General features: G+C 38.6%; 2 protein-coding genes across 5 annotated transcripts; one reads left to right on the top strand and one right to left on the bottom strand.

The window, feature by feature from the left end:
* Positions 1-6744: 6744 nt before the first annotated feature.
* Positions 6745-24398, bottom strand: SYAP1 (synapse associated protein 1). Of its 2 annotated transcripts, none has more exons than XM_062488046.1 (9): positions 24181-24398; positions 22157-22275; positions 19971-20037; positions 18552-18625; positions 18160-18299; positions 16594-16739; positions 12900-12958; positions 11783-11930; positions 6745-10305 (listed from the first exon to the last, which is right to left on the bottom strand). In XM_062488046.1, the coding sequence occupies exons 1-9, from the start codon at positions 24374-24376 to the stop codon at positions 10178-10180; spliced, it is 1077 nt and encodes a 358-aa protein (XP_062344030.1). In that variant the 5' UTR covers positions 24377-24398; the 3' UTR covers positions 6745-10177. The 2 variants fall into 2 exon arrangements, with proteins under 2 accessions (XP_062344030.1, XP_062344031.1); XM_062488047.1 differs by having other exon boundaries at positions 24184-24398.
* Positions 24399-24501: 103 nt separating this feature from the next.
* Positions 24502-83893, top strand: CTPS2 (CTP synthase 2). 3 transcript variants are annotated; one of them, XM_062488044.1, is made up of 19 exons: positions 24502-24562; positions 26299-26504; positions 28692-28862; positions 29152-29252; positions 31035-31151; positions 31848-31931; positions 34481-34561; positions 35969-36120; positions 36377-36509; positions 38423-38511; positions 39283-39377; positions 40199-40261; positions 40882-40925; positions 68092-68188; positions 69974-70029; positions 70754-70850; positions 72260-72404; positions 80565-80675; positions 82333-83893. In XM_062488044.1, the coding sequence occupies exons 2-18, from the start codon at positions 26321-26323 to the stop codon at positions 80632-80634; spliced, it is 1779 nt and encodes a 592-aa protein (XP_062344028.1). In that variant the 5' UTR covers positions 24502-24562; positions 26299-26320; the 3' UTR covers positions 80635-80675; positions 82333-83893. The 3 variants fall into 3 exon arrangements, with proteins under 3 accessions (XP_062344028.1, XP_062344027.1, XP_062344029.1); XM_062488043.1 differs by lacking the exon at positions 24502-24562 and adding an exon at positions 24815-24915; XM_062488045.1 differs by lacking the exons at positions 24502-24562; positions 26299-26504; positions 29152-29252 and having other exon boundaries at positions 28832-28862.
* Positions 83894-114645: the final 30752 nt, after the last annotated feature.

The raw sequence follows: 114645 nt of genomic DNA, 5'->3' as shown, positions 1-114645 counted from the left end.
TCTGCACTGTCCCACTCTCAGACACTTTTTGAATAGAAGGAAGATTAATTGCAAATACGAGCTACTGGGAGAGAATGGAATAAAGAACCACAGAGTTCTTGCTGTTCATAATAAAATTAATTATGAGTCCTATTTTGCTGAATTTGGGTGCCATGGAGGTTAGCATACATTGTGCAGCAGAAGCAGGCACAGGGCTGCTCTGTCAAGGAGAACAAAATTTTCTTCAAAAATTATCAGATGTTAGAGAATATATTTCCAGCAGTAATGCTTTTCACACATGAACTGTGTGATTTTTTTCTGCTGATAAAGTGACACAGATCAATTATAATTGATTTGTGGAAAAAGATACTCTTCCAGGTAAGTCAGTTTTCCAGAAGTTCAGGTTTTTTTTGAGGATAGCTGATGCAGCTGTAGTGTGAGAGGTACCATCAGCTTCAGGACTCAGATATCTGGTGCACTGTTTGCCTGCTGTTGTGTTTTCCTCTGGAGAATGAAAATAAGAAATTGAATGAAAATAATTACTTTTGGTATTTTAAATTACATTTAACATTCTCTCCCTGCGTCTCTTCTTGTGTTCCAGTGAACATGCTTTCTCTCAAAAATGCACTTACCAATAAAGTACATGTCAACAGTATGGGAGATTTATATTCCATTACTGCAAGTAAATACACGTACTTAGAACATATTTTCAGTTGTGCCCTGTAAATGACCTTGCTGGAGATTGCTTGTGCAATCCTACACACCAGGAGCAGCCAAGCAGCTGTTCCACCCAACTTGCCAAGAAGGTGTAGTGGTCTCAAGTTTTGACAGGCAAGAAGCTGAAATTGTAGGAAAATTAGTTCTTTTAAATTATTATTTAGGATAGAAGTAAATATTCATTGGTAGAAAGCTTTAGTCATCAACTATTTACAAATTTTTGGAATACTCAGTTTTTATGAACTACAGCCAAGTTATGTGGTTATCACCCTGCTTAAGAGTAGTCTGACTTCATGAACCATCTACATTTACCAGCCAGGTTGACACATCTCTTAGGTACTTCATTGTCCTCATTGCAGAGGCACTCCCAGACAGCTGGGTGAAAAATTAGTTCCTCCATTATGTTTAAACACATCAGCAAGGTGACAACTAGAACAAAATGTTCAAATCTTTAACCAAATACAATTGAGAAACTGAAATAAAGATACTATTTCTTTCCTTACAGCATTGTTAAAACATACAATGCAGTCAGGAAAGTATTTAATTTTGTCCTTTCCTCATGATGATTGTGATAATTACTTCTATTGGAACTTTAAAGAAGGTCAAGACTATCAGAATTTTTATTGGAACATTTCCCTCTGTGACACTGAGTAGGAGCAGTAATACTTCCAATGTTACTTTTCACAGAATAACTAATCAGAAATTAAAATAAAGGCAAGTGGGAAACAGAAAGATACAAACAAATGAAAAACGCAACCCAAATCACCACAGGATCCTAAAATTCAGTGATGGCTAGGGAAGTTGTCTGGGGTCCACTCTGGACAATACTGCAAATGTACTGGCTGGACATACTATATAGCTATAGATAAAAACAAACAAGATGCTGGAGTACATGTGGAATGAGATGAGGAGAAATACAGAAAATAAAAACCAGGATATGTCAGCTGGGTGGTGCTTTCTCCAGGTGACACATGGAGATGTGCTTGTTGCGTGTCACACCTCCCTCCCAGAAAATGGCCTCCAAAATGTTAAAGAAAGCTGCTACACACATTTGGTATATGGAAAACTGCCCCCATTAAAATTTGATGTTTGAAATCTGAAAAGAGTAAAGTTTGAAACTTCCTGCTTGGCTCAAGAGAGTAATTTGTGGGACATGCAAAGAAGGCAAAGTCAAGTTCTTCTGTTTTCCTATGTCACATTGCTCAGGTTAATTCAAAACCAATAAAAAAAATGCCCCCTTAACACATTGATAAATTCTCAAACCACTATGTCAGAGAAGTAATGAATTAGTTTAAAAAAAGGAGCTGTGCTTTTTATGAATAAGAACAATAGCCAGTTGCATGTTTGTGCAAACATATATTGCAATAGAATTCAGATGTCAGCCACGGTTAGGAAGGGGAGCCGTGGCCCAGGGTGAGGAGGCAGGTGGTTGGTGTGGGGCTGGGTGAGCCTGGCACTGCTCACTCCAGCACTGCTCCTCTCCTGCATTACAGCAGCCACCCAAACTTCTGACACCCAAGCCAGAAGCTACTGTTGCACTTGTGACCTAAATATGCTGGTGATTTTCTTTTTTCTGTCTTGCTTCCCCAGGCCAAGGAGATGCAGACCACTCCCTACTGTACCCCTTGGCACCTGGCCTCCAAAGCTGGGTTGCTTGCCAGCTCCAGTGGGAATAGTGCAGTGGCTGGGATGGAGAGATTGCTGGCTGACTCAGGACAAACATTATTAGTGGTCTTTCTAATTGCATATAATCATTCTGTTTTCAATGTGTGCTCAGACATGTCAGCTGACTAGTAAGTACATCCACAGCCAGAGGAACACAAAATGGGTTGGATAACAACATTTCTCCACCTGAAAGATCCTTTGCACCAATATTTTCACCTGCTTAGGCAATGATTCCTGCTCTTTCATGTACATGCCCACTAATTTTTTCACACTACATCCCACCAAGAGATCATTGTTTCCACATCCACAGCAAATATCTGTGGAAGCTCCTCTCCACCCCAGTAACATCCTTACACCAGACCTTTCATCCACCCAACATATGATGGGCCTGAAAGTCTTGTTACACGATACAGGATGAAAGGTGGTGATGATACAGCACAACCTAAACTTGTTTAAAGTTTAAATTGCTGGCATCAAAGGGCACAAGGCCAGCATTAAAGCATTTTTAAAGTAAGTAGGACAAGAAGCTGGGTGTATCAACCCATTCTCTGGCCATTATTTAACTGTGAGGTAAAGGGTTTAATTGGGAAGGAGAGGAAATGCAGAAAAGCAGCAGTTTTATCTGGCTCTTAAACCTTCATACGGCAACCATAGCCACAAGAAGAGATAGATAAAATAAACTTCAGACTTATTGTTTTATGCAGGCACACAAGTAAAAAAACCCCAAAAACACTAAGCATGGTTTTCTTTAAAGCATCATATATCTAAGAGGGTATCAAATATTTATTCTTCTAATTTTATATAAAGCCCTTAACTGAAGGCATTTTTCTTGTCTTTCCCTACTTTGCCAGAATCACACTGAGGCAAAATAACCTGCATAGTTTTGGGTTAATTATACCTGCCAAATTTATCTGGAGAGGTTTGTCATAGACTCATGAATTCCTGAATTAGCAAAGGAAAATGTCCCCAACCTGTCCTTAATGAAAACCAGTCTTTTAGGAAACAAAGCGATTTCATTCTTAATTTCTACAGAGAGTCATCTCATTACAAATGATAGTGTGACAAACTAATTATTTTGTCTCTTGATGATACCTAGTTAAAAGTAACAGCTGAAAAGTACATTATAATGTCTTTAATATATTTAGACACTATGATATATGTGGGTTTGCATTTATATGTATGCATGGTCTTTATCTATCTAGCTAGCTAGCTAGCTATAATAAATGCTGGGCTATACTGAGAATAATATAAAGCCATGCATGTCTCCTGATATATTTGTAGAAATTGTTGTTTTCTCCAATAGTTAACTATAATACATGCAAAGAAAATACGTCAAGAAATTAATTGACTTGCCATTTTATAAAAAAAAATAGAATTATGATCTAACACATACAAACAATCCAAATGTTAAAAACAAAGGAGAAAAGTATTGAAAATTAGTGTTTGGGAAGGAAAATCTATGAATGAGTAATGACAAATAAAGATCTACTTTTATATTACCCCCTTACTAAAATTATCTCGAGTTTCATTTCCAGATTGGGAAAAACAGCAACAGCATCACCCCCAGCAGAGCCTTCAGTTGTAGCTAAGCTGGCGAAAGATGATGTTGATTTTGTGGTGGGTATGGAGGCAACATATTCTGTGTTAAATACTTTAAAGGGAAACTGAGTCAAGATACTGTGATTGGTGCCACAGGGGTAAGTGAAACAAAGCCTTTCATCCAACCTTTAAAATTTAAGTTAGGAAAACACTGAGTGATTCCCCAACTCCTTTATATGCCAAATTCCCTGAAGCCATTAATGGGGAGGGATTTATTAGAGAAATTAGAAGGAAAATTAAATTTTCCAAAGAAGGGGGAATGAAAGTTATAAGTCCTGAAACTAAATTTATTGAAGTAGCTGCTCTTTTCATACAGGAGAACTATGGAGAAATTCCCAAAGAAGTTGAAGATGTTGTCATTTCAATAGTGTGGGCCAGTGATTTCCCTGGGAGATTCAGAAGAGATGAGCCTGTGAGTATTAGACTCAAAGCAGGGGATACACCAGTAAGGCAGAAACAAGTTAGAAATCAAAAGGCCCTAGGGGATTGGCACCTATAGAGACATTCCTTAAACTTGGGTTATTAGTGGAGTTTGAATCTCAACATAATACACCCATTCTGGCAGCAAAAGAAGGATGATGGTAAGAGTTATCGATTAGTGCAGGATTTAAGGGAAATTAACAAAATAACAGAGGATATATACCCAAATGTAGGGAACCCCTACAGTCTTTTGACCACACTGACAAATGAATTAGGGTTTTAAATCTCAAGGATGCCTTCTTCTGTGTTCCTGTGCATAAGAACAGCTAAGAACTTTATGCTTTTGAGTGGGATAATGCTAAAACAGGGAGGAAAACCCAGCTCACCTGGACAGTTCTACCCCAGGGATTCAAAAACAGCCCAATAATATTCATAAATCAGCTTGCAAAGGAGCTGGAGGACTGGAGAAGAAAAGAATCAGGAAGGGTTATTCTTCAATATGTTGATGATATCCTAATTACAGCTAAAATGCAAGCTCACCTTATCCAGCTCACTTTTGGGACTAAGTGGGTATAGAGTCTTGAAAGAGAAAGCACTGGTTACCAGGAAAACAGTAGTCTGCCTGGGGCTAGAAATCTCCTGTGGATATCAACAACTCAGCAGAGAACAGAAGGAAGACGTCTTCCATCTTCCAGAGCCCCACACCATGAGAGACATGCAAGCCTTCCTGTGAATGGTAGGTTGTCACTTATGGATACCAAATTATGGACTACTGGTAAAACCTCTGTATGGATCCTTTAAAGCAGCAAAAAAGGGAACTGTGGTGTGGACAGAGAGCACAAGGGCTGCATTTAAACAGCTGAAACATTCTTTGATGTTAGCCCCAGCTCTGGGGCTGCTGGATTTAACCAAGCCTTTTGGACTCTTCACATAGGTGTGACAATGTTGCTCTTGGCGACCAGTTGTGGCTTACTTTCAAAACAGCTAGACAATGTTAGTCAAGGGTGGCCTGGGTGTTTGAAAGCTGTGGTGGCTGCTGTCATCCTCATACAAGAGGCCTGTAAATTCACCCTTGGGCAGCACATTGCTCTGTGTGTACTGTGATATCTGTGCTGGAACAAAAGCTGGGGACACTGCCTATCTCTTAGCAGAATGCTTAAATATCAATCTGTGTCATCGGAACAGGATGATGTTACTCTAAAAACATTTCTTGTAAACCTTGCACTGTTTTTGTCATCTACATTAATTGATAAAATTGATAATTTTGTCATCTACATTAACAGACATGCCTGAGCATGACTGTTTACAGACAATAGAAGAGGCCTATTTCAGCAGACCAGACATATATAAATATTTGATCATACTGAAAATCCAAATGGGAGGAAGAAAAGATCCATTAATCCCCTTGTTACACATCCCACACTGTTCCATAGTATAGTCAGTGCTTTCCTTCCCTCTTCTGGAGTACTTACAGATGTAATTTGAAACGTCTCAACTGTTATCTAGCATATTGAACAGCATACTGCAGATGCAATTTTGGCCTTGCAGGGAGAAGTCCAGGGTCTGTCTCGTGTGGTTATGCAGAACAGCTCTCAATTTCCTATTTGGTGCACATGGAGGTGCATGTGCTATTATTAATACCACTTGTTCTTATGTGGACCAGAGAGTAGAAGAATTAGAAAGGATTTGGCTGAAATTTGGAAGGGAACTCAAATTTTACATGAAGTAGCTTCCAAAAACAACACCTTAAACTGTGACCATATCTTCCACACCCTCACCTCATGGCTATCAAACTGGGCCTGGATAAACAAAGAGTTCATAATAATTGTAGCTATAGTTGGCACCTGTGGGATAGCTGGTGGGATAGCTGGTTGTATAAACTGGTGCTGAGGTAAAATGTGGAAATAGAGACCACACAAGGTCAAGTCTTGTTAGTCTCTAAAAAAGGGGGGAGATTATGCCATTTTGGTTTTTACTTTTTTTCTTTTATATATTGTCTGTATTCTTTACACATATATTTGTAGCTTTGTAGCTTATAATTGTTGCTCAGCTTCAGCATTTTCCTAGGCAGGAAGACAAAATAAATTCCAGGACCCTTATGCTATCTTGATGCTCCTTAGAAAGCAAGGTTGAAAGCAGCTTTTTGAGACGTAATTTTGTAAACAGGGCCTGGTGTAAAGGCAGGGAGAATTTAGAAGGTACTAGAACTGGGGAGATTACTTCACCAGGTGCATTGCTAATTGTGGGGCTCTTCTCAGATATGTCAATTTGCAAATCTGCAAAAATTGTACAAGTGTTACACAGGGCATGCATCTTCGGTGTTTTCCACCTAACAAGTTGTGCACCTGAGGATCCTTACATAAAGGTACCCCATTTATCACCCTGTATCTTGCTCATATTTCTAGGACCAGAGAAAAAGGCATCAATGGTACAACTACATTCTTGACACAGTCCCGGGACTGAGGGCTTGATGCAGCTGCTACTTCTTGGCAGTGCACAGAAAAGTAACTAAACACACTTTGCTCCTTTCTATGCAATAGATATTGCATAGTAAAAGTCAATAACATGTGAGTGGCCAACAGTTCAAGGATGCATCTCACAATCCAGCAACAGGCTCCTGCACATAGGGTTATTCTTCAAATGCACAAGGTTAAAATTGACATCCTGCACTTCAGTACTACATACTGACCACCAAGATCACCAAACAGCATTAAAAAAACAAAAAAACAAAAAACAAACACTGAGGCAAAAAACTAACAAAATTAAAAGTTTACTGTAACAATGCAGGAAACTGAAAACTTTGATTAATTTTGATAACAGATCATCTGTAAGTGATCAAATAAAAATGTAGGGGAACTTTTCACTATACTTTTCTTATTCCTGGATTTTACAATCTTTTCCTCCAGACAGGTCATTAAATTTTAAAAATTCCATATAGGTATTAACTAATACCAACTGGAATTATAAACTAATAACTGAAGATGATTGTTCAGCGCACAGAATACATAGAGATGCTGGTTTCTCAGAGCTAGTCTAAGCTAAATAATACCCTAAATAATTCCTGGGTGATCTTTGCCCCATTTCCCAAAAATTAATTAAAAAATCTGCAAGTTTATCTTCTAAGAAAATTGTTAACTATATTTTGATTTGTTCTTTGCTTCTTCTCAATGTTTTAAACAACTGTACTTTCTGTCACACTGTATCCACAGGATGATGTTACTTACATTAATTTTTGGTTTCATTTTGTCACTGATACGGTAGCACTGTTATACTGGATTTTAGCATCTGCATCAGCCCAGTGCTTGGAATAGTGTTGTTAAGAAAAGATCAGCAAACTTGCTTATGTAATATACTATTATGACACATTGGGGTACAAAGGCATGCAAAAAATTCACCGTGAATGTGAAAAGGTCTATCTGCACTCCTCTCACATGGTGAGTGGAAAACAGAAACTTTCCCTCTTCCCATGCACAGTAAGAACTTCTAGGCACCTGTAGCATGAAATGTACCTAAATGAAAGGCATAGGCCAGGCCTGAAAACTGCAGGATTATGGAGAATTTACTTCAGTTTTCCATCTTAAAACCAGATACCCATATTTGAAAACATTAATTTTACTTTTAATAAGAGACTTTAAATATCAGAGCTCAAGTCAGATTCAGCCTTGCTACATTATTATCTTTCTTTAAATGCAAATTTAAGCAGTGGGTTGGTTTCTTTTATTTTATAGATACACTTTTCATTAAAAAGGAAAAATGAAAATTTTATATGAAAGAACCATCTTTTATGAGAAATGCAATTTGATATCTATGACTACTACAGAGGTTTTATGCTTCCATGAAAAGAAAGATGAGGCTTGATGTACAAACTCCATGCAAATAAGGCCATCATACACATGAAAAGATTAGGAATGATCAGACTTGTTTTTAAGAAGGTGGACTTTGGAGCAGTGATTTTGGAGCTCTCAGTCAAGCAGGGAATATTTGCCACTATCAGAATAGAACTACTCATCTTTATAGAAAGCGTCAGGTCAAACTGTAGAGTAGACAGATCCTAATACCCCCAGCTTAAATCCACAGCAGTTTTATTTGTCAAGAGTAACCATTGAGCTGTGAATAGTCTTTTTATAAGAGTAATTGATTTAACTTTTGTCATCTTTAATTAATCCCAAATGTAAAAAGCTCCTTAACTACCTCTTATTTACCATGTCTTACCTCACAACTAAGCTAAGTGAAAGTTAGCTAAGTGAAAAAACCCCATAAAAATACAAATTGTGCTTAAAATGGTTTGCAGTTGAGAAAGTGTATGGCAATAAACGAATCTGAGAAGCCAAATGTACGTGGATTTAAAACAATTCCGTTTCCATAATGAGAAACAGAGAACTTTCTGACCAAGTTGCTAATGGAGACAATTTAAAATAGCTCTTTCTTAACAGTAACAGCAGCAGAAACTACTTAGCTATTTTTATTTCCCACGGGGTGAATATTGACTGAGTAATTACAGCTATAATCTCTTTAGTCTCTTTATAAAAGTTTTCTGCAGAATTATGTCATTAAGACACATCTTACTGTATGTAACATGCCTATAATTCAATTGTGCGTAATAGCACCGACCTACTTAATTTTACCCATTTTGCTTTGTATTTGGCATTTCATGAATGCTTTGTCATAGAAGTTTATGAAATAGATGACAAGCAGAACATAAAATTTTCATTTAGCTATATGTAAAGGTACTGACTTAATGGTATAACCACAGGAAACATCCAGATGCCCATGAAGAATCATAAACTTTTTAGAGAAAAAACTCCTATTTTTAAATTTGAATGCTATGTCTTAAGCACTGTGAACAAGTGTACTTTTAAAATCTGTGTCTGAATTGCATTTACTCCTCACTGCCCTCCCTCCAAATAAATGAGCCCATTTTATACATATTTACAGTATTTAATAAAGATGTCCAAACCAGTGAAAGTTTTTACATAAATGTTTCAGCACTTAAAATAAGGAGAAGTAATTTGCTCTCAGCTCAGACAGTAAAATTAAATGGAAACATAACAGCCTTCTGCAGAAAGAATACATTAAACCATTTCTCTCTGTGGGGAAAGGCAGTGTCTCAAAATGATTAACAAATCCAAATTTAATTCAAGCAGTTACTAACTCTATCCTAATTTAAATGCTTAAATGTTTGCTGCCTGACTGATAAATTATCAGCTTCTTTGGAGTCTGCATTAGTATATTGTACCAAATCCTTGGAAATTATTCAATAGCGTTTTCTATAAATTCTTTGGCTACATACATTAAGGAAGTTAAATACATGTGAAATCTACCAACTACAAGTACCTTAAAAATAGTACACATTTACAGATTATACAGGGATCAGAGTGCAAATGTCAAGAGAGAATTGTTGTAAAGGATTAAGTTACTTACAAGATCCATTTTTACATCCCAAACAGAAGGCTGTAGACAAAAAAAAATTGCGCTTCTTAGATTTAGAAATCTCTTTGAAGAGTTTCTTGATCACCTAAAAATGCCTCAAACTGAACCACTGCTTCATGTATTAATGTTATCACTTTTAATTATAACCTGCAGTATCTGCCTCCTCTTTTTTTCTTTTGAAGAATACAGAAGTTCAGAAACTGCTCGTATAAAGAACAGAAATACTGGTTGTATTCCCATATGGAATTATAATGACTTTAGATTCTTTTATGTCTTCTGAAGATATTTTTGTAAGCAAAATATGAAAGCAGAAATCCATGTCAGTCCTCTGAAAGAGCTTTGGATTATAGTGATTTTGTGAAAATGCTTAATTTTCTTCTTGCAGCATTTCTTCTATTTCTTTATCCCAGTTTTCATCACGCTTTTCTGATTCTGTCACCACCTCATACTCTTGAAGCTCTTGTTGCAATTCCTTTTCCCAATCAGCAGTTTCTTCTAAAAAAGACAAATGATGTGTAAGAATTTAACAGATAATATTGAATGTTGCTTATTTATATACAACTAGATTAATTTACACTGAATCTCTCTTATATCCCCTAAACTTTATGGACTATTCTCCTTAGAAATACAAGGAATTTCAGAAATTGCACCTTCCTATTGATTCCAAATAGGAACTAATGAATACACAATATGCATACTATAACAAAGATACAAAGAGCAAATGCACAGCTAAGTCATTATGAGTGTCCCTTTGCAAGAACATTTTCTACAGTCTTTCACTCTGCTTTCAACTGAATCTCCCTTTGCAATTTTACATCTCCATAAAAAATGAATTTTGTAGAAGTGTGGATGTACTGTTAAAGGAAATAAAGATCAAATACTGTGGCTAGTTTAAAACAAAGAAGGTACTCTCCTCACTGACATTTGTAGCTAGGAGAGCTCATTTAATCAGGGTTAAAGGTAATCATATTTCATACTTCAGGGCAAAAAAATAAGTCAAAAGGCATTCCTGTGTTGTTAAATCTCTATTTTAATTAGCTCTACCTATTATAGGCAGGAGTGTGGGGGAGCAGATGGGCGTTTGATGTGTTTGTTACACATTGGTTGGTACTTAGCCTAGATAGGAAGGTACGTGATTCCAGAGTCCAAGTCAGTCTGGCCAGCTGAGACTTCTCTGAACAAGTAATACATTAATGGCCTATTGAAACATTCGCATCAAAGAACTAGATGCAAGAAACTGATACTACTCATGACAATTCCTCAAGCTTGGCTATGAAATGGATAGAAAAAAAAAATCAGAAAACAATGATTCAGCAAAATCCAAAGCATCTACATACACAAGTGTTGTCATAGTAAATTATGTATGGCCAGAGTCACATCATCACAGACTGTTATGCTCTTCACACTGATATTAGTTCTTCTGAATTATTTTAATTAATAAGCTCCACTTAATTTCTTATCATAATTTTCAGAACTATTTGTTCAATTTTAACTGTTCCAAATGCCTCTAAACCTTTATAGGCAGAGGCCTCTTCAAGCTCATGGCCTGGTGCAAATGTTGCTCTTTTAGCTGGTGCCAAAAGAAGAAAACAGCCTGACTTTCAAATATTGTACTTTACCTACAAGGATGTCAATTAAAGAAAACAATTCATATGTAGAAGAACCTATGAAATAGAAATGAGGAGATGAAAAGAAAAAAATACCTCACATTCACTTTCATAAAAGAGTGACCTAAAACTCTTAGGTTCTTTGGATTTAAACCACTCACAGTTAACATTCTGTATAAAATGTGTTTGACCAAGGCAAAAATTATCATTAATTACTGCAATATCTCATTGACGGTTGTTTCATACATTTTGGAAAAAAAGTCACAGATCTACTTTTCTGAATTGGATTACAATTTTTTTTCCCTTTTAAATCAACCAGTCTTGGAACTGCTCTATGTAAGAAACAGAGGCAATAGTAGCTTTACCTTCTACTACTGAAGTCTCTTCTTTCTTTTTGTCTAGCACTAGTTGTTCCATTTCTTTTCTTAGATCTTCGTGATTCAGATTACAGGTATCAAAAGCATCACTCACAAATTCTGATACGCCTGGACTAGTGGAAATCTCTTCCTCATCCTGCAACAATACACTTCAGTATAAACTTATCCAGACAGAGTAAAACAAGTCACCAATACATACTTCCACTCCTGTGACTGCTTTTAAATAGAGCTGGCAAAACCCAAACACATTACTCTCACAACTATTTCTTTTTATTGGTTACTTGTACAAAAATACTCCTAAGGAAAACCAAAAATGTTACATATTTGTAAAACAGAAGACATTCAGCTGTACTGAAAATGATCTGCCTTACATGCCAGACTTCTTGTGCTCTCTTAGCAACTTTAATTCTTAGTTTGTAGTCTACAGAAACAGTAATAAACTCCTGAGTAGTTTAAAACAGGACCTAAGTATAAAAAATTTGATCACAATTCAGTAATAGTTTTCTACATCAAAATAAGAGAGGACTATTCTTTGGAAATCTTTGGCCACTGCATATTATTGGCAAGTGAATGCACAGCTCTGCTTCTGCCAAGAGTGTTCTCTGGCACAATTTTACAATTCAGAAATGAACAAGGGTCATTATGTGTCTAAGGTAAAGGTTTTTGTAGTACCATGCAAAAGTGAAATAAAACAGCATTGCTATTGTAATGCATAATTTAGATTTTCTATACTTCAGTCTGATCACAGCTTGAAGAGTTGCAGAGAACATGAAACACAGATACATTTTTATGAAGGTACTGCTAGTGTCTCAATGCAATGCTAACCTTCTACTCCAAACATTTTGGAAATGTCACTTTTGACAGAAAAATATGCAGGATACTAAGGAAAACATTCTTCAGATAAGCAACTGTTTCTGCAAATGAAAATGAGTTTCAAGATTATATGCTAAAAATTAATATTACAGCAAAACAGCAGCAGGTTAGGACTGTCAGGGACTATATTATTATGGTTTCATAGCAGAACTTACTCAAAAATGTGCATAATTACTTATTGAGGAACAGCTTCACATACTTAATCCCAGACAAAATTTAACAGCATTTTTACCTCTTGTGATTTCATTTGAGGCTTTATTGTAACAGGTGGTGTTTTTGGCCGGACTGTTTCTATCATGGAAAAAAAAAAAAAAAGGTAGGCAACATTTAAACATATTAAAAAATCTCATTTAATTTGCATTGCTATTAAATATACAAGGAAATACTGTATTTTTAGGAAATTAAAGGCTGGTTAAAGGCTGAATTTAGCCACAGGTGAACCATTTTCAAAAAAAACAAAGAGAAAGAAATTTCTATTCTTAATTAAGATAAGTTTAGCAAGCAATTTCCTCATTATGGATCCAAACTTAAGAGAGAGGACCCCTCTGACCCTCAAAATGATATCCCAAGATCTTTAAAGCTACAAATGCATAGACTTGGTCATGAAATCCAGCCACTGTTTATCACAGAAGTTCTCAAACTCCTCTGGCTGAGTACTACTGCTGCCATGGGTGCCAGTTAGCTCTTGGGCAGACCAGACTGCACATGTACTATGCACACCCCTAAGGGCACATGAGAACAGTGTTCTGCAGCCTCACCTTTCACACAGGCAAAGGAACTCACTGAGAAACAAACCCTGGAAGCTGGTCACAATTTCCTAAGGAAACTTGCTGTGCATTCTGTATTTAGAGCATGGTGCTAGGAAGACAATGATTGTTGACAAGATATTTCTCCTGGCAGGTAAAGGAACATCCCAACTTTTTTCCTTGTGCAGGTCTCACGGGAGAGGAGTTACAATTAAGAGCCACGTGGCTGCAAGAACAATTAACATACAAGGGCTATGGTAGTTGTGGAGTGCTTGCTTAGCAGTTCTCTTTGCTTAAACATGCAAAAAGCAGCTCTGAGCTTGCAGCTCTGCTTCCTACAGAGTGCCCAGGTGGATCCTTCTGCTAATTCAGCAGTTTCTGAGATTTTTTTTGTGTTTAATTTTTAAAATTAAGGTCAGTTTTAACTAAAATCATTCCCTAATCGATACCTCTCACTGTTTTTATATCTCATCTACTCCATGTCCACTGCTCTGTCCCATCTTCTCTCTTCCTTCCACTTTCCTATCTCCAGAGGATCTCTCACTGCATCCAACACTGCAGCCAAAGAGGCTCCAACATTCCCTGCTTGGGGAAGCTGTAGGACATGGCAATAACTCTTTGCTGTTCAAGAGAGGTGCCTCAGGCCCCACCTGCTGCTCTCGTCTAGGTGGGACACAGCCGCTGTGCAGTGCCATGCCCCAGTCAGGTGTGACTGATGTACCATTAGCATCATTCTGGACTTACTGGCATGGCATGGCATCATCTCCTCCACAGCAGTGTGCTCTCATCCCAAAGTGACCTAGTTCCTTACTACAGAGCTACTAATACCTAGAGGATGACTAGAACCTGGCATTTTGTTACAGGCCTTATATACTAGTTCCTTTACACTAGAATGAGGAATGTCTTCCATTTGTCTCTTCTCTTTTCCTTTCATATCAGCCATACTCATTTAATGTTCTGAAAAGAGGGGCTAAGGACGAGACAGAAATGGAAGGCTAATAATTCTATTTTATAGTCACTCAGCTCTAAGAAGAACCCTGAACATTATGAAGAACTACCAACAGGCAATTACTTCCAGTTTTAGCCTCCAATTAGGGAATCCAACTTTCAAAAAGGTTACTTAAATCAAAAATAACACGTATGATTCAGAGCTTCCCAATTCTATGCAATTTCTGAGTCTAACAAAACATGCATTTACTACAGTCTGGTACACATATCTTTGCCATTACAGAACATGCATTCATTAGTGAATCTATCTGCATATCCCACACTTGTGGTTTGAAATGTAGAAGAGCTGCAACAGGCCAAAAGAGAGTGGAGTTTGTTTTTTTTTTTTAATGAAGATAGGTTTTGCTTTAGTCACAATGGGAATTTTACTAGAATCCAGCAACTTCCACATTGACCGAAGGGTACTTTCCAAGGGTTTGGATGACTCAAACATAACATTTTTGTTATTCAATAGGATCACATGCCATCTCTCCTGTAAAGTTGAGATACTTCAGTTAAAACAGACATAGTTTTGGGACAGTAAACAACTGTCCTGAATAAAAGTAGTGGGAATTGGTGCCTCTTGGTCTACAGTATATTCTGGAGTAGCCTGTCCTGTCAGCATTGCTTGGATGGCAATGCTGAAAGGATAGGCTACTACAGAATATACTGAGAGAGAACTACTTTTTCCACCCGAGGTGGGGACCTTGACTAGGCTGACACAGGTACATTCCAAACAAAACCTATGAGAAGACAAACTGACAACAAAGGCACATATGCAACATGGAAACCCAGCTTTGTAATTCCATCCGTAGCCTCCCCTTTACCCCAAAGTTCAGCTGCCCATCCAAGGAACAAAGGCCAGTGCAGCCTTAGCTCAGACTGTGCAGAAGGTTACTAAGCTGTGCATAAGACCTGTGAAAAAGGCTGTAAAAAGAATAAGAAAGGTGACTTAAGAGGTAAAATACCTATATGGAAAGATACTATATTCAAGAAGGAGGAAAAAGAAGTTAACTTAGCAGTGAGCAGCTGACTGTCCATCAGGCCAGCAGTGTCAACAGAACATAAATATTAGTGGATTTCATGGGCAACAATTCATTGACATTGGAGATACGAGAACCATTCCAAGGTGCAGCAAAGGCTTTCTCCTTCTCTTCAATCCCTACCCAGCCTGCCAAGATCCTTCAGGTGTCTTACCAGGGATGGTGAGTGTACCTAGGTTAAGCTAAGATTTAATGAGCTACTAATTATCTTTTGTGTTTCTGCCAGTAACTGCTTTATACTCTTTAAGCCACAGATCTTCCTGCTTGCAGAATCTGTTAACATGCAGAGAGGTCCAGTGGTTCATAAGGGGGCCAGTAAGAATCACCTGTAGAAACTGATCAATGTAACTGAAAAGATGTTTGTTGAAGCAGCTTTTTCATCTCAAGGCTGAATCCCAAGTAGCCTCCTGGTCCCCATTTTTTCTGCTTCCACTATATATTATGGACCTTTCCACATCCTGCACTCCACCACCACAGTAGTTCTACCCCTGTATCACTCACTAACTTCTGTCTGGCATGAGAGATGAGCAAAAGCCAAAAGCAAACCATATGCCAGCTGGCTGGGTTGCCTAGTACCTCTTGTGTGATCAAGGTATCTCGTATTTCTTTCTGACAAGACAAAAATCATACTTAAGACCACTAATGGTCATGAGCTGTCAAAAGTAAAGTACAGCATTTCTTCTCTTGAGATTTCCACTCTTCTGACAAAGTTGGCTGAAACTGAAAAAAAGCCTAAAAGCACCAGGAGCCTCCTCTTCCCCAGTCTACACAAAGACACCAAGTATGGTGAGTGAAGCCCTGATTTAATAGGTAATCCAGGACAAAAATGTGATGGCATCTGATGTATACAAGACATAGAGCTAAGATTCCTTGGAGGGGCCACAATAGGGCAGATCCAAGGGTGGGTTACCAGGGCAACTGTTCTCCCATTAGATGTACTTGCTAGACATGCTAATTAATTAAACATAAAATTGTGAAAATTTGATGCTGCACATGCACATAGGTATTACACGTGCAACTGAAAGCTTTCATTAAAAGACTGTTATTTATGTTATTCATTTTAATATGTTTTGAAAAATTTTTCTTCCAATTTTAGACAACAGCACGACACTAAGTTAACAAGCTGTGCTAAAACAAGTGTTTCCCATACCTTTCAGTTCACTATCCTCTTCTCTGCCTTTGCTCTCTTCCTTTCCTGCTGCTTGCTGTTGAGCTGCAAGCGCCGTGAGTTGTGCAGACTGTTTAATTAGGGACACCCTGTAGAAATAATTTCTCCAGAATACCTCCTCCTTTACACTAGAGAGAACAAACAGATTTTGATTATTACATTTGGAATATGGCTCCTTTTACCACCTAGCAGTGAAATAAAATTAAATATGCAGAGAGAAGGAGTAGACATAAGTGATATTTAAGTAAAACCTTAAAAAATAAATTTGTGACATTGACACCTTCTAAAACGTCCATAATTTTAGAAGTTCCTGATCTCTCATGAGACATTTGGAATTGACTTGAACCTACAATAGTAATGTCATAGCTCTAGAAAAAGCTTAACAGCATGCAGCAATACACAGTATGGAAAAATATTATGCTGTTCCATCTCTCCTGACAAACTACGTAAACAAACCCAACAAGCCAAACAACCCTGTTCTCTTCCCCTCTTAGCCAAACACTCTATTATTGTCAAACTATAATTGTCCACATCTTCCCTAGACATCAGGTGGAACTGTAACATCTGTGGTGGCAGAAGCCGTTCCTAGATTGCAGCAGTACTACTTCCACTACCTGCACATTAACTCACAGGCAACAAAAAGCATAAATGTCAAGATCTGTGGGGAAGAACTGAGAAGGTTAAGAAAGAATGAAGTTGCCTTCACACCTATTCAGGCAACAGTGACTCCTGAGACTAAGAACAGGTGATAAAAATATTAAGCAATGTGGCAGAAAAGGCAAGGATAACATGACCAGAAGCTGAAGACAGAGGATCAGAGAATATGAGCAGATCTTCAGAACTGGCAACGGAGAAGAAGGTAAACAGAATGAGGAGCTGGGAAGGTTTACAAAAGGAGGAGATTTAAGACAGAAAATGTCACAAGGAAAGATTTTCTTTCTGTTTCCATCCTTAGACAAGGAGACTAATGTTAGGAACTACCACTTAAATAAAGTTGAATTGTGAAACACTGTTAGGAACAGAGTCTGGGACTGGACAAGAATAAAGCTCTGCAACACAGAGCTTTCCCCATCTCTTATCCACATCAAGTTTTTCTTGCTTGCATTGCTGGGTTTGTTTTTTTTTTGTGACACATTCCATTACCATTTCTCCAGGGGTGGTCTCTGACTATCTACAATCACCTTTTTGGGATGTCAGTTCCACCAACAGATCTGAACATTTTTATTGCTGCCTTCACCTTTCTTCGGAGGAAAAAAAAATCATTTAATTTAGCACACTGGACATGGAAATACTGAGGGCCTCGCCCATACTTAAGTCAACAGGTCCTTATTAGCTCTGTCTCACAGATATACTTTTTTTCTTACCTCAAACTGCTGATTTGCAATGTACATGCAATACTTCATGTGTTAGACACTAGCATGAAAATATATGTACACATGAGAAGAACATAAAGAACTGAAGGAAGTGAAAAGGAACAAGGAGTAATTAATGAGTATTTACAGACACATTAAAAGTATGATGGTACAGTTACCAGCAGAAATTACTTACTGTTTGGGAACAAGGTCAAACCTCATCCTGTTAAGAAGCTCATCTTCTTGTAACATGACCAGTGCAACAGGGTACATTTGATCAAAGTCAAAATGAAACTGCACACCTGCCGGAGGGTCTCGCAGAAAATTCCGTTTATCCTTTGAAGAACATATTTATGGCCATTAAATCATATCAGAAAAAGGACACCATATTTCACACACAAGAGCAGCAAAGCAATCTGTAAAGCCTTTCTAAAAATAAAAGCTATATTGAAGATCTGCTTCAGTTCAAGTTGAAACTGATAGAACTATTTACTCTTGCACATGATTGGTGTGGTGACAGACAAAAACCCAGTAGATTTAATTCCTCCAAGAGAAAATTTCAAATCTTACAGGAAATGAAATACTTACTGCTGATAAGGCCAGAATTTGTTGTTGAATTGTCTCTTCTTCATTGCTGTCTACCCAGGGAGGTACAGCTGCTTCTAGTATTGAAAAGAGGAAGATAATTGCATGTATAATACTTGAGAAAACCCCACTCCAAATAACTTAGGTAAGGTAACACAGTGTCAAAAGTAAGCAGAGTTACACCAGTATGCCAAGTAATTGTGTCTTTTTCCTAAACTAAGCCCATGGCTTAAGAGAGAAACCCTAGGAATGGATCTTGGCTTATCAGAAGTAAGAAAATAATAACTAAATAGTTGCTGATCTCTGTTATTGTAAAAATAAAACTGTGGCAATTTCTTTGCAGCATTCACCAGTCAGAATTTGCTGCCTCTTAGTTCAGGTACTGAAGTAGTGCCATATAACTGGTCAAGTTGCCTGAAAATAGTATTTCCAGATCCACTTCAAATGTGTAAACTTTGTCTAAATTAAGTTTGCGAAGTAACTTACACCCAGAAGACACCAATTCTTTAACAACAAAGAAAAATGTTATAAATTTATTATGAATTACAACCCATTATACACTGAGTAAACCTACTCCAGTTCAGCTGGTTTATGCAGATACTTTCAAAATAGTTATTTGGGCTGTACAGAGAGGAAAATAAACTATTGTAGATTTATAGATATTTATCAATTTCTTCACTCAATGCAAATTCAGCCTACGGAGACAATATGATGCAGCTGTAGCAGATAAATAATCCTCATGCCCTTAAACTAACAACTCTTATTTGCCTGTGCAGCTGATATCAGCAAGGTCTTTCACCCACATGCATCCACATCAGATGCTTATGCTTCTTTCAGTCAGGCCATCTGTTACTTCTCCTTTGGCCAGTCTAGCTACCTATTTTCATTAAGCTTTTATAAATATAAAAAGAATCGCAAGTTTACTAACAAACAAAAAGACAGAAGTACAGACAACACAAACCCATAACCAATCTTGCAAGAAGAAACCAGACTAACATGCTAACTACAAACACAGTGAAAAAAATGTATCACAATCCATTTAAAATCAGCTCTTTTTCAAGATTAACATCACTATATACTCAAACTGTCAGAAATTATTGCATTCAGGTAACACATTAGAAAAGATAAAAGTCAATGAGGAAACACAATGTGAGAAAACAACTTTGCTAGCATGGTGATGTTTGAGTTTATTTCATAAAGCAGAACTGGGTTATAAATGCAAATCTAAACCAACTAGATAATGTAACATTAACCACACTTAAATATATAATCTTCATTTTCCACCATATGCATTAAGTTGTCATAATGTGTTTCAATAAATAGTGTTTTGATAGAGTAGTTTTTGATGCAGTTCAATTATCCTGCTTTCAGCAAGGTTTCACTTACGTGATGTTAGGCGTCATCAAAACAAACATATATTACCTGATTTTTTGGTTTGCTGCTCTTGGACAAATTTCTTCTGCTCCTTCTGAAAATCTCCAATAATGGTCTAAAATAAAAATTAGGGAAGCACAATTAAAAAAAAAAAATCACTCATTTTATGCTCAGTCACAAAGTGCTTTCAAACACAGTGCATATTCTTGTATCTGTGGTGACCCTTCCTGTAAGTTAAAAATCTTTCATGTCAATCATAAACCTCCTTTTACTGAAACATTTGATTTTGCACTTAAAACTACAGTGTATGCTCTTAAAATTATATTTATAGCTTTGTTAAGTTCAGGGGACAAGGAAAAAAGATTGAAAATCTTAGCTGATAATTTGAACATTGACATACTAGGCATATCTACTTACTGTCTCACTTCATGAAAAACAGACAATGCAGCTTGCTTAGATTTATTTAAACATGTTTGTAAAGCACTAACACTTAGAGATACCCTTGGCCTCACAGAAGTTTCAAGAGCTGCCTAAGAAATATATCCATTGCAAGAAACTGGACTTTCAAAATTGTAAAGCTGTATTTCAGAACACCTGGTTAGCTGAAACAAAATAACTTCTCCACTTATGCTGCTGACAAATTTTCATTAAAAAAATCAGACTTAGAAAAATTCTATATTGAATTTAGAATTTTAAAAAAGGAGAATGGTCTCAGAATTTGGAATGCCATAATGTAGAAGTAAGAACGCAAATGTTCTGTGGTTGAAAGCAGAGGCAAAAAAGACAAAGCTAGAAATGAATACTTAAACCACTCCCAAAATACAACTTTAATGCAGTGAAGTCTATGGATTAACAAGTTGCCAAAATGCACAGAAGTCTTCAAGCTAAATCCTGATAAATTCCTATATGTCTTTTTTCTTCAGTGACCCAGTATTTCAGTTTAAGATTACTATCTGTGAGAGAACTACAGCAGTGTCAGTTATACAAAATGATTATTGTGGTTCCTTCTGGTTTAAAATTATGTTAATATTTTCTACTTATGAAATAAAATCATTTATATGGTAAAAAAGCTTTGGGATGATACAGGTATAATCTTGTTTCGCCTGTATTTAACACTGATTAATTGAAACAGAGAATTCATATTAGTCTAAGACATTTACAGAAAAAATAAAATTGTATTTAAGGCTTAAAATATGCTGTAGGTACTTAGCTACAGTTTCTTAGGAGTATTATTAGTGTATTAAATTAACAAATAACCTTGTTACTTGATTTTTCCTCTTTGATATTGATCAAAATAACATTAGACTCTACTATTACTATAGAAGGAAATAGATCTCTGCTATTATTATATAGACAACTGTCAACAAACTCTGAAGTCAAAATGTAAAATGTCTGCGAGACAGGAGCAGGAAAAAAGGTTTGCCTGTGTCAGACACTCCTGCATGCACAGTTCTACTACAGCTGAGATGGTTTTGACCAGGTCCCCTTTCCCTTCCAAGATACTATCAATAGCAAACACAGAACACTCCCCGGCACTTATTGCTGCCTTTTTTTTTTTTTCTTTTCCTCCTGCCAAGTTTGGGGCATAAAGCACTGGAAGAACACTTGCTGGCACAAGTTAAGCAACTGGAGCTGACACACAGGAACAGAGAGGACAAGAACTATGTGGCAGGGGCATGGTGAGGAAAAGAATAGGACAGTAACAAGGTGTTTCATTATCTCACCGGTTCTTCTGAAACTGTACCTGTATACCCCTAATGTCCTAGGACACAATACATACAACACCAAGCTAATTCTGACTTTTGCACAGAGATGCCCTTAAGGTGCAAGCTACCTCATTCCTTTTCCCAACTAAATAAGCTGTGGGGCAAAAAGAAACCAGTCCACACATCTTGGGACAGACATTCCCCAACAGCCTGTCTCAAATTCTTCCACCTACATCAGCATTTTTCATAATAGCTTCTGGTCTTTCTCCAGTGTATCCCTCCAGCATCCTGATGGAATGGAACAAACACAGGTGCAGCACTGAGAAAAGCAGGGTGACCATTTTTTGGCAACTCTACCATGAATAAACACTTCAGTCACATCATTCATCAAGAGATGCACAGTATCTCTTGAAAGACACAGTATCTAAAGACAGCTTAAAGAAACGTCATCAAATTCCAGATTTACCACACATTGTAACAAGAGTAAGCAAACAGATCTTTAAGATCAAGTGTCTAGAAATAAATTACCTTATCGATGATACTGTCAATTTTTCCTTCTTCTACAGACTTCTTTATTGTCTGTGCTGTTTCAGCAACAGACTCAGATATCTTTTTTGTAGCAGCAGAGGCAAAATTGAAGAGGTAACCTTTCACAGACAAAAAAAAAAAAAAAAACCTGAGAGAAGATTTCTTAGATTTCTTTACATGCAGTTCTCTTTCCACACTCACTGTTCCTTCTCTTTAGACATTTGGATACCTACTTAAAAGTTTCTTTCAAAATAACCTAACCCAGCTAATGGCCTACAAAAATCCAATTCTATTTATTCTTTTCTAGTTTATATTGTTTAACGATGATGATCACAACTTTCTGTACATCAAATATTTATACGTGAACCATGTTTACTAGAACCAACATTGCTAATGTTCCTTAAAATAATCTTTTCCAATGAGTTTCCTGAACCAATGTGTTTTTCCTGATTTCATACAAGTATTTTGGAAACATTAGGCCATAAAGTAACTTAGCCACACTATTAAAACAGAATTATATATATTTTTAGGAAAATCAATATGCACAACACAGTCTTACAAAATGAGGCAGGAAATCCATGGAAAATTTCAGGCAGGCAACACCTCCTTCAAAAGTCTTAGCATACAAGCTTGCCCTTATCTATTCTACATTGTCTTCTGTTTTATGTATCACTAGAAACTCTCTCACATGCAATTGTTTTAGGTGCAAAATGTGCAGAGACATTTTACTGTCAGGTGACATTCTGGCATTATTGCACAAAGTGGTTTTGGCCAGTCCTGGAACCACGCTGAAGAGCAAAAGGCTTATTTCCAATATGGGCAAATATTCTTTTAAATTAAGGTACTTATAAAACTGCAGAAGGGGTAGTACTTAGCACTAGAAAATTAGGATTAGTAGTGGAAAATAACACTTTAAAATGGCTAAGAAACTCATCTTTCACCTGTATTATGTATCTAGCAATATTTCTATTATTAGTTCACATTGGCAAAACCTCATAATTTGTGTAATATCATGATAATGAGAAAAAAAATGTCTATAAGGCTTTGGTTTTACCAATAAAAATCTTTTTACACAGCTACTCGGGTTGCTGGCCATGAAGAGGTTTCTAGGATTATGTGTCAAAACAGCAAGAAAGCCTTTCCACCAGGACTCTGGTGTCAGAGACAATGGATCCAATGGCCACTAAACCAAATTTTCACTTACAGAGCAAGTTAAGGGATTGATCTTTCTATAGATAACAGTCAATACTTATTCTTCCCCTGCAACTCAAAGTCCTTTCTCCTTCCTGAACAGACAGAGCAATTTACATCTTAGAACAATCAGAACAAACAGCAGATTAGAATCAATTTAACTCAACTAGAGATGTATTTGACCAAACAACACAGACCAAAGTGCTGCAGTTCAGGTTACCCAAGACAACGCACAGTAAAGAACCAGCCAAGATTAACCTCTCAGATGATACTGATGCAAAAGTTCAGAGCATCCATTTAGAAAACCCAAAACACCTTTTTAAATAAAACGTTTAGTAATGAGTATAGGACTGCGCTTTGGATTACTTTTATCCAAAAATTCACTACAGCAAAGCAGGAATTTTACTTACAGCAAATTGCAGCTTTGCCCCATCCCTGGCAGCGTTCAAGGCCAAGCTGGATAGAGCTTTAAGCCTGGTCTAGTAAAAGGTGCCCCTGCCCATGGCAGTGGGTTGGAATGAGATTATCTTCAATGTCCTTTCCAACCCAAACTATTCTGTGATTCTAAGACCACAGACATGTTCAAATAAACCATCAAACCCCATTATTTTCCTATGAAAAAACCCCACAGTAATCCACGAAGTACATTATTCTACGTAGACAGAGCTATTCTTCCTAGACACAGACCTCCTCCCGTAAGTGCCGAGAGAACAAATATTCAAGAAACGCTGCTCCTTGAAAAGCAGCCCTGAAAGAGACGATAACCGAAAGGCACAATGGCAGCCTAGTTTTCTTAGCTCATATTGGAAAGCCGGCAGCTCCGGGACACTCACTACCGAATCCTTTGGCCTGGCTAAGCAGCGCCTCCGAGTCGCCCTGCAGCTCGCCCTGCTCCTGCCCGGCCGGCCCTGTCTCCTCCTCTTCCTCCTGCTGCTCCTGCTCCGCGGGGCCGCTCCTCTTGCCGGCGGGCAGCAGCTGCTCCTCGCCCGCTCGCTCCAGCCCCAGCCAGCTGCCCAGGCCGCGCAACATGGCTCAGGGGGGGCGGCCGCGCTCGGGCCGTGCCGGCGCCGCTGCGGAAACCGGGACGGTGGCTGAGCGCCACTTCCGTGTGCGTCACTTCCGGCGGGAGGGCGGTAGGAAGGGCCGGACCGGGGCGGGCGGAGCGGAACGGGGCGCGCGGCCCCTGAGGCGGCGGGGTTATCCCTCCCATTGGCGGTGAGTTAGGGGTGTCCTTCCCCTTGGGGGTGTCCCTCCCCTTGGGGGTGTGCCTATTTGGGGTGTCCCACCCTATTGGGGTGTCCCTCCCATGAGAGGTCGTGCCCACCGGAGTGTCCCTCCCATCGGGGGTGTCCCTCCCATCGGGGGCGTGCCCGGTCCCAGCAGCAGCGCAGTTCCCGGTGCGGCGGCCGCGCTCGGAGCCGCGTTCCCAGCCGGGGCTGTGTCCCCTTTCACCCCGGGAGGTGCCGCCCCCGCCCCGCGGGCGGAGCGCTCGGGCTCGGCTCTGCCGTGGGGGGCTCTCCTGGTCTGCGCTGCGGGCTCTGGTGGGAGCAGCCGCCTTTAGCACCGACGTAAGTCAGAGGCCTCTCCGTGTTCCCGCCGTGCGGCACGTTCGGGGTGCAGCGCCCACAGATCCCTGCGGGAGGCGGCAGCTCCTGTGGATACGGCTGCACAGAGTAACTCGTGTGCCACTTCCCAGAAAAATTATTTCTTCCAGTGTTTGCTTTCAGCTCTCCCTCCCCTAACTCTATTTCCTTCATCTTTTACAAGTAATTTCCTGGAGCACCTGCAGTTCTCTGTACCTATTTCGAGTAAACGCGTTTCCTGAGGCTCCTGGGATGTTGCTGGTTTTGCTAAAATCACAGCAAGCTTTTTATTTTGGTTTCTGTAAGCAAGATTTAAGAATTCTAAAGTGGCGTGTACTCAAGGTTTATACTGTTGATGAAATTATCCCCCGTTTTCCTGAAAAGAGCTTTGAAAACTGCTTAGATGTTTATGATGTTAATGTTGACAGCTAAGTTGGCTGAGTTCTGAAGGAATAGCCTGAAAAAGAGGTACTAGGGTCCAAGTCTTACAATCGCTGCTATTATGAAAATTACATATTAAAACTTAACGGCAGGGAAAAGTTAATCCTTGACATTCCTCTTTCTCCTGAATATAAAACGTTTAATGGTTATTACGGTCATCCTTTTGATCATATTAACAAGCAAACAGTTTATTAATTCCTATTACCAGAAATGTAGGAGTATTGTTAACAAGGCATTGTTATTCCTGAACTCAGTCTCCCGAAGATCCAGGCCTTATGTTACTTTAGTATAATAAAAAAGAATTATGCTCCTGAAAAACCACACTGCTTTGATTTATACTGAGGGCCATTAGATCATATGCTGTTGCATGTTGTTTTGGCTGAATTGGGTATTTAAGTAAGGAAAGATTTTCTTGGCCCTGGAGTTCTTGCTTTATGGTGAGCCGTGCTGTCACTGTTCAAAGACTGTTCATGTTCAGTGATTAGCCTCCACAGCCACCTGAATGGAATGTGAATTCATTTACAGATGAGATGCATGTTATCCTATTTCAGATGGGTGGAAAAATGCAGCTTGTAGCTGATGAACACTTGTGCTTTTGTTTGCTAAAATGTATAAACAGTAAAAAGTTTTTGTAATCCTTTTGTGGATTTGCTAGCCAGCACCCCTTTCTGTGTAGAGCAGTAAATTGATATCTCAGCTCCGGGTGCTGATCAGCCTCATCAGAAACAGTTTAGGGACAAGCTGGGTGTTTATCTTACATATTGCTGTATAACCTGAGAGAAGTGAATCCTGCTCCTAGATTCCAAAATGGTCATTCTTATTGTATGTTGCTGAAGGTAATTTAAATTTAAATTCTTCACAGATTGAGTCTGTGATCTTCCCAGGCACGAATTTATGTTCATCAGATGTACATCTTTGTTGTTCTAGATTTCCAGCTCAAGGTCTGTGCATGTGTGCTGATTTTCCAATGAAGTACATCCTAGTAACTGGTGGTGTCATCTCGGGCATTGGCAAAGGGATCATTGCAAGCAGCATTGGCACCATTCTGAAATCATGTGGTCTACGTGTCACTGCAATCAAAATTGATCCTTACATAAACATAGATGCTGGAACCTTTTCACCCTATGAACATGGTATGAAGATTAGTGCTGTTCCCTTTTGCATAAACATTTGTATTTACAATAATATGTTCTGGTTTTATTGTTTAAAAAACCAAAAGTAAGCTGTTTACAAGTTGTTTTATCATTATTTTGAAAGTTTATTGCTTACTCTCTGTTCTCAAGGACACTGTCTGCTTTAAGTTAAGAAATAGAAACCTGTTTATTTGAAAATGAGCAGATGCTTTCTTTCTCTAACATGCCACTTTACTGGAAAAATCCTAGCTGTAAGCCCTGTTCAGTTAATGCTACTTTCAGTTCAACTTGATTAAAAACCTCTTTTAAATAGTGCTACAGAACTTGAAACTTAAGTCCTTAACAGTTACTTGAAAATGCTGCTCTCTGGGTATTAGTGCCTTCTAATGTACGTACCTTCATGAGAGTTAGCTTAAGTTCTCATTTTAGTAAAAAAAATCTAGTCAAAAACTAGTGAAACTTAGAGAACCTGCTAATGATGTGATTTTAAAGTGGATGCATGATTTGATTGGTTGGTTCTCTAAGCCACATTGGTTGAATTGGCTGTGGCTGATGAGTTATAAGACATTTTATTCATAATGTTGAATGTTCCTTCATCTGTGTGGCTTGTTACTTGTACATTTATTAAAAACAATGGTTTTCAAAGTGCTTTCAACCAGTAGACATTTCTAATTATTTTTATGTTTTGGATTTTATTTGCTTACTTTTAGTCCACACCAAAATCTTTGGAACTGAAGATAAATATCTTATCTTCTTAACTAAAAAAAACTACACTTTTTAAGTAGAGGAAGAGCAGAGCACATGAGACCTCTGTTAAAAAACAAAATTTACTCCTCTTTCAGGAGCACATGTGTTGCTGCTTAAGCAGTTGAGTGGGTCATATGACTCCTGTGATGACTTGAGATTGTGAGGATATATTCCTTCCCTGGACCAGGTAGAGGGAACATTATGGCATGTAATTCTTTTTTTCCACTGAAATTTTTCTTACTGTCTGTGAAGAAACACTGGCTTGCTGTGTAGTACCTGGAAGTTACATGAACCAGAATGATGAGCCTCCTTCATTAACACTTTGACAGAAATATGATTGATATTAATAATCTAGTGATTTTTAGGAAAATGTAGAGGCTTTTGAATATATTTTTTAAATTCTTCTCTTCCAAGGCCTGCTTAAGAGAAATGTTGATTCCGCTCTGTTTCTTGGCAGAAATGATGATTTAGTATAGAGAATGTATTAAGTGCCTCCCAGAATCAGGCATAATTCTTCCACTCTGTTGTACATATTAGAGTGATTTGTTAGGCAGTTTATTGAAGTGGAGTGTTGTACTTTGGTGGAGTATACATTTCTGTAGTCCACTTTTTTTTTTTTTTGGTGCATTAGTCATGTAACTTGTTTTGCCATTGATTATTGGGTCATGGCAAAATATTTCGGTTTTTTGAAGAGCTTTCCAGCCTTACTTCAAGATCTAGCTTGAAGTTCTAACTTGAGTTCTTTCAGAAGTTGACTAGATTTAGTATTTAGAGACTCTTTAGAGGGCTAAGGAAAATGTGAACCTGAAGGGTATTTTTAAGTAGATTTTTCAGGGTCGGGAATAACCCTTGGTGTGGACATGGTGAACCAAATATACTGGATGAAACAACCAACTCAGAAACAGTGATCACATTTGAAGCAGCATTTTTGTTCATCATAACGTTACTCCTGATCCAAGCATCAATTATTAAAATAGGTCTAAACAACAAGAATTTATAGTGAATCACTCTGAACATGTATATTAATTCATGCTTATGAAAGCATAGTCTTCTCTCCTGCAAGTAAATGAATATTTTATTTCTTTCTGATTTATGATTCCTAGAGATTGTTTTCTTCCACTGAAGGATTATTCTGGTGTTGAAATGCTGGTTAAATATTTATGTTTTTTAAATATTTTGGCAATATACTTCCATTTTATTTCCAGGACTATATGTTTCTGAGGGATGGACATTAGATGTAAAACTAATGACTTGGATATTAAGTTGTACAGAATGACAATGTAGATTGAGTTGCAGTATGGGCTTTATTGATATATTGTTGTCATATATAATTAAATTTTTTTTCTTCTGTTTTAAGATGTCTGTGGTATTCCAGCTGCGTGTTTAATAATTTCTGATTATTTTATTGTTTTTCTGTCTGTTTTCGCTTTCTTTTTTCAGGTGAAGTTTTTGTATTGAATGATGGTGGAGAAGTTGACTTAGATTTGGGAAATTATGAAAGATTTTTGGACATCAATCTCTATAAAGATAACAATATCACCACTGGAAAGATATATCAGCATGTCATTAATAAAGAAAGACATGGTGATTATCTGGGAAAAACCGTTCAAGGTAACTTTTTTTTCATTTTGTGGGATAATAGTCCATTCACTCTTCACAAAAGAAGGGATCAGCTAGAACAGGCTGCTTCTTGCTGTGCCACTTTACTCCTTTCTCCCTTCCAAAAGATATGGGCATATTCCTGTAATGTTTGGTTCTGGGCTCAAAGAGAGGAGAACTAGAGAAAGGACCTTGTAGTTTCTTCTTGGCTTTCTGCTCACTTTACCCCTTTTGCGAGCAAAAAAATCAATATATGAGCCTAAAGTAAGCTGTGCTTGCCTTCTTTGGTATTGTTTTGTAGTTGTTCCACACATTACTGATGCAGTTCAGGAATGGGTAATGAATCAGGCAAAAGTTCCAGTGGATGATGACAAAAAAGAGCCACAAATCTGTGTAATTGAGGTAAGTATGGAATCTTTTGGGTTGTACATCTATAGTGAATACAGTAAGTTTTTTTGCTTTCTCTTTGCTCCTTACTGTAAAAAATGTCAGACTGAAGTTTATGGAGAGCAGAAATTCAAAGACACATTCTATGTTCTTTGGTTTGTTCTGAAAGGGATAGGCATGGTCTTACCCCTTCAGCTTCCATTTACTTCACTAAATCCACTCTAGAATACGGCTGAAATTGAGTCTTCTTAAGAGTTTATTAACTTAGATAATTAAAGCAGTTACTGTGATGTGAACTGTCTGTTCCAAGATCCAGATGTTTGACTGGAGCTTTATACTGTTAATAGTATTGAGAAAACTTGTGCAATACCTGAGATCTCCTATGGTCAGTTAGGAGAGCCTTTAACATTCTAGCTTTCCATAGAACTTCAAGCGTTCATCTTGTTGCTTGTGGTCAGGCTCAGAGGGATACATTTAAACAATGTATAAGTTTGTTTCCCACTTTCTGTTGTTATCTTTAAGATCTCTGGGGGCAACTTTGTTAATTATTTAACCTGCTGATGTTCTGCACAATGGAAACAGTGATTTTTACCCACCCTCAGTAGGGCATTGAGACAATTGGATGAACGCCAATAATTGCTAGTAGTATTATTACAGCAGAAGATAATGAAAAAAAATATTGTATTGGAGAATTTGACAGAAGATGTCATAGATTTAGTGCCAGAAGTTACCACTGTAATCAATATTGCCTTAAGCTTTGTGACCCAGCAGCAGATTTACTCAGTGTTTCTTATGCAGAAGAATCTGCCTTGATTGAAGTACACTTACCAGTATATCTATGGATCTTTTTGTGATGTTCACAGTTGGAGTCAAATATTTAATTTAAAACAAACATGAAAAAGTAAATACAAAAGTTGTATAAAAACATTAGTAAGTGATGGTCATAGTCCATAAAAGACTATATGTAGTCCTTTAACTACAGGGGTATTTTTATTTGTTTGGTTTTCTTTGTTACACACTTATGCCTCCAGCCTGATAAAATTATTTTTCTTCAGTACTCTAAAAATAATTGTGACATTTTTCTGTTGTGAAATCCTGAAGGAGTTAGACTAAATATGTGTGGTATACAAATGTAGTTGTCAGTTTTTCTGGTACTGGATGAACAGAAATATGTAAATCTGTTGAAAACCACATGGTGGCACAAAAAGATCATTCTGAAATACAACTATTTCATCAGACTTGTGTGCAAAGCTGCTTTATTCAGTGCTTAGTCTGCTGTAGCTCTCTGTGTCTTTGAAAGGCATCTTATTTGTGTCTTAATAAATAAATTTCAGCATGGACTTACTCTTGCATTTTAGTTTGGTAATAAATAATTATTGATGTTGGAAAGCTGTGATAATACTGAGAAATGACTGTCTCTAGTTAATCACAAATATTTGTTAATCTGACAGGGAATAAAGTTTTTCTATATGAAAATCTTCACATCATCTTAACCATTGATTCACCACTTTGAAGGCAGAGTGAAGCATGAATCATTCAGCAGCTCCACACATCTTCCCATGGAAAGCTTATGTATTTGGTGGAAAGTGAACATAACAAAACTGGAAAATTGTTTAATGTTTTCTGCAAGAAACAAACTGCAGAGTAGGTGAAAGCACTTTGTAGAGTATCTTAACAAATTTCAATTGTCAGGGTTTTTTTTAGATAAAAGTTTCAGAAAACGTCTTGAAATATAGAAGAGATTTTTTTCTTTTGTTTTTGCTTTCTGCCACTCTGACATATCCATTTCCTTTTCAGCTGGGTGGAACCATTGGAGATATTGAAGGAATGCCATTTGTTGAAGCATTTAGACAGTTTCAGTTCAAAGCAAAAAGAGAGAACTTCTGTAATATCCATGTTAGCCTAGTACCACAGGTAAGTTATTAGAATTAATAAAATAAATTTTACTCTGTGTTGGCTTTATATTTGTTTACTTGTCTCATTAACCCTTCATACTGGAGTCAAGCCAAGACCACTATAACTCCTTGTACATGAGTAGAATTATTTTTTCATTAGAATTCTAAATTTTGCTTCACTACTCAGTGGGGATATTTTGTTAAGCAAAGGTTTGTAATGATGATAGATTTCACCTTCTACAGATAAAAAGATAATTACCAGCTATAGCTGTGGATTAAAGGATCGAACAGCAATTGGTAGGATTAATTCTGTGTATTTGAGAACAGAATTATACACTACATCTGAATATTCCAAGAACAGCCACTGAGGGCTTTGTGCTATGTTAGAAATTTTCCATTTTTTAGCCAAATCCAACTTTTGGGATATTCTTCTTCTTCTTCTTCTGCCTGAGCCAATTATATGGAAATTTTTCTCTGAAAACAAAAACAACAAAATAAACTTGACCTGAAGTGGGACCCTGTGGTTTCCTCACAGTATTTCATATGCAAGTAATGACAGTAGTGCCATTTCTGGTTCTAGCATATTATGGCTCTCTGTGGATATGTTTATTTCCTTCAAATATTATTACTGGCGATGAATTTTCTCTTTCAATCTGTAACTGCTTTGTTAGTAGATGTTAGTTGCCTTTTGAGCTTTCAAAATGTGCCTTTCCAGCCTAATGCTACTGGTGAACAGAAGACGAAACCAACACAGAACAGTGTTCGAGCACTGAGGGGTCTGGGCTTGTCTCCAGATTTGGTGAGTCAATAAATACAGATTTTTACTTATAGGTCATCTAGAAATGTCTTTACATAACCTGTGTTCAAAGAATAAGCCATAGTCCCTCAGGAGAGACCAGAATTTTAGAAGTGCAAAATATGTGCTGCATAGCTCCATTAAAGCCCCAGGAAATCAAATTACTCACAATCACTCTAAGCTAACTTAATTCAACAAGCTTCTTGAAATATTTTGGGACTGTAGCTATGTTCTTCTAAAGGCATCTTATTACAGAAATAATTATTCACTCTAAAAATAATTGAAATTTAAATTCACTTTGTAGGCAGACATAAAATGTTTCTGTCTTGTAGCATTCAGAATTTTTTTTTGTATTATTAAGAAGAAGCAATGTCTATATCCTCAAAAAAGAAAAATTATTATTAAAAAAATGGTCACACAACTAAATTTTGTGTTGTGCTTCTTTTTGTTTTTTTTTTTTGAGTGCTTTCATTTTACATTTATGAATGAGTGCTTTTAACTACAATACCAATGGATTTGGAAATAGGGTATGTGAAAGATATGTTTGATGTGAAATGGGTATGACATGGTAACCAGCTTGTGGAAGGAAAGGCTTTTATTAATGTCATACTGTACTGTGTTCCGAGTTTCAGGGCCTAATCTCCAAAATCCCTTCTGAGGTGCTAATTGCATAGGGAAAGGTACCTTTGCTTTTTGAAGGCATTTAAGGCAATTGCCAAGGCTTGATTTCTCTCTCCCCTCCAAAAAAATAATTTTGTTTAAAAGGCCTGCTAAGTGGATATGTGTAACAAAAGGAGAACAAAATTACATAGTCACTGTCTTGCATCTTGTGTTCTTGCCTCTGGGGCTGCCAGGAGCACAATATTGTTTTTGTTTTTTGACTGCTGCTGTTGTCACATGAGGCACGGACAGATCTCACTCAAGGTGCAGCCTCTTGGCACCCTTATAAAGCTCCTTAAGTGCTGCTTCAGGGCAATAGTGGCCAGGGCAGTACACGGGACAGGTCCTACAGCAGCAGCCAGGAAAGCTTCCTCCATGAGCTGTGTTGCCAGACTGCCTGAGCTGAGCCTGGCTCATCCTGTTCTGAATCCCTGCTGCCTCCCTGCCTGCTCCCGGGAATCCCTGGGGTGGCTGCTCAGCTCTGTGTGCCTGAGCCTCTCTGTTCTCCCCAGGGAGAAGTTCTGAGTGACAAATGAACATGCTGTGGCTGCAGAGATCTGAACTCTGATGCAGCACTTGGAGTATGTGCTTGTCAGAGCTGCCCTGTTGGATTCAGTAGTTCCTCATCTTCTGTGTCTTAGGTTTCTTTGTGGTGCATCTCTGCCATTTTTATTGTAGTTTTGTTATTTTCGTGTTGATTCTGATGTTTTTGATTTCTGTGCCTGCATTAGCTTTGAAAAATCTATCTGTGCAAGACAGATGATAGATTTCAAAGTGGGTTTACTCATGTGCTCATACTATCGAGGTTGATGAGTTATACCTTCAGCTTCAAACTGTACCAAATTTTACATATGAATTGTGCTTAAGTGAATAGAATGTACATTTTTTTTTGCTAATTACATTTTGATTTAAAAGCACACTAATTTTCCCTTATACTTGGCCTTTTTTTTCAGTTTCTAGAATTACTTCTAAGGGTAGGGTAAGTTCATTAGATTCCATCAGTATCAGTGTAGCTAAGCTGCATTAGCAAGGTGATCAAAGAGCATCTACAAGTTTCTGAGCAAAAGGGCTTGATAAATTAAGTAGTTGCATTTGGTAAAAAGATGGGGAAAGTAATGAACAAATCTCATAAAAGGATCATGCTATGTTTTGTTACACTTTCAGGTTTCAAAATAACTTAAGGGGGTAGACTGAGTAATCAGTAGGCACTTTACTAGAGCAGTTCTGCATTTTGATGCATTTAGTTGCCTGGAGTTACATAATGCAAAAAAAAGACACCTTCAAACAAACACCAAAGCATATAATTGTCTTCTTCATTGGTTAAAAATAATCAATATTTTCTATATTTCCTGGGGTTTAAACATGTCAGCAAAATATTAGCACCAGTAAAAACTCCATTACAATTATCTTCTTTGGCCTCCTTTTTGTCATGATATGTAAATTAAAAAGGTGCTGAAAAACTGAAATACTCATGCATGTAAGCTAAGTATTATTGCTCTCAATTTAAATCTGATCTTACTGATAAGATTACAATATTCCTTTTGCTTCATCATATTCATACTTCCAGAACTGCTAGACTTGAGGCAAAGAGTATTAGAGTAGTAGCTGCAAGAAAGAAGAATATCAGGAAGCAATATTACATTGGCATTGGAGAATGCCAATGAAACATGAATGAAAATTGGTCAGTATGGTGACTGATTTACTTCTGTCTTGCTAGTAGATATTTGCGAGCTATGATATATCACAGAACTCCAAAAGATGAGAAAGAGGGGAAAAAAGGCACATTTGTTTGTGCTCTGCTTCCAAAGGAGATTCATTTCTCTATGAAATATTGAGGATCTTCTATTGGTTTGCCTAGTAAATATTTGAAATTTTTCCTTTTGTTATGATAGATAGTCTGCAGAAGTGCAAAACCTATAGAAATGGCTGTGAAGGAGAAGATTTCCATGTTTTGTCATGTGGAGCCTGAGCAGGTCTGTACTTCAATATTACGTGTGGGAAAGTACACAAATGTTTCTGTGCATTTCTGTTTTCAGCTTCTGACTGCTTAAGTCATATGTACTTGCTTTTATAATTTTTATCCTGCTGTTATGGATGCCATAGCATTTTCAAAGTATCACGAGAATTTATGTTAAGTTTTATGTCAAACACTTATTAATAATTTAAATGCATGTTGAGTAAAAGCGAATAAAAAAATAGATTTTTCAGCGCGTGGTTAGTTGTTATACATAGCATGAAAAAGTACAGTTTTCACAACTATGTCTGGTTTTATTTATTATTTATTATTATGTATTTATTACCCATCAATCATCTCAGGTGATTATAATAATGGATGAACAAAGTGTGGTTAAAGCTAGGCGATTTTCTTATGGTCACAGCCACATGAACACTCTTACTGTGATAATATGTAATAGGCTATTTATGCCCTTAAACATGCATCCACTGTGTAGTTATATATTCTTCTGTAATTCATATGTGGTTTTGCTCTTAATAGTTTGCAATTAATTGCTATTCAAATATTAATTTTGATTAATCGACTGCTCTTTAATATTTTTTGCAAGTGAGAACATTTTACTCTTCAAAGTAATGGATAAAGCTGAAGGTACAACAGATTGTGTAATAATCATAACAGCAAGTGGTTATGTGGCATTTCAGATTGCATGGGCACAGGGAGAGGCATGGAGCAGCATGCACATGTACAAAGTTTGTGATGAGCAGAAGCAGCTCAAGGGTAACAAAGAGACTATCCTTTACTGTTCATGTGTTCAGGGAAGAGAACACTTGTGCTCAGGATTCTGAGCTCTGTGGTCTCAGGTAAACCAAGCACTATCAGCTTAATTGCTGGCAGCTTGGATGCATTTTATAAATGTGTTCTTAACACAGAGGTCCTTACATGGACTGTACTCAGTACAGTCCATTTACATAGCCTAGTTCACTAACAAAATACTTTTAGGAGACTCTGTCACAAACGAATTTGGTCTGTTTTGTTAGGTTTAATTTGTTTTCTTGCTTTCATGGTTAATACTCTTCAAGTTTGTGAGAGGGGAGGAAGGAAGTACTAGCAAGTATGGGTGCTTGTGGAGCCAGATGTTTGCATTAAAACTGATGTATTGATAGGCTTGATAAGCCTGTATCATGGTGTGAAGGAGAAGTAAAGCACATTTTTACTTTTTGAGTGACTTTTTTTCTTGTGGATTTAATGAAACCCTAAATATTAGCTGTGTTGTCCTGCTCATTCAAAAGGATTGTACTTAAAAACCAAAATGTGTGTAGAATAAAAAAATGCATGTAGTATCCAAAAGCAGAATGTATGTTTCCTATGAAAAATTGATGTAAGTTTTTTGTTTTGCCGGTTTTTTTTTTGTTTTTTTTTTTGTTAGGTGATATTTATTCATGATGTTTCTTCTACTTATCGAGTACCAATCCTGTTGGAGGAGCAAGGCATCATTAAGTATTTTAAACAGAGGCTAAATTTACCTATTGATGACCAGCCAAGTGATCTTCTAATGAAGTGGAAGAAAATGGCTTGCAGGTATTCTACATCCTGTTTCTTTTTCTAGAAATGCTGTAATTCAAGTTAGGTTTTAGCTGCTATGAAGTCACCAAACTGGACTGACTGAGTGTAGTGCTGATTGACACCTGTGAATGGTCTGGGTTTAAAACCATTGGCAGTTTGGAAATTTTAGTAGATATTTTGTGGAGTTAAAAAAAAAGGCACTGTTAATTTTTTTTTATTTTTTTTTTTCTGTGAAATGTGGTGTAGTAACTGAAGAACTTGTTTTTGTCAGATATGAAAGGTTGCTGAAGGTGTGTTCCATAGCTCTCGTTGGCAAGTACACAAAACTGAGTGACTGCTATGCATCTGTTTTCAAAGCTCTGGAACACTCTGCGCTGGCAATTAATTACAAACTGGATTTAATGGTGAGGATATTTTGGGCTTTTGCTTTCAGGAATACTTTGATTCCACTATAGTATCATTCTGTGGTAACCTACTAGTTCCCATTATGTGAGGCAGTTTTAATTCATGTGAAAATTAGAAAATGAATCATGAAGATAAATACAGAGTGGTCAAGCATGCCATTTTTAAAAATAAATGTTTAAAGATTTAATTATTTTATTTGCAACTGAACTTGGAAGGAAAGGAACACTGAAGTTACCCAAAACTGGATATGATGTAAAAGCAGACTTTATCTGCAAATTTATATTTACTATCATAGTTAGATTTCACTTGTTTTCATGACACATAGTATTATGGTGAACTTGGCAGTCCTGAGTTAACAGTTGGATTCAGTGATCTTAGAGATCCTTTCCAACCTAATTAGTCAGTGACTAGAAAGGGGCAAATGTACCAGTCCTGAAAAAAAAAAAAAAGGTAAAAATTAGGATTTGTGGAAATGGCAGGTGGTCAACCTTTTCTTGTTCCCTGGGAAGATTATTAGCTAATACTCTAAAAAGTTGTTGCTGTGTACATGAAGAAACAAAGAAGTGGAAACAGCCAAAATTGATCCCTGTAGGTTTTTAGATCTTACTGGAAATGATCCCAAGTAGTCTGTTCTAATTTGATTTGTTTTTAGCAGGGAGTGAGGTCCAAGGTTTCCCAATGTTCTTTCTGACTTATGTGATTGTGTCACTGTAGTGTTTTGTACTGACAGCTGAAAGTGGGAAATTTTTATGTATGAAAACTAGCTTTACTTTTAGCAAAAAAGGTGAAAGGTGCCCTGTCTGCAAATGCACAGCAAACATCATGTGCAGCTGGTCTTAATTTTGGTGGGGCTTCTGCATTAACAGGCATGAAAACTGATGGTTGCTGAGCTCCAGTGCAGTGTTGAAATGTTAACAGACACAGCTCTCACTGTACTTAACTGCATGTCCAAACCTCCTTTCAGTGTTTATGCCCAAAATCTCTTAGTATAATCCCATACTCTGAAGGAACTTCATAATCTGAGTGATGAAATGTTGATGCTTTTTAAGTGATAAATGTTCCTTCTCAATATGTTTGGCAAGGAAAACACACTTAACTCCAACTGTCATTAGGTTCTTTTTCCAACCTTGCAGTATCATAGTGTCTTTCTAGTTGGTCATGTAATGTTCTAGCATAGAATAGCAACATTCAAAAGTAGTTATTTCTCTGTTGTATTTTTGATGCCTTCTGGAATGTGGAAAAAGTAGAAAATACTTGCTAGAAAGCAGTCTTGTCTGGGAAACTTGCAGCAATGTCCTTGTCAGTTGCCATTCTCCGCACACAGGTGAGTTCTGCCATTTCAGATGATGTCATTTTTATGGAGGATGGACTCTACATCAGAATGTGGTTGATTATGTTAATCTGAGGCAAAGGCTGACAAAACCCAGAATCAAACTCTGATCTTTTGTGCCCTCAGTGCAGTACATTGTCCTCTCATTTCACTCTAGCAGTACATCAGGAGCTGTGCTTTTTAATGACACTAGAGATTCTTATGCAGTATTTCTAGTAGGGCATAGATATGGCCACATCCCATTGGGATGGTAGGATAAGGTCAGCACCACTCCTTGGTTGCCATAGGAAGGTAACCTGGGTTCAGAGTTACAAAGCATTCTAGTTAGTCTCCTTACCTGGAGGGTGCCAAACAGGGCTGTAGGCAGACCCAGCTCCTGAGCTCTGTGCAAAGAAAAGGGCACAGATTGCTGCAATTAGACAAACACTCAGTCCTGAAAGCAAATACTGGGTCTTCAGTGAAGTTGTTACAGGTATATTGGCAAATTCACTTGAAACTCTTATCTTAATGCTTGATTATATACTGTCTACTGCTTTTTCTGTGGAAGAAGAGACAGTTTCATTGCATATTTTTCTTTATTAGTATATAGATTCAACAGAACTTGAACATTCTACAGAAGCAGAGAACTCGGTGAAATATCACCAGGCATGGCATAAACTATGCAAAGCAGAGTAAGTGACATTGGGCATTCTGTATCCCAAATGCAGACCATGATATCTATTTCATGTGATGAAAACTACTTCAATAAATCAAATAATTTCTCAGTGCATCCAGACTTCTGTTGCTTATGTGAAAGGATAAATTGCATGGCTGGTGAAAAGCTTCAGCAAATTGAAGGATCAATATGTGTCCTCAAAATCTGCTAAATCTCTTTAGACAAATTGCAGTTTTTTGGTTGTTTGTTTAGGGTTTTGATTTTTTTTGTCATTGTTTTGCTTTTTTGGATATCTGGACTTTCTTTACAGTGTAGATCAGTTGTCAGAGGTTTTTTGTTGTCAACATGCAGCACAGTCAAAGGTGCTCATAAATGCATACTGCAAATGTCTCTGCTAAGAATCATTGCTAGGATTTCAATTTGTTTCTTTAAAGGGATGTTGTTTCTTGTCTAGATGCATTTAGTTTCTTTGGTATTAGATGAGCTAAACTTTGGGTGTTAAGATTTTAAGCAGTGAATATTTAGCTAATTTATTTGAGCAATATTTATTTAAGCAATGGGAATTTTACTGTGAAGTGTGATAGTGGTCAGATGAGAATTGGGGTGGGTAGATGAAACAAATCTCCAAATCTAGAATTAATTTCTTGGTATTCTGGATGGTAATATAAAACATGCCTTTCATGAATTGTGCTTGTTAGTCATAACATCAAGAATCTTCAAGTTGTGTGGATTCCTCTGCTGGCTTGATTCTACATGTTAATTCTTTTTTACATGGCTGTCATTACAGTGGCATTCTGGTTCCAGGAGGTTTTGGAATTAGGGGAACAGAAGGCAAACTCCAAGCGATCTCCTGGGCAAGAACAAAGAAAAAACCCTTTCTTGGTAAGATCATTAGAGTGAGAAATTACTGTGTTCAGGGGATGTACAGCAAGCTAATTGATTTGATTAATAAAATAAAACAACCCAAACCCCCACATTAGGGAAGGATCCTGTCTTAGGGAAGTATGTGTGATGTTGTGACTATATGCCATGTAAAGTATCTCCAGGAGCATAGTCTTGTACCACATCTGCTGTATGAGGAAGGAAAAAAAGACAATCCCTTCTGCAAAGGTTTAATTTGCATTTACCAAAAATGGAGAGTCTGCTTCTCATTGTAATTGTATCAGTATAACTCTCTTTATTAAACAGTGTGCAGAAAACATAAGTGTCTTTGGACCACTTTTGCTATATTAAGTGCTTTTTTGGATTTACTGGTATATGTTATTACAGTAAAGTTCAAAGACATCATCTGGCCTATAAGTGTTGTTTGTGTAAATGCCTCTGAGGCTTTGCTTCCTACTCCACATTTCTTACTTTTTTTAAAGTGTCTGAGTAGTTTCCAAAGCGAAGTTTGAATCTGGATATACCCAGGCTTTCAGCTTCTGTTTGTCTTTGCAGTAACTATTGATAAAATAGATGAGAGGAATAAAATATCTTTGAAAGGGCTTAAAGCACATAATTGTGTCACATGTATTTATAGTGTGCCAAGTGTGAAGTGTGAGCTTTACATTGAGCAGCCACTTTTGGTTTAGCTTTTTCTAAGTCTGTGTATATGCAATGAATAGCAAGATTTCAAAGCAATCAAGTTTAAGACAGAACAGCAAGTACTTATTCAGTCCTACTCTTTGTCCTGGAAATTCTAGAGGTTTTGTTTTCTCTTCTAGGAGTTTGCCTGGGAATGCAGTTAGCAGTTGTGGAATTTGCAAGAAACTGTTTGAATTGGGAAGGTGAGCAAAGTATTCTGGAGTGAATATGATTCGTTTAGAGCAATTTTTATTCTCTATGTGAAATGTATGTCTGTTATTAGAACTGTTTACAGATTGTGGGATTATTAGATACTTAGTTCTCACAGCAAGATAATTGTCAGCTGAGTACCCTTTGCTACCTCTCTGTGAAGGGAGTAAGAACTCTGTTATGCAGATTGTTTGAAACCTGCTCTTTGATCTAAATAGCATGGAAGAAAGTGGACTTAGAGTTCAGCTATGTAGTCTCTTTCTGAAGTGTGCAGGTGGTGAGAAATGAAAACTGAGAAGTGTTTTTCTCATTTGCCTTCATTAGTGGAGTGGCCAAACAAGAGCCATTGCAGCAGTAGTATGAAGAGATTTAACTTATCAATTAATTTGTAATGCTAAGAGCTGAGAGGAAAGTGTTTTGGAAAACAGGAAAGGGAACTTACGTGCCTGAGGTCATATGCCTCCTGTGATTGCTTCAAAAGTGGTGCAGGATGTGTTTCAACATGTGAGATTGTAACATAAATGTAGTAAGCCCTGAAATGCCCCAGAGCTGCTAGGATTTTGTAGTGTATGTAGAGCAAATGTACTGTGTTTACTTTGAACTTCTGTTCCAGATGCAAATTCTACAGAATTTGACCCAGACACTAAAAACCCAGTTGTAAGTACTTTTTTTTTTCCCCTGCATGTGTTTTGTGAACATATGTCTTTGTTAAAAAGGGAGTTACCTCTGTGTTAGTTAAAATCTATCTATATAAAAATACCAAAAATAAAAATTTGTATGACAAAATAAGGATTAAATGGAAATGGGTTGAAAAATTCTTATATTTCCTTTATATATACATATACATACATATATATATATATATATATATATATATATATATATATATATATATATACACACACATATATATATTAGAAATAAGCACTATGCCCATCCTCCCCATGCATCCGGCAGTGTTCCTTTTGACAAAAATGTCCATGCCCCAGATATGGCAGGGTTCTCTGCACCATATCCTGATTATAGGATTTTAGAGTGGATTTCATCACATTATTAATGTAGTAAAACTTAAAAGTGATCAGGGAAAGAGGGTTTTTAAGAAAATTAAAAAGAACAGAAATAAATACGAAAAATAAGGCAGTATCTTGGTGTGAGATGCAACCTTTTCTCTAGTGACAAATTAGGTGGGCTTGTCACAGTGACCTACTAATTTTGTATGAATTTCCTTCAAAAGAATTCTGTTGGGATTTGCAAGTAAAGCGTACTTTTCTCATGTCTGCTTTGTCTGAAATGTGCAAATAAAAGGGTTTTTAGAACATTTGCTTAGTTTGTCAAAGTTGCTTGTTTGCATAAGAAAGATAATCTAGTCTGAACTTTTAAAGGTAAGTTAAAGACTTTCAGAGTTTCAGGGTGAGACTTGCTGCTAGAAGTTAATGGTGTTTGGGGAATTCTGTAGTGTGAAGGTAAACTTTGCTTTTGGCATCAAATCTGTGGCCTTGCCATAGTTAGAGGTCTCTTCCTTTCTCCTTGACTATGTGCAAAGATGTACTCTTTCACTGCATGGGTCAATTTCATAATAGAAATATGTTGTAAAATATGGAAGATGGCGAAAGCTTATTTGAAAATTTTAGTTTGTAAGAATGTAGAGCACAGAAGACTGATTCTGGGGCATCCTTATTTCTAGAGCTTTTTGAGTGTCAGTTTTATTTAATGGTATTTTACTAGGTGGTTTGCAGTTTACATTCAAGGGCAAGTAAGGTAGATATGTTAAAGAGAAAATTATGTGGACATAAAGAAAATAATGGAGTGAATGTATGTGTCATAGAAGATTAATACATTGTTTACAATGGAAGTGCTATCATTGCCATATGTATAATGGATATTCTGTTCTTCTGGGCTGCATTAATGTTCTGAAAATGGTTATTGACAGCCATATTTCAGCATCTTAATATGATCTTTGACACCTCAGTTCTGGATAAGAAACAGATGTAAATCATTCCAATTGGAAAATTTGTACAACCAGTAATGACAGCTGCTAAATAATCTGCCTTAGCAGAGTCCAGCTTGTGCTGAAAGCTGTTTAAATATTCTATATAATCAATAAAAACAATTGGAAGAGAAGCAGATTACTGAAGCTTTTGAACTGTCGAATTGATGTAATTGTTTCATTATCCAAGAAAGTTAATTGGGGTATATCAGCACTGATAGTATCTTGTGATGCCACTGTGTGCTAACTTAGGACTGAAGCAGTGTAATTTTCTTTTGGTTTCTCCTCCTTTGTAAACTGGAGAGGGAGAAGAAAGGTACTGGTGAGGCAGTAGTTACATTTCCTTTTCTTTTTTAAGAAAAGAGACATAACTTGACACATAGTTTGGCAGGGGAACTGAGGAGCATAATAAAATATGCAGTTACTTACGTCGGTTCTTAATTTGGTAAGTGTTCAGGTACTCAGAACTGTGCTGCTGAAGTTGATAGTTTCATCTAAAGTACTTTGAAAATATTTTTGGTGTCTTGTTTCTCTTTGTTGTCTGCATCTATGAAAATTAAACCTTTTTGCTGCAAATAAAAATTGCAATTATCAAGTACTCAATTCATTATTTCACAGAACAATTTAAGTTGGAAAAGACCTTCAAAAAATCATGAAGTGTGATCTTAAACTAAATGTCACCTTGTCAACTGGCCCGTGGCCCTACATACTGCATACATTTGTGTCTTGAATATCTCCAGAGATGATAACTTCATCACATCCCTGGGCAGCACATTCCAGTGCTTATCAACCCTTCCAGAGAAGAAATTAGTCCTGATTTCCAACCTGAACCTCCCATGGTACACCTTGAGGCCATTTCCTCTCATCCTGTCACTGGCTGCCTGGGAGAATAGCTTGACCCCATCTGGCTACAACCTCCTGTTGGGCAGTTGTAGAGATTGATTGGGTCACCCTTGAGCCTCCTTTTCTCCTGGCTAAACCCCAGCTTCCTCTGCAGCTCCATGTCAGGCTTGTGCTCCAGACCCTTCATCAGGTCTCTTGCTGTTTTCTGGACATAATCCAGCACTTCAATGCCCTTTTCCCCAGGGCAGCTTTGCAGCCACTCTTTCCCAAGCCTGGAGCATTGCCCTTGTTCAGTATGATGAGGGAAGTACATGAGCTCTGAGCCCAAGTTCTTGGTCTCGGTTGGTTATTTACAGGTGATGTTCCCATTATATATTTTTAAGCTTTCTGCTTTACTTCCTAGCCTTTTTGAAAAATAATGATAGGTAAATTTTTAGTATTCTTTACAGGAGGATGGTTATTCAGAAAGGTAATGCATTTTCTTGAGTGTAGATCTTGGTATGAACTTTCTCATGCTAATGGTAATTTCAAAAATAACTCCTGTAAATGGAAACTGTGTGGTCTGAACTGCTAGTGAACTGGACTCACTGGATGGATGAAGAGTTATTTGTTTTGTTCCATTTCCCTCATCTTCCTCTACTATTAAACCTAGATTATTTTTTTCTTTATGATCCTTTTAATTATGTTCTTTATCAGTTTTATTGCAGCTGCATCTAATGCTGTTCTGGAAGAAAAGAAAGACTGGAAATAATTTTTCTTTTTTTTTTTTCTTCTTCTCTTTGATTTAAAAAAGCTAATTTTAGTTGTGATCATTGTTCTTCATGAACAATTACACCTTGTATTGGATCATGAACCTGAACTTAATGCTCTGGGTAAAATAACTGCCTTTTCTATATAATCAAGAAATTGTGCAGAAGTATTTTGCCAGTAGGTGACGCTCTTAAAACATATTAGTTTCCTTGTACCCTTGTTTCCTATTCAGGATGTCAGTAAACTGAATTCCAAAATTTCTAAGGGTGTCTAAGAGATGAAAAGGAATCTATGTCTCATACATGCAAAAGCATGTCTTAAAATTCTGTGGTTGTACTTAGGGGTGTGTAAAGTTACTAGTGGAACTTAGTTAGCATAATATGCATGTAATGTATTTACTTTTGAAATCAAAGCATATTGTTAATTTAGATTATTTTTGTAAACCAGGAAAAAAGTAATACATATGATTTTCTTTCTTCCAAGAAATAACACATTTCAACAACTAAAGGGATTTTCTGAAAGAATGGCTTGGGAGCATGTTGGGACAATCATATAATGTTTAAACATCATATTTTTTAAGGTTTCTATTCATGCATCACTGGTGTGGAGTACTTTATTCCTCATTTCACTGAGGGGAAATTCAGGGATAGGAACCATAGTAGTATGGGATCTTAAATGGGCTTCACAGGCTTTGCAATTAAGCCAAATCTTTAAGTCCTTAAGTAGCTCTGAGATCTAAGTGATTTATCAAGATAATGGATGATGGTGTTAAAATTCAGTCCAAAATTCCAAGTTCCCTTGTAGGATTAGTGCCTAATCCACTGATTAGTTGTCTTCTAAATGTCTTTTCTTCATATTTCTCTTCCACTAATTTTTTCTTTAAGTAAATAATAATGGCCATGAAAACATGTTTGCTACAGGAATCATGCAATGAAAAGGTTAAGACTGCACCAAATAAGGCTAATGAACCTTAACTGCAACAGCAGTCACTCAGTTTATATATATATCTGCATGTTCCCATTCACAGAGTCATAAAAAGAAAAGTACATACTTATGTAAATATAATTTGAGCATCTAATATTTCAGTTATCATACTTGGCATTGTTACATTGCTATTGAAAATAAGTACTTAATTTTCTAAAAATTTGAACTGCTTGTTTTATGAAGTGTCATCTTTTGTGAATGATGAAACTGAGCTGTGAGTAGTATTTGATAGTATATTCTAGGAAAGAAAAACTCCTCAAATGGAATGCTACACCTTTCTTTTTTGTGTTTAGAAACTGTGCGATTTGAATTTCTCTACAGGTCCAAATAATAGCCCAGGTAAAGCAAGATTTGTTAAGTAACACCTCAAATGTAGCATGAAATAGAAACAGTAGTTCTGAGCTAGTTGGAAGGCATTTTAGCAGGAATGTGTGGTTGGTGACTGTGGATAAAACACAGTACAAACATATTTTATGTTAAATCTTTATTCCATATGCTTTCAAATAATAACAAATCTGTGGGTTTAGATGCACACGTAATGTAAACAAATGCCAGGCTCTTCAAAGCAGCAATACTCGTTCTTGCAGATGCCTCACTGTCCTGTACTGGTTATCTTTTTCACAATCATCATAAACTCATCAAAGCTCACAGATCCATCCTTATTTTTGTCCAACGATTTGATTATGTTATCAAGTGAGAATTGATCCTGTTTTTATAGAACAAGAATTAAAAAAAAAGAAGAGATAATGAAATAATTAGATCACCATGAGCATTTTGCTATGAAGAATGTTGCCAAGAAATAATGCAGTCAATAACAGTCAGTTTTACTTGAAGGTGTTACTGGTGTGTTGTATTTACTGGTCTGACTGGTTAAACCAGTGTCTGCAATTACCTGCCAAAAATGTTAACAAGAATATATAACCATTGGAGAAACAAATAGTATTACTCAGATGGGTTACTTCAGTCTTCTGGGTAAATTTGGAATCTGGAAAATGGAGCAGGTGAAATAGCTGCAGCAGGTACATAATCACCAGTAAAAATTCATATGCATACAACCTACTCCTTTATTAGATACTAAATTGGGCACTGCATGCACATTCTGAAAACATGCTGCTACTTTCTTTATGCTTCAGGCCAGGATCTGAGGATCTCTTTCCCTCCATTTTCCCCCTCTTTAGTAGGAATACTGTGTTCACTGCTAAAAACATCTTGCTAATGTATTAAATTTAGTTTCTATTATTAGCTTCTTTTATTTGTCATGTCTGGTAAGCGTGTATGTAGCATCCTGATGCAGTGAATGTTCTGATAACAACCCTGATCAGACTAATTAAATAATATAAACCAAATTTAGAGTTATAATGTAAATTCATAAAATGTTTTCTTTTGTTCATACCATGTATCTCTGCATGTTTTGTAACACCTGTTATGTTTTGATATTGATTTATTGTGGTGCCATAAATGTCTGCAAACAGACTTGTTGCTTAAAAATGTCTGAGGTCCAGACAGAAAACATCAGTATTGCTTTTTCTGAACAGTTCCATTTCCACATATCTGGGAAAAAGGGTATGATGCTGAATTGTCTTCAATGTTATAAAAAGCATTATATTTCTGAATTTGTCTTCAGATTTCTATTAATTTTTGGCAATCAATTTCTAAGCTGTCTTTTCAGGGAAAGTAAAAACTTCTTGTGTTTTATTAGGGTTTTTTTAGAGTCTGTTGTTAATAAGCCATTTCATGTTAATTGAAATTACTAAATTGGATTACTGTAGTTCTCAAAATACTGTATTTTTCTATGGGAATGCCACGTTTTTTAGACCTTTAGCAAAAACAGCTTCTGCTAGATATCCAAAAAACACTATTTGAAGATTCATCTAGCAGAAGAATCTAAACTGAGGTCAAATGCAGTTCAGGGAAGATTTGGCAGAGAATATATATAAAATCAGAACATAGATTTTTTTTGTTTTCTAGCTGCAGGAAATGGATATTTCTCTAGTTTGGTGGCATCTCTTTTCTTTACTTAGTATCATGCTGGAATAGCAAAACTTTTTATTTTGTATTGATCATAATTTTACCTAGATAGAAATTGGCTGAGGTCTCTTGCTTTTAAATGTTCTACTGTTTTACTTGGTTTGTAGATTCTTTTCTGTATATATTATGGATACAAGGTTAATTATTTGGATTGAAATGAAAAATATTTTATAAAATTCAGGTGCAATCAGAACAGCTCTTAGATTTTTTTTTTTTTTGCTTTTGATTTCAAAGGACTTTATTACAAACTCTGTGCTCAAATATCTGTTTGGAGCTACTGTTCATCAATGTAAATGAAGTTTTATAAGCCAAAACTTATTTAAGAATTATGGATTTAGTGAAACCGTTTGGGCACAGCAATCGGCCCTGAACATCATTGCCTGTGTCTCTTTTTTCTTGTGCTTTCCATGGAAGCACAGTGAATACAATGAGAGTGGAACTTACCTTCAGGTACTGTGCAAATTGATTCTGAAGTAGATTCTTCAGCCCCCCTATAGACAGTGCACTGGTGCTGCCCTCCTGTAAAGCATACTGGGTGAAATACTTCAGAAGGTTTTCATTGAGTAAATGTTCCATGTTTCTCAGATGTTGTCTTGAAGAATAACTGCAAACAAAACAGACAATAACAATCACAATTTGAAATATATCTGACATTCTCTTCATTGTTTAATTAACCATTTAATGAGTAATACTTAACCTAGATGAAAAGAGTTTGGTTTTTTGCCTGTAAAACTGATCAACTTTCCCAAGAAAAAAAATTATCTAAGTTAGGTTTAAGGATTTGAAAGACCCAATATATTTACATTATGCTTACCTCACTCAGAACCTGGCGCTTTCAGATGTATCCAGCAGTGAGAGTCTCAGATTGGGGCAACCTTTATAGTTGTTTGCATGCTCCACCCTAATTATGAAACTAGCATGTGTCATTGAGTCAGTGCACTAGTTATTGTGTTTCCAGTAGTCAAAGGAATAGGATTGATTCTTTAGCACTAGAAATGAGTAATATTTTTCTTATCTCTGAAATGTGTCATCATCCTCCACTGCACTTAGTGTATATTTACTTGGTCTTTATAGGTGATTGTGGAGAGGTTTTCCTGATTGAATTTGTGTATTCTTCACTTCAAGATGAAATACACTCAGATAAGTGTGGAAAAGACTCCTATGGTGATATGTATAGCATTTGTTATTATAGCGGCATTTTGGAAAATGGCAAACATAAGGGTTTTTTAAAAATACCCAAATGCGTAAATAAAATATTAAGAAGCTACTCGCTTTTTGTGTGAGTAGTTAATCATACTTCTCTACATGTTATGCTATTTCTCAGTACAGGAAAGAGATGAAGTTCCACTGGAATAAAATTTTGGTTGCTAGTGTTAAGAATCAAAACATTCCATAATGTGAATAGAAAAAAACTGAAGTGTTCTAAATGCGAAAGTTGAATGTGAGGTTCTGAAAAAGAGTCTCTTCTTGGGAACACCTTTATAACTGAGTATTATGTTCTGCAGGTTCTGAATGTTCCATTTTGAATGTTCCAATGGTTTTATCATGTTCCATTGGTGGTCTGTGGGACATACTGGAGCTGATAATCAGCCTGTGGTTGATGCTTCATGACCCAACACTGCATCTGCTGAGTTGCTGGCTCTGACTGTGGTTTCTACTTGTGATTTCTAATATGACTGCTGTCAGATTAGAAACCACAAGTCTGTTGTCTTTTTTTTTTTTTTTTGTGCTTGACTGACTAGATTTTTCACCCTGTCCAGAGTCATCCTGTCCACCCATCACTTCTTCAGAGTCCTTGTCATTTTGTCATTTATAACTCTAGACCAAGAGCTTCATGGGGCTGTAGGAGATGGATGGGGCAGAAGGGATGTTTTAGGAACTGCAGATGAATGGGTGTAGGATTCCATAACAGGTTAGTAGAAGGTTTCCTGAGTAAACCAGGCAAACTTGGGTAGATGAACTGTGCGGATATACACCTTGCATTAGCAGCCCATTTGAGTGTGCTTGCACTCACTTCCAGGTGTCAGAAGAATAATAAAAGAGTATTAGAAGAGACCCTAGAAATCATCTAATTAACTATTTCTTCTTCCCTGGATGGGGTCATCAATATTTATGATGGATGTCTGCTGAACTTATTCTTAAGTACCTCAAATAATGGGGAATCCACAGCCTCCTTATCTGGTCTCTTCCTTGTGGGTTTTGTTACAGTGTGTTACCATGTGTCCACAAGCCTTGCTGCGCTTAAGCCCTTTGATTCTCCTGCAGATAGACAGAACAGACATCTTCCTTCTTAACATGGCCTTTGACATCAGCAAAATTCCCTGTCCTCCCTTCTTTTTTTAATTCAGAATCCTTGCTAGTTTAGTCTTCCTTTGTGAGTCCTGATATTTAGGTCTAGTAATTTATTCTTGACTTTCTTCAGTTGTTTCCCATTCTGCTTGAGATGCCATGTCCAAAGTTGTGCCACTTTTTCACCTCTCTGGGTGCTCATGGTGTTGCAGATTTAAATAATTCCAGAGGTATTTGGTTGATGAGGACAATCTCTGTGTTATTTTACAGGGAGGTGGCCAGCTACAGGTCTTTAACAGTGGAAGACTTTGTCAAGTTTCTTGATGCTTGATTTCAAGATTGTGGAGAGCACAAATACACTGATTTAAAATTCAGTGCAAAAGCTTGGCATTGCTTGGAATTGACAGAACTGGGGCAAGGCCTAGTATCTGTCCAATCCAGCTGAGGGACAAAGCTGGAAATGCACTTCCTCCTCTGTTTGCTTTTTTGGCTCTACAGAAATTCAGGAGCTGCTGATGTTTATACTAACAGAACCTCTCCTGCTGCTATGGGATGTGGGAGTAGCAGTGGGGCTCGTGGCCTGGAATGCATTGTATGGGTTAGGGTGAGTCCCATACACCAAACTGGGGCATGAACTCTGTGGTTGCTTATGACAATTAATGATAGTCATAAGTCCTTTAGTCTTCTTTTTCTTTCTGCCAGCAAAATGAAAAAGAAATATCTGTCTCTTTCCCCTTCGTCCTCTTTTCCACCTTTGGTAGGTGGTCAGATTTTAGTAGTATTGCGTGACTGGGTGATCTGTTAAGGCTTCTGGGTTCCCCATTTGCTAATTCTTCCCTGAGCTCCTGTCTAGTAGCCTCACCATCCTTACTGCTTTATCCCTTTTGGAAGCAGTGCCAGGAAGCTGATGTGCCCAATCTGTATTGTTGACATTACAGTATTTGCAAGATTTGTTTTAAGTATTCAAATGACTTCTCTTTGAACGTAAGGCACCTCCCTGAGTATAAAATGTAGTAGTAAGATGCTTAGTGGTTTGGAAGAGGTGCATTTCGAGGGATCACAACTCGGAATTCAGCACATTAGCCTTGTTAATTTGCTTCGGGTTCATTAAAGAACACCACCTAATTTCAAAATAGCATAACCAGTTTTACTGAAATATCTTCTGGGGAAAGCGAGAGACCAACATCTGGAAATTTGGGTGATTTCCTCAATAGTTGTGTGCCAAATCTGGGGATGAATCCAGTGTCCTCAGATCAGCTGTGTTCACAAGGCATTGTAATATACAAAGCTATTTGAATGAGAGGCTGGTGGAACTGGGATTTGGAGTTTGATCTCCTGACTTTTCATCCTCTTCATTCTCATTTAGCCTGCAGTTCCCTCCTCCAATAGTTTGTGTGGCATCTCTTAACTGTGTTGGAATCAGCCACAGAACTCAGTTTGACAGGCCCCAGTACACTGTCTTTTCCAGAAGACCTCTTTGTAGGACTTAAGTGCTATTCTGAAATACATCCAGCTTAGCCAGCACTGCCCAGCAATGGCAGAATGATATCCAGTTGTAAGGAATTCTGGTTGCTCACTAGGAATTTGAACAGAAGTAGGGTAAGATAATATGTTACTGTTGCTGCCCTGAGATGATGTGTGACTAGCAAACAACAGCATTCATCCGTGCTAAAGAACAGCACTTGGAGCTTTGACGTCTGTGCAAGCTGACTTTCAGTGTAGAAGCCGCAGTCCAGCTTTGGTTCCAGTTTCTTGCTGCTCTTTCTTGCTTGTATGAAAATATTTAATTCCTGCAGTTTATGTCATAATTCAGTTGGGTTTGCCCTGGTCTAGAGAAGTCATAGTAAGCACAGTATTGGAATTGACAATTTTATTTTAGCTTAGATGCAAAGCCATTAGCAAAAAGAGGACTACGTTGGTGATATCTTGTAAGTTTGTTTAGGGATTTCCCTAGTAAACTGGTTTGTTGGCATATTTGGAGCAAGCAATTCCAGTCATATTGGAGAGTTAGAGAACACAAGCTGCAGGGATGACTGAAGTTTGAGCACCACCACTAGTGGTAGGAGGGGTGAAGTTTATGGCATCACAGTCATGTGCATTTAATGATGGATTAAACGGGATGGTAACCCAGGTGCTGGCTCTTTTGCCCTTGTCACATCCTTCCTGCCACCATTAATGGCTAAATGTTATGTGAATCTGTGCTCCTTGTTTACCTTAACATGCTGAACTATAAATTGGGTTAGTCTGCAGGTGGATTTCTATGCCATTCATTGACACTGTTGGAAGAGACAAGACACCCTCCACAGGGGTGGGGCTGTCACCTGAGGGCAGTGACTATCTCAAATCATCCTGTTTAATCCCCTGGTGATGGGTTAACACCCTAACCCTCCAGTATTTTTCCACCTTCTTTGGTGTATTTTATTGTAGCAGCACCAGGTTCACTTGTATGTAAGCCCAGCTACTCTAAAGCACTTTCAGGAATCTCTGTGAGGCATATTTTACAGCCTAGCCACATTATTGAAATGTCTGCTGCCAAAGTGAAGTTTGCTATAATGGAGAATATACCTTTGTGGATGTTGAGCACTTGAAAAGGAAGAGCAGGAAGCAGCTTTGTGCTTAGTGTTCACTTTTTTCTACTTATATCATGCTTGTGCATCATCTCAAGCTTAACAACATCCATTACTAGATCAAAGCCCTTTGTTAACTTTGCTTATATTTTGCAGCAGAGAAAGATGGGAGGTGTGGGGCAGATGATGGGACAATTCAAGTAAATTGGGCTGGACTGGGGACTCTGTGGGACATATGAATCCTATTTGATTTGCAAAGAAATCGTGCATAGGTGTTAAATTTGATTTCTTACTGAGTAAAAAAACAGAGCCAAATTTGTATAGAACTAGTGCTAGTATAAAGAACGTACATGTGTCTGTGCTTGTATGCATTATTAATCCCCATGCTGCATCTGAAGTTAAATATGGGATACTTTGTACTGTAGTTAATTTGCAAATAATGAAAGCCATGGAGATGTAGATGTCTGCTGCTACTATGGTGTGTTTTCATTTCAGTTCTAAGGGCTTTGGTGAGTTTTTCAGAGAATCAGTCCTGTAACTGCAGGCAGTCATCTTCAGACTTGACCTGTCTACAGAAGGGAACAGGATTTAAAGTTGGGATACTGAGAGCCAGTCTAACCCATGGGTAATTTTTCCAAGATGTGTGGTGGCTGGCTGATGTGGGAACTAGGTCTGTAGTGCAAATAGGGGAGTTGTGATAGAACATTACAGTGTTGTCAGTTGGTTCTTACTGTTAGGCTAGGAGGAGACAAAGGGTTTGAGAGAAAAGTGCAGTGAACAAACTTTCTGAAAAAGATCAAATAATGATGGGTGAGAAGTTCAGTAAACTGCACTACAGCCATTGTAGAGAAAATGGTATTGCTTTGAGGGATGGAACTCTTAGATGGAAGTTGGGAATGAGTTGTAAAGTCCTTTATGTGTCACAGATGATGCATTCCCTGTGTTGAAATTGTCATTGTTTGTAAAACCTGTAGTGGTGACATATAAAAGGGGTGTCTCATCCCACAAATTAAACTTGAGCTGTATGGGTTATCCTGACAAGAGTCTATTGCAGGCCCTCCCTTGTGACATACACCTAATGAGAAGTTGAAGGTGTCTCCCTAAACAAGACTGGGTGCAACTGCTACAGGGATGAATTGTTTAATAAGATGCATTATTTGTAGTCAGCTTTAAATTGGTGATGTGTTATTCATTGTACCTATATGTGTCAGCAATTGCTGCCATATGTACACATCTGGCAGGCTAATTTGTTGCTGAAACTCCCTGTGATGTAGATATTCTATGTTGCACAAGATAGTTTTGAGGGAGAATGTATTTCAATAAGAGGTTTTTTCCTTCTGTTTTGTGAACTTTGACTTATGCAGCAGTGCAATATGGTTATTACTGCCACAGCTGAAATTTACAGTTATGTAGTTGCTGAAACCCTAAACCTTCTTGTTCCGTACTAAACTTGATTTGTTTTTTGAAATTTTTTAGAGTGATCAAAAATGTGTAAATCTCCATTCCAGAAAAGCATATGTGGATTTATGGAGGAGTGGCTTTGGTTGAGTTTCAGGTAGGGCAAAGTAAGTATAAGTCCAATAATGCTGTACAAGAGGCACTAGTGAGTTTATTTCTTTGGTGAGATTTGTTTTTTTCTCAGCTGTCCTTTGACACTGGAGATGCCTGGAGTCTCTAAATGTCACAGCTCTACCTAAAAACCTTTCTTCATGCTGAAGAAAAAATCAATGAGGAGAGTTGGAATCAAGTATGTAATTCATTTTCAGAGCATTGTTGTTGCTCTCAACAATGCAAACCTGATGGACTATTCAAAAGAGGTCTAGAGGTACATCCAGTAGACACATGGGCACATAATTTAGGGATTACATGATACTGAGATGCCTGATCTCAAAAGGGGAAGCATACCAGTAAGAAACTCCCTTGCCGAGCATATTTTTCAGCTAGAAGTAGTTATAACCTGTTTTCATGTGAGTCCAGGACTACTGTCTGTCAATATCATAATCCTACTGGTGAGTCAGAAATGTCATATCTGGTTGTCTGGATCCTGGAAGGGTATAATCCATTTTGTAATCTTAGAATTTATTTAACATGATTTGACAGACAGGAGTCTGATACCATATGAGTTTGTGTAGCTTTGTTATAAAGCTTATAGCTTAAGATGATGGTATGGTGACATGATAGGATCCTCTTGCTTTGTGTGCATGTGGGGAAGATGGAGAATCCTGGGTTCTGGGATCTCTAGAACAGTTTTGGCCTTTGTATTAAACTGCAGAAGCTGGGACAATGAGACCACACCATGGACCAGTGTGCACTCTTCTGTGGATGTACACTGGGTAGGAACAGGGGGCTCTCAGCACAGTTAACCACGTTCAAGTCCCTAGAAGTCAGTGATTCAGGTGTTCTATCAGAATTGTGCTGCAGTGATTCTTGACCCTTTAGGTTCCTGTCACCCTGTTGGAGATGTGTTGACTTTGCTGCTGAAGTGTAAGGGAAGGAATTGTTGAGAAAATGCTGCAATACTGAGCTGAAGGTGCTTATGCTAGATAATGACCACCTGCATTCTGCCAGGAAAAGGTAAATTTGGGGAAAACAGCAGCAGCCGTGAGAGGTACCCTTAGGCAGAAAGAAATGGAGGTCATTTTTTGGTAGAAACATCTGAATCTCTTCAATTTCTTCACCTTCAGCACTGTGCATTTGGATGGTCAGTCTTGCTGGCCTGATCAGACTCAGCAGTATAAAATGCAGAGGCAGAGAAATAAATGGAACAGTGGTAAGAACTTTCGAGCTCCCTCCCTGATTTGGAGAAAGGGGTGTTTATATGCACCAGTAGAGATCCAGAAGTTACTAATTCTCAGTCAGAAGTCTGCAAGTAAGCCATGCAATGTAAAATCAGATTATTAGTGGTGTTCTGGGGTATGTTTCATTACCAATGGGAAGCGTAACAAACATGATGCTACAAAGTAATGTCTTTACCTTTGGCATAGAAATCCCTCATCTTGTTAGCATTTTGATGTGTTAGTATCTATATACAACAGATGTTTGCAAAATTATTTCCAAAGGAAAACTGTCAAAATTGCCATTAATAATTTTCAGGTCTCTGTGTTAATGGGAATTTAGGACAATGGAAGCAATAAGCTCCTAGAAAAGTCTCCCCCCATCTTCTGTTTTGACCAAGCAAGAGTGGGACATGGGGGAAAATCAAAGAAATTAGAGGGACTAATGACACCTATGAGAAGGGTAGTAGTTGTCTGTCTAACAATATAGAGCAGTCAGTTTTCTAACTATTTTGTATGTGATTATGGCCTATTGAAAGAAATTAAGCTGTTGCTTCTTACAGAAATTGTAGTTAAGAAAAGTGTGCTTGTATGCCTAGCTTAATTTTAGATTTTCTAATTGCCCAATTTGATTATTAAATAAAAATGAAATTATTTTAGGTTCAATAAGTAAAAGGAGCAGTAGTTTGGAATTTCTCAGTTTACACAAGTGCATCAAATGAGCAGTTTAAACATCTGTAAACCAGAACTTGAAAGAAGTAGATTTGCATTTTGTTGCAAACTGAAATTAAAAAATTTTCCACCTCAGCCATAACTCACTTCTCAGCTGTGCTAGTGAGGAGACCAACTGTCAATTAAATAGAATTTACCTTAAAACCAGTTTCATTTATTTTAGGCTAGTGACTAGTTTTAGGATTCAGAATCAAGAGTGGAAAGCATTTTATAAGGAAGTTTTAAGTTCTTTAGCTTGTGAGGCTGTGCACCACATACCACGTGGAGCTCAGCCTTAAGGCTGACACCAGTTTGGAACAGACCTGTGTAATCCCAAGATAGCTGTGCATGCTATGCTGAAACATCAAAAAAGGAGAAACATTGGTTTTCCTCTGAGACATTACTGAAGTCAATTTTTCCCAGCACCTCTGTGCAGTCACCTTCTACTGCCCTTTGGATCCTAGCATTAAAAAGCCCTAATATCTAGCTGTGAAAAATATGGAATTATAAATTTGAAAATAATGAAAAGATATCTCTAAAAACAATTGGTGATTATTGCATTGCAGCTGAAAGATAATACAGACTTATTAGCTGTGGCTTACATTGTCATTGTCATTTGGCCTGGCTAATTAGGCAGAGACTGTGCAGGCATCAGAGACATAACTTGCCATGAAACTTAACTTTGGTCTTCACTGATGAGAAGGAAGCACAGCAGTTCCCCAAGAGCCTGGGAAAAATACCAAACCCTCAGTATTGCTCAAACCTTAAAATGAAAAATTAGTTTTGACAAATCATGGCAGACACGCTGTGTCTGCAAACGACACAGATCAGCGACAGTATTTTCTTGCACAGCTTGACTTTGTGAACAATCTTTCTCATAATAATCCATTTTAAGTAGCGATAAATAAGAGTTCCTGCAAGGTTTGTGTTGTCTTGCTGTTTCTCTCACTGTGAATGTGGAATTGTAAGTGAGACTATAAAGAAATGGTATGAATTAACTAATACAAAGTAAATTACCATTTTGGAGATTTTGTACCATTAACACCATTATGTGGTGCATATCTTTGTATTATTACCTTCTCACCCAACTTAACTCATTTTTACCTGCATTTTTTGAGCTGAAACTTAAGTAATGAGACATTTAATGACACCTATGTTTTTGGAGAAATTAGAGACCCAGTACTTAAGCAAACAACTGAAAAAATTTCTAAAAATAGTTTTTTTCTGTTAACCTGTTTTCCTCATTCCATCACATACTTGCAAACTCAGCAAAACATGAAGGTCAAGTTACAAATAGCACTGAGAGGACCTTTATTTTAGGCAAGGAACTAAAAGGAGAGAACCCTACTTTCCTCTTAGAACCCAGATTGAGCTGATGAAATACATTAGTGAACTAAGCACACCTATAACTATTTCACAGGAAGGCAATGTGTGTGGTGTTCTACAGTGCATATTATGGTATCACCTTTACTTTAAGAAAAGCACACTGTGTCAGACCACAGCTCAAGTCCAAAGACTTGACCTGTCTCTCCCTGTATAAAATCTTTATTGGCAGTGTCTCAGGCTGTTATAGCTGCCCAGGTGCCTTGTACTTCTACATTCTTGCTAAAGCATCAGCTGTGTTGCCTGGTACAGCCATCAGGTGGGTCAGACTCTGGGTCTCTGTCTCCACTGAGCATTTGCCACTTGGGTGGCTGTGGATGACAAGGCTGATGGGCAGTTATTCACCTCAGGTACTGGATTGGCTGTTTCACCCTTCAGTTGCTTCAAAATTGAATGAGTACCATCCAGTGATTTTTTTGCTGTCTATTTTGTCTGTTTATAACCACTTGATTTAACACTTCGATTTGAGTTGAGTATGTCAGAGTTTCCCCTGAAGATGGATTTTAGCTTGGCAATGTCTTTCAACTTCTTTATATTGCACACAAGCAGAATGGTCATGTTTTTTCTGCCATGGTCATTGTTGTTAGTATGAGTTTTATCTTTTAGTCCTGATAATTAATTAACTTCACAATGCCATTTTTCTCCTTAAATGAAAATGAATGAAAATAATTGACTCTCAGTTATTGATGCCTTTTACAAGTTTCTTCTCATATATTTGGGAGATGAGATTAATGATTTGGTATACATAAAATTTGATACATAAACTTAAAAGTATTTGTGTCTTCTTCATTTGGACATTTAGTTTCTCTGAAGAATGCCTTCTTGCTGTTAATAACCTCCAACCTTTTTTCCTTTCTTAAAATTTTCTTTATAAAAAAGCATTTTTGTAAGTAGAAATGCATGTTGGCTTATCAAAAAAGTTTTGCCCTTTCCAGTAATTACAAAGGGAATTATGTGTAACTAATTGTAAATCAAATATGGAGATTTATGCTGTGCACAAAGCATTTTTCTGGATGAAGTGGATGTAGGTGAGTGTCTGTCAGTGCTTGATCTAATAAGCAGAGAACATTTTGTTTAATGGAGAACTCTCTGCCCAAGTCTGTGTTGGTAATGCTGCAATATATTGTGTGTCACTTCAGAATGAGCTGAGGATGCTCTGGGATAGTGTATAGAGTGTTGACAAAGAATGGATGTTGAAGGGACATTCACAAAACTGTTTTTGTGCAGGTGTGTAGTACATGTTAGGGCAAAACAGCACTGCTTACCGGATGGCCTAGATGAGCATTTCAAGCTGCCCCTTGTTTGGTGAGATTCTCCAGCTGCAATGTATTGGTCCCTCTCTGTGTTGTGGTCCCTACAGAGAGAAGCACTCAGGTGGTTTCCTTAAATTATTTATCGAGAAGTTATGCAGCTGAAGTTATGTGAGATGATTCTCACACACAGGGGAAATAGTGTAACTTGTGAACTAGTTCCTCACCATTGTTCTGTTTGGCAAGTTAATAATGTAAAGAAAGGGGAATTGTCCAGATCCCTTAATGCTGTGATTATATTGCTGAATATAACAGCTCCAAAGCATCTCCTCCATCCACTGGCCTTCAAACAAGCTTGCAGAACTTGTGTATTAACAAAAAGTCTAAAAATTAAGGAACATGAAATAGTTTACCTGTTCACAGACTCCTGCATAGCTCAATAGATTACTGGAGTTCATATGTTGAAAACAACATGAAATCTCCCAATTTTAATGCCATTTCTGTGGATGTTTCTCCTACTCAGATAAGGGAACAAGTGACTTAAGGTACTGCCCTTGTTAGAAGATCACCTGGGAATACATATTTTCTTTATCCTTAGGTGTCTTGTTTCTGAAGTGTAAGGTTAGATATCACAAAAGTCCTGGTTCTGCTAGGTTAAAAAAATTTGTTTTATCTGCCTTATTTTTTCCATACCAAGTGGAGGTAATGAAACACACTTGTCTTTGTAAAGTGGCTTGATACCTGCAGAGAAGGTCTGTGCAGCAGCTGAGGACTTCTACCCTTTTCCTACTAGTGTTTTAGGCACCCAGGAGTGAGAACTGGAATTGAACATGTGCCTAGAAGTGCATGGGCAATGAAAAATAAGGGATTCAAATCAGTTGAATGGTTATACTGGAGGGTGTATTTTATTACATGTGAGTGGCCTGTTCATTATCTTGTGAAGAATTTAATTTTTATTAAAAATAAACAAAAAACTATTAGCTAAAGTTTTAGTTTTAATAAATACTCTTGGCCCCTGACCTCCCCCCATGAAATTAATGTAATGGAAGAAAAATAATGGGAAGTATAAGAAAATTATGAAAGTTCCCCAAAAGGAAAACCTTTCTATTAATGAGGTTTTTTTGTTTCCTTAGTTCTGTATTTATTAGCTTCCCATCCTTCATTGTATGTGATAATACAGTGTTCCCTACTGGAGGGCTAGGTACTGGACAGCAGAACTGCATTTGCAATGGATTTGACAATGATGTACTGTAGATTGTGCTTTTAAACTAAAAAGTTTTTTCTCGTGCTCTGTCTCTTCATTCCACTGTTGGAGACTATAAGAAGTGCAGGTGGAGGATAAAAATGATTTTTGTATGGGCACCACTGGAAAACTTTGCCTTTGTGAGGTTGGCTGTGCTAGGTGCCTGTTGTGTGCCGCTATAGTGATGCAGCCTGGAACTTTGGCTGTGTGGCAATGTCCTTTGGTTGCTCAGTAAACATTTGTAGCATTTTAGATCACTGCATTATCTGTTGAATTAATCTGTACCTAGCCACCCACACTTTTCACAGAGGGTGTCTGGAATTCTGCTGGGTGTGTTTGGCTGATGTCATGCTAATTAAATGCCTGCTTGATATGCACCAGTATAAAGTTGATTCTATAAATGCTACTTTCTTAGAAACAGTATTGGTAAATTTTTTCCTATAGACTTTCACCATCTTGTTGCTAAATAAGAAGTGATCTGAAGATCCATTTCTCTTCCTCTCTGACCGTTTGCTAGTGGTTCTCCATGTGCATATACACATCTCTGCTTCTCTCTTCTTACTTCCTCACAGATAGCTCTTCCTGTTGGTTTTATATTTTAAAAGCATGTACCATGTCTATCCCTAAAAATGAATATGAAGACTTGCAGTGCTGGTTTTATGATCTGTTAGCAAGCAAGACTGCACAGGCATGTCTGTACTGTCATGTTAACTCTGGACCTCGTTAAGTGAATCCAGGCATCCCAGTGCTGCTCATTGGTGCACTTTTGGAGAGGAAGCAATTAGTGTTTGATGTGCATGGCGTGGGTGAAACTGGTCAAGCCACTTGTTCTTTTGAATGGTGTCTGAATTTGGCCCCCTGATTGTACCTTATAAACACAGTTAAGGAAAGCAAGTACCAAAGACTTCTTGTCATTTCATGTTGAAGGGGATAGAGTTAACATGCTAGAGAAGGTCACAAGAAGTGTAGAATTAAATTATGATCTGAACAGTGTTGTTTCATAGGTGTTTGGAGGAAGTAGGACAGACAAAATGAGGCAGGAGGGGTTCTACTCAGAAGGAAGACATCATGGTTTTCTACTTGAAATGAAAAAAGAAAACGTGTTGCAGGTCATAAGTGTTTTATCAGAATAAAGAGCTTTCCAGATGAGATGATCTTTGGCCAACTGAAGCTTTTCTGAAGTAGAAGCAGGAAGCTATTAAATGTAATGTAGAGCATGTATCAGAGAGCATCCCTGAAATGCCTGGCAGAGGTAATCAAAGTGATTAATCTCTGCTATGATATTAATATATATCATTCCTTTTGGTTTGTGGAAGCTGAAAAGATATTTACTGTTATTGGATAGAGATTAAATAGATTATCTTGTAAATTCCTTGGTATTTTAATTAAAGTTGTATCATTGTAATTATCTCCCTATGCTATCTTTTTTTTTATAATATAGTTTACAATAGGAAACTATAGGATTTAGAAAATCCTAGAATTGCAAGTCAGTACCTTGATGAATACTATAGGATATCCAGCTCTTGCTTTAGCTTTTTCAGAATGAGAAGTGAAACATTATGAGATGTGTGTGGGAGGGAGGATAAGGACTCAATTGAAGTAGTCTGCTGTTGAATTCATGAGGGAAAGAAGATCCCATTGCTTGTTGCTGGACAGCTGTCCAGAAGAATAAATGTCAATACTGTATGCCTAACAAGATACTCAGTATTCATGTCCTGTATAATTTAGGAAAAGTTATAGACATGAAAGACTAGATAGGTCAAAGTTTTGGGCATGCAATGGAAGACAAGAGTGGTATTTAAAATTAGAGTGACTGAGCCAGAAGCTTTCTGCCTAGGTATTCCCTATTATAATATGTCTGTTCTGCTCTTAATCCATAAAAATAATATTACTAGAATTTCTCAAATTAGTAAATTAAGTGAGAGGACCACTAAATAATAAGTGGTCAGCTTCAGTTCTAGACAGCCTTTCATTGTGTGTGCTTTGTTATGGGGTGTAGGTAGTAAAGGTGAGGGAGCTGGCCTGACATTTAAACAGGAATTAAATGAAACCGGACTCCTTCAAAGAGGAAGAGAGAAGGAGAACATTACAAAAATGCATATAACACATTTCAAGATATCCACATGGTAGATATGGATCAGTTTAAACAGTAAAAGTGATCCTGCATGCATCCAGCACCAATTACTTTAGCTTGCACAGGGTTCTTCCTGGTTGTGATCCTTTGTGAGATGATGTTTCAAAATGCAAAAATGTAAATGAAGAAGAGAACGGGGTGGAAAGTCGGAAGAAGCATGACTATACTGTTAAATAGTATGAGAACTACTCCAGCCTTCATTATCTACATCTATTTTAATTTCTACAAAGTTACAGCTTAGATGTAAAAGAACAGTTGAAAAGAAAATAGACTGATGCATGAGAACAAATTGCTTCTATTAAGGGCTACAGTGGTTGGCATGAGCTGGCTGCTTTGTGTGGTTTTCCAGAGTGGACTCAGCTGAGCTACTTGTTAAAGGAATCAGATTGGCACAAGATTTTTGGCACTGGGTATAGATCATGATTTACTTTCACACCTGTCTGCAGTTGTCTTTAGTGGGATTTTTTTCGAAAGACAGCTTGCAAAATATCCTGTAGCAGTTTAACATGCTTGCTCAGTGGTGTCTTTAACACATTTCAAGATATTTTCTCACTAATTTGCTTTTCCTTGGGATCTTGAATTGTACTTTGGGGTTTTTGTTCTTCGAAGAGTTAAACATTATCATTTTTTATTCTAAGTGCACTGTTCTTCCTTCTATTCCACTGATTTTCATAGAATGTTCATCTATCAGAGATACCAATTTAGCCCAACTAGTAGAAAATGATTTCTGATGTAGAAATGTCAGATCTTAAATTCTGGTGTCCATTTCAAAAGATGATCAATCAGCCATTAAAGTGATGGTCAGCCACTGATCTTTGTGCATAATATGAAGCATAATACCTTAATTATAAGGAGTGGTACTAGGCTGCTTCCTACGTATCTGTAGCAGAGAAATCTTTATGGAACTAGAATGCTTTCTTTCTGTTTAATTCGTTTACTACAAATTTAAGTAAGGAATTTTCTTGTGTCAGTACCAACCAGTGTGATTGTATATTTTTGGCCTTCAGTTTAAAACCTCAATTTAATGATATATTAATCAGATGCAAATAAACATAATTTATGAAATCATCTTAGCTGCCAGAAGTTGTTTATCTTTGGTCAAATATGTGTTGCCAGATAATATAAAAATGAATTATCAGGCTGAATCAAAAAGAGAATAAAGTAATTTCTTGTAAAACAGAAGCAAATCTGCAAAAAGTACAGATGTTCAGGTTTGTGTTCTTAAAACTGAAATGGATTTCATGCTCTAGATATCATTTGCACTTTTTTCTTTCTTCTGTGAGTAGAGCTTTTACTTGAAAACTTTCAGTCTTTTTTGATTTTTCAACTAATGTACTCATCTCTACATTTAGCTGGGAAGTTTTACACTGCAACAAAAATACTTTCCAACTAGAAAAAGAATTAAAATAGTAATTTTAAAAATAGTAATTTTAAAATAGTAATTTTCTACTTGCTGCCCATTCACTTCCTTTCTAAAAGAAATACCTCAGTTTCTGTGTCCCTGGTTTGCAAGTTACCAAATCATCACTGAGCAGATTTGGAAGGTAGACAGAACATCAAAATGGGTGGTGACACCATTTTGTAGGAAGGATCAGTGGTTGAAATCCAGGCAGTCTCTCTTACAAGTTTTATGGTGGTCTGATTACTTTAGGGAAATAGGATGAAAAACAATTGCTAGTTCTCATCATCGTCCCTCTGAGGACATTGGTTTTCATGGCAGGTGAACAGAATTTCTTCAAGAAGTACTAGGGTGTAGGTCATGGTACTGAGCATTGCCTGAAAGCTGCTATCAGTAATTCTCCTTGGTGAAGGTCTAGAGTAGTGACCACTTGAAATAACCAGTTTTCCTGCTTACTTTCCTTGTAGTAAACTGTTTTCCTTCTGTTTTGCTTGCCAAAGGCAGTGATTACTGATAATGAAGTGGTTTGAACTAGCACAGGTCTGTTAATGAATGAGAAACAGCTGGAATGGATGCTTGCTCAGGCATGATAACTCAGGGAAGAACAAGTATAGAGCACTGGACAGTTTTGAGAGTAAAACATCTGCTGTGCTTTGCCAGGGACAATCTCAGGTTTCCACGGCTGCTTTGTGTAGTTTAGGTAATGGGGCTTGTCTGTGTCCAGTCTTCCATGGCAGTTGCCTGCAGGATACAATAATTCTCTGAGTCAGAGACCATCCAAGCACACTAGTGTTCCAACAGTCTCAGGCTGTGTTTGATTATTCCTGTCTCATCGTTGTGGGTGGTTCTCTAGGTTCTTCCCTCTGCCTTAGGATGCTCAGAGACACAGACTTGCTTCATGCCTTCCTCTTTCTGATATACCTGATGTAGATTTAAAGGCATTTGGTGAGGGCAAAATTTTACCTTCTAGGAATTGCAGCTGGAGAAGTCCTCTTCAAAGGCAGCAACGAAGTTCTGATTTTTTTAAAGGTGTATATGATAGGATGAAGGATTTCTCCTAGCTAGCTCCTTCTCCTGATCTTCCTGAAATTAAATTAGTATTTAGTAATTAATTATAATGTGAGATGGACCAGTCTGAAGTCTGAGAGCACTCTTCCACATCCTTTTTACTTATTCAAGTCTGTGGCAAATCCTGCCCTTTGTGGTGTGGCGTGGCTGACACTCCAGTATTCTTCTATAGCCAGCACTATCCAACCCTGTGCTTTTCACTAATGCTAACAGTCTGAAACTTTCTACTTGATTAAGTCCTTAAGCCAACTCTGGGATATGTGTTTGGAATAACTTGAATTAGTTCTCAAAATGCTGTTAAGCAATATCTTTATGGGCTTTGCATATCAACATCTCCATTCACTTCCTCAGTTCATTGTGCTCTGCTTACAAGTGAGTAAGCATTGTTTGAAAAGGAGCCACACCATTAATGAAATATTCTACAGAAAATGTTACAAAACATTGTGTAGCAGAATTTATGCTTAGACACAATCCTTGGAGAGCTTTTAGACTTTAATAAATAAATGCTCCATGGCAATTACTTCATTCTAAAATAGGAAACAACAAATCTGTGGAGAGGAGGATCACCCAAAATGGAAAATAGTTGACAGTAGTATTCTATGGGATTTTAAAAGTTTAAGAAATTTAAACTGGTATTTGTTGGAATGTTTGGATACTGTGCTGTAGTTTATTGAAGAAGACAGGATTTTTCAAGCTGGTTACTCATATCGGTATGTAGTTGTATGAATCAGCTATTGATAATTTCTGCTTTGATCTTTCAGATAATGGTGGACATCCTTTTAAGACCAACATTACTTTAGTCAGAGTAATGGAGCACTGAGTAGTCTGAAATCTGCAAGGGGCTTTGTTGGCAGTTAATTCAGTCCTAGGGCACTGAGTGCTTTAGATGGGTGGGCAGTGATGGGATTTGCTTGGAACTAGGATATCTCTGGGGGAAAAGGGAGCAAGGGATTCAGGCAGATGTAATATTTGCACATTCTTTCAGTAACTGAAAAAGTAACCCTCTTTTTTTAATGAACAGGGAAAGTCTGTCATTTTGGCTTACTTGCCAAGTTGGAAGCTCTCAGTGCCCCAGGGAGTATTGCAGTTGTCAACCTTCTCTTTAAAATATTTTTGTACTAAGTTTGTTTCTAAAACAGAATAGATGTTATTATAAACATCCCATTTGTAGGTGTCTGGGTTTGTTTACAGATGAACTTTTGATTGATTGCTCAGATCAAATCTAGCAAGTACTGACTAATCCTTTAGAGAAATGATGGAAGAGTCAATAAAAGGATGAGTTCCTTAAGTTTGGGTTGAGTCCTTGTCAGTTTGTGCTGCCGGATTTTTTTACCTAACTGTGTTCAGCAGGGATTAATATTCATCAGTACCTGTCAGTGCATTCCCTGCTCCTGTCAACTTTCCCCCTACACACCTCTTGTGTGCTGTGCTTAGGGCCTCTTTTCAGTGTTCAGGTAACCTCCAGGGCCGTGGCATCTCCTGATGCTTTGATCAGCACTTACATGTGTAGGAATTTATTTCAGCACTGATAAATCTTTTGCTCACCAATCAAGGGCAGAGTAAAAAGACAAAAAAAACCCCTAGACCCCAAACTTATAAAAACATTCTTCCAAAGCTGCTTAGCAGCTTTAGTAATCAGCTGTTCAAATCAGGCAATGCTCATCTTCCTCCTCAAATTCTCAAAAACCAAGCCAACAAACAAAACCCAACCAGATACTCCCCACTCTCCCCACTTCCCCTGCCAAGGTAACAAGAGTAGATTAATTTCTCAAAGTGGCATTGCAGAATGTGAGGCAAAACAAAGATAAAATGTGATGGTTGTGGTGTGATTACCAAAGTGACAGGTGTGGGGCTTTCAGGGCCTTGGCTGCTCTATGTCGAGTGTCAGGGCTTGAAAAGTTTTCTCATTAGCTTTTGTATGTTTTCTAGCAACAGTGAAACAGTCCAAGCACTAGATAGCTGAAAGAAGGTTTCTGTTCATGGATAGTTGAAGTCACTATTCATTAGTAACATGATTAAATAGCCATCAGACTGCTTTATATCTAGACTTTGTGTTGAGTTACAGTGATTCATTCTTAATTTCATGTTGGCTGTCTGGTGTTATAGATTTTTCTCTATAAAATCTCTGTAGTGTTGGCAGTTTTCAGAGATTTGGGTAAGAGGGACCTAATTGATACCTATCTATTCTTGCATCCTCCCTACTGATACTTTTTGTTGCTTGTGGTGCCTGCCAGTTCTGTGCTGTTCTTTGTCCTTCAAAGAATTAAGGCATAGGAAGAGCTGATTTCTACTGTGCCAGGAATCATAAGCTCTTTGAGAATCTATTCAGTTGCATAGTTGTTCAAAATGTCCACTATTTGAAAGCTCATCTTTTTCTGATCAAATAAATTCTGTATAATGTGGCAAAATATTTCATTAATGCAAGTTGCTTTTTTGATGCTCGTTACTTTATTTGGTCTGTAGGGCCACAGAGCCAAAGAAGTTCCAAGCTATTAATTCATAAGTAGCTCCTTTTGTCACTTTATGACGAAAGTTAACAGATCAAACCCTGTCCATTTCTTACTATAAATCTAACAGTATTGGGAAAGTTACACACGCAGACAGAGACACACACATGGTGTTGAAACTCACCTGAACCTCCCCTATGATAGCATTTCTCCAGCCAAATTTTTGTAGGGCATGCAGCACCGTGTGGGAGTCTGAGCCAGAGGATGACAGAAGCCTTCAACAGAGCAGATGCTCTACTTCTGATACCCTCTGGGATTTTGTTGTTTTTTTTTTTTGGCCACTACTTCAGGTAAAAAAAGTGAAACTGAATGAAAGAAAATAAAATTAATTTAGTAAATTTCATACTTTTAAAATAGTAAGGATTCAATTAGTGGGTTTTCTTTTATTTTTGTATTTGTGGAGGGAGGCTTAGCGCAGTGTCTTGCACAGTCCTTGGTTTTGTGCTATGAGAGGTAATTGAAGGATCTGTAATATCCCACTGGTTTGATCACAACTCTTGCTCATGACATTTTATAATGAATATGTATCTTATAAATAACATTTTGAAGGTATAAGGTTGTACAGAGATAATTACACAGCTGAAATGCATTGTTGCAAGGCCAAAGGTTAAGCACTTTCCACTGTCCCTCCTAAATTGAATAACTTCACTTTATGAAGTGTATCATCAGATATTGTTTTCATTACTCTCAGAGGGCAAATTAAGGTTAATAAAAATCCATTTGAGATTACCCATATATGTGAATATTTGTATTTTTAGAACTTTTCTTTGTCAGTTGCATTGCTCACTGACTGTGTTTACGTGTATACAAGTACATAGGTCAAAGCTGCAGCTCATGTTTCTACAATTTCAAACTGTTTTACCTCTCTTAGGCAGATTTCCTCTAAACTGGATTGTGAGACCCTGAGGGAATTTTGAAACTGAGCAAAATGCTAAGTGCAGTCCTTCCACTAAGCTGTGATTTCTCATGTACCCTGATAGTCACTATCCTGGGTTTCACTTGCCCCATGTAGAAGCCATTTGACCCATTTGCTTCAGTCCTCGTCCCAGTATTTGTATATCCTTGTCTTTAAAGTCTGTGTTAAATAACATATTCCTTATACAAGAACCCAGTATTTTGTGAACTCTTCACCAATCTGAGAAACCCTTTAGCAGAGGTGAAGATGGAGGATGATTTTCCATTTCCTGTGATAAATTAGTTACATCTGTAATCTGAAATAGAACACACATACTGGAGTCACCTCTTCTCATACTCTGCTTTTACAACTTTACCACCTCACTACAAGTGTCCTCTTTCCTCTCTGCTGCTGCGTGCCCTTCCCCTCTTCCTACTTCCCAAGAAAGATCGTCTTCTCACTTGATAACACCACTGGTTCTGCCTCTCACCATAAGAAAGAGCAATATAAGAAATGGCCCAGTGTATGGGAATATTTATGCAGGATAATCTTTCAGCCTCTGTGAGGTTCAGGGAGTTTTTATTTTCCAGAGATGGTGTCTTTATCACTTGGTGGACATTTTTGGACTATGCATTTGGATTTTTAAAAATCTTTGTACTATCTTAGCACAAAGAATAGCTTTGGACAGAGTTATCCTAGTGGTAACATTTTGGTATAGTTTTTAAAAAAAGGTGTTTCTTCCACCCCAAAAAACTAAAATAAGAAATTAGTAAATTACTTTTGTTCATCTTAACATTAAATTAAAACATTTGTCACATTGTCAGTCTATTACAATACATTATTGAAGAACAAAATAGTAGAAAAACAAAAGAGAAATAATGATTGGGAATGGTTGGAGGTAAAATATGTAAAGTTGCCATTTATAAACCTATGCAACTTTCTAGGCAATTGTTTGTTACAGGATTTTTTTGTTTTTGAATGAAACAGTGTCTGAACAACTTTTCTCTACAGGTTATTGACATGCCAGAACACAATCCTGGAGATATGGGAGGAACAATGAGACTGGGGAAGAGAAGGACTGTTTTTAAAACTGAAAATTCTGTTTTAAGTATGTTATTTTTCTGCTCTTGTGACTTTGCCTTTTGGATAGGAGCTTTGTAACATGGAAAATCAATAATCCTATAATCTTAAGCAAACAGGTGGCAGCTTCCCTGAGCTCATTCACTCTCTTCCTGTTATTTACATTTACTGAGAACTGAAGTGTAAGAGAGAAATGTGAGACATCTGTAACTCCCAGTGAAACTGTCACAGAGGGTCCAATGCGTTTTTAAAAACAAAGAGTAAAATGTTGAGAAAACTGAAATTAATTTTGTGGCAGTTTAATTCATTATGTTCTTGGGAAGGTCAGAGTGCTTTCTTCCTATTTTTTAGCCTGGACCTGAGAGCAGTCTTGTTTTGGGAAAGCAAAGTATCTGTTGCAGGAAAGGAAAATTATTTGTTGTAACAGGATGCTTCAGATAACAAAATAAAAACAACCAGAATATAGAAAAAAATACTTAATTTAATCTATGTGTATTTAAAAATTGAAGTAATCCTTGTCTCCTATTAATCAGCCCATTTTTCAGTAGTAATATAGATGATGCCGCAAAGGTGTAAAAAGTAGTTTCTTGTCCATTGACTAAATATGTATTTCTTATATTTCCCTGCCCCTGGTATTGTTCTGAGGTATTCTCTCTTTAGCTACGTTAAACTTAAGGAATGTATCCTTCTGAATATTTGAAATGACATCTACTTTAGCAGAAGACCAAAATGTAATACCATATGAACATTTAATGAAAAGTCTGCAGTTCTAGAGATTCCCATTCCCACACTAGTGATCTAACTGGCCTGGGTGATACTTTGCCTATGTGTGATATAGATATGCATATCACAATGTATAAGTTGTTGTGTGATCTAAACACTTCTTGGAAAAGTTAATAAAAATTAACATGTGTTGTAACCCTTGACCAATATTAAGAGTTGTGTAGACCTGTTTAGATCTTTAGAAAGAATCATAAAACGCTACAGTAGTTTAATCAGGAAACCTGATTTCTTTTTCCTATGCTTTACAACTTGAATGGAAATAATAGTTTTGAAAAGGGGATCCCATAATTTTAAGACACCATTTTTTGTAAAATGGCACTACTATTATTCTACTATTTTTGAAGATATTCTTGGCAGTTTAGTTCATGTACCAATCCCCTAGCAAGACAATAATTGTCATGACCTTAGTGTAAATTGAGAGCAAAGTTTGAGCCACGATTGTAAGAGATATGATTAAAATCTGGTTTACTGCATACCTCTAACTTGCTCCTTATTGCTGTGAAATGTGGAGTGTTCAAGATGATGCACAGAAGACTGCAAGAGTCATTTGGGTAATGAGATCAGGAAAACAGAAAAGCAATATTCTCTGTTCTTTGGAGGTACTATGCCAGGTGCCATGCATAATCTATTAAAATGGAACAGATGCTACTGAAAGGCTTCCTTCCCTGCATCTTTTGTGTGCAACTGTTATAAAACCCTGAAGGGATTTTACATTGCTGGTTCCGTCAGATCTTTTTTTTTTTGAGCTTTACAATTTAAATTAGTTAAATTGTGTTTAGATTCTAGTCTGCCTATGCTATTTCTGGTTAAGGAATGTTGACTATGAATCCCAAATAAACTCAGGTAGCACTAGATTAAAAGAAACTAGTCATCACTCAGGAAGAACAGAAAAACACAGTGAGATGAATAATGTCTTGTCACGTTTAAAATGTGTTAAATGTGACTTTTTTGAGGTTTAAATTACAAGGAATAATTGTAGAACTATTAAAGCAACACTTTGGCTTAAATTTCTCTTTTGTTGTATATTCAGGGAAGCTTTATGGTGATGAAACGTTTGTAGAGGAGCGACACAGGCATCGATATGAGGTAAGCACTGTCCTTTGTATAGATCCACTCCTCTGTGTGCAAACATCTGAGATAAGGTGCCTGAATACCTTCAAAATACTGTCATTCAACGAGGCACACACAAGGTGGACTCCTGGAGCTATCTCTGAGGTAGTTCAAAAGGGATCTGACTCCATCAGTGTCCCTAAAGGAGCCTGAACACTTAGATATGTGCATGCTGTAACTGATTCAGACAATATTAACCTTCCTTAAAAGGGAAGAGAGCGTTATGGTGGTAAACCTTCTCAAAGTTTGGATATTAACTGAGTGGTTAAAGCATCATCAAGGAAATGAGATAGCTCACTGCAGGGCTCCGTAGTTTGAAGGAGGAGCTGCATCACAGCTTTTGTCATAACCACTGAAATTCAGTGTTCAAAGGGGAGGTCTACATCTAGTGGGCCATTTTAAAAAGGGGGAATGCAGGCTGCTTGGGTTCAGGTGGGCAGCAAGCAGAAGGGGCCCTGGCTTTAATTTTGAGTGTTGCATAATAACTTTTAAAATTACTGATTCATCTCTTTATTTAATAAATATGTCCACTTTTGCAAATTTATGCCAGAGTTGTTAAAACAAGAAAGCAAAAGTTCCCAACCCTTACGTAATTCTCTTCATTCTTGTATGCATGTAAAAACCATTATAATTAACTGCTACTGTTGGTTAAATCCAAAATGAAATAGAACTAAAGTTATTATTGCTTTCAATGTTTCAGGTGAACCCAGAACTGACTGACTGCTTTGAAGAGAAGGGTTTGAAATTTGTTGGCCATGATACAGAAGGGAACAGGATGGAAATTATTGAACTGGAGAGTAAGTGTCTTACTTGTTTGTAATACTTACTGCATCTATTAAAATTGTATAAGCTATAGGTTGTTGAATGACATGTAGGCACTGTATTTAGCTGTCGTAACAGCCAAGATCATTTTGGGTGATACTGCTAACTCCACCTGTGTATTACAACGGGTGAAAATTCAGAATAGGTTAAGAAAAGTCTTACTTTGCAAAGACTGTGCATATATTTGATTTTATGAGACAAATGTACTCCTTTTCAAAAAGGTCCTAAATCTAGCTCGAGGGGAATTAGCTACGTAGAATCGTTGTGTGATTTGGGAGATCTTGTAGTCCAATATTCTGCTTCAGCATAGGTCTACCTTCAAATATAGGTCAGGTTCTCCACAGTTGTATCAGTCAAGTTTTGAGTATCCCCAAGTATGCTGTTGCTTGGGCTTCAAACTACTCACCACTGTTCTCTGAACCCAAAAGTCTGGCCATTTTTTAAACACACTTTGTGGTCTACCCATAGTCCACAGCTTCCAACTTAAAGGGTAGGAAAATATATGAAAAGCTTTGCTAAAGTCAGAATTAAGGAAAGCCAGTGCTTTCCCTACATCCAGAGACAGATTCTTCTCAGGCTTGTTGTGCCAGTCTTTCTGACTTTCATCTTCTGAAGGTCAGGAATGGTCTGTGGTTCCTTGGATCCTTCTTTTTGTCTTGAAGAAGGGCATGGTGACTGCTTTTTTCTAGTCATCAGGGACCTCTGGCCTTTTATAGATTTTTATCTATATGCCATTTTCACAGTGACATTGCCCTGCTCCCTAAGCACCCTCAAATATTCTTGGTCAGGCCCCAATATGTGTTCATTTTGCTTGAGTATATGAAATGTGTATAAATCCAGTATAGACAAAGTGTCCTATGACATAAATATGTCCTTAAATATGACATTACCAGAGTATATTACCTATAGAGTCTGTGAAATCTTCATCCTTGCAGCAGAGACCTTCAAAACTTGACTGGACAAAGCTGTCAGCAGCCTGATTTAACTTTGAGTTTGTTCCTGCTTTGAGCATATTGTTCCCAATAGACATGTATAAATAGATAATGGAAATCAAAATATTGTGAAAATAACATGATATATGTAAACTCTGTGACTTTTCCAGTTGTGCCCCTTTCCCCACACCCTTACATTTGGTACAGGTTTATTATTCAGTTTTTATGCATCATAGTGTGATTTTTTTCCTTAGTTTGCCCTGCTAACCTTGTGCCTCTGTTGTCAGTTGCTTTTTGTGGAAAGAAGTTTTCTGCTGCCTCACCCTTAAATTTGCATGTGCTGCTCTGGCTTCTGGACACTAGTCTGAAATCTTCAATAGCGGTTTTTCCTAAAAGTTCTTCGACTATCTTCTTCCTACACTGTGTAATTTTCTTTGATGACTGTCTTGTAGATCACCCATATTTTGTGGGAGTTCAGTTCCACCCAGAATTTTCCTCAAGACCTATGAAACCTTCACCTCCATACCTTGGATTGTTGCTAGCAGCAACTGGGACACTGAATGCATACCTGCAGCGTGGATGTAAATTGTCTCCAAGGTAATCTTTCTTTGTTGCTTGCCTGCAGTTTGAGAGTCACATTTTTGAAGGGACTATCCCATCCTTCAATTCAGAAGCTCAGAAGAGAAAAAGGAGTTCTTCATTGATTTACTTGGCTGTGTGTGCCTGTCATATACCTGGGTGTAAAATAACCTGTAAGCAGGAAGCACAGTTCCTCACTTCTTCCTTTTCAGAGGCTATTAGGGATAAAGCCAGAATCCCCCATTATAATCAGAAAAAAAGTAAAAAATTGTTACTAAATTCAAATGAAGAGAACAGCCTCCTGTGTTAACTTCCATTGACAGTAGCTTCATAGAGAAAGAGATTTGCTAGAGGATCAAAAAATGAAGTGAAATTTGTACCTAGCTGTACTTGAATGATGATAGCAACAACAAAGAAAATGCTGATTTTATTTTGCATTAGCTAAATAATAAATACTATATTTTGGAGACAGGCCTGAAATACAACAATTGGGATACCTTTAGACTTGCAGAAGGATTTGGATCTAGGTCAGAACAGCCAGAGGTTCAGCCAAAACTCAGTCCATGGTCTTGGACACAGAGGCTTTGGTTTATTGAATGTACCAATACTTTTTTTAGCCAGGGTTAACTAATTCTTGTTTATTTCAATGATAATAATAACAGTTAAAATTTCATTATAATAGGAGTAATAAAGAAGTCAGAGGGAAGCCTTGGACACAATAACAAAAAATAAAAAAAATCATGAAATGATTGACTAATAACATTGAACAGATCCAACTCTGGCATGTTGGCTTTTCCTCTAAACAAGACACCAAACTTATTAATTCTGTGGGTTAGTTGTTTTTTCTTTCCTGAGTTTTGTGTTCTATTAAAGTCAGGTCTGTTTGTTAAGAGAGAAATAGGAATTTTATTCAAGTTTGAGTAATAATGGGAAAACAGCCAAGCCAGACCAGACCAATCTGTTTTGGTTCCTTACTTCTTTATGGGTATCAGATTTTATTCACTCTCCATTGCACTCAGTCGTGCACCGATGTACATACAAAGAGATTGAATTTTTGATCTGCAAACTACAGCTTGATTGGAACATGCCTGTTATTTTTAGAAGTGGTCATAACGCTAGCTACCTTTTTAAAAGGTGAGCTGGTGCAATACACAAATCAAATTTTTGTGGTGCTTGGCAAGGCAGTCTTGCATCACAGTGATCTTCAGTCTTCCACTCTTGGTGGGCACTGTGACCCACACTTCATCTCGTTTCACAGGCCCCAATACCCTTTCTTACACATTTCATCCCATAAGTAACCCTGTTTATTTAGCTGAGAAAGAAAAATTACTTCTTTTTTTTTAATGAGTGATCTGTATGTGTCCTTTTTAATTTGCATCATTTAGCATTGGAACAACTATGTTATCTGACCCTGACCTAAAGTTTAATGCATTACAGAATTTGCCCCACTTAGACTTACTTGAATTAATCATTCAAAACGTATACCAAACTCTTTTTCTACATGTTCATAGAATAAACTCCTACCAAATCTTAAACATTTAGCAAAAACAAAAGTCCACACCCCAAAACTCAATATATTAAATTGCGGGTTTTGCTATTTACCTAGTTACACAGTAATCAAGCAATACTCCTGTGTATTGAGAAAGAGCACTGGAATAGGAAGGCATTTTGAGGCTAAAAAAAGGAAGATTTTGTACAGAAGAATGTTCAGGAGGCAATTGCAGTGTTAATTACAGCACACCCACTCATATTACCCACCTGTTGAGTGGAAAGATTTCCAATGTAAACCTTTAAACTGCAGAGTGCTGGTGATTTCATTGAGTTGTGAAGTTAAGGCATGTCCTAGCAAGGCTGAAAAATGTGAGCAGAGGATTTTCTGCACAGCTCATCCAGCACCACCCACATGTGTTGTAGTCATGCTGTTGACTAGGGCAAAGTAAGCTGCAAGAGAATTTGTGGAGACCAGCAAGCCGAGCAGATTCCCTATGCATGGCTACCATAAACACTAAAAAGAGAGGGAATGATGAAGTCCTGAGACAAAAGGAAATATGTATTTCAGCATAAGAGTCTTAACAGGAAACTATTACTGCAAAAAATTTAATAGCCCCATAATTAGGGTGCAATTTTAGTATATGTGACACCTGGACAGAAGCCCTAGCTTGTAAGCAAAGCTAATAATAACTTAAAGGATGCATTACAACTTCTGGGAGAGTGCCCTAAATAAATGAAAGTGAATAAACCATCTCTTAAATTTTTGTGAGGCCTAGTCTGGTACAGACACAGGCCCACATAGGCATGAGCATACCTAGCTGGAGACTGGAATGCAATCTCTGGGGGAAATTTAGTTCTTAGAAACTTCAGTGTATACACCAAGAGACAGTCAAGAACTGACCAAAGGATCGGAGTAACTCAGTGATTAATTGTTACTTATTTACCTGAAGTGCTAGTTGGGCACCCAAGTTGTCTTTGTGGTTTCAGCCTCTTGTGCTTTATGGCAGGAGTGCCCAACCATCAAGGCCCTGCACATAATTTCCTTGTGAATGATTTTAGATCATGACCTTTCCCAAACCTTTCCATGGAAATACTGAAGTCACCATTTCATATAAAGTGAGGAATGTGGTGGGAGGCTGCTAGTTTACATTTTCATTTTCAAGGACAGAGAAAACCAAAACTACATGAGACTCAAAGTGTACAGTACCCACAGATATGCTGTTTTAAAAGAGAAAACAAAGGGGTTTAATAGGAAACTAGTGGATGAAGAAGGGAACTTCACATATAATGTTGATGGCTTTTACTGAGACTTACGTAGTTTCATTTGGAAAAAATTAATAAAAACTGACTTTGGGAATACTATAATATGGGTTACTTAAACGACTGGTGTACAATAAAGCCATGTTGCTTCTTTTGTTTTGGTTTGCTTTTTTTGCCCTTATCCAGTTTAGCATCAGCAGGCTTTATTTCTTCTTTGTCTATAACCAGCACCTTTATTAATGGCTTGCAAGAGTAAGCCTGAGTGCATTAATTATATTTGCAAATAATGTCATTTGAATAAGAGTTGAAAGCGCTATTCAGAACAAAGAAGTAACAAAAAAGTACGTAGGGAATTTAGTAATCTCTGCTGAATATAATGGCATCTCTGGAGGAAGAGGATAAGAAGCTACAGATAAATAATTTAAACACAAATCTCAAGTACAATGGAGGAAGTGTAACAAATGAGAGGTGTTCCTGGGTGAGTAAATGTAGGCCTATGACTACAGCCAAAGAAAACTTTTGCAAAGCATTAGTGAATATGTTAGTGTGAGGCACCAATCCAACGCCATCTAGTCACAGAATACTCTTTTGAGTCCTGGGCAGATTATTAATGAAAGATGACATATGAGCTGCATTGAGAAACAGGGAACAAAAGCAGCTAGAGAACAGCAGGAATGGTGCATAACCAACAAACTCAGAAAATGTGCCCATATGGTGCTTACTGCATTGGCATGGTCCAGCTATCTTTCAGATCAGCTGTGGAGGATATCACCTATGAACAGAAAATATCCTGTGTGACACGTTCTGGTGCCTGATGTCCCCTGTATGTTGTCCCCAGCTGGGAACACTTTTGGCACAGCATCATGCTTCTGCTGAATCCAGACGTGTGATTTGAAGGAAATGTGATTTGAAGACTTTCAAGAGAGCAGCAAAAGAGGGGCTGCTCCATGAGATGACACTCCAGGAGCCAGGGGTGGAAGCTGTCCTGGTGGGAATGGTGTCCTCACCAGCAGGAGTCAGTATCACAGCTGCCACAGAAGGCAAGTGCTGTGGCTCCAGTGAGCTTCCAGTGGTGCAGGTCCCGGGTGGGGATGGTTGAGGCAGCAAAGACCCTGTTACTCTCAGAGCTCTTACAGAAAACTACAGAAGAGTTTTAAAGGAAATCCTTTCTTAGCCATACTGGTACTTAGTCATGGCTAGTTATGTCAGTTAACTTTTTCATTTAAATGTTAGGTGTTTACAGTGAAAACCCTTCTGAGCAAGTCACCTCAAGTCTTTTTCTGTAGTTGTTAAGTGAAAATGCACTTTAAGGAACCAAATAGCTCATTATAACTGTTCTGTGGGTCAGTTATACATTACACACTGCCAGAGCCTGTTTCTCTCCAGTGAGTGTAGGGAGCTGCTGTTGCCTATCCCAGATGAAAATATTATCCTCGGTCCAGTTATGTGAGTCCAGGTGGCTGGCAGGTCAGAACTGGGGAGTTCTGGGTTTGTGCTGAGGGATTCCCAAATGAAATTATGTTTCATAGAAGCATAGAATTGTATCATGATGACCATCATTTTAATGGTAGATAAAAATTTTATGACCATAAATGAAATCTATGATTTTTATGACCATAAAATGATTGTAAAAATATGTACCAAGAATATGGATGACTGCAATTATAACCCTTGCACAATCAGATATGCATTTATTCAAAATAATGCTTTAATGACATAATCATTTTAATAATTCAGCTTTTTTAGGGGAAAAATGCATTATAATAATTTGCAGATTTCCTTTTGCTGAGTCCTTAAAAGATAAGTAACTTAAACAACTGCAGCCTGTATTAAATTTATCTGTACTTCATGTATCTTTAATTTGCACTGAGGAAGAAATTCACTTAGCTTGGCTCATTGCAGGGCATAGCATTACTGTAGTAACTGTTTTAATTCCTTACATTTTTGGAAAAGGAGTTTTTTGTCAATTGTACATTAAAAATGAATGAGAGAAAAGCTCCCCTGAAACTGCTGAAGACTTTGTTTCTAAAGATTATTGATCTGGATTTTCCTAGTGATAACCAGAATGTTCACAGAGTATCCATTTTATAGGAGTGAAGTGACCAAAATTCTTCATTGCAACAACTGAAGTGACTGACTAGATTCAGTGACACTGCATAGAGTTTTTTTATGTTTTTTTCCTTGGCTTCCACTTTGTACTCAAGATCCTACCAGGGGAAAGAAACAAAACGAAGAATAAAACTGTTGGGGTTAGTTTTTAGAACTGGTGGCCTTAGATGTGCTCGCTCAGTGGCTCCTTTTTGTTGGAGTTCAGTGTTGTAAGAATTGTTACAAATAAGATGAAGTGGGTATGAGGCTCCTGCCCAAGATAATTACTAAGTATTTTGAACACGAACTGAGAAAAAACTTGCTGAAGAGAAATGTAAGCATATTTTTTCAATGGTTGGCTCAGTGTGAAAAAGCATTTCATTAAGGAAAGCTGGGCTGGTTTTATTTCTCATCACCACCACTTTCACAGCCAGCAGATTTAAGTAAGGTTACTTAATATTGCCAACTGTGAGCACAAAACATCCATTTAGGTTTTGTGTTTAATGTCTATGTACAACTCCTTGTAATTTGGAACAAAGTACACATTTATCCCAAAGAGAAAAGATGGCTTGCTTCTGGTTAACGCCACCTACAGTTTTCCTTCAGATTACACATGATAGTAATGTGTTTGACATCAGAGTAAATCTTAGAAACCTGACACCAGTGCTGGTTTGAAGCTGTAACACACAGGTATAGGCATGCCAAGTTTCATGAGTCTCTGTTTGCTTTCAAGTCCACTGGCAGGCTAACTCTTGAAGTTCAGGTTTCCTTGGGGTCCAAGTTGTTATTTTTAAGATGATGCCACAGGATGTGGGTATGCTTAGACATATCGTTCAAGAGAGACTGACAGCTACCTGAGTCTGAAGCCCAAGGGCTGATCCTTACCCGAGTATTTCCCCTGCCTTTCTCACCCTGTGGCCTGCTTGTGAGACGTAAAACAGATTTACACCCCATAGAGCAGCCCTACAGTAGGGGAGACAATGAGGTGCTGCTGCAGAAGTCAAGAATGTGATGATGACAGCCCTTCCCTGGGATTAGTTGTCAAATCTTGTACTGAAATTGGGCAGTGTGGGAACAGGAACAAAATTGTCAGCAGCTGAGTAAGTGGTTTAGCCTCTGTGCTAGTGGCCAAGTGAGCCACAGCTTCAGCAAACTGAAAATGGGCTTAAGAAGTTTGGGTGGTAAGTCAGTGAAATCACAGAAGCATCCAGGCTGTGTGACTACTCCTGTGGGCAAATCTCTCTTAAGAGCTGTGTCATTAAGTGGGGGAGGACCTATGATGAGAGTGCTGGGTGGGGACCAGCACCTGACTGCCTCCAAGAGATGAGGCTGGGCAGTTCTTCACTCACTTCATTGGTTGGTGAGCACTTTTACTTAAGCATCTGACTCCCATACTGCGTTATTTACACAGTTCTGGCATGGTTTTGGGCTGTGGTTGTCACTGGGCAGCAGAGCTAATTAAAATAAAAATAAGCTCTCTGAAGACTTTGGACTTACATTCAGGCTCTTATAAGAATATGCAGTTCTTTGCAATCAGTTTTATTCTCTGTTCTGTGCACAATATTTACTATTTTGCTGTGATGTGAAAATGTAAAGCTGTTTTAATAATACTGAATTTTTGTTCCATGTTTCCATGGGTACTTTCAGAAAAAAGTAAGTACAATGTTGGTGATGTTGTGTTTGTCTGTGTGCATCTGGCATGCTTGATCATACTGTTAACAACACTTTCCTCACTTGAACCGTGTAATTGATCACCAGCTGATGAAATTATCAAGTTGAGCATTTCACACTAGCCTGATATGATGTATCCTTTATAAGAACCACATCAGCAGTGTGTGTGTCATGCAAAGAAAGGGCAGAATGCTGTAGACAAAGTCTTAGTGTTTGGACAGCCAGAATATCTATGCTGTTTTACACAAATTTGGTACAGTGACTTGCTGTAACTGGGAGATTTTCCTAACAGAGGTGGAATTTAAATGAGGTGACTCTTGGTGCCTTGTCCCCTGCTGTTTAAGTGTCTGTTTTTTTACCTATTCTTTCCTTGGTTTTCCTTTTCTCTCAAATAAGAGAGGGTGAAATTCAGGCTACAAAGCAGTGCTCAGTAACAAGCACCAGAGTAGCTGAGTGCAGTTTGTCCGCTGTTCCACAGTGCAGCCTCAAAGATCTCCAGCTGTGGGGTTGCATGGCTCCCCTGAAGCATTACCCAGCAGGCAGGCACTGGCATCTACTGCTGAGACTCTGTCTGGCTGGGCCATGTGCTTGATATCTCCGTAGGAGATCATGCCTGGACCATGAGGGACCGTGAGTGGGGTGCTGTTGCCTGGAGGATGAAGGGGTGTGTGGAAAAGGAAGATGTGACAAGACAGCTGTGCAGTCAGTGGCTGGCATAGAGTTGGGACCCAAGGCTGTCGTGATGTTCCCACACAAGTGAAGTCTGAGATCCCAACTTGTACTGTGCTAATCATGGCCTGTGCTCTGAAGAATCACAGGACTGAGCAGAATTACTGCTGCTCAAATGTACTTATCAGTTCCCTAGGCTCCCTTTGCTGGAATGTCTGGAAAACAGACTAGAAGTGAAGTGTAGTAGGGAGGGGTTGAGGCTGGAGGCGCTTCTGAAGCCCACTTAGATTTATTATAAACTTGGAGACCCAATAGACATCACACTGAGTGAAAACGTGGTTTGTGGGCACTTCTTTATCTCACTCTCTGTGGTGATTCCTGTTTTTCACTGTTTCCTTGTTCTTGCCACTTATAAAACAATGACTTGCATGGCAGTTCGGTCTGCTTCTCTCAGGACACAGCAAAAGGGGATAAAACCTCTAGAAAAACTGTCAGGATATTGCTTGGTGCAATGAAAATTACTTGTGTTCTAACTTGAAAAGCAAGGATTGTAATCTTAAGTGTAAATTGAAGAATTGTGAGCTAATAAAGTTGTCTTAACTTTTTGTTTTGTTAAAACTATTATTTTCTTTACCATAAGGGAGAAATTCCTTTTATTTTAGCTTTGAAGACCTGTTATTATCTATCTTGTTGACCATTATCATAGACAAGCAGCACCAGCAAAATGCAGAATGTATACATAGGAGTCAAGCAAAAAAATATTGAATGTACCATTGATCAGGTAGAGCAGTATTTTGCATCAGGTCTTAGACTCCAAACTTCGGCCCATTCCTTTAGAGGAAGGTGTTCTAAAATACCATGTTCTTAGCATGAGCCTAAAGAGGTTTTCTGGAAATGGGTTGCATTTGAGGAAAGTGTTGATCATATGCATCGTGGGTTTGAGGGTTTGAGATAAAATATTTGGTTTAGATATTTCTGAATTCTTATTGGTTCCAACAGTGACAGCTACAGTGACCTAAGCGATGACAGCTCTCCAGAAAAAGATTTTCCTTATTCTGACACAAGCTGAAATGACTATGTGAGAGCACAGAAATGGATGATGCTATTGAGGTAAACTGAAATGTTTTGATACTGCTTTATGACACTGAGTTATTCTAGACTTAAAACAGGAGATAAAGTTAACTTAATTCTCCCATTTGTTTCAAGTCCCATCTGAGACTTATGTCTTCTTTCTTGTCTGTAGCATTTTATTGTTTTCCTCTTCTGCTGCTTAACTCTGAAATTGAGATGTTAAAGTCTGCTTAGTATTTTGGGTATATCTTTTATGTAGGATTCTGTACAAAACCAAGTTGTGCTAGTGTTTGGCGATATATTAAAAATACATTTTAAAATTACATTTTATTTTTTTGTGTCTTCAGTTTACAATTTGGAATCGCTTCAACTACACTGTGTACACATTACTTTTTATTTTGCCTTAATATTTAATTGCATCTGATGCATTGATACAACAAAGACATCCCAACATTAAAGACTTATATTTAATCTGCCAAGTAATTGAGATAAAAACAGGTTTTATAAAATTGTGGCTTTGTTTGCCATAGGCTTTGCCAGAGTAATGTTTGTTTGGTTTTTTATTCACCTGTAAACATGGCAGCCAGTTTGGAGGTTGTGTTGCCTGTGAGACACCTGATCTCTGCAGGATCTGGGCTTGAAACTTGGTCGTACTTTATTTTTCCTACGCAGATTCATCAGAGTTAGGGCTGGTATGGCACTCTCATTCAGCTTCTCAGTGTTTCTGAGCACTTTTGTAAGGGGGCACAACTTTCCACTCTGATTATGTCTCACAGGGTGTTGACACTAAGCAGCTGTGCCAAGGAGACAATTGAGGCCACGTATGAATGATGCATTTCCTGCCTGATGGTTTCATGATTAAAGTAGTGGCACGAGATACTAGAAATTGTTCAGTCCTTAGATGCATGGATTTATTCTGTGATTTTTCAATGGAATTATTTTTTGCTCTCCTGTACCACATGTTAAGGATAATGATCCATTCCCAAATCATGAGAGCAAAGCACAGACTGTTAAGAATTTAATGACCTGGTACGTGAACATACAGTACTGATGACCGTCCTAAAATAACCAAAAGATAAGTAGACAAAATGTTCCTTTTCACTCTTGCCTGGATCCTTCCCACCTCCAAACACCACAATGGTTCTCTTTCTTGAGACCAACACAAGGTACAGGACAGTCCCTCTGGAAAAGCCCTTGCTTTCCTTAGTGAAATTTATGAATGGTAGTTCTCTGTTTACTGTTGCAGAATGATTTGTTCAGTGCCTGGATGAATATACTTTTGTGATGCTTTTAAGTAGTTACCAGTACCCAAGCTGATTTTGTTTGAACATGTCCCTAGGGGATACCAATTGTAATTCAATGAAATTACTCTAGAAAGGATTAAATAACTAAATCCAGATATAAAAGAACAAGAAAAGCATTGGCTTATTTGTTTTTCTCTCTTGGTTAATTCTATCTATTAATCAGCTGCATACACATGTTGAGTATATTTAGCTTTGTGATTTCACTTTAGGCTGTTTGATGCTGATAAAATGCATCTACTTGTGGAATTTACATAGGACTACTTTGAAATGAGTCAACAAATTTGAGTGAAAATTACATAAACATGAAATAAACTGAATTATAGAGGAAATGTTTTCAATAATTGAATTTTTTACATTTATTCTTCCTTCCTCTCCCTCTTTTTATGTTACAGAAACTTGGGGACAGGACAATATTGAATAGAAGAAAGTAAAAGAGTAAACTGCTTGCAGTTCTCATACTGTTTCTTCTTCTACTATGTTCAGTAATTCTTATTACAGATGACAGTTTTACTGTTCTGTAGCAAAAACTGTTCTTTGTAAATGCTGTTTCTCTTCCAAAGTTACCAAATGGTTGTGCACCTTAGCTGTTAATCATTATTATCTTGTCCTATATATCAGAATGATTTCAGGTGAAAATGTATCATTTCACTAGTTCACAGCTTTCTTGATTTGAAGGAAAATTTGACTGGTTTCAGTTTGCCTTGGAATTAGTTTTTGAGAATGAGGTGGGGAATGCACTAAAATATTTAAGGGAAAATTGTCTTACTCTTGAGCAGTAGAAAACAGTTTCAGGGTTTTTTCCCTATTAAGCTTGTATATATTTTTTTTTACTTTTTTTGCTGTTCAGTATGAACAAATGAAAGATGGTTACTGTATCTCAGGTCTATGTGATTATAGTAATTAATGTTGGATACAAGTTTTTTCACTTTGCTTTTATAAGCAATTTGATTTCACATAAATTCATTTTCTCTGTTTCTTCTGGAAGTCTGATAATACTGAACATAATTCTGATGTACAAAATTACAGAAGTGATATTAGAAAGTGGTTTCATATATGTATTTTGTAAGAGAGAAAGTAAATATGTTATGTTAAACTCCAGTTTTAACACTTGTATGAAAGTTGTAGAAAAACCAGTCATAAACCTGGGGTGTTATCTGGGCTCCAGCTAATTGCAGTAAGTAAGTATGAAGCAAATTAAGTAAGGTTCACCCTTGTTTTCCTGCATCCCGTGACCACTCCATCATTGTGGCATTTATTCCTGAATAGAATGGAATGTTGTGTTCTGATTTAGAAATCACAAGTTATTACAATGCATCTCAACTGCAGGCAGTCCTGAAAAGCCAGGGCTGGAGCCTGAACCACTGAGACAGAAGAGGAAGGTGAGAGGTGCTGTTCTGGGTGCAAGGCAGCATTAGGGTGTAAGGATCCCATTAGCAGTGGGGCATCATCAAAACTGTCAGAAAAGATGAACCTGAGCTATGTAACTGATGGGGTCCAGATGCTTGGAACACACTTTCCTATAAAGAAAAAATCTGAATTTTGAGCATTGTGTTTAATTTTGGTTTTGGGTAAAGTGTCTTCTTTAATTCATCAGAAGTCAATATCTGCACAAAAATAAGAAGCACCATGTTCCTTATTACAGCTTTGTAAAACAGCAAGTTTGAAAGTGGTGTATTGCTCTAGAAAATCTCAGGTTGGACAGCAAATTTGTCTCTTCACTAAAAGAAGCTTTAATGGTGATGAAACATAAAATGTATTTTTATGGCCTCACTTTCCTAAAGTAGTTTGTGAATACGTGCCTTAGAAATAATGACAGCAGAATTGGTGTCACTGTATGTCTTCCCCAATGAGAGACACTGGCCACTGCTTTGTGAAAAGTGAAGAATTTCCTAAGATTGTCTGTAACGTGCAAATGTATTTTCAAAACATTTTCAATAAATGGTGTTATTTGGACGTGTTTGGATTCCTACTAAAGAATCATGCTGCCACTTGTGAACTGTGTTGTTAAGGAAAGAATTAATCATTTAATCATGTCCTAGTTGTATTGTGTGTGAGAAAAAAAATATAGGAGTCAAAAAGACATCGAACCTGGAGTGTAGCTGGAAGTGCCCCCTTGCCAGTTCTCTTCAGTGTAAAAGAATCTTCTGCCACAAGGGATCCATCTCATAGTTGAGCTGACAGAAGCAGCAGTATGCTGAAATGGAAGAAGGCAAACAAACCTTTTCCAGCCAGGCTGCCTTATGAGTGTTGCCAGCAGACCAAGGAAGGCAATCCTTCCCTCCTGTGTAGTCATGGTGAGGTCACACACAGAGTGCTGTGTCCAGTTCTGGGCTGCCCAGTACAACAGAAACATGGTCCAGCTGGAGGGAGTGCACAGAAAGTTTGGTAGCTTGGTTGAGTTGGACCAGAAACTGTGCTTGTTTGCAAGGAAGGGGAGCAGCATCCAAGTTTGGATGGGACTGCAGGGTAGGTATTTTATCAGGCACTTACCTGATTCTGTGTACAGAACTGTATCTTACTGAGTGTCTCCAGTCAAGTATTGCATCTTGGCAGTGTGGGTTTGTTTCTCTGTCAGCTTTGCAGGTGAGGTCCTGCCTAACATACTTAATGTGTACCACCCTGAAGCTTCTTCCCCTTATTTAACTTCTTGAAGACATAGTCTTCCTGTGCTAGTGTGTAATGCCTGCAGAGGTTGGATCTAATGAAGATTTGCTTGACCAAACTATTCCTCATCAGAGAATTCTTGTGGGAGGTTGGACCACATACTGCGTTAGGTTGCTGTTTTTCTGAAGCTATATTAAAAACAGAGTGTGTGACTGTTGATTCAGAGTAGTACCAAAAAAGGCTTACTGTGACCTGAGATTCATGGGACTCTGGCATACTTCTGAAATCCTCTAGAGGCATCTAAGCCCTGGTTTGCTGGGAAGACACTGGAAGTTTTCAGCAATACCTTAAAAGTAGAGGCTGAGTTCTCTGCAAGAACCTGTGTAAGCAGGAATTGCAGCCCAAAGCTAAAAGAAGTTTTCAGGGAAGAAAAGGCAGATTGTCAACAATCACAAGGCCTGGGGCTTGTTTCCCAAAGTGATGTGGAGGAGATAAGGGAGAGTCAAGTGTAAAAACAACAAATGGCTTACCAACCTGAGCTAACCTCCTCATGAGAGCTCTTTTGCAGCTGCCATGGCAATGCAGATCACAGAACCACAGAATCACAAGGCTGGAAGAGACCTTCAAGATCATCGACTCCAATCCATGCCCTAACACTGCAACTAGACCATGGCACCAAGTGCTACATCCAGTCTTTTTTAAACACATCCAGGGATGGTGACTCCACCACCTCCCTGGGCAGACCATTCCAGTACTTTATCACTCTTTCCATGAAAAACTTTTTCTTAATAGCCAGTCTAATTTTCCTTGGCGCAACTTTGAGACTGTGTCATCTTCTTCTGTTGGTTGCTGCCTGGTGAAAGAGACCAACCCCACCTGACTACAGCCACCTTTCAGGGAGTTGTAGGGAGTGATAAGGTCATGGATGAAAGTTTCTCCCCAAACTCTGTGTGGTCAATGACAGTGGGGAGTATGACTGCAGCCTAGAGGACTTCTGAGCTGGCAGCAAAGCCAGATCAGCACAAGTGAAGAGGGGCTGTGGAAACCTTTGTGGGACTGGCTGAAGCTCATTTCCCACAGCTTCACTGTTTGCATACTTGAGGTGATCAAAATCTGCTGAGAAAGGGAGTGAGGTGGAGCAAGTGGCAGTCAGAAAAACATTGCCCTTGGGAGAACAGGTGTCTCTTCCAGCATTGTGTAGAAGCTCACTTACTCAGCATGACAGGGAAGTAAAAAATGATACAGTTGTTCCTGTTCCTAGCACAGAGTAACACCTCCTCCTTGCACACAAATAGGAGGAGGCTTCTTCCCTGGGACATCTGCATGGGAGTTGTGGTACATTTCTGTGCCTCAGCATTGTATCCCATACAGTGCTAAGTTTTTCCCTGCTAGCAGAGTGAATTGGTAGTTGTTAGCTCTGTGATAACTTCCAGACAAACCCTTCCTCTTTCACTTCACTCTGTCCCCACAGTTGACATGGTTGGTACTTTGTTCAAGGATTTCTCACATTTTTTCAGCTAGCAGCCTTTCTATTTTTGATGACAATGAACTTAGTATCTCAGATATTTCTCCCTTCATTGGATACTGTCTAGATTTTTAAGGTATTCAGTTGTATCTGTATTTGAAAACTACCATGTGCTAACAGAGTGAAATGAGTTGAGAGCTCATCTAAAATAACTACATTAAAAGAGTCTGCATATGTTCTACTATGCATCTGACTCATATTTGTATAACTCCCCTAAAATGGCTCAGAATATTTACATCAGCATCTATTATATGTCCAAAGAAAATTTCTATGTTGTCTCAGTTGGAAATTCCCTCTGAATGGCAATTCAAGACATGCTGATTTTCCAGTCTCTGATTGATTGTCTTGATTTTATCTGTAAACATTTTTTTTTTTTTTGGTGAATTAACTTTTCATGGAACACAGAAGTGGACCAGTTTCGTTGTTCTTTATTCATATGAGAGTAAGTCATCTTGACTGGTACTCTCTGGTTTCTTGCTCTTCAAAATACCTCATGGATTGCAGGGTTTAACATCCTGCTGTGACCTAGCTGACCTACTGCTGGAATAAAGTCTATTAAAATGTCTTTCATCTTGTAAAAATTGTGTACTTTAATCTTTAGACTTTGATGATTTGTTTGTATATGGAATATTTTCCCTGTTTGTTACATCCTAATTCATTTGAAGCAAATGGGTGCCTTATTGGACTCCTGGTAATAAGGTCTCACAAATTTGGATCAGAGCCTAGAAAACCAGCTTTTCCTGAAGTGTGGATGATATTCCGTGTTTCAGGAGTGCTCCTGGAAAGACATGGCTATATTTTCTTCTTATATGGACACTCAGTTAATAATTGAGAAACTTAAAAGTTGGAAGATGGTAGTGAAATTCACAGTAGCATCGTTTGGGTAACCTAAGGACTGACCCAAATCTTGGATTAAAGCATAATCCAAGACTCTGTATATTTAAAGGAATAGTTAGGATAGTCTGCTCTGAGCATCTGCGTAACATATCCTCATCCAATAGCAGCTTCAATAAACCCTGATTTCACAGAATCAATTTGAGCAATAAAAATATGACCTCGGGTGTCTTTTTGTTTGACTATCACTTTTGCTGCCTTTGGAACATGGTTCTCATTGCCTAAGTACAGATTTGCAGTTTGGAGAAATAGTGCAGTTTTGGAGCAAACCTTCTTACTACATGTGCTTTCCCACAGCAGCTGTTGTATACCAGACCTCAGATTGTTTTGAGGAAATAAAATTTGAAGATTTATTCCAAAACCTGGTATAATTCAGTTCTGAACCCACCTGGGAAAGAACACTGCCACAGAATGCCTCTGATGTGCATCCAGTGAGTGTGTGCTAATAGAAATCTTTCAAACCATGGAGACAGCTTGTGATACCCAAAAATGTTTGCTATCCTGTATGGGTGTTGTAGTCACCTTCCCATCAGCCTTTTTAAAAGTTTTTTTTTATTATTTGTTTTGTGCTTGTTTTTGTTTAGTTTTGTTTTTTTGTTTGTTTTAATTGTGGAAAGCTTCCTCAAAGTTCCACACAGGCATCATGCTCTGAGTTGCTGGGGATGTGTTCTCATGTAAGACCAGAAACCAGGCAGTACAGTCACCTGGATCACCTGGCCTGGGTCCTCTTTGAGCTTGGTAAGTGTCCTACTTGAGTGATGGGACACTGCAAAATACAGCATCACAGACAGTCCTTGTGGGCCATGCTTATATAAGCACCTGCATGGCTAAATATTCATGCCTATATGTGAACTACTCACCACAAGCTCCTTTTGTACTCAGCAGACAAACCAGGAATTTTTCAGTCAGCCTTAGCAGATCAGATTAATTACCCGTGGGTATTGTTTGTTTCTCGTCATGAACGTTAAAAAAGAGCCTGGCCCAAATGGCTAAGATACATATGTTTGGTCAGATGATTGTATTCCTGATAGGTCCTGATAGGTGTGGGTGCTGAACTGGGAATCACTCACTACCACCTATTCATTGTTACTAATCAGCTGGATGTATCTGGCTCCCTTGGTTTTGGGGGCTCAGTTGAGCAGTCTCACCCACCAACAGCCTGAACTGCCCCAGAATACAAAATTCATTGTTCTCTTGGGCCTCAAACCCATTTTCGTTTTAGTCAAAACCTTGAATTTAGCAACCCTTGTTGAAGCCCAGCCAGGGCCTGTCCCTGTGTGTCCCCAGTGTGGGTGCTTGGGTAAACATCTCTGGCTGCCCTTGCTAGGACCAGCTCCACACAAGACACAGCAGCAGCAGCAGAATCTGTTGTCATGAGTTATCATGTGGTGCCTCCCTCCCTGGGAAAATAACAATCCATTTCCCAGAGCACTCCCCCAGGATGTAGGAGACGTGACAAATTTCCTCCTGAGTTGCAGAAGCAGCCAGGCCCCCTCTGCTCTGGGGGCTGCCCACTCCACAAGGTTAAAGCCAGTTGTCAGTACTAATGTTCATTGCTCTCATATTATCAGGGCCATCTCCAAAATCCTCACTGGTTCCTGTGTTGGAAAATCAGCAAGGATATGATTCTGCAGGTGAGACAAGAAGTTCCTTGGGAGGGAGGGAGAGCCCCTGAGCCCATGTCTTTGTAGAGTGTGTATGAATTTTGAATAGATAATGAACAAAAGACAGAAACTGTCATTGGAAAAGGAGCCAATGCACAGGACTCCTATTTGTTAAACCAGTGCCATAAAAAAGAGGCTTTCTGGTTTTGGGCAGGTAAATCTTGAACCCTTTTCTCAGGGGTGGCACAGACTGATCAGGAAGGAGCAACAGCATCTCCCCTCTTTATTGTCTCCTATGGATGGAGGTTGCTGCATCATTGCTTTGTCCATCCAGTTACTGTCCCTGCTGGCCTGTAAGAGCCTGTGCCACTTTGTGCTTCTGCTAGTGTGCCCAAGCTAGTTTGTACTCTTCAGGCACTAGCTTATTATCTTTTCCTCTGCTGGATATGCTACTCATCATTTGTCCCAACCAGGATTTTAATTTAGTTTATCCCTAAAAGGGGTAGAAGAAAGCCTGTACACATAAAAGAAAACCGCTCTCAGCATAGTGCCACTGCCTGGAAGAGCTTGAATTCTTCTCAACATACCTGCTTAATAATATGCCTTGGTTGAGTCTTTAGGTTTGAGAAATTGAAAAGGCATCCAAAATTTTGAACAACATAGACTTCTAAGGCTTGTGGCTGGCTAATGTACTTTCCCTGTGTTTAGTCTTGGGAGCATAATGTGCCATCTTTTACAAAGTTTGGACAGTGCTAGTGCATAGTTGAGTTTGAAGCAGGTTGAAAAATTTTTCTGTGTATGCTATCTTACTGCCAGACTTCTGTTTACTGACTTACAGGGATATCATTCTTGAGAGTATCTCATTTCAGTTTTACACAAGCTTTAAGAATGAAAAGTTTTTACCAACCATGATTTCTGTCAACTCACTGAAGATCCAGAGCTCTCCAGGCTACATGAATTTAGATTGTAGTGTAATATTGTGAGCAGGAGAGAATCAGACCTCTTGAGGGGTATGAACTAGGAGATGTGCTACTCACATAACTAAGTGAATTAGGGATGAGACTACACATGTAATGATCTGATCTTTATTCAGGGTAATGCAGCTCTGACTTCACTGGGGAACAAAGACATGATTGCTTGTTAATTTGAGAAGTGTGTAGAGGAACTCCTGGGATTGTTATATTGCAGACTCTTGACAGAAAGCTTACTAGGGCGGGTCAGAGAAATCACACAAAGTTCATGCTTGTGTGCTTTTTATACTGTTGCAGAGCTACAAATGTAAAAGTTCAACCAAGATCATAGCTTAAAATATGACTGTATAAAGTAAAAATCTAGGTACAAGTTAAAACGTGCCAGTGGCAGTCCTCTGAAACTGTTTTTTCCAAGATGATTTGTTCAACATCTGTTGGTTGTCTCATTGTGCGAAAAGGATGTGTGAGTGTGAAAAAGATAAAAGGCCATTACCCCTTCCATTTGTTTTGTTCTTTAACAGTAAGGAGCCTTAATTTACAAAGCTGCTAATTTATGTCATTTTTGTTTCTACTGCACAGGCTTAAAAAATTTTGGTAGTATTTGCTGTAGTGTTTAGGAACATGAATTTAATAAAAGAATGAGTGTCTGCTACTGTCTAAACTAATACCCTCTGCTTTGCTGACTTCTTGCAGGTGGATTAAGACTTTGACTGAGAAGTTAGAGGAGAAGCAAACTTGATGGCAGAGGTAACTGTCTTCATGAAATGGCAGTATTTAGTCAGAAGTGTTTTGACAAGCTTTTGAGTCATCTGAAGCAGAGCTTGTGTACTTGACATTTAGTTTGTTTTTCCCAGCAATATACCTTGATCTAATAAAAACGCTACTTCACCCCAAAAATCCATATCCCTCTGCAGAGCCTTCCTATATTCCAGCATATAAACACTCCCTCCTTCACAACTTGGTGTTGTCTACAAACTGACTGAGGGTGCACTTGATTTCCTCATCTAGATTATTGATAAGGGTGTTAAATAGGACTGGCACTAATAATGAGCCTTGAGGGACCCCACTGGAGCCCAGCCACCAGCTGGATTTTTCTCCATTCACCAGCACTCCCTGCGCCCAGCCATCATCCAGTTCTTAACCCAGCAAGGAGTCCACCCATCCCAACCACGGACTGCCAGAATCTCCAGGAAAATGCTGTGAGAGATGCATCTCTCTGGTTTACTGAGGTCCAGGTAGACACATCCACAGCCTTTCCCTCACCCACCAGGTGGGTCACCTTGTCATAAGAGGAGGTCAGGTTGGTCAAGCAGGACTTGCCTTTCCTAAATGCTGTCTGTGTTGGCTGGCTGTGATCCCCTGGCTGAGCTGTATGTGCCACATGTGGCACTCAAACTGAGCAGCTCCATGACCTTTTCTAGCACTGAGGACAGGCTGAGAGGCCTCTAGTTCCCTGGATCCCATCTGTCCCCATAGACCTCACATCATCTAAGTGGCACAGCAGGTCACCAACTATTTCCTCTGGATTGCAGGGTGTCCATTCTGCTCCCCATCCTTGTCTACCAGCTCACAGGGCCAGTTGCCCAGAGGCTAACCTGTCTTTCTGTTGAAGACCAAGGCAAAGAAGACATTTTCCAGCCTTTCCATCTCAGCTGTTTTTTCACCCTTGGTTACCTTTTTTTTGTTTGTTTGTTTGTTTGTTTGTTTGTTTGCCTCCACATTTAACAAAAGATGCAGATTTTCCTTAGCCCTCCTATTGTTGTTACTGTATTCATAAAACCACTTTTTAAAATATCTTCCACAGCAGTGACCAGATTGAGTTCTAGCTGAGCTTTTGCCTTTCTAATGCTCTCTCTACATGACCTAATGGCATCCTTGTGCTCTTCCTGAATTGCCTGCCCCTTCTTCCAAATACCATAAACTCTCTTTCCCCCCTTCCTCCCCACCCCCCCCCAAGTTCAAGGGAAAGCTTCCTATTTAGCCAGACTGGTTTTCCCCACTGGCACATAGGGATGAGCTGTTCCTGTGCCATCAAGATTTCCTTATTTAAAGTATATCCAGCCCCCATGGACCCCTAAGGGCTGTTTCCCAGGGGACTGTCTGAGCCAGTGTCCTGAACAAGCCCAAGTCCACCCTCTGGAAATCCAAGGCAGAGGTTTTGTTCTCCATTCCATACTTCCAGCTTCAGGTGCCCAAAGGCAATATTTGGCCTTCTCCTTTCAGCTAAGCTGAAAATGGTAGGAAAAATTTATGCTACAGTGGCATTAAGAACTTAATTGCCTTAAGGCTAAATTACCACAAAGGACCTTCTACTTCCAACTTGCAATTAAAGATTTGGAACTGACAGTGAATCTGTAGCACAGGGCTGAGGTGCTACCACAGGATAACCATTTTAATTGCCCAAATTAATAAGTATTTAATAATGCACTTGTTTATTAAGAATTGAATCCCAGAACATAATCCAGAATTTCCCCTCCCCTTCTGAGATGAAATACCACTATTCGCTTCCTAGTTTAAATTTCTTCTACTAAATCAAAAAAAAAATCTTTTTGCAAGTGAGCTTTTTAAAAAATGATGTGTGCTGGTCATATTTTTTGTAGGGCAATTTCTTGTTAGGGGGAACCTGGAACACTTTTGCTTTCACACAATCTGGTTGTCCTTACTACCAACTGAGGATTTTGCTATTTATTCATAGAAGAATCCAGTCTGAAAGTAAAATATATGATTCTGCTCATTTTTTTGCTGCTTTCTTTAATCACCTAGAAATGGGCAATATAATGACAGATTCTTCTGAATTTCCATTTGATTTCAATCACTGCCTCTAAGCAACATATTTTGGCTTCAGTTTATTTCCCACAGCCAAGGTTACTAGAATCTCATTTTGGCTTAATTGAAATAAAGATGCCATGGAAACTATGAAAAGGCATTCCCTAGATGCAAAATCCTAGCCTTGTTGAATTCAAACACTAGCTAAACCTACTCCACAGTTGCCTTGGTCTACTTCTAGTGTGTCTATACTGACTGTCTTTCCCATTAGTTACCATGCTCATGGTGATTCTGCAGCTGAGGTGTTATTTATTTGTCCCCAGTGTTCTAGACAGCTGTGGAAGACATGTGCTTTGGAGCACATCAAATGTCCTTTTTAAACATTCTCATTGCCATCAGAGGTGAGGGGTGATCCCCAGAGGAGTTGCCTGTGACTTCAGGCCTGAAGTGCTCCTACCAAGGCTGGCTTTGGTAGCAGTGTAGCCAATGCACTTGCCCAACTCTCTGGTGTCTTTTGGCAGTAGTAACTGCCTTTCACCTAGGTATTTCTAGCCTATTTCCACGAAGTTTGGAGGAATTCAACATTTCTGACACCCATGTTTCTTTGTTGCACTTGTTTGAAAATTTCCTGAAAGTTGTGAGAACTGGCAGACTGAGGAAGGGATAGGGGGAAAATGCTGCAGTCACAGAAGTATTTTTTCTTATGAAAACAGGCCAAAATGATTATAATAATTGTATTTTTAATGTCCCAAATCTCTTACTAGAATCACAGCCTTATGGCATGTCAGTGTGACAGAGCTCTTATCATAAAGACCCTATAATCTGTTTCTAGAAGATAGACAGTAGAGATGAGCAATTCTGAAGTGTTTAATATATCACTTTAGAAACAATTATGTCTTTGAATTGGAGTCCAGAAGCGTCCTACTGTCATGTATACTCAGAGTCATTTCCACTTAGTGCAGATTTGAAAATCCAAATATTGAATTTGGTTATGTGTAACATATTTGGGGGAAAAGAATATTAAAAAATATTTGCAAGTGCTAGCCTACCCTATGTAAAACTATATCCCAAAGGCCAAATTACACTGTAATGTTACTTAACAATGCAATGAGCTGTAAAATAGGCAATTTTTATGCAGCTGAACCCTCAAGCTTCTTCTTCCTTCTAAGGCATTGCTTTCTTACTGTGGAAAAAAACAAGTGAATAATATACATTGCCTTTTTTAATGTTCATTATGCTGCTATCATTTTTGAACAGGGAGGACAATGAGAGAATCTAAATGGTATAGATCACTTGTTTTCTTCCCTAATAGGAAAGATAATGAATGGCTTTGTTTTGTTGGCTTTATTGCCTGCAAGATAATGAAATATCCCAGCATGGATTTCATTAGACTTCTCTAGTCTCACTATGATACATCCATTAAGAGGCCAGATCTCTTCTTCGATATAAAGGGAAGCAGATATTACAAAGATCTTAGCACACTGTGTAAGTCTGGGCGTGAGTGTCACCAAAACTGGTGAGTCTTCAGATCAAGGCTGGCTTTAGCCATGAGAGACATAGAAGCACTAATGCAATTTATTGAAGCGAAATAGCTCATGATGTCAAAGGTATGGGGCTATGAGAGCTTTGGCATTTAAACTTTGTCACTGTTTACAGGGCTCAGGGTTAGAGAACATGTGCTGCTTAAACATCCAAATCCTGGCTCTGGTTTCATTTGGTGTTTTTCAGGAGTGCAGCACAGAGCTCGTAGGTCTGCCCTGTCACCAGCAAACCAGTCCTATGGAGAGAGTCAAGCTGCAAAGAAGGGCTCCTCATGGCATTAATCAGGGAACATTTTAGCCACCTGGGGTCGGAATAGATAAGGTTATCGTGTCCTTCAAACAACCATATTGTCTGCATTCTCATCCCAAGGATGAAAGGAAGGGACTAGGACCAGAGGGAGCAGAGACATATGAGCCCCATGAGGCATTTTTCTGCTAAAGCTTCATGTTCATATAATGAACAGCTGCATTTTTTAATTCTACAACGATGATGACAAATGCATGTTGGAATAAGACCAGGAAGACACATTGCACAAAAAAAAAAAAAATTCCCTCTTTGATTCTCACATGAATAGGAGATGTTTGGAGCTGGAAGGACAATAAGCCAGAGGGTAAGGTAATACAGTGACTTTAAAGAGTTGTCATTTTTTTCATATTTTTCCCTTTTTTTTTTTTTTTTGACAATAGTTCATTGGGGAAAGCCCGACACTGTTCTAAGTTTTAATATATTCCTTTTGGATAGAAGGGATCAGGAGCTGCAGGAGGCCACACAGAAATGAGTAGCAGTAAGTAACATAAAAAGAGATGAAAGCTGAGGAGAATTTGAAGGCATCAAGTTAATGGGCTACGCTGCAGCTGATGTTTTATCATTTCTTTCTTTTCTTCTTGTGATCTCTGCAACAGATAATTACTAGCTCCCATCAGTGATTCTTTTCTTGTATCAATGTGTTACAACAATGCTACAAAAAAAAAAAATTGGCAGCAAACCTAAAATGAACTAGAATAGGGGAAAAAGTTATTCACAATGCTTGCTGTAGTTTCCTTAATGTGAACCCTTACACTCCCTAAAACCAGATGCTCCTGCCAAGGGAAGAGAATCACAGGTGTGGTGCCTGCCTGGGCTTTTATCTACTGAGTTTCCTTCTTTGCCATGGAACAACTTACATGAGGGGCTCTCAGCCGGTGTCACTGCACATCTGACATCATTAAATGCTGCAATTTGAGATGAAGAGAGGAAAGTTTCTGTTTCTGTTCTCCCTTCCCTCTCCTTATACTTGTCCAAAAATGGGATTAGTCCTTTGCTATATCTGAAACCACAGCAGTGGTTTTCTAGAGGTGGTTGTGGAACAGTCCTTGCACCATGGCTTTCTCCCAAGATATGAGTCAGCTAAAAAACCTGCCCTGAAAAAAACAGGTTGTCTGACAGCTAACATAGATTGAAAAAAGATTTCAGGTTTTCAACCTATTTTGTGAAGAATGAATTGAGATTCTAAGAATTAAGTGTGTCTCCGGTGGTTTCGTGGCTCCTTTCCCACCAGTGCAGGTAGGGAAGCTGAAGGGAATGGTGTGGTGCTGACAATGCCTGTCTTCATGGCTGCTGTAGGCAAGGAGCAGACACATCAGGGGCTCTGTCTGATGAAGCAACACAGCAGGAATGCCAGGCTGGACTGCTGGCTGAGCTTCTCAACAGCCACAGCTCTGCATATCTGATTCAGTATTGTACAGTGACACCTGCTTTTCAAGAACACTAAAGATAAATTATTTTGAGGATGAAACTAACAGAGAGTTGTCTGTCTATGTGCTGCATTTTAATGCTTTCCCTGTGTCTGGCCTTTTTGTCCATGCAAATTTATGTCACTATTTTTTACAAACTGTGACTTAATTCATGTTTGAACTGCTTTTGCTGGGTTTTCTTCATGCATTTTCAGAATTCAACTTCACAGGAGAGGAGACACAGGAAATAAACTGGCCTTCTTCCATTAACAGACAGATACTACAGGGAACCCTAGTATGAATAAAGACTGGAGATTACTTGGTTAATCTCTCAGTGTTTGTGTGCCACCCAACATTTTTGACAACTGCTGAAATACAGCAGCACCTGTTGTGTTTTTCTTAATTCTGTCTCTCTTTTTTTTTTTCTTTTTGTTTTTTTTTTTTTTTTTTTTTTTTTTTTTTTTTTTTTTTTTTTTTTAATTTGCAGCAAACAGATGCTCTGGGACACAAACTTGTGCTAAGAAATTGCACAATCTAAGTTGAGGCTGAAGACAGATCACTCCTGCTGGAATACCTGTGATGATTTCAGAGGTAATTGCTCCCCCAGGTGGAGCAAATATGAGTTTTTTTGTCCACCCCAGGGTAAATTAATCCAGAACAGGTTAAATTGTCTTCTACTGAACATTAAATCAACGTAACACTGGGACAGGACTGATTAAGAAGATCTGCAATCAGTTCTCCTCATTGGGATGGAGGAGTGTTCCTCTCCAGCGGGGAAGTGATAAAAAAGTTCACAGTCATTTCTGTAGACATGTATGATCATGGCTGTATTTCCCTCTGAAGGCCCCACCCAGGGAAATGAACAGAAAGATTTTGAAGACAGTCCTTGAAAGTCTGGATTTCTCAAATAAGAAATGGGGAGAAAAAAAACTCCAAGCTCAAGACCACAGCAAGTCAGATAATAAAATGTTCAATTTTATTTCTTCCCCAATGCCCTGAAAAGATTATTAGAAAGATCATCAAAGTCTGCTCTGACAGCTACTCCTAAGCTCACTGGGACTTAAATGGATTAGGAGAGAATTCCCTTAGGGAAAATGGTGACAGGGTTATTGATGACTTCGTTGCGTGGTTGGATAAAGCTTGGTTGCCTCTTCTGTTTTGGGCCAGGAATAGTCAGCACACATGCTAGAAGAGAAGAAGATTAATAAAATTAATGTGTTTATTTTGCCTTGCTGACATTTTAATATGTATTGATTAGAATTCTGCTTTTATTAGAAATATTATTATTTTTTTCTGTCACTCACACTAGTATTTTCTCCTGCCTAGTGATGTGCCATATTCTCTTCTTCCTTCCAGTCCCCATTCTTCCCCTTGTCCTGGAGTTTCTCATTGCACTGAGGAGCCTCTTGGACTGCATTAAATATCTGTCTGGCTTTCACTGAGAGAATTTTGTCCATAAGGAAACCATCTTGGAGAGGTCACTGATATGTGTGAGAGCCTCCACAGAATATGGACTAGAACTACCACGTGGGTGTTTGTCTCAAGATAAAATCATAGAATGGTTTGAGTTAAGAGGGATCTTTAAAGGTCTTCTAGACCAGTCCTCCCTGCAGTGAGCAAAGACATCTTCAATTAAACCTGGTTGCTCAAAGCCCTGTTCAGCCTGACCTTGGAAGTTGCCAGGGATGGGGCATCCACCATCTCTCTGACCAACCTGTTCCAATGCCTCACCTCTTTCACAATCAGGAATTTCTTCCTAATATCTAATCAAAGCCTACCTTGATTCACTTTAAAGCCATTACTCCTTGTCCTATTATTACATGTCCTTGTAAAAAATTCCTCCCCAGCTCCCTTTTAACCCCTTTCAGGTACCTTCCCCTTTAGGAAGATGCTATAAATGTCACCCCAGAGCCTTCTCTCCAGGCTGAACAACCCAGCTCTCTCAACCTGTCTTCATGGGAGAGGTGCTGCTGCCCTCTGATCATTTTCATGGTCTCCTCTGGACTGACTCTGGCAAGCTGATGTTCTTCCTTTGTCAGGGACCCCAGAGTTGGATGCAGTATTGCATGTAGGATCTCATGAATGCAGAGTAGAGCGCCAGGAGCTCCTCCCTCACCCTGCTGGCCACACTGTCTTTGATGCAGTCTAGGCTACAGGTGGCTTTCTGGGCTGCAAGTGCACTTTGCCAACTCGTCCATCTTTTCTTTGGATACTGGTGATTGCCCTGACCCAGGTGCAGCACCTTGCACTTGGCCCGTTTGACCTCCTGAGGTTCCCATGGGCCCAGTTCTGGAGCTTTTTCTCCTTTGGGTCCTCTGTCCTGGCCTCCTCTTCTTCCTGTCCCAGGCCTAGGTCTGAATCTTTTAGCTGGCCAGTCTTTTTATTTCTTGTTATTTTGATTTGCATCCTTTATTCAAAAAGAGCTGGTCCCTCCCTCGGGTTGCTTGAGTGCTACCTAAGGTGCAATTAAGTACAGATTCTTTGTTTATCCCTGGTAGGTCCCAAATGACTCACAGTGGCTGTTCTGGGGAGTTTCCCAGTGCTCCTACATGTTGAGAGGTTTTCTGGATTGTGTCAGTGAGGGAAGTGGGTGCACTGTCCTCAGGGAGGGCTGCACTTCTGGACATTTCAGCTGTCAAACACTTCAGAGCATCTGTGGAGTGTCTGAGGACTGTGAAGCTTAGCTGAGTTTAGCTAGACCCTGTGGGAAGCACAGTTCTTGATGCTAGCTTCCACTTTCTGTTGCATTTTACATACTCCCTCTGAAGCAAAGGGTAAGAAGGTGGAAATAATTGTCCTGGAAAGTTACATGGCAAAGAAGTATCCTGTTCACTGCTTTGATTCTTGGATATGGTTATACTATTTTTGCAAAATTTTCTGGAAAAATTAGTCAGAATTAGATATCACATATGGACAATTTCAGTTCAGACAGATGAAACTGTGCAAGGAATATTTAGCTCAAAAGCAGGTCTTCTAATAAGAAATGTCCAGCCACTTTCCTTACAGGCTGCACTACCAAATTTGCTATGACTAATCCTTGGTATTGATTTTCTTGGCTGCTTGTAGAAAGACAGTTTGTCTGACTCCAGTAATTAAATTTAGTTAATTAGAATAAGTGGCTATGCCATTTGTCAAAATCACTGCTGACTTGCCTGTTTTCTTGTTCTGTGCACAGGTTCTCTTATGCTGCCCTGAAGACCATCAGACCATGGAATAAAGTTCCCACAAACTGATACTGTCTTTTTATATCTGAAGTTGTCTCTTTTCGGTAGCTGAGCCAAGCATTTAAGTAATCATATTGCATGATTTTCAAGACTTCCAATAGGAAGGGCTGGCAAAAATGTATTTATTGTCTAGCAGACATGTATTTTCTTTATCCAACTGGGTTGTTTTAGCTATGGTTCTACTAGTGCTGAGTGTCACACAGTGCTAGACCCTCATTTCAAGAAGACAATCTCTCTTCACTGGGTGTTTGCAGTTACTTAGTGAGTCCAAAAGTATGGAGATAAACTTCAGAATAAAATGAGATGGAGGGCCTAGGTTTTGTAACCTTGTCACATTGCATCCTAAGTCATTCTCTGCCTGGACATGCCTGTGTTCTGATGCTGGGTTTAAAAGCTGTCTGTTAAAGAGCTTTTAAAGCAGTGACAGCATAGATTTTATGCTATTCCTAATTGTCCTCTTTTTCAGTTCTGAAGGCAGTGAGCTAGATTTTTTTCTGAGTATTGTCAATAAGGCTGCACTAAACAGCTCTTGGTATAGGGACAGAGATGGAAGAAGATCTTTCTCCCTCTGTTTCTCTACAGGAAGGAGATTAAATCAAGGCATTATTTTGATGTATCTAGAAAATGGGAAACTTTCTGGGTTGCTCGCAAAGGGTGATGCTGATTAGGAGAGAATTGGAACATTGAGTGCTCAGCTGGAACAGGAACAAAGGAGAGGTGACAAGCCTGTGATGTGTCTCCACAGTGAACACTGCAATTCAAGGTCATAGAGTGAGTTCTCCTGCCCCAGCTCTTCACTCCAGCATAATTTTACCTCATCTCCTCCTCCCCCTCCTTCTCCAGGGATTTAGAAACCCTCCTCTATGCCCTACAGGAACGCTGCTCAGTAATAAGGCAGGGCTGGGAACCAGGAGAGCTGCCTTTAGGGGCAGGTGATGAATGCAGAGCTCACGTTCTGCCTTTCTCCTGTGCTGCTGAGCACAAGGAGTTGCTTGTGGAGTCAAGAATCCAGAGGCTGGGGCCAGGTTGTGCAAAAGGCAGATGGGCTGGGCTGTGTGCCATGCAGCAGGGCAAGGCAAGGCATAATGCCTCTGTTCTGAACACTGCATTTCATTTGGATGTACATGCCTGAACAGCCCTGGGACTGTTGGGATTACATTTGTGAAACACCACAATACACTCACGATGGTAGAGTGCCTGTATCAGGTTGAACCCATTTCTGTCCCCTTTCTGCATGAGTCCTTCAAAACTTAAGGTGTGCTGGGAAGTGCACTAAGTGTTCTCACAAAAACCCAGGTAAGACATGCTCAAGTAATGTTAACCCTTTGCTGAGGTGCATTTTTGTAATGAAATTACAGCACAGTAAATTATTCTGGTCTTAACCTTACTAGTGGGTCTAAGAGGTCTTTTGGTTCTGCCCATATGGGCCTCAGACAAACTGCATCTCTGGCTTTCCTTAATGAAGATTTTTTTTAAAAAAAAAGTTGCTTGATGTCAAAAGCAACCTATCCTCACAGCTTTCTGCATCAATCAATGGGTTCATTAGTGACTGGCTGTGAAAAACAAAGCAAAGACCAGAAGAACCAGAAGAATAGTCTGAGGAAAGGGCTGCTTTATGGGGCACCCATGGAAACTGAGGTTAGTGTCTTACACCCTGTGATATGCTAAGATCTGTAGCAATCAGCATTCAGAGACCTACTCAGATGTTTCTGAGATGAAATCAAGCTTCACATACTTCTGGGTCCTCCTCAGCCCTGTAGATGTCCAGGGAAGCTCAGAGGCATGATTTGTAACTGCTATGGTTTGGTGGTTGTAATATGGCAAGAGAAGCACCTTCCCAGGCAGAATAAACCTCTCCACTGGCTTGCAAGGCTAACCACTGCATATGCTACCATCATTCTTCTTGCTCAAAGGATAGTCCAACAGAAAAGCTGTGTCAGGCTCCTAAGAGATTGTGCCAAGTTGGACTGATCCCCAAACTGGAAAATCAGAGCTGTCTAGAAGAATGAAAGAGAGAGGAAGGCTCATTCTCATCACAGCTCCCACAAGACTTGAGATTTCTTTGCACAGAGTTGTCATCCCTTGGTGTTCTCAGAGCTCAGGTTTAGTTTGCCCTGTGCAATGGGCACTATCCCACAGGGTCTGGGTAGGGGTGGGCTGGTGACAGTGGCAGGATCCACTGTCAGTCCCAGAGGAAGAGAGGTGGTGAGTTGTGTCCAGAATCCATCTGGCAGCAGCACAGAAACTGCTGCAATGGGAGTTTGAGGTTCACACAAGACACAGGGGCAGACAGGACTGGGCCATGACAATGACAAGGATGCTGGTCATTGTGGCAAGGGGTGCCAGAGAGGACAAGGACCTGTAATGTAAGACCAGGCAGGGCCAGGGAAGCTCCTCATGGTTCAAATCTTAACATTTATCTTGCTCTAAAGGAGTTTTACAATCTACTCTTTGATGACAAATACTTTATTTTTATTGGATACTGAAAAGGTGAAATATGAATGAATACACTCTTAAAAGGTAGGTTTACTTTTCTGCAACTCTTCAGTACAGTATGTACAAGTCCAGTATGAAATACTAAGACTCTGCTCAAACGATATCAGTCTGGAAATAGTACCAAAACATCTTGACCATCTGAATAGCTCCCTCAAACCAAGATCACCTTTTTTTTTCCCCTCTTTTTTTTTTCTTCCTTTTTTTCCCCCCATAGAATATTTGGTTTAATAAGGAACAAAATGAACTGAAAACAGTGTCGAACACAGCATCTTGTGTTTCTCCTCGTCTAGACATGACATTCTCAAGACCTTGATGTATGCACTTATTTCAGTGTACAGGCACATGGGGCAGTTCTGGAATAGTTCAAGTGTAGTGGAGAGGATTGCATGAGCAAATTCCTGTAACCCTGGCAACATCTTGTCTTGAAAACTTCCAGCTTCTTCCTTTGTATGCCTTGTTTCCCTTAAATCTAGCAACTAGCTCAAATCATCTAGTTCTCTGACGTGTGAAGCTGAACACTTCAGGTGATTATAGAGACAATTGTAAGAATGGCAGTGAGAAAGATTTTTTGGTGCTAGTTTAAAAAAAACCAAATATATTATTGTACTGTATGATTCACAATTAATTCACACACATCTTTAGCTGCTTTTTTCCCCCTTAGTGCTAATATCTGTGCTTGCTTGTGTGAATGCATTTGAGTACATTAATACTTGAGTACTTCTCCAAGTTAAAAACATTTTAAGAATTGCAATATGAATGGGGAAACTCCCTTCTCAGATGCAGAATGAAGAACCATGGGAAAAAAAACAGTGAGGCTAAATTTTCCTGGATTTTCTCTATATATTGCTCCGCATAGAGAAGCAGGCATTCTTTAGACTGATCAGATAAAAATGAAGGAGCAAATCAACAACAACAAAAAAGACATTTTGAAAATCAAGAGAGCTATGACAGTGGAAAAATGCACTCATGTAGACTTCGTAATGTACTTTAAAGCAAATAAGAAGTTGATTCAGCAGAATAGGTGCTCAAATCAACATAGTCCATCACAGAAAGCCTTACAAATAAATAAACATTGCTGTGTTTTCAAGTGAACGGAGTAATTCTTAACTTGATGATAAAAGATGCCAATTCCTATAAACAAGTTTGAATTCAAAATGCTGAATGCAGTCAAACTAGAAACTGAGGCAATATTCATCCATAATTCGAAAGGAAAAATTAAAGGCAAGGGACTAGATGGGGAATAGTATAAAACACAATATAGATTTGCCATCTCCTAACAGTATTGTGTCATATTGTGTCGGTCTGACTTTGTCCTTGTCCCTCATGATTCAATTAATTTTTGATAAAAGGGGAATGAAATAGCTTCAATATGCCTGGACTTAGGTTAAACATTTCCTCACTGGAAATGATTAATAGGGCTGGAGTTTTGTGTGTTAATTTGTATATGATAACTTAGGAAATGTCTGATAAGTGAAATGCGAGGGGTGAGGGGAACTAATCAGTAGTTGAAAAAAAGATAAACTGAATTTCTTGGGTACTGGATATGGGACTCAGAAATATCTTAGAGTTTGGCAGAAAAAGTAGAAACATGCTGATGAGTTCTTGGTAACATCTGGGAGGGAGGAGCAGTACAGGAACAAAAGGATGACTTTAAACCTTGACATAGTAAAGAAATAATGACATTATAGAAGTAAAAACTACAAGGTCACTAATTAGCTAAAATTCCTGCTGTGAGCTGGAATTCATCAGCTGGAAGCAAAGGAAGAAGGAACAAGATTTTGTTATTCTAAGCAGCTGCAGGATGAGCAGGTTAAGATGTAACTGTGGGAAGGAATGAAACGCGGCTGGGTCAGGCAGAGGAGTTTCAGCAGACGCTGGAAAAGTCTTATTTACCCTCTGTGAACCACAGGTAAGGTCCCACCCAAACACAGCACATGGTTGTGATGATCTGTCCTTTCTGAAGAGGAGTAAGAACAAGGGTAAGAAGAGAATCAGAAGAAAGGAAACCCCATTTTCTGGCAGCTAACCAAAGGACCTCATGGCATTTAACTGACCTAAATGCTGATACAAGAACAACTGGAAGTAAACAAGAATAATTTCCAAGTGGAAATGGGCCTAGTGTTCCTAGCCAGTAGATGATCACTGATATGAGTAAAAAATGAACTTAGATATTTGTTTATTTATGGAAAAATGGGTGTGACATGGCTAGTAGTTATAACAGAAAACTAGATCTGATGATCCAAGAAAATCCTTTCTCTCTTAATCTCCTCAAATGGTCTTATGCTCAGGAAAAGGAGAAGAATTTGGGAAAAAAATCCACCAATTTCATTTGTCTTTCAAATGGGCATGAAATGGGAAAAGGGGGCGTAGTTAATGTCTATCTGAATATTGATCTAATCATATTTCCACTAGACTGCTTTATTCTGAAATATTTTTTCTATTAGAATATACCAGAACAGTTTGTTCAAAATATAGTTTTTCAGTACTGAGTGGTAAGTAGTGAAGAAATATTCTTAGTTATTTAATCACCATTATCAATACACTTACTAATACTCATCTAAAAACAACTTGTAAAACATTGAAGGGGCTATACAGAGGAGTATTATAATGTACAGACATGTGCAGAGGAATTAAATTACAGAATAGTAAAAGGTTGTATAAATGCAGCAGTTGTTTAGATAATTCCAACTGCGTGTGCTAGATAAAGGGACAGTCTATAAATACCTAATAATACCTACTTGTTGATCCCCTTCTGAGACATCTTATACTCTATATCAAATACGGGATATCCAATACAGAGCTCACAAGGTTGAGAGGGCCAAATAGTAAGATGGATGAGGATGCCAACAGAAACTTTTGCCTACTACAAGGGGTCTGCTGAAAAAGAAAAACACTGCAGGAGATGGGTATGAGGTTTGCATATGGAAAAATTATCCCTGAAATCCAGCTTGTTTATGAATCTGCTGCTTGGCTTTTAAAAGGTCTCTCATGAATAGCTGTGTAGTTTGCAAAGTGAGATATTGGTATGATGAAATGACATTTCATTTATTGAGATTTACAAGTAGCACAATAATTTTCTGATGTTTCTGCAGTTTTCAGAGACTAAGCTGACACTTGGTTTTCAGAAACTCTGCTTTTAGGCATTCTTTTCCTTGGAAACAAACCCAAAACCTGCCTTATATGACTATACATTAGAACTTAAATAACTGTCTTTTTTTTCTCTTTTATGTAGAAAACATTGCAACAACAGTGATGCAATGATTTCATTCCTTTGTATCTATGTAACACCTTCCACTTTATTTTTAAGGTTGTCATTATGGTAAAGGCTTTTCTTTTACAAGAAAAAAGAAAAGTACTGATGTTACTTCTGGGAATGATGGTAAGATTGTTCAGTTGTGGGGGGTCATATGTGCTGGTAATTACTTTTATATTTAGAATAGGAAATGACAATCTGATATCAGAGTATCTCATTAGTAGTAATGCATTTTAATTTCTGACAAGTGAAGTATTCCCAAGGAAATGACAGATGTTAGAGCTGCAGTGAATTTCATATGGTTTAAGATACTTCAAAAAGTGGCATAACATTATAAAAATTCTTTAATTGCCTAGAGTAACAGTGTGAATCAGTCTTTGCTACTATCCCAAATTTTTACTAGGTGAAAATAATTAGATGGCTCTGGCAGACTGCTAAAGAAACTCTGTTTTAGCACATTTTGATCTCTTCTTGCCTAACAGCAGCTATCAACAGACCCTTTTCCCCATAGTCTTTAAGAAGCAAAAAATATGTTTTAGATTCAAGAGATTAGTGATCATTTCAGTTCAAATCAAGGCAGATGCAGTGACATGGGTGTGTATCCATTTTGCTTATTGGAAAGTTCAAAACCAAAGTTCAAAACCAGGCTTATTTGAAAGTTCAAAGACTTACAAAGAGCTTACATGTAACTTGGGTTGGTCTGAAGTCCATACCCAGGACAAAAACTAAGCTTGGCTTGATCAGAAACCATAATTACTTTGAGACAGCTGAGCTGTCTTTTTGAAAGTGTTTTTGAAAGCTGAGCTGGTATCAAATATAAGCTATTGTAGAGACTACACCTTCTGGGCCATTATCTGTGTATGAACATGAAGGAATAATGCATTACCTATTCTAGGTGACTGAAATGGAGTCTGGACTGGCAAGAGGGAAGCAGGATCATCAGGCAAAGGAAGAACTTAGTTTGATGGTACCTCCAGTCATCTTTTATATGAAGGCCTTTGAACCTGTGAGGATAAAACTTCCCTCAGGCTCTCTGCTTTTATTCTAGACATGAAGCAATGCATAAACAGTTTTCAGGAAAAAACCTCCCCACAGAATTTACTGCCAAAATATCTGCTCAACAGCAAGGTAATGTTTGATGCCCAGGTCAGTGGTGTTGCACCATGGTTCTGGAGACCCTTTCACTGATGACACATCCTGCTGGCAAAGGGGCTGTCCCATCTGGTCCTCTTGCTTCCTCATCCATGCTGCATCCATTTCTCCCTCCCTTCAGGGAATTTGGATCATTATATCCCTCCAGAATGGATTTTGAGGACTTTTTCTCAAGAATTAAGAGACATGTTATAGTTTGCCATGTGTTTAACCACTGGTGGTTTTCTGGGAAACAAGTTGTGGATGCCAAGTCCAGATTTGAGTGAGAAGTGTCTCTGAGCGCCTCAGCAGTGATGACTGCTGAATCCTTCTTTCCATCACCAAGATGTGGCACAAGTGTTGTGTCATCCCATTCTAGAACCATCATACTCCAGATTTTTTTTTGCTCCTGCCTTGTTTCAGAAAGTCTAATGTACTGTATTTCCCCAACCCTGATATCAATGGCTTATCCTGAAAGAGATGGAGTAAGGTGAAGCAGATCTAAAGAGCTGAGGAGTAAACACTCTTCACTCTCTCAAGAGGGAGAATACATCTTTATTGCCAGAAAGACACCTAAAAATATGAAATAGAGAGCAAGTCAAATCACTATGAAATGCATTAACAAAACTCTTCAAGAAAATCAAGGAGGAGATGTTACTATTATGTCTGCATTCAAAACAGAGGAGGAATGCACTTGGAACTCTTGAAATTACCCAGTGCCCATGAGTGTGCTGTGAAAGACATTTGGTGAAGGTGGTGCACAGAGAGAGATCAAACTCCTCACAACACCAGATGGGAAAGGAGCTCTCGAGAGTGCTTATGGCAGAATCCTGTTTCTATTTTCAAATACTGTTTTGTCAATATGTTTGTGTTGTTTCTGTGCTTGGAAGTGCTCGCTCAGAAAAAGATCCCTGCATGTTGAGTGCTGACCAAAGGTCATCCTTGCCTCCCACTGGACAATATAATAAGCTGACAAGCTTCCCTGGGTAGGCATGCATGGGGTGGTAGACAGAGATTGCAGCAACAGCGGGTGCCTTTTTCCATGTCAAAGTTTCAGCAGCCATGCTGCAAAAAGCAACTTGAAGAGGACAATGAAGTAGGCACAGAATGGAGAAGCTGAGGACAGCTTTAGTAGAAATAATTCTGTGCCAAAGCACTTAGAGGTGCTTTTAAAACTCTGGCAGTGTTGCTTGGCTTCTGTGCAGTGACATTGAATGAAACATTGAGTTGTGTTAGGTCAGGTATGCAGAAAGCAGGGTGAAAGCAGATTCCATACAGTCTGGCTCCTGGTGTCTGGGCTCCAAAGACATCAGGCAGGTGCTGGGCAGAAACACCTGGGCTTCCCTGCCATGTCGCACTGCAGAAAAAATTTTCCTACTTAAAATCCAATAAAAATTTGAAAGACTACAGTTATACCACAGGTTCCCTTTCAGCCTTTAAGATATCTGTTTTTCTAGGCAAACAATCAGGAAACACATCTGTATTTCAAACAGGATTCATTCTTTAGGTATGATCAGTCACAGAAACACACATGATGAATAAGCCATTCCCTGTCATTGTTCCCTGAATACTACCACTAATTGGGAAGCTGTTGGCAGTAGTATAAAAGTATTTTTTCCAGCAAGAGAAGATTATTTCAAATCAGGAGAAAAGTAGCAAATCCAGCAAGCTGCCAGACTGTGTGTGTGTGTGTGCATGTGTGCATGCAAAATGCAATCAGTGCAGAAGGGAGGGGAAAAGACAATACCTTAACCTTGCAGCAATTCTGAGGGCTCTAGAGACCGTGGTATTTAATTATGCTTTGCCTGCACAAATGCTTTATCCCCATATAATCAAATAAACTCTTTAATTTTCTCTTAAGATGTCTAGCCGCTCTACCAGCAGTATCTTTTATCATTAAATATACTGGTGCAGATGGAGTAGAAACTATTTTTCAAAAGCAGATCACAGTCACTTGTGAGATCATTTTCTGGCCATGTGCCTCTGCTTCTCCTTCTGACCTGCAGACCACCTTCCTTCTCCTCCCTGCTTTTATTTGCTCTCTAAAAGCTAGAACAACTTCTTAGTTGGAAAATAGCTTATGCTTTATTTTAATGTGGTTTGGCAAGTTGGCAGTACCAAGTGCCATCTGCTCTGAAGGCAGATTGACATTGGGCTAGCCTGTGATCTACTGGGATCAGTCCAATGCACAATGTCCACCTCTTGTGCAATAAACCAAATACTTTCACCTCTTAAGCATGGACAGGAGCTACCACAGGTGCAGGTGGGCAAGGTAGTAGAAAGGGGAAATTTGATGACCCTGTTTTCTGTCTAGATCTTGTACTGACACTTTTTCATCCATTTTCACGGTGCTATGCCTTGACTGCTGTCCCTTATGCATGCAGCTTTGACATTCACCTTCTGTAAACTTACACTGTAAAAAGCCCCCTTCCCTTACTGTTCACAACAAGCAAATACAAAACGTATTGTGGAAAAAAAGTAAAATTAAAAAAAATTCCACTCTTCCACTGCTGCACACAACATCATCTCACAGTCCTTTTCAGAAACACACCAGGCTCCAGTTTAAGGATGACTTATTTTGTTGCTCCCACAACTCTAACAAGAAGGTTGTTTTAAAACCTCGTTGCTTTGATGTCTTGAAGCCATTATCAGATACTGATTACACGGTTACATGCCATCAAGGACATGATGGCCTATATACATCCTGTGGTCAATTCATTCTCAAGTGCATACTGTGAGAGTCTTGTCTTCTATGACTGCCCCCTGCTCAGGCTTCTTCTATCTATCATTTGGGCTGTAAGCTTGTTAGAGGAAAGACTATTGTTGGAAGTACTATGTGCACCTCAAGAATTAAATTAATAATGTGTTGCACTCGTAAAGATTGAATATGGACTTTGAAAGGCAAAGCAAAATAAAATTATTAATGAGCATAGTTGGTGAATTAAAAGGAAGCAAAAAAATAAAGCTTAATAAAAACATGGGTGATCACCTATTTATGTAAGAAGCACCTCAGCAGATGAGAGAGAAAATAAGGGGTTGAGACTATCGGAGAAACTAGTCAGAGAAGGACTTTTGAAAAAGAGTAAACATAAAAGTGAATGAGTTGGGATTATCTTGGCTGGCTGCCAGGTGCCCACCAACCCTCTCCATCAGCAGGACAGAATGACAAAATGTGAGGAGATCTTGATGTGAAAGGTGACAATAATGAAAGGGTACCTCTTAATTAGCCTGGCTCCTGAAGAAAATGAGTTCAATCTCTTTTGCTGCCCAGATATGTCCACCATCAACTCCCTTGACAATAATTTTTATGCTTGTTCTTTAGTTTTAAACAGATTTGACAGACTCATGAAGGTCTCAATGACACTGCATTTCCACTCATTTTCTTACTCCAACTTGAGCTCAGATTGTACCATTTGCCAGAGGATTGTCACGATCCGCCAATACAGGCGAGGGTCGTGATGGTTTCTTTTGATCTCGAGGTACAAAAGACACAGCAGGGAGACAAGAGTATGCTTCAGGATACTCACAGCAAAGCACTTTATTTGATGCTAACAACTCAGTTATGCGATAGAAGGGAGAGTTTAAGGAAATAAAGAGGTAGAGAAAAAGAGAAGAAGAGAGGAAGTGGAATAGCTACCAATGGATGGGATGGCGTCCTCATGGTCATCAGCCAATATACATTTCTTCCTTCTGTGGGGAGATTTCGAGGGGCTTCTCCAAAGAGTCACATTTTTATAGTCTTTTCTCAAAGCGAGTGGCGTCTGACCAAGAGGTAGGGAGATTTATGGACCATTGTGTGCTCAGTGACGTACCATGATGGTAGAGCACAGCATGGGCAGCACACCTGCACAAACCATCTACCTCAGCTGGGACAGAAAACTCCTGTCCAGAGCGAGTTGGGTTCACGGGGGTCTCCTTGTGATGGTTGTGAGGCAAACAAGTGAAACTTTGGACTGTCTCTTACAAGGATCCATGTGAAGAACCAAGGGGTGTTCTGTCTGTCTTCAAGACCTCTTGTGAGCTGTGTTCCATGGCTGCCTTTCAGCTGCACAATTCACAGGGTCAAGTGAGGAGTCCTCTCCTCTGTCAAAGGTTGTCTCTTAAGGAGATTATCTAGCATTAACTACTACTAATAATAAAAAAAAACCCAGCTGGCTAATAGCAGTTTTCATAAAAAATAATATTATTGCTTTCTCCCTTTAGTGCTCTGTCATGTTTACTGATGTGGTGAGTTCATGATGCAACCTTCATGCTGTTCAACTACCTGCAGAAATCCATTGGAAACTGGGCTCTGCCACTTCTGGAATGAATTCTTGAATTATTTTTGTCAAATTAATACCTTCTCTACAACAGCCACCACGAACAGTTTTAGTGTGTACTAGACATCACAACTCTTATTCTCACCACCGCTGTTTTATCTGATGGGAAATTTATCCATTGTAACCCAGCAGATATGTCCCCTTCTTACTCTTCTATGGCACAATTTGCTTATGAAAGGGAAAAACAAACAAACAAAAAACTCCAAACCCAAACCTGACAAGAGAATTCATTGCTATAATTTAGGGAGGTTTCAGCAAAATTAATGAGGTGCTATTACCAAGGGAACATGGGCTGATTTCTGCATAATTACTACTATTTGTATAACCACTAGAACCAATGTATTATTTCCACAGGCTTGAAGTAAGGGCAGGGCTCCTTTGAGCTGGTGTGCATGCATAATACATTTTGGTGTCCAAGCACACCCCAGTAGGAAATGAATAGGGACCAGTTCAAAGTCACAGTGCAGCTGCCTGTTGGTTTTCTCAAGAGCGAAGCATGAAAATAAACCAGGATGTGAACTAATAGGCTGTTCATTTTACTATAATATCCCATTGTTATTAATTGACAACAGCTGTGTGGCAAATTGTGTGACACCCACTGCTGGAATAAAATAGCTCCAAGTGAATTGAATGTATAGGACCCTAAAATGAGGCAGATATCACACAGAAAGAAAAATCACATCCCTGTCTGCTCCTACAAGAGGAGTGAGTTTCTTGCTCCACTATTTACAGTATTAATGCCTGTTCTTGTGTAATACCAGCACAGTTCCCAGTGCTGGAAGAGTTCACCAAGCTACTTTCAGTCATGTATCAGCAGTCCTGGCTAACTAAGGAGGTGCCAGTCGACTGGGGATTGGCAGATGTGATACCCATCTACAAGAAGGGCCAGAAAGAGGATCCAGGGAATCCAGGCCTGTCAGCTGGCAGGGAAGGTCATGGAGCAGATCACCTTCAGTGTAATCACACACTAACCAGGGGATCTGCTGAGCCAGCATGGCTGTAGGAAAGGTAGATCCATCCTTCCTTCCTTCTTCCTTCCTTCCTTCCTTCCTTCCTTCCTTCCTTCCTTCCTTCCTTCCTTCCTTCCTTCCTTCCTTCCTTCCTTCCTTCCTTCCTTCCTTCCTTCCTTCCTTCCTTCCTTCCTCACAATTTCTATAATTTTAATGTATTTTCACTTTTCAGAATAAATCTCACTGCAGATGAAAACGTCTGCTCGCACCAATACAATCATCAGCACCTCCCTCCACTAAATCAAAGCCAAGTCATTGTTGGAGTTTGTTCCTATGCTTTTGAAAAAATGTATTCACATTTTTCATGCTGCTACTAGTGCAAACAACTCCTAGATGTTTTATTCTGACACTGGGAATGAGAATAATGTCACATCATCTTAAAGATGGGTAATGACAGGAGTCTTTCTACCAACTTTGTTTGTTAGGGGCCAGGGTGAGAGCAGACACTGCTTGGAATGATCAAGTGGAGACCACTGAACCTTAATGAACATGGATCTGATCCATGACAGAAATCACCAGCACCTTGTGATCTTAATGGATTTTCCCTCGGCTAATTCAGAGCAATTGCTTTAAATTACTCTAGTCAGGGCAAACTGAGATAAGATGGGTAAGGCAGAGCTTTCTCAAAGATGGTTAAGGTAGAGCTTTCTCATCCCTTGATGTCCTCTTTGTTAAACCAGAGAAAAGTGACCAACTCTTAAGTGGTGTGCAACCTCTTACTTGACTTTCCTCACCCCATTTGATTCAACTTGTATGTGTTTCTCCATGAAAGGACTGCCCCTGGCCCATCTTGCACCCTGTGCATGGAAAAGGTCTTTTTCCCTGTATACTGACAATAATGCCGAAGTACAAACAAATGCAAACCCTGATTTGTGAGGGAGAGTTTCTGTCCTGCCCTGTAGTAGCTAAATTTCAGTCTCCCTAGGAGAGAAACTGGCAGAGAAATTGAAAAGGTGGTTGCTGATGTTGGAAAATTGTTCCTAATGTACTATCTAAAGGTCTCTTTAGTGAATTTGAATCCACAGTCATGGCCCTGATTTCCACAGAAGATATCTTGCAGTATGGTCAGCCACAGAGTGGTGCTAAGAACACCAACCAGGCTGTGGGTTTGATCCCTGCATGGACCATTCACTTCAGATTTGGACTTGATGATCCTTGTGGGTCCCTTCTAACTCAGAATAGTCTGTGGTTCTGTGAAAATTTACCTTATTTTTTGTTCTATGCCATCCTTCTCTGCCCTGCCATATAAAAACAAATCCAGACAGGATTTTCCTGTTGAAAAATACTTTCCTTTATAGTTTTGGCCAGTGGCGCTGGAAATGTCTCAGGTCACTCACTTCTCTCTTCCTGCTCTCAGAGGTGGGAAGTATGGAGAATTTTTGACTGCAGCCATCCCTAGACAAGCCTCTGAACTTCTCTCTTCATGTGAAGCCAAGCATGCTGGCAGCTCTGAGCATCCCTGCCCCGACCTGCTGCCTCAGGGCCAGCGTGGACAGGCAATAGCTCAGCACGTGCTCTTGTGACATTCCACTAAAAAAACACTCCAGTCACGATGGTCCAGCTATTTGACTCAAAAACATCTTTAATTCAGAGATCATCAATTATATGTCAAGGTATCATCTAAATCCATTCCCTTCAGTTGCTTAAAAATTAATAAATTAATTGGCATGAGGTGGCAGGAGCTGACACTAATGAATGATGTCTTGAAGATGTAGAAAATAAGTAGATTTCAACATTTACTTAGAACAAATTATGTGTATTAATATGCTGTGTTCTACCACGATATTCTTACTTTTTATTTGTCAGAAGAAATTTTTAAAAAAGCATTTGGTAGAGAAAATAACTTCTTCTTTCCCTCCAATGGATTGTTTGATCTGGGAAGCCTGTATAATATGGGTTTTTACACTTGGATTCACGGCTGTAAAAGATCCATGTCTGGTGTTTATGCCATTGACTTTTCTTTCCATATTAATTTTTCAGGTCGTCGGTCAATACTCTTCATAGAAATGAGAATATTTAAAAATAATTTCTGAACAAATATTTCTCTTTTGAAGAAAGACAAACTGTAACTACAGAATTCTAGGGCTTATGTTTTTAAATTACAAGGAACATAAAGTTCAACAAAAACTAGAATAAAGCTTACAGAATTTAATAAAGTACAAAAATAGAAAAAAAACTTCCCTAGGCCCCTTTTAGCTTCTTTACAGTGAAAAGCCTTCAGAGCATGTCTCTTTTATCAAGATGATACCTGTTATCATTAAGATTGTTAGTATCTGGAAGGCATGTTAGCAAACCCATTGGCTCTCAGATGTTCTTGTTCCTGCACTTTTCCTCTCCCTCCTCACCCCAGAGCTGTGGGCACTCCTTCCCCACAGGCTCTTTCTCCCCACAGGTTTGTCATGGATAAATAAGACTCTTTTTCCTCTGATCAAGCCTTTATAAAACAACTAAGTGATTTTTCTGACCCAGATTCCTCAAGTGGGGTTTCCTGGTCATCCTTGCTGCTGCAGAACTGCATTTCAGTGAGTTTGCCCCAAGCCAAACTCTCCCCACATCACCACCCCAGGGGCTGCACTTCCACTCCCTGGAGGCCCTGGCTCTGCTGCTCAAGTAGCACTCAGAGATTGATTTTGGATATCTGTTTTTGTTGTTTGAAATAATTTGAAAATAGAAGAGAGGAGGCACTAATCCTTCTGTCAGCAGCAAGCAGACTCCAGTGACTGATTGCCTGTGGACTTAAGCATGTGAGCAAGCACAGGGTTGTCTTTGCCTGCTCATCCAGCCACTGCCTGGGAGAATGGCTTGTTTCAGGGGAGCAGAGACTGAGGAGTGATAAAAGGGAAATTTAGCCCAAAGTGGGAGGCATGGAGGAGAAAGCCTGGAAACCTGTGTCACTTTTGACTCAAAGCTGCAAGAAGAGCAACTTCTCCTTGCTCTTCTAATGGAGATCTGTGACTGTGGGGTTTGGGAGAGCAGGTCAAGAACCACCAGCAAAGATTATGCTGGTTTGATGGGGAGAGCTATGGGGACAGCTACAGCTTGATGAAGCCACTGTTACTTCTCACACTGAGCTCATTTGGGAAAATGCCTCAGTCCCTCCGGAGTAGTCTTGGCAGGGAAGCAGCCCCCAGCACATATTGTGCCTGTGGTCCAGCTAGCTGAAGGAAGTTGCAAACTGGGAAAACCTTTCTGGTTCAGAGGGGAAATGGTACTGGGACAGACTGTACTGCTTCAGAGACAGGGGCTCAGCTGGGCTGGAAACATCACTGCTCAGCATGTCCTTATCTCATGTTTCCTTTCACAAAGTTCTGCTCAAAGTCCTTTGGGGCCCACAGCAGCCCTCCTTGGGATTACTCTCATTTGCAGTCCTGCAAAGCACATAGAATTACAGACTCCTTGGCTGGAAAAGACTGATGACATCATCTTGTCTAACCATTAACACTGCCAAGTCCACCACTAAGCCATGTCCCTCAGTTCCACATCCACACATCTTTTAACCACCTCCAGGGATGGTGACTCAAACACTTCCCTGGGCAGCCTGGTCCAATTTTGAAAGAAGTCCAAACATTAAGACTCATCTTCAGATTTGAAAGTAAATATAGGAATGATTCCACATATTTTTTTGCTGGTTATGTAATACTTTGTTTGTCATCA

Source organism: Cinclus cinclus, chromosome 2 (assembly GCF_963662255.1).
Source record: "Cinclus cinclus chromosome 2, bCinCin1.1, whole genome shotgun sequence".
NCBI lineage: Eukaryota > Metazoa > Chordata > Aves > Passeriformes > Cinclidae > Cinclus > Cinclus cinclus.
This window is presented reverse-complemented; position numbering and strand designations above follow the sequence as displayed.

What these genes read in the sequence shown, in the direction of transcription:
- SYAP1 (XM_062488046.1), bottom strand. Translation starts at nt 24,376, where the DNA reads ATGTTGCGCGGCCTGGGCAGCTGGCTGGGGCTGGAGCGAGCGGGCGAG. An exon ending in CTCAAATGAAATCACAAGAG is followed by an intron (nt 11,931 to 12,899) that starts GTAAAAATGCTG and finishes GTATTGTTGCAG; the next exon opens with GATGAGGAAGAGATTTCCAC. An exon ending in AGAGACTTCAGTAGTAGAAG is followed by an intron (nt 10,306 to 11,782) that starts GTAAAGCTACTA and finishes TGTCTTTTTTAG; the next exon opens with AAGAAACTGCTGATTGGGAA.
- CTPS2 (XM_062488044.1), top strand. Translation starts at nt 26,321, where the DNA reads ATGTGTGCTGATTTTCCAATGAAGTACATCCTAGTAACTGGTGGTGTC. An exon ending in AAACTGTTTGAATTGGGAAG is followed by an intron (nt 40,262 to 40,881) that starts GTGAGCAAAGTA and finishes CTTCTGTTCCAG; the next exon opens with ATGCAAATTCTACAGAATTT. An exon ending in CAGACACTAAAAACCCAGTT is followed by an intron (nt 40,926 to 68,091) that starts GTAAGTACTTTT and finishes TTTTCTCTACAG; the next exon opens with GTTATTGACATGCCAGAACA.